General features: G+C 40.6%; 1 protein-coding gene across 1 annotated transcript; it reads right to left on the bottom strand.

Annotated features, from left to right (window-relative positions):
• Positions 1-19,827: 19,827 nt before the first annotated feature.
• RSU1 (Ras suppressor protein 1) lies at positions 19,828-122,876 on the bottom strand. Its single transcript, XM_031052546.2, has 9 exons — positions 122,698-122,876; positions 122,326-122,437; positions 113,538-113,588; positions 99,777-99,897; positions 95,803-95,921; positions 94,236-94,318; positions 93,852-93,966; positions 81,060-81,192; positions 19,828-20,297 (listed from the first exon to the last, which is right to left on the bottom strand). Exons 2-9 carry the CDS (start codon positions 122,432-122,434, stop codon positions 20,195-20,197), a joined length of 834 nt encoding a protein of 277 aa, XP_030908406.1. The 5' UTR covers positions 122,435-122,437; positions 122,698-122,876; the 3' UTR covers positions 19,828-20,194.
• Between the last annotated feature and the right edge of the window lie 922 nt (positions 122,877-123,798).

The following is a 123,798-nucleotide window of genomic DNA, read 5'->3' as shown; positions in this document are numbered from 1 at the left end:
TCATGTACTATGCTCTGGACAGGGACACATCCTGTACCAGTTTGGGTAGAAGCTGGTACAGGCAGTGTTAACTAAGCTCTCCCAGAGACTTGCTTTGGTCAGCACGACTGAAGACCATCTGTGTTTATAGTGGTGCAAGTTGCCCACTGGATTATTTAATAAAATTAAGACTTTTATGCTCATGGAAGGAAAATCAGCTTCAACGTACGAGAGAAAAAAAATTGCTGTGCTGTTTTTTCGAAGCTTTAACCTGTCCTCTGGAATGTTGGAAGCTGTTCCGCAGGGTAGTCTCTGCTATTCAAGGATTTGAGCCATCTTTGTGTTTGTGTGCAACTGGAAATAGTCTGCATTTAGTTTTGTTAATATGCCTCTGAATGTGAAAGCAAACAGGAAAATGAAGCAAACAAAATGTGTCCAGGCTTGAAATGGTTACAACCACTTTTCAAACCTGACTGAGGGGGAATTCAGGGAGGGCTGTCACTAAAGTGACAAGGCTCAACAAGGAGAATTTGCAAATAAATTCCACATAACTCTTCCTTTTTAGTTTTTAATCTGAAAAAGCAGTCAAACATGACTAGTTACTGGGTGGGGTGCTAATTAAAATGAAAAGATCGGTACCCAAGTCATGTATATCATGTTTTGACTGGTGAATTACAGCAGATATAGAGTGTGTAAAAATAAGTCTTAAACACATAGGGAGCTAAAGATTCCACATTCAACTGAGCAAGGTGAAGGACAGGAAATAATCATGCATGCCACTTTATAAATGCCAGCATAAATAGCAGTAATTAATAATAAAAGATACTCATAATTGCAAGTGACCTTGTTTATTCCAAAGTTTAAACCACTAGTTGCAAGCATAAAAGATTGTTCTTGCAGGTTCCTCCTCTCCTTTCTCACATGCCTGCAAACCTCCTTCTCTCTTTGTGTTTTCTTCACAGTGATGCTTGTACTTCGACCCTGGTGGTGCCTGGCCACTTGATTGCTCTTGCACTGGTGATGGTATAGAACTGCAAAGATCTGTACCTAGCATTAGCTTCACAGTCTCCAGGTAAAGCTGCACCCACAGAGGTCTTTTTTGTATCTGTCAACCCTTCCAAGTGGCAGGCCCATGTTTTCCTTTGCAGGTGGAGCTGTGAGCTGGGCAGTTTCTAGTGAGGTTACCAAGAGCCATGGTGCTATGGAGGTGCAATTGAACAATGCTTACACCAACCAGTAAACAACTCCTCCATCAACAGCCTCCATTTGCTAATAAACACACTGCATTTCAGGAACTGTGTTTCAAACAGAGGTTTTTTACACAGCACTTCTGCCAGCTTTCATCACAGGAGCCTGGACACCCTGTGCCTCCAGGCACCAGGATAGTATCTGCTTGCAGTGGGGTCCAGCTCACAGTCTAGGTCAGCAATACTTGCTGAAAACATCCTTTTCCACTACACACCACACCTCCCCCTTTCTGTAGGATGGACACTTTAACTCATCACCGTCTTTTGGTGTAGATATCTTGGCTTCTGCAACTGCCTGTGTAACCACATCAGTGGTTGCGATATTTTTCATGTAGGCTTTTTGCTTGACCCCCCCTTAGTTCCCTCCTGATCAAAATCCATAGCAGGTAACCTGTCATAAACAGGCACACAGAAGAACTCACAATGTTCATTAATAACCCTCAAAATACAGAGATACTCTCCTAAGTGCTATTAAATCAAGGAGTATTGCTAATAGTGAAGGCTACAGTGTCTGCATGCTTATGAAGATGTAAACAGTAAATACAAAGGGGTGGAAGATAAATGCCTCTAACATGGGAGTAAGATTAAACAACCACTTTGTCCCTGCCTAAAACTATACCACTAAGCAAAGGCATAAATCATGTTGCACTTCTATTAAAAATTATGTCAGTTGTTAGAGTCAATCAGGAGGAGATTTCCAGGTGATTTGCCCATGAGTATGGTTTTGGTTACCTTTGAAATGGTTATTAGACTGCCAATGATATTAAAAAGAGATGTTAGGGGGAAAAATGCAAGAGCAGAGACAAGCTTTTCTAAACTGTCATCTGCGATTTACCCTTCCTCCTCCAAACTTGAAGGACTCCCTTTCCATTGTTCTACCAACCCAGCAATCTTCTGGTGTTTCATACTGGAGTCCTTTATATTCATCAGGAGGTTGATGGATGGGCAATAAGAATGGATGGCTGGGAGTGGAAAACTCAAAATTAAAATCCCCAGAGTGGCAAGATGCCCAAGAGATTTATTTTCTCTTCAGTTACCCCTTCAACTGATTTTCTTTTTGTGCCTGATTATTGATTTCTGGAGTACTTAATGGTGTAAATTACTGTTCAAATTGCAATTATTTCTGATCATTCATTTTTCTTCTTATCTGTTTCATTAGTTAAAGAGGGAGACACTTTGATCCCAAACAATCTTCTTTACAACAAAATGGCATATAGTGGACTTCGGGGTGATCCTGCAAGATCAAAGGCTGAGCCTTTGATTATTATGGAAGGCAACTGTGATCAGAATTCTGTGAAATTTGGCTGTGCATCGTTAAAAAAACCCATGCTGCAATATTGATCTGTAGGCCTGATCCGTCACAAACTCTGAATTGCTCTACTGAGGTTAAGTTGTAAACTGAGTAGTTAACTAATGCAAGTGATTCGGAGCATTGCAAAGCACAGGGAGATACAGGGAGTGCTCTGATCCCCAGAGGGGACCGATTGTGCTGCACAATGAGGAAGGGACTGGGACATTTCCTTGACTAATTGTAGAGATAGGAGCCATGCAGAAGAACCATTGTGTATGTTTCCCAGCATAATGCATTGCCAATGCCATTACTAATAGGCTACCCTGTACTGGATTTAACTTTGGGTTTGGTATTTGTGAATTTAACTTGCATTTGTGCATTTAGCAATACCAACAACAACAAAAAAAGGATGTAGATAGGAGAGAAAAATCAAAGTATTTACCATCTTCTGAGATATGCATGTGCTCCTAAGCAATATATACATTTTCAGCTAGACAGTTGGTATTCTTTCCATACAGCAATAAAACTCTAGTATGCAAAATTGATGCACAAATCCAAAAAGCATCGGAGGAGAAGAGGAATGCGACTGGCTGGGGAGCATGTCTACCATCTGGGGACTGAGATTTTCTACTCTCCAGGAAGAAAAAATCTCAACTGTAATTTTCCTGTCATGTAGTGAGACATTATACATATGTTTATAATATGCAGAGGCACACACATGCACGTATATGCACACAAATGTAAAATAGAAATGTGGATGGTTTTGTGGAAGCAGAACAAAACACTAAAATCTGTGTTTGTTGCAATTCAGTAACCTGCTATTTTATCACAGAATCATAGAAAAATTTGAGTTGGAAGGAACCCACAACGATCATCGAGTCCTGCTCCCTGCTCCTCACAGGACTACCTAGAACTAATTTTGCGCATAATACCTATACATACATGAATATATATATATATATAAACACATTTAGTATTTTATTGTTTAAATGTAATCCAGAAGGGCAGGATAATTTACACAATATTGCATGAAGATATTCTCAATCACTGGCTCACACATGGAGTTACTCTACTGAGTTAATTGATAGAGTGCCAAATGCTGTTTGCACTTTACACATCAGTGACTCCATTGGCCTGGAAGGAGCCCTCACTCTTGTGTTACTATGCAGTGAAGCACACTGTACTTATACTAGAGTTTCACTGCTATTTGTGAGAATAGATTTTAGCCTGGAATCTTCTGTTTAATTAACTTTAAATTGCTAATGTCAGTCTTTAAATATCTAAAAGAGGCAAGAATCTTTTATTGAATTTAATGCCTGTGAGAGAGAATGAAATGGGAAGAATTCGCACTGAGTATCCTAATAAATGCCACTTCTCCCTGCAGAGCTTGGAGGAATAAGAAGAAAATACCCAAGGAGAGGGCAGTGCCTCTGAGCAGATTAAGACAATGTGACTGGGAGACTGCTGTGGACCTAGGTTAGACAGGGAACATTATTTCTGGAGAGCAGTGTTTGTAGCCATAATGTTGTAGTGACACTGTGTTGAAATAAACATATTCAGGAGTTTCATTTTGAGTCGGGCACAACACAGCACAGAGAGTGTGTCTGCAGGAGGAATCTTTGTACTTCGATGCACAGAGCAGTGCTGCAGTGAAGGTGAACAGTGGAAACTTCAAGGCAGCTTTGATCAAATTCTTCCTCCAGACAACTTGTCTGGTAACTATGCCTCCAACATTTGTCTCCCACCAGGTAGAGATATTAGTGACTTTAAGCACAAACTAATTTGCTGCCAGATTTGTCAGTCAGGTTCCTTTATTCAGGAAGTATGGCAAGTGGAAAGCATTAGGGTTATGCTGTTGTGCTGCCAAGCATGGATGTCATGGGATCCAGCCATCAGACAGGCTGAGTCTAAAGAGTCAGAGTTCCCTCTTTATGTATTAATAATCTCCTTAGGGATTATATCCCAGATTTATTTATTTATTTACACTGGACAAGTATCAATTTGCCATTTAACATACATATTTTAACAGGTTTCCATTCTCAATTGTGTCATTATCACATCTCCTCACACCATCTATTACACCTTTTTTTTCATTTTAAAGTGCTAATAAGTAGCTAGTCTAGTATACATAGCCCTACATATAGGGCTACAGCTTAACATAGTCTCCCCAGGTAAAGAGGAAGGAGGTAAAGGGTCTATCTCACTGACAGCATCACATCTGGGCTTCCCTCCCTCTTACTATCCTCAGTGGACAGGTAAAAATACAGTTGTTTTATTCTATTTTCCAATGAAAATAAGCTGGCTCACCGCTGTGGTTCAGTGTGTCACGTTAGAATAGCCTCCTTCATCTGCCCAACTTCCTCCATCTGCGCAAGTTCAGACGAGTGGCACAAAGGATAGACTGAGCTGCCTGTGCTATTTCCTTTGCAGGGCTCTCTTTCATTTGTACAGAGAAGAGGTCTCAGTGCAGAGGATGCTGCTGCCAGAGGACTGTGAGGGGATGGCAAATGCAAAACCATCCCCAGAACTCCAGTCATTCAGAGAATTCACTTGCTTCCACTCTGGACAATCAGTCCTGCTGGGTTCCTGTTTATACAGGTGTTACTGCCAGTTTTCCAGAGTCTCTTAGTGGGAACACTTTGAATGCTGTGGGCCCACAGACGCCATCCTGGAGTCATTCTTTATTCTTTACACATTTATTCTCCTTGCACTGATTTATCTTCAGCCATATAAAACCATAAACGAACTAATCTCCACTTGCTTCAGGTAGAGTGAAAATACAGACAGAAGCTGATTTTTGTCACCCTGCAGACAGAGCAATAGGGAGAGAAGAAAAAGCATTCATCATGCAGAGGCCACTCACCACAAGGTAGGTGATGGCTATTTTCAGGTAAGCTAGATGCTGCAGTTGAGGTTCTTGATTCTGCAAAAAGGCATGTGTTTGCCTAGCTCCACAAGAGAACTGTGGGAAGTGGAACAGCAAAAGTCTGTGGTTGATCTTGCTGAATGGGACAGATGGAAACCCTTGCCAAAAATAGCTTTGCTAGAAGTAGAACACATGGTAAATTGCATTAATTTTAATAATTGCTTTTTATGCTTTGATAAAAACTGGCAAAGACCTAAAGGATCCTCTACCCGAGATAATTAGCATAGCTCTCCTTGACTGCTCCCCTTTACAGAGAATGCTGCTTTGAGGCTCATACAGCTCACAGAATTGAGAAGGATGAGGCTGCCCACTTGTGCCGGGAAAGCAGAGTGCTTGCTTGTGTGCGACACCCACAGAGAAAACACCTTTGCTGCTGCTGGTAACCTCAAGCAGCTTGAGGCCAGTAAAGCAGCGCTGCTGTTGGTCTACAAGGGGCATGCTCATCTGCAGCCAGGCAACATCCAGTGTGTGTCTGACCAAAGGATCTCGCACAGGCACACTGTGAAGGGGAGCAAATCCCACATCTTTAGAAAAAAAAAAAGCCCTTTTTCCAAAAGGAAAGGCATATTTTTAAGTTGTTTTGTTTTGTTTGGTTTTGTTGTTGTTTTGTTTGGTTTTGTTTCCAGCAGCAGATACACACTTTCCTGGCTGCTGTAGGAGAAGGAAAAAGGCAGCTCCTTGGCCCACTGCAAAGGGGGTTTCTGCCTACCACAGTGCCAAGTACCACTGCTACTTTGCCATGTGCAAAGGGGTAATGGGAAGGACATGCCTGAGCTGGGCTAAAGAGCACTGTAGCTGGTAAAACACGCTGTGTGTTCGCTACTGCTTCTTCCAACTACCTCTGGTCAAGAATTAGGGATTCTTGACTTAGGAAGGAATCCTCATATTAAAGCAATCTCCCCCTGGCAATGGTGCTGGGTGCAGCAGCAGACAGCACCAGCACTTTGTTTATTCCAGCCATCTCCCTGCATAAGTAAATTGGTTTAGTCTTGTGCCCAACTATAAACCAGAACATAGCACTGCAGCTGCTGGCAGTGCCCAGGCAAGGGGGCTGTGCCAGTGACATGAAATTGGTTCTAACTGATGCAGTTAATTCAGGGCATCTGTTGTTCAATAGGGTCTAAAATGATGTTTAATTACCTGGGGGATATGGGGGAGCCAGCAATGCCTGCATTTCTTTCCTGTTCTTGGGAATACACAATATGTTTCCTGCTCATGGTGCTACACATTTATTATATTCTCTTTTACAGTTAAAAAGTGTGCCTGTCAGTCCACATCAGAGTCAGTCTGGGATACAGTCACAAACCAGTCAGACTCAGGTAGGCAAGAGGGCATTGTTCGGGAGTCGTATTTGTCCCTGTTAGACCAAGGAAACTCACTGGAACTGCAGTCTTGGAAGAGCACTGTGTGACTGCAGCTGAATGGGGTTGATTTTCTTCTTCCTGCCAGGGCCAACCTTGGGTAAATAGGATTTGTGCCACATAGGAGCAGCCTGGGAAGCTCAGAGTGTTTGACAGAAACGTTTAAATATAGAAATACAAATGTGTCTGCACGCAACTAATGCCCCTAAAGGACACCTGAGCTAAACACTGTTGATTTGTGAGCGTGATTTGAATGTGCTCAATACTGATTGTTCTAAGTGCCTGGGCAGACAGACTGAAAAAATCCTGCTAATTGAGGTCTTCTCCAGCCACAGGGATCACAGAAGTGAGGAAACCCTTCCCTGAACGAGGCCTGCTCCCTCAAGTGTGCCACGGTTTGTTTTTTTCCTTCCCAAGCCAGAACTGAAGCACACAGGCAGGAGGTGGGCAGGGCTGGGGGGGATGCTCTCACCCAGGGAGGAGGCAGCTGCCAGCCGCAGGTCCATGCAGCACCCCAAGGATCTGGTCCTCCAGCATACCTCTGTGGGTGTGGGTTGTGCTCCTGGTGCCATTTGTATTGGGTAAGTTTTTAAAGCTCAGTGATTTAGATTGACAAATGTATTCTGGTTTCCTAATATGTTTTCTTCACATCTTTGCTATATTTTTCTGTAAGAATTATTCTGTTCAGCAGCTCAGGAAAAACCAATCAACAGCTAGAAGGTACAGTCTACTTCACATTTTCACACAGAATTACAATGCCTTTTTTCTTGTCTTAGTTTTTTCCCCCTCTGAAGAATGTATTTGTCTCTGTTTTTCCCACTGGCACTATCCTGTGTCTCTGTGTTTAACTTGATATTCCTGTACCCCTCGTGTTTTTGTTGATGTGTGTCTGTGAGGTGTACCTGGTCCATCTACCCTACTGGTGTTGCTTCTGCTCCCACTTTTTTTCCTACAGCTGCACTGCTGCTTAACAGCCTCTTGACAGAGCACCTCAAATTCTCATGATGTTTGTATTGCTGCAAGTGCATAGTGAAGCCCTCTTCAAACACAGCCATTAGCTGAGAAACACCCCAAGAGGAGCAAAGAACTAGGGAGAAGTGGACTTACTTGAACAAGCACTGCCAAAGGGATGAGATATTCTGGAGCTGCCAGCTTGAAACATTTGACTGCATCACAGGCAGCAGATGAGGACAAATTTCTGACTTTTCTGCAAACCTGTGGGTTTTCACTGTAGCTGAAGATGAATGTTTCAGTGTGTCAGGAGATGAGAAATCTTAGAAACACCAACAGAATACCAAAAACACTGCGAGGAAATGGAGCTGATTCAGTTTCTTGCTTTACTTAGTAATCAAAGAAGTTGCTTTTGATAGCTTGGTAGTGAAACAGGCTTTGTAATTTTCCTCCCAGAAATTAGCAGCTTTATTTGCATTACTGTCAACATGCCAAAAACCATGCAGGCAGTGGGATGACTATAGAAACTGCATCTTAGGACTGATGGGGGTGCCCAAGCCCCCAGCTTTGGCACCTATTGAACAGAGCCACCAGCTTGTGCTGATAGGCCCCATAAATGCTGAAACCCAGCTTGGCTCTGGTGGGATTTCTGAGAAGTGCCCATGAGGATGCTATTCAATCTGTACTGATGGAGTTGAGGAGGTTTGTGTAGTGGCAGACAAGCCATTCTGCAGTGGTAATTAAAAGGATTAGATACTGCTATAGAAGAGTCTGTATGATGAGTGAGCTTTGCTATCTGGGAGCTATTTCCAGCATGACAGATACAAAGTTATCTGAGCATGCTAGGCAGAAACTTCCTTTCTTTAATCCATCATTGAGAAGCTTTTTGTCTTGATACTAGTAGCAGATTAGATTATTTCTAGAGATAGTGCCTGAATTTCCCTTTAGAGTCAAGTTTCTGGACTCTAGAGAGGGGCAAATTTGCCCTGAAAGCTCAGGGTGGATCTTTTGGAGGGAAGATGCTGAAACAGAGCACTGCTCCACTTTGGACCCTGTTCACAGTCACCCAAGTTTGTGGTCAGCTCTAAAGGGGAGGAGGGAGAAAAAGAGCCACTACAACCTGCCACACAGAAGGGTCTCTGCTCTCTGCTAGAGAATGGCTACAGAAGGAAGGAAAGCCTGCTTCTTACTGATATTAAAAAGTTATTAGGAATTTCTTCTGGACCTGAATGCTGACATTTCACTGCTCAACAGCCATGAGAGCACAAAGATTCCCCTATGTGATACATCATAATGCATTCACAGGCTAAGAAAATTGGGGCTGCAGGCTGAGAAAGTTGGGGCTGTTCAACCTGGAGAACAGAAGCTGCTTGGAGACCTCATAGAAGCCTTACAGTATCTGAAGGGGGCCTACAAGAGAGGGATTCTTCATCAGGGACTGTGGTGATAGGACAAGGGGAAATAGGTTCAAACTTCAACAGAGAAGTTCACGTTCCATATAAAGAAGTTCTTTTCTGTGAGGATGGTGAGGCACTGGAACAGGTTGTCCAAAGAGGTGGTAAATGCTCCATCCCTGGCAATGTTCAAGGCCAGGCTGGATGGGACTTTGAGCAACTTGGTTTAGTGTGAGGTGTCCCTTCCCATGGCAGGGGGGTTGGAACTAGAAGATCTTAAGGTCCTTTCCAACTCAGACCATTCTGTGATCCTATAATGTGTTTGCCCAAATTTTTCAAACTTCTACAGAATGATCAAGCTGCAGAAAATTAAATAAATCCAGATCCAAACCTTCTTTGCTCGAATACTCTGACTGTGCTGCTCTGACCTCTGTTCCTTGGTTTGTGTGCTAATCTCTGTGCCAGATCTGCTCTGCAGAACTGCTCATATTCTTTCTGAACTGCACCTGGCCACCACAGCCCACCTCATCCACTGTGTGCACCTGAATGGTAACCCTAAAAGGTAATGGTGGGTCAAATTCGAGTTCGCTTACAGCATGTTTGCATTTTCAATAGCCCACTGTACATGCAGAAGGGGAAGCCACTTCACAGACTGCCTGAAAGGGGAATTGTGATCGATGGAAACAAGCATACAAGACGCGTACCAGCATACCAAATGTCAGATTAAAGCATTTCACGCCACTCAGAAGCAGTTTAGCATACTTTGTTCAGAAGGAAAGTTCACAAGAACCCCACCAGCTTTCCAGCAAACCTGCCTTATTTGAAATGGCAAGGGACACGCTCTGTGAAATAGCAGCAGAGGATTCCCATTGTGGTGCCATCAGCCCTGTTCACACAGCCATGCAAGAGGCCTGGCTTTCAGTAATGTGGAAGTGCTCCCTTTTGCTACAGACCCTGGGTACTGAGGAGATTTATCTCAAGAAGCCCTCAGCCCCCAGGCACTGCAGCAGGGTGAGTGATGAGAGCAGGCAGGGCACAGCTGTCCCTGCACCTGGCACCAGGCTCCGTGTCCTGGTCTGAAGGTTCATCCTCTTCAGAATATCTTGTAACTCCCACCCGGGGTGTTTGCCTTCATCCACCCCCTTGCTCTCCATTTCCTACACCTTTTCCTTTAGGAGTGCTACCACTTGACTCCCAGAAGCCAGGCTGAAACCAGCCATTGCTCCAGAGCTCTGAGCAATGTGGAGAGTACAGCCTGGAAGGCAGCTGAGCCCCCTCTGCTGAAACAGAGAACATTGACTGAACAAGGGTTATTCCAAACGCAAGTTTTATCTGCCTTCCTGGTAGGAAATGCCTGCCATGGTATCCACAAGCAGGAGAGCAGGCCCAAGTGACAAAGGACATCCATCTTCTCCCTTTAAAGGGTGAATAAAAGGAAAAAGATATTAAATAAAGACAATGTGGAAAAGTGGCTGATTTGAGAAGCGTAATAGATGTGCGATCTTCTTAATAATCCCATGGAAACTGATCATCTCAGTTTACAACCAGTTTAAGGTGAAACTCAAATAAATGACAAGGCTGAGTGGTCATAACCATCACTTTCAAGGGGGATTATTCATATTATATTATAGGGAGCAGTGAATTACTAAAAAGCCTTCTTCATGTCTGCATTGCTTCAATTACTCCCAATTACTGTCACTCACTTCTGTAAGGGATTTCTTGCTGCTGTGTTTGCATGGGCAGCCTCCCTCTGCGGGGACAGCACCACAGCCCTGGGCAGTGCTTCCTATGTACCACCAGTCCCACAGCTCACTTCTGCTGCCCTGGGTTTCCTGCATTTTGGAGCAGGGCTTATCTGGGCCCCAGGGCAGGCTTTGCCTAGGTTGGATGCACAAAGGGGTCGCTCCCATCTCCTCTCACCACCACCACCAGCTGCATCCAGCCTCTCCTTCATGTGCCCTCAGACTAATTACAGCTGTGTCCTTCTGCAGGGTTGACCCGTGCAGGTCAATCAGTCAAGTGCAGGGACACTGAAGCCTGTTTTATGTGTGTTCGTGTTTAATCCTGGCCAGAAATGAACTGACTGCCCCAGGCAAGCTTCTGTGTTTGTGATAAGGTGCAAGCTCTGTAGCAGCTCCCCTGGCTCAGGCTGGGTCCCCCTGGTGCAGACAGGTAATTGTCCCCTCTTGTCACAGCTTTTTCCTCCCCTCTCCCTATTGCTGGTTTGAGGAATTTCCATTAACCTGGTTGATTTCAAGACCTTCAAAAAACTGTCTTGAGACTCACCCAATTATTCACTCTATTATACTGTGTCCAGAGTCCAAAAGCCGTGGCAAAGGGGGAACAAGCAGTTGGAGGACTGGGCCCAGCTTTCCTCAGTGATTGTTACAACTTGCCTCCCCAAAGACTGGAGCTCACAGGGCTGAGCCACAGATGGCTCCTGCCACCGAGTGCTCTGCTCTGAGCCAAGCCTGGGTACCTGTGCCCAGTGGTGGTGCTGCCTCTGGCTGCTCACTGGCCTTTGCAGCCCTCCTGCTGTGGCAAAAGGCTCACCCACTTGCAGATGTGGCCCCATGCCCAGTGCTGGGTGTCTGTATCCCCTCCCCATCAGCTTGTGGATGAGTGATAACCTCCAGCCGTGCCAGTGACACCCTGGTGCTTGGCTGTGCAAGGTGTCTCTGAGACTGGAGTAATGCAACATGTAGCTGCAAATAGCTGCTGTGGAAATCATAGAATCATAGAGTGGTCTGAGTTGGAAAGGACCTTAAGATCATAAAGTTCCCACCCCCCTGCTGTGGGCCAGGACACCTCACATCAAACCATATCACCTAAGGCTCTGTCCAACCTGGCCTTGGACACTGCCAGGGAGGGGCCAGTCAGTGGCACCTTCCTGCTGGTTAAATTGGTTTCTCCTATGCATTTATTCAAGACAGGAGATAGTGTCCCCTGTCAGTGAAACCATGGCATAAACTGGGTGGTCTTGTTTAACCTTGTGAACACCAGCTCATAAAGGATAAAATCCCATTGGATCCAGGCATTGTCTGCCTCTCAGTGCCTGGTTGCTCCCGGGGATTGAAATCAAACCCTGCAAACCCAGGCAGGGAGCTGAGCCCAACCAGTTCCCAGGCCTGGGGGACAATCCTCCTGCCTTGGGACTGAGCACCAGCTCTCACCAGTGCCATTTATTGGAGCACATTACCTGTGGCTTGCAGTTTTCAGCTCTGGTCTGCACTGTTGAAGTCCTGCAGGGAGCACCAAGGCTCTCCTCTGGCTTTGGCTCAATGCAGGGGGTGGCTGAGGGTCAACAGGTCATAGAGACACCCCTCCAAACCCAATGTGTATGCAGCATTGACCATCACCACGCAGCACAGAAATGCTCTTGCCCCACCTGTGCTGTTTGGAGAAGTGCTGGGTTCAGTGATGCTCAGCTCCTGATGGAGGTTTTTGCAGGATTTGTCTTTTAGCTTCATTTCCGAAGGGGGTTTGTGAGCTTCCTGAGCACCTGGTGGGTCTCCTGCCTCCAATACCTATGCCAAACCAAACCTTTCTCTCTCTGCCTCTCACCCCAGAAAGTCCTTACCACCCAATAAGCGTTTCCCTACCTCTAACCCCCTACACCTGCCATGCTATCCCACTCTTGCTTTCCTCAGGGTTCTTAGGGTCACCCTTTTGCCTTGCTAGATCCCAGGCTGCTGCATGAAAAGCTGTGAGAGCCAGGCTGGGGTTTTGGGAAGCCCTTGGTTTCCAGTGACACCTCATAGGTATTCAGGCTGCCCTCCTCCTTGCTGATGGGCCTTGTCTACAGTTTTCCTGCATAAAAAACTGCACATGTCAGAGAGGAAAGACAAATGACGACAGCAATACTGTGGAAGAACACCCTCTGAACATCTGAGAGGGCTGAATTCATGAACCACTTCTATCAAGGCGTACAAGGGGCACTTAAATATTAGCTGCTGCTTATAAATAACATTGGCTATGTTAAATACATATATTTTCACTATTTTATAAAGCAAGTGTTCTGTTTGCTTTCAACTGGAAATCATAAAGTAAAAAAATCAATGAGCTTGTATCAAGCTTTATTATGGTCCTTGAAGAGTCAACTGACTCTATAAAAATGATTATTTTCTAACAAAGATATCATTAATGGGATTGAGTTGGCAAAGTTTAAGTGCCTTGTCGTATTTTGATTGCTAGGCAGTGTTGGAGCTGATTGATTTTATAGAACAGCCTGTAGATAAATGTAATGATTAATTTCATTTGGTTTACAAGAACAGAAAGCTTCTGTGCAGAACGGGATGCACTATTTCAGTTCTCATAACTGCCCGTACCTCTCAGGAGTGTGAATCTCACTGTGAAGCTCTGCCAGTGGCCCGGCCTTCCCTGCTTTCTTATTTACTCAAAAGAAATTCCATTTTTCTCCCAAACCTGTAGGGTTTTTTCTCCCCTCTTTCATTTCAAGGGCTTTGGAGAGATTATTTTTCAATTGTTATTTCTTGGGCAGGGAGGAGTGTCCGTTTGTGTTTTCTTGCTGGAGAAAAGGAACGGTTGTTCAGCTTTATTCCATGTTTCTGTGACTGTTAAGCTGCCAGACACAGGTCTGCCATGGGCCTGGCTGCCCCCAGATGAGGCAAACCGTGGCCGTGATGCTCTCCCCCACACCACATCAAGCTCTGCTCGGTGCAGACCCGGCTCCCCAGGCTCTGGGGCTATGTTCAGCCCTTGCCAGGGCACTCGGTGCCGCTTGGCTGCCTCTGAATTATCTGGGTCCTTAACTGGAGGAGTTGATGTAAAGCAAAGTGAGGGGAAAGGAAACACCAGCAGCCCTCCAGGGGACACTCTGCCAAGCCCGAGGGTGACAGTGGCTGTGAACTGTCTCAGAAACGCGAGGGATTAGAAGGATCTCAGGTCTTAGGTTTTGCTCAGGTCCGGTGTTTTCCTTCCTCGCCGCTCTAACTGCATTCTTGCACCCACTGCTGGCAAAGGCGGAAAACTGCATCTCTGGATGCCGCTGGTCATCCTTCCCCATCGGCTCAAGCAGCCGAGAGCTCCTGACAATTAAGCCCCAAGCCTAGAGGCTATCTGCAAGGTCCCTGAACTTAAATCAAAGCTCAGATTTTTATGTCTGCCCGCAGAATGGATTAGTATTGAATTCCTGATCTACAAGGTGTTTGATGTGTCTCTGGATATCACTGGTGAAGCAGAAATGTTTGAGTAGTTTAAATTGACCAGAAATTAAGACAGGGAAGTTGCTTTGTACAGTCTGGATGGTAACTGCTAGAATCACATCACAGTAAGTGCCTGTGCACCTCATTCCTCTGAATCAGCGCTCTCTGCTACTGCAAACACAGATGCTCATTTCTATGTGAGCTTGGGAAATCACATATGCCAGGCATGGTTGAGTAGCTACCTAAAGTATAGCTGGATTCGTATCAGAACAAAGAAGGGGTAGCTTAAAGGGTGCTCAAACCATCAACAACATGAAAATACACAGGGGTTTCTAAAACTAACCCCTCTGAGGGGGCACTTGACAAGATCACCAGTTCTTCATGTCAGTGCTGTGATGTACAACCAAAACCACACAGCTGGAGGGAAACCACCACCCAGTATTAAGCTAAAATCCATTCTCTCACTGAAAGCCTGGGCCACCTATGTTCCTGCACACATCACAGCCTTCATACATTGCCCTGAAGGCCTGTGAGATGCCAGCCCTTGCAGAGGGCAGCACATTTAAATGACTGTTGAAACCACGGGGGCATATTTGTCCAGTGCTTGCATATTGCCATCCAGAGGAAAGAATCACTCCAGGCTGGAGGGTGCAGCTCAGTGCCAGACTCATCCCCCTGCAAGCACACATCAGGCCAGGGTTATGCTCCCAGCAACTTGTGCTTGCAGCTGCCCCAGCACCAGGCCATCTGAAACATTATCCCGAGTAACTGGGATGTCAGGAAAAGCTATGCTTGCCCTAGGGCTCACCACTGCTCAGCTGCACACCAGCTGTGCACTCAAGGGTGCTGGCAGCACAGGAGTGGAGCAGAGTGGGCAGAGGGGCTCTCACCAACTGCAAGGGAGCCAAGATGCCCTGGCAAGGCTGCCTTCCTTGGTGCTTTGTCCCCAGTCACAACTCGTTGCTAAAGCTGCTTTCAAACACGTCTGTCAAGCTGCAGGGGTGACTACTGCGGCTGGCGCTCACACGTTACCATGTGCCTGGGTCTAAAAATACAGTTAAAATTTTGTTCTTGAGGTGTATTGTAAAAATGTCAATTACAAGGGCTTTTGCACAACAGGGAAGCAGGTCCTGCTGGGCTGTAACTCAGTCCCTGCTCTGAGGGAGACCGGGAATGGCGGTGCCTGTGTGCGGCACTCACAGGTGAGCTGGAAGGGGGAGGCGGGATGGAAACCAACCACAGGCATTACAAATCACTGTGCTTTACAGGCAGATTACTTCTCCTTAGATCAGAGGAAACAAAGTACCCAGGAGAGGATGAAAATCTAGCTTTTGGGAGGTTATTATGGCTTTATCCCAGAACATCTGCCAACGCCGGTGTCAGCACGAGGCAACGAACACATGGCACGAATCCGGGAGTATGAAAGATGTGTCACTGCAAGAGGTAGGAGAGAAACAAAGCAAGCTGACAGCTGACATCCTGTGCCATAACCCCAGAAATTGTTAATATTTACTAAATTAACAACTAATATAACCGATGACAATCTCACTCCTCCTGGTTGTCATGAGGATATTAACAGTTCCCACCCTCTCCAAACTGGAAATATTACCCATCTCCGGAGCTCCCGCTGCTCAGCACGCGTGGGGACGGCACAGACTCACCCTCCCGACTTCATATCAGCACTGAGCCATGCACCAGCATTGCCGGGGCTGGAAATGCCTCCTGACCTTGCTCTGCTTCTCTGGCAGAGCAGGAGTGTTTCTACATCTTCCCAGTTCCTCTGGGAGCCCAGCACCCAGCCCTGTGTGTGGTGGGGAGAGCCTGGAGGAGGAGGATGGAGAGGATGGATATGAGGTGCTGGAGGAAGGAGAGGCGAGGGGCACACTGGCTCCGATTGCACCTCCAAACAAGCTGGCATCTCAGGAGAAGTGCCCATGCTGCTGGTGTGATTTGCAGCTCTAAGGCTGGCAGCTAATTGATGAACAGATGCTACAGTGTCATTTCCTTAATAGGAAAGACCTGTTTAAATCCAAACTAAAGATGCTTGAATACCAGTGACTCCATGGGAAACATATTTCCAGACTAACAATCATAAAAAAGGCAAAACTTTAGAATCTGCATTGTTGCCCACATTTTTTTTTCAGGTAAGAAGGAAAACAACAACAGTGCCCAAGTTCTCAGAGCTGAGATTGGTTTTGGTTGTGGAGTGTTTGGTTTTTTACTGTTACCTGTCTATCAGGAGGACTGCAGGACTCAATACAGGGTTAACAGGCACTGTAAGTACAAGTAAACAGTGGATAGTGCCTGCACATGTGGGATTTCTGGCTTCATTTTGCCCTATCCCCAGCAAGGTGCATTAATTCCCCAGATCACTCTTTGCAATAGCACAGCATATTGGTAATTTCAAAAAGTTTTCTTTGCCAGGGTGCACTGTATGCAAAAACATTGCCAAACTCTTTCCAGCTCACTGTATGCAAAATTAAACTAGAGAATTACTTGCATTGTTGTTTTCAAAGAGCTCCCAGGTGCTGGAAAGCTGTAAAAAGCAACTTTCCTTCTCACAGGAATAATTTCTTCCCCTTGAAGTGGCATAGTGTTGGCTGTGTAAGAGGTTGGCCCAAAGAAGCAACCTGAAACAGTGACAGTGAATGATGGCAAAATAGTCCTCTCAAGGCATCCTGCGATCAGGGAATCTCAGTGTCAGCCAGGGCAGTGACATGGCACTGACCAGAGGAGCAAAGAGCTGTCTTTACAGAGCTCTGTGCTCCAGTAAGCACAACACAATGGCTTGCCCTGGGGCAGCACCCATGGGCTCACTGGAAGGAGCCCCAGTTTGATGGATCCACTGGAGAAATGACCATTGGGACTATCAGAGGGTCCATCACGAGCTGCGATGCTCATTAACTGGTTCACCGCAGTAGGACACAGCAGCCCCTTTCCTTCAAGTACGTGGGAAATCAGTGTGACCCAGTAACATGAAACATGTCATTTTTAAATACTAAAAGAGCAACAGCTCTAGAGAACAGACACCTAAAAATCATCAGACTCACATAGTTTGCTCTAGGAAGCTGGTGCCTTTTTAAAAACACTAAAACATTAGCATGTTACATCCCAGCTGGTTTGCTTTTCTTCCCCATGTCTTTTACCCTGCCCTGAGCTTCTGAAGAGCACCCCTTTCCCCTGTTTTGTTTCTGTTTGTAAAGCTTGATACATTTCATTTTTTTCCATCATCTTCTCAGATCATTATCTTTTTATTTTTCATCATTTTTTTCAAGACAGTTCTTTTCTCCCCATCTGCCACTATCTCTGGTACAATACTTCTCCCGTTAGGATTTCTTTTATCCTTATTATCTTATGCCTTTCACTTATTCTTCCCCAGACCCTTTATTCCTGCTTTTGCTTGTCAAAACTGTGTTTATTCCTCCTTCAGGGGGGAAGAAGTGGGAAGGTTGGGTGGGTTTTTTTGCTATGAACGAACACCCAGGAATGCTCCTCTCAGTACTTGGAAACCCTGCAGGGGAGAGCTTGCACGAGTGCTTCAACACTTTCAGTTAATGGCAGTCTGACTAATGCCTGAAAATCAGCAGCTTATTTTAACGTGGTGCTGTAGCTTCCCACCATCACCATCACCAGGCCTTGCCCAACAAGCTTTTATTTTTACATTAGAGACTTTACTCCATGCTTTGAAATCCCTGTAGCCCCACGGCGACTCCTCTCTTTATAAACACCAGACACAGAGCAGGTGACAGACAGAGTCTCGGACACCACCAGATGCTTTTATCTCTGGCTGGATTTGTGTTTATATCAAAGGAGAGCCATACTGCTCACAGAAAACCATGTTCAAGGGTACCCAGGGAGATTTCAGATGAGTGGTGAATCCAGTTTAGCTGGAAGCCAGCATATGTAAAACATCTTCAAGCCTGAAATTAGGGGTCTATCCACAGCTGCCAGCATCTGTCAGGAGAGCAGCAGGTCAGCCCTGTGGGCATTGCCACCCCATAGCATTCAGTGCCAGCAGAGGATACTGGGGGAACAACCTAGAGCCTCTTCCTGATAGATGTGCCCTTGCTATTTATTTTGTTCCAAAAGGAATCCGCAATGGTAGTTTGGGGATCCTCTGACATTTCCCTGACATTTCTTCAGGGCTTTTTGAAGCACGATTATTACTGTCATTAGGTACCCTCACATGTTAATGCCGGCACTAGATTTAATTGTGTGCATTCCAGCCAGGGGCCAGTTTTTGTTGGGAATTCTTAACAAGTACCCAACCTAGTGCCTCCAAGGGCCTGTTTCAGTTGGACCTGTTTCCCTAGACAGATAATTTAGGAGGTCTGGAAAATCCTCTGCAGAGTTTGTGACAGATAGAACTGACTGTTTCTGACAAGTCTACCATTTTTACTTATTTCCATCTGCCTATCAAGACTGCCTCATTCTTCTCAAGTACCAAAGACCACTTAAAATGTGTCTAAAGCTTGTTGCCAACTTCCTGCTTGCCAATTTAAAAAATCTGTTGCAAAATATATGTCAATACATTTATTCCCAGACTAAGGCTGTCATGTATTACTTAAATGCTGGGGTAATCTTAAATGCGATCGAGAGGCTGGTGCTGATAACAGAGACTTGAGATACAAAACAGCTTTTTTAGAAAATATAATTTCTAGCCTGAGATATTTTAAACCTTTTCTTCTCTCACTGAACACCACAGGCCTGTTTTGGCAGTCTGGGTGTATTTCCTGGCTTGCTGTCCGGATGGCAGCCGAAACTCGGTGATGGGTTGCTCAGGCATGAAATTCATGAAACTGGAAATCAAGAGCAGGAAGGTCCTGCCACGAGCAATCTATGTATCAGTAACTGTTCTTGTTCCGTGAGTTTCCTGGTTAGCTTTTCCTCTGCTACAACTAAAACTGTTTGGAAATCACTGTCTGTAGATTTTAGGTTTTTCTTCCCCATTGGTTGAGACCTGAAGCTATTTGAGAAGTTAAACAATTTGTGGCTTCTGAGCTTAGTTATGGTGCTGGCTTTGTACAGATAAATATAGAACCTGTGGCATTTTCAAAAGCCATTTGGAACAGCTCTTCAATACAGGCGCTCTCAGCACAGATTAAATACATTATTTGGGTTTTCTGCCTAACAAAAAAATCCCAACCCTTAAAAAACTGGCAGAAATAACATTTTCTTCAAACGACAAAGTTCTCTTTCCCCAAATTGTGGCTGGCAATTGACAGCTCTTTACAAAGACAATTTTTTCCCTTTCCTCTCTACCTTCCCCTGCTCCTTGATTTCAAAATAACCTTCAAGACAAAAAAGCAGGACATAGCAATGCAAAAAAGAAACAGAAACCTCTTGAATTTTTTTGCTCCTGGAACAGAATGCTTTACATTTTGACTAATTTGTATCTGATAAAATGCTATCATATTCCTCCACAAGAAATCAACACATTGCAGGAAACTGGACAGACCCGTTCCTCAAGAAATTCACTATTCAGAAGTCCTACTGAAGAAATCAAAACACAATACAAAGAAAGACCTTTATTAAAATCACTTGGAATATTATATGAAATTCAATATTGTATAATATAGGTGCAAACCCCCTGATATTAACAGGACGTGATACATGTGAAGAGAGGACATTAATATACATATAAATAGAAAAGCTAAAATGTGTTTGACAGTGATATATTAAATAGCTACATAAATGTGACCATAATTAGAGGAATATTTAATTTTGTGTTCAGCAGTATCTCCTAAAGCAGTATACATAGTAAATTGCTTTTACTGCTCCTGTCTGCTTTCTTATGAGTAACAGGAGATGCATAGGAATATTATAGGCACATGCAAAAGCAATGTAAAAGACATAAAAACAGAGGCAGAAGTCAGAGACTTATTTGTTCTTGGCTGCCAGAGGCTTACGGCTGATCTTCTTTGACTTGTCATTGTTCTTCTTTGGAGGTTCAGGATTCGCCTGCATGTGTCTACCATAAAGACTGTAAGGAAATGAGACAAAGAATATTTGTGATACAACCATTAAACACAGGTTTTTGCTCTACAGCATGTTAAACAATGCACCTAGTAACTAGAAATAAAAAAAAAGGAAAGTAAATATATTTATTTTGTCTCAACACACTGAATTTTCTGTTACATCTCCTGCTGCAATCAGTAATATTAGGGTTTTTGTGACTTATCAGGAGGGCAACTTCGGTAAGAGCAGACCTTTGGAGCAGTGAAGGAGCAATCAGTTTTGCCTTCAGAAACTAGCAGCCTTTATTCTGCAGTTATGGGATTAAGGCTCAGAAGGCTGAAAGGATGTGTATTCAAGCCGACAATGACAAAAATTGGGTTGAACTGGAGAGATAGAGTGCCTGCTTAGAGCAAAGTGAGCATCATCCCTAACCAGAAAACCCAAGGGCTTCATAATGTGACAGAGAGCAATGGTGTCACAGCTGCCTTTGCTGCTCGCACATGATTGATAGTACTGGGACAGTTACCAACACATCAGTGCCACATTAGTAAGTACCACTGATTAAATGTTGACAAAGTATCCTACAATTAAGATGGCTAGCATTCACAGAGAAGCTAAACAGACTACATGGCTGAAAGGATCTTGCTAAATACCACATAGTAATTAATAGACAATTTATGAGTAATCCTGATTAAACTAAATTAAAAACCTACCCAAAATAAACACAGCTCAAACTTAACTTCCCTTATTGACATAAAGTGTTTTTTGAAGACATACTTCATGGAAGTGTCAGTGTATCTAAAAGGGAACAGAGAAAAGCTTTGTTTCTACTCATTCAGCAGTATAAACACTGTCAATGTTGACACTGATACTCAAATCCCTCTGAAAGGTGTCCCCCTCTAATGCTTTAGCCCGAAGCTGGTGAATGTCTACCCCAATCTAGGGGCGAACATTGAGCAGCGGTGTACTGGGCTGTTGCCAGCAGAGTTGGACATAACTTCTAATATTTGATCAGAATTCTGCTGCCGAAGATGATAATGGCACCAGTTCCCACAACAGGCTTCCTTGTGTCACTGCACCTCTACCTTTTGGGTGACTTTGTCAAGGATCAGGACAGATCAGGGGCTTGCGGTTGAGAAACTCAGACTCTTCCTAGAGCTGCATTTTGATGTGCCAAAATCTGGATGGGCAACTGTCAGCACTGTTGCCACAGAACCTGGGACCCACATTTTCATGTCTGGGGCATGTGGAAGGTCCCAGCTGTTACAGGCAAGCTGCCCTGGTCCATCACACACCTTCAAATGCGCTGTCGCCCACGAGAGTCCATGTGTGTAGCTTGCATGTTTGTCCAGCCCCTTACTGCAAACTAGGACCAGGTACAGATTCTTTTGTTACTTTTGCTCAGTCGTGTTGGGACAGATGTTAGTTACTCATGATACACTGTTGCTCATCCAGAAAGCATGACCTGACATACATTTCTACAGTGGGTATCACCCTTGCCAGGTATCTTGGAGATAAAGTGACTCTTTTACAGTGACTTCTTGTGCTTTGCAGGCTGAAACTAATTTCAGGAGGGGATGTGCCCTCCCTCTTCTACAAGGCCTGGAGGACTATGCAGTCAGCTGTATGCAAGAGACACTGAACAAGGTTCCAAACAGATAGAAATACTCTTGAATTACTGTGCTATAAGGCATGGCCATACAGGGGCTATTTTTGCCAGATACAGAGAGATTTTAGTTAAGACATACATTGCTTTCTACAGCTTCCTGAGGAAGGGATGAGGAGAGGGAGGGGATGAGCTCTTCTCAGTGGCATCCAGTGACAGGACACATGGGAATGGTTCAAAACTACACCAGGGAGGTTTAGACTGGGCATTAGGAAGCATTTCTTTGCTGAGAAGGTGGTCAAACACTGAACAGGCTCCCTAGAGAGATGGTCAGTGCCCCATACCTGTCAGTGTTTGAGAGCCATTTGTACAATCCCTTAACAACATGCTTTAACTTGGTCAGCCCTGAATTGGGCAAGTGGTTGGAATAAATGATCATTGTAAATCCCGTCCAACTGAAACATTCAATTCATATTTATATTATATTCATTATATATTATATTCTCATTTTATTCTATTTTATTGTTATTCTCATTTTATTCTATGTGAGGAGGTTAAAATGCTACCAATGGCTCTGAGATTTATTTTTCTGTATCTGGAAGATACCTCAACCCTGGAGTTCCTGGACTGCAGAATGGGATTAAAGCTTCTTGCAGGATGGGTGGAAAGGCATCCAGTGCTTTCACCTCCTGAAGCAGCTGCATTTTTACATCCTGCTGCTAAGCAGGCTGCTGTCAATGTACACTGTATCCAAAACAGCCTTCCTCAAGAAAAACACAACTGTAAACTGTGACATTACTTCACCTTACTATAAATTTATGTGTGCCATCACCTACTGTCAGCAAGGTATCAGATACCGTTTTCTGATGAATGCAGATATCCCTGACTCTCTGCAATAACTGCATGCTTACTGTTAGCTACAGTACACATATTTTTCTATCCATAAGAGATACAGCCCCAACAGCACAAGGCTATATATTATCCAAGTGCACAGTATGCATACTAATCAAATATCCATCCTAAATAACTGCCCTGCTTTCTATGGCATTAAGCAAGTTGAAGAAAGGAAGATACGGAAGGAGATGTTTTAATATCAGGAAATACCATCACTGTGTGTTGTGGTTCAAGTTCAGTCATTAACTCAGAACCATGCAGCTGTTTGCTCACCCCCTTGCCATTTTCCCCCCTTCAGGCTGGATGGGTAGGAGAATCAAAAGAATGTAAACCCCACAGGTTGAGATAAGCACAGTCCAATAACTGAAGTATAATATAAAACTACTACTGCTACTACTAATAATAATGACAAGGGAAATAACAAGGGGAAATAATACAACATTAAAAAAGGAAAGGAAAAAGGAAACAATAAAAAACAGTGATGCACAATACAATTGCTCACCACTGTGACCGGTGCCCAGCCCAACCCGAGCAGCGATCTGGGCCTTCCAGGTAACTCCCCCCCCATTTATATACTGGGCATGACGTGCTGTGGTATGGAAATACCCCTTTGGCTAGTTTGGGTCAGGTGTCCTGTCTCTGCTTCCTCTCGGTTTCTTGTGCCCCTCCTCACTGGCAGAGCATGAGACTGAAGAGTCCTTGGTCAGAGTAAGCATTACTTAGCAACAACTAAAACACTGGTGTGTTATCAGCGTTGTTTGCAGATGAAAGCCAAAACACAGCACTGCACCAGCTACTAGAGAGAAAAATAACTGTTACAGCTGAACCCAGGACACTGTGGAAGAGTGCAGAAATGTCATTCAAGCTGGTTGTCCCATCAGAAACTTATCCAAGGTAGAAAAAGTCAGTAAACAAGCAGCATCTTGTTCTCAATGATATGCAGTGCAGCATTTCAACCACTGTCAGCAATAATTTTCTAACTCTGGGAATTCAGTAACAGAGAAGTGGAAATGCATCCTCAAATCTGTGAGCACCAACAGTTAAATACTAAATTAACATTCAAGTTGGTTTTTGGCTCTAGAGAAATAATGCTATGTTGGAATAGAACATGAGGGGTTTTTTCATGTAATAAGAAAGATCTCATTTGGGACTTAAGCACTGAATTAACAGAGAATCTACTGATCCACTGTATCTGAGCACAAGAAGTCTTCACAGATGGGAAAGGAAGGCCCCTGTCACTGTCCTGTCTTCCACCTCCTGCTGCCCCACAGCTCCTTTGCCCTGTTAGTGCCAATACAGAGGACTGCAAGAGCTCTAGTGGCTTTCAGGTGTTACATACCTTTTTTTGCTCATATTGGCTTAGGCTCCACTTTTTTGCTTTGGAAATTGCATCTGACCTTCCCCCTCAGATGACACTTCTGGCATTCATTCTGCGCTCAGATTAGTGAACTCCTCCTGAAGTAAAAAGGTGTGGTGGGAAATCTCCTGACCACACGGGTGCTTTTGAAGTGCAGAAACTGAATATTGACAATTTTCAATGAACTTTAGCGAGTTCTGAGAAAGTCTCCTTGGGCAACACCTTTTGACTGCAAAATGAGGACCAGTGGCCACTGCATGCATTAAGCAGTAAAAATCCCAACTGACCTGTACATGTTTTTGATAGCAGTTTTCCCTTGATATGTGCTCCTTATGGTACCCAGTGCTATTGGTACTCCAGGAATCACCTCCACCCCATGAAACTACTATGTTAGTAGTAGATGTGCATGAGTTGCAGACATCTGCAGCACTTTTACATTGTTTTTAGTTATTCTCATGTCCAACCACTTCTATCAGCATGTGTGCTTAAGTTTCCTCCAGAAAAATAATTATTTGGTTTGAAACAAGCAAATCAAATATCCCTACTTAGGTTTCTCTGGCAAAATTTCAAGGAAGTTTCAGCTCCACATTGCTATCTCCACTGAAGAGAAGTGCTTTACAATCTATCACAGTAGTCTGCTACGCGAAGAGCAAGGATCAGACGTATTTAGACTATACAAGCCTTCACAGACAGGAACTCTCTCTTGTGTTTGCACACATCAAATATGAGGAGACATATGGTGTCACAACAACATTTAAATACAATAATGACTGTGATAATGCCACTGGGACAGAATTTGCCTTCTGTTACTCTAGGGAAAACTGAATTCACAATTTTCAATGAACTTCTGGTACAACAACAGGCACCACTTTTATAGCTCCCAAGGGTAAAAAAACCCTGGGAAAAAAAAACCATGAAGAAAAAAACTAATGGAGCTGGTCCACATGGAGAAGCAACTACCTGAATTACATGAGAACCTACAACCCTTTGGCTGTAATAGATGTGGAATTTACATATACAGTCCTTAATGATTTTGATACTGACTGGAAGGACACAGACACCATAGCTTGCATGTCACCGTCTGTCAGCCAAGCTGTACTAACTGTGTACATGTTCTTGCTCTGGCATCACTGCGAAGTCACCCATGTAAGGCAGAGACACTTGCACACTGTCTTCAGCAGCGGAGGTCAGGTTTAGACCTGCAAGCAGACAGTTACACAGCTCAGCTGATGGACGTTACCGAGGATATGTATGAGGAGATGGTACTTTGACATACCTATTTGTTTGAGTAGACCCTTAGCAAAGGCAGATGGTCTCCATAAACAGACAAAGGAATATTGAGGTAGATTTTGGCTTCTGTTTCACGGCAGATTTAGAGATAAAAGTGCTGATAATACATTCATGGGAGCACCTTCACATTTGATATTTTGGAACATAATCTCTTCATGGGGCTGGTCACCACAAATAGCTTGCGGACCAACACGTCAGCTGAAGAATAAAAATCTTCAGTGCAAATAAATATTTGAGATGTTTGCATTTTGCAGCAACACTCAGAAGCTAGTTATTATAGCCACAGCTCATAAACTGCTGAACCTCTGTAGGCTTAACAGCTACAGTATTGCATGCAGCCTTCTCATCATGTTAAAGTGAAAGTGGTGATTAAATGCAAGACTGAAAATGCAGAAAGCCCTCTCATAAAGATTACCAGCTGCCTTCTTTCCTTGTATGTATTTTTCAAAGCAAGTATCTCTCATGAACATAAATGTTTCTTTGTATGTAAATATAAATGCAAACAAAGTCTCCCTGTATTCGCTATCTGCCCCACTGGAAGTAACAAATGAGAGCACTATGGCTGCTGCAGCAAAACTAACAACATCAAGTGAGAAAGATGCTCATTAAACTTCATCATTCTGTCTACTTTAATGATGCTTTTACTTAATAAAAATTCCCCGAGCAGTTGCAACGATATTAGGCAAGGTCTTTGGTTATGTATCAGGGGTCTAAGCTGTCACTTGCAAGCATGCAGTTCAGAAGGGGCATTCCCAAGAGGAAAGAGTGAATATAGCTTTCTTGTAATAAATTCAGAGAGAATCAATAACCACAGCCTGCCACATTAGTTAAGCATTTAGGAAAGTAGGTGATCCTTCTAAATTAAACTACAAATTGCTAAATGTTGCAATTTACAGCATAAGATCAGACGTGGAACCTTGTAACTTGAAAGCATACAGTCTTCCTACCAGAATCTTGAGTTCAAAAAGAGAGCTGCAGTTAGAATTAATGAAGTTCAAAAGCGCCACTTTCAAAAACCACCCTCAGCACAATTGCCTCCAATTTTTCTCTCTTGTACAACAGAACGCTTGCTAGCTGAAGGCTACATGTCCCAAAGATGAAAAGAGCGAGCTTGTGTAAGCTAGTGAACTGAAGCATTTGATGAACACATTGATTTTCTTGAGATTAAGCATTGTGAAAGAGGATTTCAAGAATGAGCCACAAAAAAGACACAGTTCTCACTTTACATCTGTAATAGCCCTACAGGGTGTGTATGCAGCATGAAAAAGGACACACAGTTAAATATGATCCTGGAGAGACACTAACTCCAAGTAGGTACTGTAATCCAATAAACATTCCAGTGCTGCTGCTTTTCCAAAAGCTTGAGCTCAGGTCCAGGTGGGTATTTAATGCTCAGACACAGGCTTCAGATGTGGGCATTTGCAGTGACCTCAACAGGACTGGCTCCCAGTACCAGCTGCTGAAGCAGGAGAGGAGAAAGGCTGAATCTGTGGTGGTTATTACTACAGAGGCAAAACTGAAAGAAGTGCCTGTAAGACTGACATGTGCTGGCTAGCCTGGACCAGTCTCACAATTCTCAAGCACTTACTGCAAGATGCTTTTGCCCTGGCAGTTTTTGCATAGCTTATTGCAGCTCCGATATCCCCTCTGAGAGACTGAGACTGGTCTTTTTTCCCAAGGGAGCTCTAAAATGTCACCTCTTCAAACCACATCATGTCCCAGGAAGGGGACAGAGAGTAGGATTGAATTTATCAGTAATATACCAGTGAAAGAAAATAGTGGTGATTCAAATTACTTTGCAAGTATCATATTATCTTGGTATTTACCAATATTTTATTTTTTTTAATCTCTGTGGCATAAGTAAGATGATTTAAATTAAGTGAGACGAGTATGTGATTTCTTTGCACACTTGGATGGCAAGCGGCAGTTTTAGGACTCTTAATAAAGAAGAACAGACATGAGTGACTCATTCCATTCAGCTAATTTTTTGCCCCTTGTTTGTGAGTGCGCTGAGAGCAGATGGCAGCAGTGTCAGAGACGTTTATCATCTGAAGCTCTCTGCAAGTTTCTTCAAGAAACTCAGCTTTGACCTGTTCATGCAGCAGCTCACCCCTCATGCTCTGAACTGGAGGCAATGCTGGCTGGTTGAAGGGGGCAGGTGCTGGTGGTGCTGTGTGCCTGCCTCGCTGCAAGAGCTTCTGGGCTACTAAACCCGCAGCTCTTCATGCGTTGTGAAACAGCTCCAGTATTTTTAGGTCTGCAACAGTTTGTCTTCCTCTATTGCCCACTCACACTCTGGTATGCCTAATACTTCAGACTGCCCCAGATCTCCACATCCCAGAGCCCACCCCCAAGACAATTCAAAGTGTAACAACCCGTGATGTTTCTCTGTTCCCTCCACCTGCCCCGATAATCTTCATAACCCAAAGTTCCTGAAGTGTTTGCCCTGCCATCACCCTCCCTAAACCCCAAGTCCTGCCTGTCACCTTTCAAAGAGACTTTCTGCATTACCAGAAATCCGTAATCTGCCTCATGTGCTTTTACCTCCAGAGGCAGACCACAGGAGAACTGATCACCTCTTCCCATCTTGGCTTAACTCTTTTTTCTGTAGCTAGTTTCATTTTTTTGGAGCTCGAATTAGATGAGGAGAGGATTCACTAGAGACGGAGAGCTGGGTATCGAAGCCCATGTTGCAGTCAGTGGAGACTGGCTTAAAAGTTTCTTAAAAGTCAAATACTATGGTGTTATAGAATATACTGTAGTGGGAAACAGTGACCAGATAATGAACTAATAGGTTTGCCAGACTCTAAAGGATTATACAGAATAAAGCAAAACTAATATTTAAAGAGGCCATTCCCTAAAACTGGCTCAGAAACCGTTACCTCCCTTTGTCAGCAGTTATTAAAACTGAGGAAATCCTTCCTGATAATGAAGTGTTTAACAGGATTTTGTGGGAGAGACAAGTCCACCAGAAGGCATTCAGTTAAAATTCAGAATGCTCACTGATTTACTCTACCCAAACCACCAGGGGTTGCTTTGAAATACTTCATCAGTTCACAGAAATTTCCTAAGTAGGTAGTTTCCCACAACATTTTTCTGTTGGGAGAACAGGATCTGAGTTGGACACAATCATCCTTGTAAAGAAGCCACCTTTCTGTATTACTACTACTAGTGTCGAGAGGCAAAGAGATAGCAAAGAAGACAGCAGTGTAGACAGCTTTTTGAGTGACCCAGTACAGGTAATATAATCTGCTGTGAGATGGTTAATGGCTATACTGTTACAAATTTCTACCAACTACAGTAGACAGTGGGCAGCTGTCTGACATGCAGACACTCATGTTTAGATGTTTAAAATGCTAGATGAAGCCCACCCAAAGCAACCACTCCCTGCCTGTTCCCACTTTGAACAAGCTGTTAGCTATCTTACGTAATAGACTGCTGAGTCATACAGTCCAATGCTGACTTACTGCAAATTCCTGCCTAAAAACACTTCAAATGCCAGTAAGCAAAAGAAAGTTTTCTGCCAAAACTGTCCTAGAGCTCACTGTCTCAGCGACTGTAGAACACGCATCCTCCAAAATAAGCCCACTCAGCCTGTATGCTTCCCAATGGCCACTTCACCATTCAGTTCCCCACAGGGCTCCCTTCCACCAGATCTCTCCCTTTACATTTGCTGTGACACCTGAAGAAGAGAAAGATTCAACCTCTATGGGCCATTTTTCCCACCTTCTTTACCTACAGGTAACTGTCAGCAATGGATCCTGACCAGATGGACCTCTGGCCTAAGCTCAGGAGCTCCTTGTGATGCTCCTCACAATAGCATCATCAGTCCTGCCATCACGACTCAACCGCCCAAACACAGCAGTTGTAAAAGAAATACCATGCAATAGGATGTATAAGGAGACACCCTGGGGGAGACATGTCTGTGTGGGTAGATCTGAACTGAGGTAACTGATTTACAAACACCAGCTCTCCTATAGGACTGGCAATTGCTGGATAATTTTAATCCTGCCAGACACATCCACTCTTAAAAGTGGTTAATTTAATCCCTGCTTCTTGGAACTCACCGTCTTACATGTTAAGGAGAACACATTTATTTCATTTTTTTTTTTCCAGACAGGAATTCAAGTAGGTGTTAGGCATTCCTTTAATTAATATACAGTAATAAAAAAAAGCCTTCTCCTCATATTCTCTGAGGCTAGCAACCTTTTGAAGAAAGCACTTTAAATGTGAAGCTTGCTAGGGCAGCACAGCTGGAAGCTCATAGAAACCTAGCAAAAAAGAAAGTCTTTTTTAAAGGAAAATGTATAGGCCAAGGTCTGCAAAACTGGCTAATGACTTTGCACACCCCACTTGAAAGACCTTACAAGAAATGTGGCTTTTGACAGAGAGGGTTTTGAAAGTGCATGGAATACCAACATCTGCTTTCTGAAAGTCAGACCCAGGGAGCCCAGCACTGAAAATCTCAGCTGTGCTGCAAAGCCAGAGAAACACAAAAGGGGGACCCCCATGGAACTGTCATAAAGGCTTCTTTAAAAACAGAGACAAGCACAAATCAAGATTTCATCAAGAGAGTCTATTACACTGACAAGAACTCTCAGCTAGCCCAGTATAACAAGAATGCAGCCTGAGAGGACCAGGGAGGGAAAGAATTGTTCCTGCACCTGGATAGCCCTATCAGACTATCTCAGTAATGAAGAATTTCTCACATTGGATTTGCATCTTCAAGCGCATCAAGGAGGGCTGATCTCCCTTCTCATGCTCCATTTAAAATGGACTGGTGAGTGGTTCAGCCTACACATTGCAGACCAGTCTGTGCATCCACCCCAGGCATGGAGAAACTCCACAGGTCAGAACCTGAAGCCCTCATAACTAATTCCCACAGACTGAAGTGGGATATTTTTCCCCTCATTTTCTTTTCACAGACCAAATGGTGCTTTCCCACTTACATATGACCAGAAAAAAAACATTTTAGTCCAGATACAGGCACCAGCTGTAACCCCAAGGGCTCAGGTATTCACTCAAAGACATTACATCCTCCACCTAATCAATCAGAAGTAATTAAGAGCCACAGGACCTGTATGAGCAGACTCAGCTTCTTTGGCAGAAGCCAGCACAGGTGGCTGCAAAGAAAAATGCACCAGCAAGAAGGAGAAGGAATATTTAAGTGAGAAAGAAGCATGTTCTGTTTACTGAAGTCATCTGTATCATCACAAACTTCACCTTTATGTATTCATAATTCTGTGAGCATGCAGTAGGTAAATCAACAGTTCGCTCCATTTCACCAAGCCATGTTGCTGGGACCATATTCAGGGCCTCTTGCTAGCTCTCAAACTAACCCTGGACAGGCAGGAACATGGTGCAGAAAACATAACTGGCAATGCAGCACACACACCTCCCTGGCACCAGCCAAACACAGTCCCCTTCATTCTTATGTTACTTTAATGTTGCTGTCTACATGGAGTCCCTTGGGATTAAGTAAAACAGTGCTCGTTTTCCCTTTTGAATAATATACTAAGGGGCTTGCTGCTCAGATAAATCCCCTTAAATAATCTTTGTTACTGATTTACTACATGCATTTTGCTGTGCACCTAATTATCACTAAAAACCTGAAAACACAGGGTAAAAATAGCAAAGTGCAAGCCAAGGAACTTTAAGTTATTCTGTGCCTGGCAGGTATGTATTTCTTTTCCAGGAACTAGACAAAGTGTACCAGTAAAATGTACAGGAGGGGCTCTGGGGAAACACTGATACACAGAGCATCTTTTCTTTTTTTTTCCTTCTTTTTTTTCTCTTTTTCTGTTTAAGCAAAACTGAAATGTCTGAGTTAATCTGAGCCTGCTGTGCTGCACACTGAGGTGACCGATTTCACTGGCAGTAGGAGGAAGAACATTCAGGGGACCACAGCTCCCCAGGCACAGGGTTTATACAGCTGCCCTGCTCTGCTGGGCTGGCTCACATGCCTCTCTCAGGGTGTCTCTACCTTTGTCATCCTGCTGGCTGCAAGGCCAGCTGCCTAAGAGCTCCTCTAAATAGACACAAAGACCCAACAGTGACAAGGGATACAGTGACACAGTGAGGAACTCAAACTAGTCCTCCTGAATCCTCAGCTCCTGAGACCCTCAAAGCAGAAGGACTAAAGCCCTGGTCTCACTGAAGCACTCACTTGCATTAACCAACACAAGAAAATTTCTGGAAGGCAGTGCAAGATCTGGGAATCACTGTGTAAAGGAGGCACAGGACTTACTGAAAGAGGGGAGATTTAGATTAGATATTAGAAAAAAGATTCCTTAGTGTGAGGTTGGTGAGGCACTGGCACAGGTTGCCCAGAGCAGTTGTGTCTGCCCCATCCCTATAAAAAGTCTCTCTCCAGATTTTTCTGTAGCCCCTTTAGGCACTGGGAGCTGCTCTAAGGTTTCCCTTGAGCCTTTTCTTCTCCAGGCTGAACAAGCCCAACTGTCTTCACAGGAGAGGTGCTCCAGCCCTCAGATCATCTTTGTGGCCTTTCTATGGACTCACTCCAACAAGTCTACATCCCTCTTGTGTTGGGGGTGCCAGAGCTGAATGTAGTACTGCAGGGGGGCTCTCGTGAGAACAGAGTAGAGGCAAAAAATCACCTCCCTCAACCTGCTGGACACACTCCTTCTGATGCAGCCCAGAACATGGTTGGCTTTCTGGGCTGTAAACTCACATTATCTGGCCATGTCAAGCTTCTCATCAAACAGCACTCCCAAGTTCTTCTCCTGCTTCTTCTCTGCTGTTAGTCCATTCTCTGTGCAGCCTGTGTTTGTGCCTGGGACTGCCCCGACTGGGTGAAGGACCTGGCACTTGGTATTACTGAACTTCATGAGGTTTGCACAGACACACCTCTCGACCTGCCAAGGTCTCTCTGAATGACATTAACTGTGGAAGACCAAAGATGGTCACAGAGATACCATGTAATAAAATGATATGGACTATTCACCCCATTTTCCAGCCAGTTTTGAACAAAGCATTGCACTATTAATATTTGGCAAACAATTACTGAGTTTTAAGCAAATCTGTGGTGGTTTTCCATGGCCTTTACTGTGCCAGCAAAGCTGTTCCAGAATCTTTTCAGGAGGGACCCATGTTGTATGGCAGCCAATAATCTTTATGGTAACACTGCAATGAAAATGTCGCTTACTGTAATGAGCAGAGATCATAAGTTAAGCCCCTAGCTACCTTTCTATTATTTTTCATTACAGTCGTTCTGGGTTTGTTATGCTTCAAGAGTACTAAGGGAATTACACCAAATTAGGCTCACTAGTCAGCTCTTCATTACTCACACCATGCTGAAACTGAGCCATCAGCAAACTGAACCAGCTCCTAAGGTAACACAAGGCACTAACATTTGTCTGAATATTTACCACTTATTTTCTAGCTTGTCCTCTTCTTTGTTCTGAAAAACAAACTTGCCTAAAGTTGGAGGCGGTTCTGAGACAACAGGAAAATCACATAGTATCTTTCCATTTTTGAGAGAATGGTTGGACTTCCTTTTGTCTACTAGAAACAAACTGATACATATATACACACTCATGCTTTCCTGACAGCAGTGCTTTTCCTAGATTTGTATTCCAGAGTGCTGGATGAGCTGGGTGAGACAAGAAGTCTCACTTGCTATGTGAATCCTTGTCCCTCCTCCATTGCAGAGTCTTACACTGGCTTCCTTCCCTCTTGCAAGGAAAGAAGCTGACCACCCTGTGGAAAACAGCAGTTATGCTGACATCAGTAAGTTTTGGTGTCATCCAATTCACATGACTTCCCAAGTTGCTTTCAGTGTCTTTCAAGGCCCACAGTGTGAAGAACATAAAGCCTTTTGAAAGGCTTTTTTCTCCCCCACGTCTATCAAGATGAAATGGAAACATAGGGTCACAGCCTGATTTTGATTTCAACAAAATCAGTAAAAGCTTTTCTTCCAATTTCAGTGGGTGCAAGGTTTGGCCTTTAATGCCATACATAATGTTCCTGACAACTGAAAATCCAGTAGTGCACACCAGCCAGCATGGGCTACCCTGTGAGATAGATCTCATCATGGTCTTCTTAGAAATCATCTAGAATTCTTACTTTAGCTCTCTCCTGAACAGAGTGACCTGAGAAGTGCAAAGATCTCTACTTAAGACAACAGAAGCTCCATAATAATTTGTGTTGTAGTTAGTGTTAACAACCGAGGCATATCTTGGAAACTGCCAAAATAAACACAGCTTTATGATGTCAATCAAGCAGTATGTTCTTTGTTATTTAAATCATCTACACATGGCCCTTGTTATCTATGCAAGCAAAGATGCAAACTGCACTTACAGTACAGCTCACAAGCCACAAACTATACAACAACATATGAAGAACATCTAGGCTGGTTATGAACACTGGAGTGAAAATTATGTCTTCTAATCAAGTGCTAGTAATAGCTAGGGCCAGTGAGTCACTCCGTAATCTTCTTAATGCACGCACTAACCAAAATAGTTTCTCTTACAAGGAAGGTGGGATTATGCATACTGATATGATCTGGTTTTGCTGAACATCTTTTTGCCGTAGGTAGGCAGCACTCATCCTAAATAATTCTAAATCACTGGTGCTTACGTATGCTTATGAGTTAAAGGAAGAAGTACCAAACTTAAAAGGACAAGAACTAGTTTACTCCATCATTAGACATTTGCAAAAGAGGGATGCAAAATAAAACAGTGGTTCCACCTGCTTCTTCGCAAGAGGAAAAGTGAGTTGAAACCACATGCACTGAATCAGTCTTCATGCAGTGAAGGCAGAACCAGTGCAACAGTGAAGAGACAAACCCTAAGTTGCAGTGTTGGACAAAAAACTGCAGGATGTCTACTTTGAATCTTCCTAGAAATATGAGGGAAAACACTGCAGGGAGGTAAAACATGGTCCTTTGACTACCCTCCTTACTTTGTGGTTCAACACACAGGCTACTAATGTGTTTGCCAAATCCTAGCCTATGCGTACAAGGTAGCAAACAGGCAGCCCCCCTACTTATAAAACTGCCCTAGTATTCCCCAAGTTTGTGGCATGGAACACATCTATCAGAAATGCAGTAGTGGGGAAAGCAAAGTAGCAAAAGATGTCAACAGCTCTCTGTCACTCAGAAAGCACTTCATTAGCCTGTCAATTGCACAGTGTCTAGGAGTTACATTTATTGACAACTCACTGTCAATTGATCCAACATCTAAATAAAGCTTTTCTTGTGCAATGAACTTGCTGACTCACACAATCATGAGATCTATAAAGCACCAATAGCTGTACTAGGCTCAAATTGCTCTGATTTCTAAACAAAATGAAACCAGAAATGGTAAAATCCCACCAGCAGCTGGACCATATTCACTGCTTACAGCACAAACTTTTAAAATGACACCCATTTTTTATACACTTCATAGGTGGCGTATGCACTCATGGGGAATAAAAGTCCTTATACAAAGCACTGTTTTTCACTTCTATGGCCATTTGTGCTTACAAGATTATTTCTGAAATCCAGGGAGTCTGAATTTTCTACTCTCTCAATTTAGCATGGAAGTACCCAGCAATGTTCAATTCTGTACACCAACGAACTGCTCTGTGCGGCTGGTCCCTCAGCTTCTTATTGGGTTAGGATGCTGTTGCGAATGGCTAATTGATCCTGCAGTGGCTTTAACAACTGACAGTCACTTCACACAGCCAGCAGCACTCCTGCGGTGCACAGGCTCCTAACCCTTGCTTGCTTTGCTTTGTACTACCTATTTTATCACTTCATGATAAGGCAGCATCAAAGACAGCAGGAGTAACCTATTCTGGCATCTCCATCTGGCACTATATATCAGACTTGTGTTGCTCTGGTGGATTAGTTTCAGATCCCTGTTGGCAGATCAAAGGCAGCAATAATAACCACAAATCAATCCCTCTTTAAGGTCTAAACCATCTTCTCTCTCACATGGGATGCCTCATTTCTTTACCACCCCAGAGCCCTTATAAATACCAACTTTGCCTAGACACAACAGTTGTATGCAGATACTCAGGCCCTGGAGAATGTGATGTGCTTTTGGTTGTTTTATCCCATTAACTGACAAACAAAATAAGCAGAATCAGTAGAGTGGGGCTTACACAGATTAAACACTTGAGTCCCCAGAGTCAGAAAGCTGCTTGATGCCCAAGTGAGGGCCTACAGAGAAGACGGCTTGCTTCCTTGAGTCTCAGGTAACATATTTTCTGGCACCCACTAGTGAGGTGGTGCTGTATTTTCACTGAAGTACTCAAGTACCATCAGCTCACTGATCAGTGCTCTAAGCCGGCCAACGGGTATTTTCAGAGCATGTGTTCAGATACAGAATAGATGCATCCCCAGGTGAACAACTGCACTGTGGACAAGTTGCTTTCTAATGGTGTTTCCAGAGAGCTTACCCACTTGATTTGATTAGCACACGCTCTAGAAAACAGGGCTTAGAATGGGAATTCAAGAGGTTTGTGATCCACATGGCTTCTTCAGTACATGGGAAACATCTGGTCCCACTGGGAAAAACTGTGCTTGCATTCTTGAGATCATGCTTGAATTCTTGATACTCACCTGTTATGTCCTGGCTAAAGACAGCGGGAGCTAAAATATGGCTCAAAGGCTAGGTATCAGCTCTCTGCCTGACTTATGCTTTACTGTCAAGATGAAAATTTTATTGCAAGAGAAGTAGCTTTTGTTTGCTCTCTCTCTGTAACACCTTCACAGTGACAAAGCTGTATTTACCATGATGTAGCTATGCAGTTTCCTAGGACTCAACTCACCAAGAGATATCATGGCAAAAAAAATATCAGTGCCTTGGATTTTACAAGTGAATATCAATTATGCAGTAAAAAATAAACCTTCATGGGTAGCGAAGACATAAACTCTGCCTCTTATCTTTAAGCCTTTCAGTCTTGTAAGTTGCAGTTTGAATCAAATCTCTGAAGAGACTGAAACATTGGCTAGAATAGCAACAGATCAACATTCCTACATTCTTTCTAAAATAAAACACAGAGATAAATAATGAAAGTGATAGCTGCTTAAAGATCTTCTGAAATTCGTAAGAAAAAATGAATCAATTAAAGGCGAACAGCCATAAATCCTCTGATGCCAATATTGCATCACAGCGGTTTGCAAAAACCACAAAGACCTAATATTTCAGGGTTACCACATAACATAAGAAGAACGTTTTGTACTAAAATTCTGTTGAAAGCAAATGTAAATACTTTAATCCTGATTTTTTAAGTATTCAATTAAGATACAGTTCCACCCAACTGACTATTTATCACTGATATCATTTTTACTATACACATAAAACTAGAACATTGTCTCAACATATGGAAAATGTGGATAGTACATATTGCTCATAGCTGCACGTAAGTTTAAGAACTGTAACTGTACTATTTCTAGATAGTTTTTAAACTATGACAAAGATGCATGCTATTGAAGAAAAATGGCAAGCCTATAAAAAGCTACATGTGTTTGAGTCAATCAAGTATAAAAAAAGTATAATTTTTTTCTTATAGTATGATTCTTTTACATGTTAGTGTAAGTAGGAAGCTGGAAAGATTAACCAAAGATAAAAAGGCCAGCCTTTTCTTCCCCCCTCCCACTACTGGGTTTAGAAAAATATCCTAGAAAGGGAAAAAAAAAAAATTACACTGGCAACTTCTAAGACAGTTTAATAAACCTTGGGGAAGGCCTTAGTGTTAAATTTGCCTTCCCGGTAGTACCTAAAGCACTGCTACTAAAGCAATACAATAAAGTTTATGAACTTGTCTTTACTGCTGCATAATTTATCTTTGAGAAATGACACTATGGTGAACAACTGCTCTCTATGAATCTCTCTGGGGCTTCAGCGGACTGCAGTTTTTATCACAGCCAAGTAAACTGGATCAAGATTGAACTTCAAACCAAACTATATATAACGCATTTTCGCATTAATGAAAAATGTCCAGTTCAAAAGTTGAATAGTACTACATTCAACTAACTGCTTTTCTAATGCTTTACATCTATTTCCCAACTAAGTCTTTTTGATATACTTCACACTGAAAACTAAAAGAAACAAATTCCAGAACCACTCATATTTCTGTTTGTTCTATTTTTTCTATTTCTAAAACTCTCCCTTTCCTATTCTATTAGTTTCCTGCCTAAGAAAAAACAAACATACCCTTCATAAAAAACCCCAACCCAACAACCCAAAACCAAATCCCACAAATCCAAAACCACACTACCAATTAAAAATAAACATAACTAAGCCCCAACAACCAAAGCCGAAGTACACTAACTTCACTTCTCCTAGTGCTCATGGTATGGTTTGCTCAGACCACTTTCTAGCACTGTAGTTAGAAAATGGTTATTTTCGGGGTGCATGCTTTCCCTCATGTCAGCAAGTTAACATGGCTAAACAGCTTTCTGGTTACCAGATTTAATGTGATGAAGGCATGAGAAACCCTAGCCAGAGGAAAAAGGTAAAGAAAAGACATTACATCAATCCATTTTTGTAACTAAAAACTCCACACAAATCAGACTGTATGAATCAGAAGGTGTAACTACACAGAGGTACATGCATACGTGCTGTGAAGAAAACTTCACTGTCACCCAAAGTCCCCAGGCCCATGTAAAGCTGATGTAAAGAGCAGCGAGGAACAAGCACAATGGAAGGGAGAATAATGGCCATCAGCCCCAGTTTCTTGCCAAGGATGTATTAGATTTTGGTGAGAACAAGAAAATGCAAGGGGAAAGGTACACATATGCACAGGGTTTGTGACCTCTTGCAGTTAGCTAGCAGATGCAGCTGTTTTAGCCATCTACATCTGTGACCTGGAGATCAAAGAGCCAGTGTGAATGATGCCCCCTTTCCTCCATATCCTTGCAGAACTTGATCCCAATACAGTTTAGAAATGCTGACACCCAGAACAAATTGCCTCAGGGAGAGGTAGGAAGACCAAGCTAGGGAAAGGATGGAAGAGAGGAAGGAAGAGCTATGAGGACCAAAGAGGGATGAAGAAACACACAAAGCTTCAGGTATGAAAAACCACTGGCCTCGGCATGGGAAAAAAGAGTACAACACTGGTATATTGCAAGAAATGCACAGGCAACTTTCACTTTAGTAAAGAAAGGGAACATGGAGGGAATGAAGGAATTAATGAGCATGCAGACCATGTGTAATCAGGAAGTCCTTATGGTATAGAACAGAAGAAAACGGGGGACTCTTGAATGATGCAAAAGTCTATCCCCCAAATGATGTGTAAGAAGTTCTTAGTCTATGTTTTTCAGTACCATTAATTCAAGACCAAGCACGCTCACCATGAGCAGAGACTGCAGCAGACCTGCCCTGTTTAAACATACATGGTGCTTGTCACTCCTTCACATCCATCTTTCAGTCACATTACATCTGTTAATGAAAATATAAATGTTAAAAAAGGGAAAAGGGAAGTATTAACATAGCCAATGCCAAGGACATTAATTTTAAAAATGCTATTTACTTTGTATCAGAGCAGTCATATATCTTGATCTTGAGCAGTTCTTAGCCTTGTCTAGATCCTGATTCCATGCTGTAGAGACAAACTCTGTCCTCACTCCTTCCTGCATGATTCATTCACTCGACATCTTTAGTACTGTACCCACTTGATGGGCTTAACGTATTTAGTAAAAGTCAGTAATTCTTAAGCAAAACCAAGTTTTTTAGTGCAAATCCTGGACAGGAAATTACTGTCAAGTATGGGCACAACACAGCTCAAGCTATCTGCCTGAAGAGAGAAGTCACCTGGCTCCAAAAGCTGGTCTCATGCTTTTGTGAGAAAATCTGCAGCTCCATGAAAAGAGCAGGTTGATCCCCAGTCTCAAGGGACAAGCACTAGGTCCAGTGAGCTGCCTGCAAGTATTGCTCAGCATCTGGCTTGGAAGATGCATGTTACGTCCTGACAGTGCAGATGCAGTACCCTAGTGACGAGATTCATGCAGGTAACCCACCTTCCAAATCTATTCCCCTAACACACACCAACCACAGCTGTCTCTCCAAATCAAGAAAGAAACCTACAGAGAGCACAAACCTACTGCTGAAGCACAAGGAAAAGGTCAGCCCATGGTTACTCTTCATAGCTTTTTGATTTGCAAGAGAAATAGGCAGCCTGGGTGGGAGAGCCCAAGTAGCCTCTGGGATGTAAGGGTGGTACTCTCAAGACAACTGGGACCTGGGAATTATCCCCGTAGCAGCCACTGTTAGAATTAAACCCACTATTTGCAGAAACAGAAGATGAAGAAGAAGCAATTACCCTGTTAGGAAGTGTGCCAACAGATAACCTCCATATGTGAACACACAATGAGTTTATTTCTACCACACCTCCCTATACATCTGAGCTGTGACTTGATGAGGTGACCTGGGTGTTCTGATGCACTCATACTACATAACTGCCCATCTCCCTGGTGGGTCTTTGGCAGACGTCACATGCTAAGCTAGCATTACTGAAGCCCCAGCTCATATTCTCTTCAAACTCCTCTGTTCCCCTTTTCTCAGTCACTATGGCAACGCCCATCATCCTGCAAACAGCACCAGCCGACTCGGGGCTCACTCTGCGCTCATTCATCTGAGCTGTTTTAAGAATCGCCTCTTCTGCCTGTGAAATGTTTCTAAAACCCAGGTTTTACTCCTTGCTAATGTCCCCCCCATCTCTGGCACAGTTCCACTGCCCCGTGGCCTGAACCCATGGCTGCCCCAAACATGGTCCCACTCAGGATTAGGTAAAAGAGCCAAAATCAAAGCCAAAACTGGAGCACACTGTGTGGGTATCTCTAAGTGGACTGGAGGCAGACTGAGGACCTTCTCATGAAAATCCTGGTTCTTGTGAGCAGCTTTTCCCTGCTAAGCGGTCTAAGAGGCACTGAAGATCAGCTGTAGATAGCCCAAATAGAAACAGTGAGGCAAGGACAAATTAGCAAGGCTCTCCTTTGATTCAGATTTTTTCAGGACACATCTTCCTTACTTGTTTTTTTTTTTTTTTTTAATTGTGCTGTGACTATGTTATTATTCCTCACATTACACCCGTTCTGTATTGATGTTAAACCTGGCCTGGGAGAAACAAGAAGATTCAATTCAAGTTGATTCTGTTCTTACTGATTTTGTCCTATACTTTGGAAATACTATTTCAGTATGGCAACTTTAGACCCGATATTTTCACAGCCTTCCTGAAGATTTGTTATTTTATTTGGAAATTATCAGAAGGGAATACACTTGGGGTGTGCTTTTTAATTCTGCCAGAACAATGAAGAACAGGCCAGGCATTCACAGCTTCAGGATAAATAATCAGCACACAGAATAAAAACAGTTTGAAGGGAGAAAGACATAATTTTGGAGGAGTCTTCTAGCATTTTTGCAAAAATTAGTTTAATGCTGTTTACGTGCATGGGGATAAAGACTACATATGCTACAATGGGAGATCTGTACCTCTGCTCAATACATGGAAGAAAACAGCATTTTCTTTCAGAAAGAAAAAGTCATTTTCGTTGAGGCAATATATAATTTTCCACACACAAATGTGTTCATCCAAACCCAACCTACATGTCTCTGTACCGTATGCTCAAATTTTCTCTCACTGCATTCAATACATTAAGTGCTGCCTAACTCCCACCTCCTGAATTCAGAAAAAATACTTTTTACCTTTAAAAAAAATCACCCTTTGAAATAGAATGTATTCTTATTGTTATACCCTGCAAGTTAGAGGCTGAAAACAGCCATTAGTTAACGACCTACCCATTAGCCCATAAAGTGTTAATGCATGAACCAAGCTGTAAGGAAATTGCTGAAAGAAAAGGGCAGGGCATGCTCCTTGAGTTACTCTCTACTTCAACAAAAATATACCAGGGACTTTACCACTCAAAAAGCCTTGCTCTTTTCTCCTCCCATGTTGGCTAACCTTTGTTAGCTGTCAAATAAAAGGGTGGGCCACAGCACAGCCAAGGGTGCAGCATCCCTGCACACTCTCATGCACCTAGGTCACTGTCTACATCCTCTGTACCTCTTCTGAAGCCACTCCACCACCCTATGGACAGGGGTATGCTTGAGATAACACACTTCCATCCTTAGCATACTGAAGGCTGCAGATTCCTTATATGTTTGAGCTATCAAGTCAAAGTGTTTGCTAGTTACTGGATTAAAAGAGGGGAGGTGATATACTGAGACTTGCACTCTCCTAGAAGCACAAGACGAGATGATCCAAAATTGCTCAGAGTAATTTTAAAGCTTGTTAGTTTCAGCTATGATTCCCAAATAGTACCATTTAAATAATTCAAAGTAGTCACAGAGTTTAGTGATACAGTGGTATCATAGGAAGTACGGTCTACCGAAATCAAACATGGTGGACCACAATCACACAAAGGAAATCCAAGTCCTCAGAAGAGGACAAGCAAGAAAATACAAGTTGGTTGTGCCTTTGACATTTTTCCATCATCTCTCTTTCATCTACTGACTGGTACTGGGAAGAAAAGACAGCAAATATCCTTTTACATCCTATCCTTTATTCGGTGTCCTTGATTTTTGCTTTTACTAAATTCTCCATTGTTTTGCTATTGCTCCACTTCCTCCTATTGCTTCCCTTTGCCTAATCAGCCACATCTCCTCATTTATTTCCCTGGTTGAGAAACTCAGCTTTTCCCATTTCTCTTCCCTTCCTAGCTCATCAGCTTTTGCCTTCTTCTTGGTTTTCCTCCTGTACCACCTTAATGGTTTCTTGCTTCCTTTCCTAATTTCTTATCATTTTATCACTTTTTTTTTATTATATAGGATACTTATCTTTCCATCTGTGTTCCCTTCTTGCTTCTCAGGTGGTTGGATGTGAACAGGAGTGGCTGTTTTGAGACACTTAAGTAGGAAAACAAATGGCTGTTAGGATTTTCCTCAGCTGATGGACATGCACTACAAAGAGGGGATTTGCTATGGTCTGTTTTAAGATATTTCACTGGCTCCAATATCACCATACAAAAAATACTTTAAAAGTATTTAAAAAGAATTTAATGAAACATTTCATAAAAATTTTTATGGGAATTGCAGTAAGTTCAATTTTCCCCTTATATAGTAGGCATGAAAAAAAATTATTACTGACATCTGTCATATTTTAAATTAGTTTATAAAATTTAGTAGTGGCAACAACAGATGTAGCATAAACCACTGTGAAATGATTTTCTTAATAGAGTATCCTTTAAAGAAAGAAGCTTCATCATTGGCAGTCATTTAGTAACACAGAAGGCAGCGTCCCAGAAGATATTTGTTGCTGTTATATTAGAGGTAATTAAATCATAAGGTGATTTATTCCTTTGCAGCCATGTAACTGAACTTTCTAAAGCCATTAACGATACCTTATGAAAGGAACAGAAGATACGGAACATGATTATCCCCAGCAAAACTGCATTTATGACACAAAAAGCCAGAAAAATCCACAAAATGCCATTTGTTGGCAAAACATTAATATATTAAGCCACAAAGGCCAGCCACTGAGGGTAGAAATGCTGTCACCAAAAGTACATCTCTCCTTCCCCCAGCTCTCCCTTTCATATGATTGACAGTGATTTTCTGAGGAGGCATTCTCTCCAGGCAAGAAAATTTGTGTACATAAAAACCAGTTTTACATTAGCCCTACTGCAGCTCTATTGATTACTGACAGAAGCTGTAGGCAACAATATATATATATATATTTAAAAAAATAACATGTATTTAAGAGTGGAAAATACCTGCTATGTATAGAAACTCAAAGGAGTATCAATATCTTGCATATCTTCCCCACCATATTAACTAATCCAGCAAAAAAGATCCTTGATATGTCATTTGCTGATTGATGAGCACAGAGAGCTGGGACCCGAGCACGGAATTTTATTGCTGAAGACATTTTCATCTGCAGCCAAATCACCAGGGAAACACTTTGTCAAACAACTTCATTCTGCAGGGAGACTTTGTGACAATATTGGCAACTTAAGAATTTGTTCTGGTTTTTCCAGTAGCATCTACCTGTCCGTGTTGAGAAATATTTACAGGAGCTCTGCAATTCATGCAGATGTCCTGTTTATGATCTGGGAACAAGTGGTCCACATTTCATTGCAACAGTATGTAAAAAACAGATTCTCACAAGCTCTATTTTTTCACTATTTATTTATCTGTATATAAACAATCCGATATATTTTTGGCAGAGTTTAATACCAACCCCCTGTACTCTCACATTAACACCTGATCTTACATCGCCCAGGGCTACAAACTGTTATTTTTAAGAGTTCAAGCACATTTTCTACCTTTTTTTTTTTTTTTGCAGCTGAGATGCTGGATCTAACAAAATGCTGTTAACTTTTATCCCATCAGGTTAGGTAAGAAAGGCTTCCAGTAGGACACCATCAGTTGATACATCCACACTCTTATCCTCTTGCTGGTCCCAAAATTGCTAAGGAATCTGAGACCTGCTGATTGTCTTGAAGCTTCTAATTATTTCCTGTGTTGAACAAAATCCCCAGGTTTCACAGTTTTTTACTGTGGTGGCAGCAAAAGTGACCGACTATAAAATTTTCTCTCCTGAGTAATAGTCATTTGGTGTTATCAATGGCTCAGCTGTGCTATCCATGATGGGCTAAACCTAATAAATCCTGAAACATGTAGCCCCTATCAGGATTTATGTATAACATTGTACATACAATTCCTTTGTCCATAGATGAGTATAGGAAAACACATAAATGGCCAAACACGACGGTCAAGACTACCTGGCATGTGATGGAGTGGGGGAAGCAAAGAGTGTTACTATTTCAACTCAATTGAAGCTAATGGTAAAACTGCAGTCCCTTGCATTCAACAGGGTTACAGTTTCTTCTTGGGATGTTAGGGTTAAATCCTCTAAGCCTCATTGATAATTCTGCATCTGAAAATGGGGGGGGGGGGGGGGGGGAGGGAGGGGAGGAGGATTAAGCTGAATGATACTTTTCCTGGATAAGTGTCCCCAGGTACTGAGATGCCATTTTTCCTAAGCAATCTGCCAATGGCATTGTTCTACCAACTAATAGAAGGACAAGGGATCAAGTGTTTGATACTAGCTGAAGTCAACTAGCAAATAAAAAGGCTTTCAGCCATCACTGTGCATCCATTTTCACCATTCCTATTGCCACAGGATCCACTCACCCCCCTACTGCTTCCCATCTTCCTGATATTGGCTTTCAGAAACACACACAGATTTATAGTTTAAAAAAAATCTACATCATGCCACACGTATATTAGCGAAAATAACATGTCAAAATATGCTCTGAGCAGGTTACCACTAATTTCATTACCTTTTTTTAAGCTACAAACACATTTTAATAGTTAGCTGTTATGAAGCGTATTTCTGTTTATCACCTGCTCTCATCTGAAACCCTCAGATCAAGTCTCACCTCAGACAAATCACCCCCCCTTTGTTTTTACAGAAATTCTGGCAGGAATGAAGGCTGAATGACTTGGCATGAGACTTTAATTGCAGTTCTTCATACCTGCTGTTTCATTTGTTCTGGTTTTCATAAGAAATGAATTAAAAAAACCCATCATGTTCTTTCCTACACCGTGAACAGCTTAGTAAACAAGTGGGTGGGTCTTTTACTGGCTAAATTACTCTGTGAGTAGAGCCACGTGTCTAACACTCTCATCTGAGACCATCTACACAACTTTCTAAATGACAGCTGTGCTTCTCTCACAAGGGACAAGTCCCCAGCACTAAGCTGCTTTTGTAGCGACTGGTGAGGGGAGCAGCCAGAGCCCTGTTCACTTGTCCTCGGTGTGAAAGGCAGAAATGGCTCCTGTGGGCCAGGTATCCTCAGCCTGATGCTGTTGACCTTTTCCAAGCAGATCACTGTTAAACCTTCACATCTCCCCCCTCCAAACCCCCGGTCTCTGCTTTATGATATTTGGCTTGTTGATCTCTTCCTGGTTACTGCAGCTTGAAAGTTAAAATGGCACTCAAATAAACATAATCCAGACAGCAGTGTAGCAGTTCTTCCACTGCAGAAAAAGGAGAACATCAGGACAGGCTGACTGGACCCCTTGCCTCACAGCTGAAAGAGGAAGCCTTTTCCCTTTCTACTAGAGCATATGAATACAGCTTGTTCCAGACACTGCTGCATTAACGTGACAGGTTTACAACACCTTGGCTTGCTCAGCAGTAATGATCTTTCAACGTCCCTGTCAGATCAATGCACAACTTTCCTTAGGGCCCGCTTACTAGAACACTGGTCAGGAGGGAACGTTAACTTTGCAAAATGGCATCCAAACCAGACAGCTTTACCAGGAACTACTGGAATGAGAGACAAGGAGTTGTTTGCAAAGTTTCTTGATTCAGTGAGGTGGAAGGATCCATCCCTGACCCTTCACAGACCACACTGCAGCACAGCTTTTCCTTGTGTTGCCTACAGTTATTGAGGATTCTGACTGAATGATCTAGTTTTCCTGCAAGTCCTTTCCTCAACTGGGCTGTAATTGTTGGCAAGAGTCTCAACCCATCTGGTCTTTGCCCCTAGCAAACAGGAGACAGTGGGAGGCAGTTAAGGTATCATCCTGAACACCCTTTGACAAACTGCAAATGTAAAGGAATCACATGACATCTCATTACCATAAAAACATGCTGTTTTTTACTCTCTCCTAAGCATAACAGCAGCTACATGAAGCTTGATGAAGAAGACCTGTTAACAAACAGAAACTAACAAAACACCTAAGAAATGACAGCTCAGCTATTACTGTTGGTTACTCAGCCATTTCTTACAGACCCCATACAGCAACTGCCTCATTTGAGACAAGAAGGTGTTTGAGTGTGGGGGCCAGAAGAGAAGGGGTTTGATCTTTCTTTTTCTTTTTTTTAACACTTCACTGTTACAATCTAACCTTGTGAAACTAAACGCCAATAACAATATATATGGTCTTTTTCTTTCCTATTTTAAGCCATTAAGTTTAATCCTCCTGCTATACTCAAGAGTAACAGCTGCAAATAGCATTGCTATTAGTCTAAAGGGAGTTCATAAGGTAAATATTCATAGCTACCTTAACCACAGATGTAGGCCACAGAAATAAGGAATTATTTCTTATTTTGAAAGTATTATTTTTTGGACAGTGGAAAGTCTATCCTACTTTGGAAATTGTTTCTCTATGATCTTCATTTTAGCAGCTCAGAATTACGAAGGTGAAAACTCCTTTACAAATGCCAGCCACCAGGCACTAACACTGCATGCACCTGAGTCCCAAACATGGCTTCACCAAAATGACAGGGCCTCTTTCAAAGTCTTCTCTAAAAGGAAAGACATTAATACCTGACCAATCCATGCTAACATTGCTCCAGCTCATGGAGCTGAACCCCAGAATCTTGAAGAGATGGCTGCTTAATATACTTACTGCCTAACACAAGCTTTAGGGCACAAATGCTAGTTTCACCTAAAATGAATCAATTTAGTTGTAAACCAAGGCAGCTTTACAGTAACTGAACAGGAACATATGTTGCTATTCAGTGCACCTAATCCCTTAATAATAATTTACCTTGCTGATCTGTTTTAAAAGAAAGCAAAAACCAAAGTGCTGGATGGCAAGAGCAGTCAGCATCAAGAGGAAACGAACAAAGTCAGTTTGCTCTCCTCACCAGGGTCACTTACATAGTTTAGGTCATAACGAAGCAACTGCAAACACTGCATTTTCAATCCTGCTTCAAAACTATTATTTAATCCCTAATATATTTCTGTCTCCATTTGAACACCAGAAATAGCATGAAATTAGGACTCAGTACGTATTCATGAGATCAAATTTAAGCAATCCTTCTTCTCAGGATTACAGGCTCAATTCTCCTCTCATTTGCTCACACACAGAAAAGGAGTAATTTTGCTGAGGTCAATGTCAGAGCAAGAGAGGGATGAGTCCTTCCTTAGCTGCATGTCTGTACTGAAAGGGAGTAAGCGATTCCCAGCCAAGATAGCACAGACAACAGCAAGCAGTGAAGAAGCAAAGCTACGTGTTTCAGCTGCACAAGACTGCTGAACCTTATGTTGTTGTATCTCTGCTGTTTTTCTTACTTGTTAAAGCCAGCTCATACGTTCTGGCACACTGAGGATCAGACTTTCCTCTGAAAAACAGACAAAAACAATGTTTGAAGTGTGCTCTGTTTACATGTCATGGGGCTCAGCATGGCTGGGTGTAAGCTGGAACAGCATGATGGAGCTTTGACATCTTAACATCAGTGGACAATATCTCTATATAACATATTATATATTAATGTGTATATATTAAAAAGTTATATGTAACATTTATATATTAAGAAGACACAACCTTTTTCTTACATTCCAGGATAAAAGATCTAGCCTTTGACGTCAACAGCCAAGACAATACTCAAGAATTTGATGGGTGGACTGGCCAAATAAATAAGTAAACAGTTATAAACAAATGAGTCCACAGATGATTCAGAAATGTTACACACAGAATCACTGAAACACATTGGAAACACATATAGTGTGCAAAGACACCAGCAGGTGCAACTGCAAGGAGGTTTAAATTTAACAGGATACAAGACTCAGATGGACAGACATGAACAAAAATTGACAAAATTAGAAGAAACCCCCAAGGTCCCTCCTTTCCACTGCAGAAAAGTACTGAGGAAAGAAGAAAAAAAAAACCATGGATAGTTTACAGGTACGAATATTAATAATAATCTCTATATTCTTTTTACTTCCCTGTGAGGGAACACTTTCTGTTCTGACAGTGACAACTTCTTTGACAGATAAGAATACTCTTAAACTCCGTACGGTACCAACATACACTGCCTCTTAGGAAGGCTGAAACACTGATGAGTACTGCATAGTTTGGGGAGTGCCAAACCTGAGAAAACCTATCGAAATCTTGACAACGAACACCACAGCCTCACGCCTATTGGAAAACAGCCAGATGAAGGAACCACTATGTCTGCAAGAAATTTTATCCCGAAGTATGAAGCCAGGATGGTAATACAAGGAAACCTGACAAGCTGGACAGACAATACATGTCAGAATCAGAAGAGTGACACAGCAGACAAGTCATGCCAAGCAGCACAGCAAAAGCAACTGCTGAATGGCCAGGACCACCACTGGGGATCTGCAAGGGAAATAACATGGAGGTAACAACTCTTCCTCGTTGCTCTCACTCTTCTCTGGGAACTACTGATTTTTAACTTGATGGAAGCTAAAGAAATCCCACCAGAACAGAAGAAACCTGTTTTGCAAAGTTTAAAAGACATTCCAGCTTTAAGGAAAGGAAAGCATGAGGAGGCCTGGATAATAAAATAAAATGAACAGAGAACTCGGTTTTACCAAGTCTCTATTAAAAAAAAATTAGTAAAATGTCTTGTAAGACACTGTGATTGAATGAGCTGACCTCAGAGGACACAGCTGACCTTGAGTATTAAATGTCTCACTAATGTACAGTGATGCAGCCAGGCAGCTTTTTTAATTAGCCATGCATTCCCAGAATACAAGAATACACCAATAGTAAGCTGGAAAAAAGTGTGATACAGAAAGCCACACTGGGCCAAAGGATTTGCCACTGAAAGGGTCCCTTTGAGACCTTATCTAATATGAAATACTATGCTGGAGTGCCAAAACATCTATTAAAGTGTCCTGTGAGTGCTGGAGAATGTGAAGAGACGTTCTCCTCTGCATTGCATCTGCTTACTGAATTGTGGGGGCTTTTAAACACCATATCTCCACTGCCTGCTGGGCCAGCCCACTCCTGAGAACACACTAGGAACTCCAAAGAAGCATGTTTCCCCTCCTCTGGCTGCCTGTATGTTCTCTTGGAATTGACCTGGGACATTTGGCTGATGCTTTTCATAATTTTTTGAGTTCTCACCTCCTCGAATTTGGCAAGTCTATAACATTATGTGAAGGAACTCCAGAGGTTAAAACACAGCTTCTAAATTATCTGGATCATGACTTTGCTGCTTGAAAACAAGGATCTTCCTTGTTAATTACTTTTCTCCTTTGCTTGGCTGCTACCAGCATGTAATGAACAACAGGAACACCTGTTGAAGAAACTAGCAATTGCCCCTCAAAACTACAGTGAAATTACCACTCTTCTGCAAAGGCGATTTTCTAAAAGCTGGTTATTTAGGCCACTTCCAGCCTGCACAATCACTTTTCCAGCAGGAAACGCAAGAATTTTTATATATCAGGATCTCTCTCATCTGTTTCTCTGAAATTCCCCAATCAGTACTTAAGAACGAGGTAATTTTTTAATCAAAAGCCTATTCTGTGAGCTGTCTGCCCTCAGGTTCATCTCATTCATCTCCCTGGACATGGGCTTCAGTTTTCTCCTCCAAAGAGGTTAACAGACTGCTGTAATTGGATGGCCCCAAGAAAAGTGCTTCGAGCACCAGAGCAGCTTAGAAACAGAACCCAGCCCATGCTCTGAGCAATGAGATTTCCCCCTTATTAAATATTGCTACAATGTGTTTTAAGTACTTCAGGGGAAAGTGTGATCTAAAGAGTTAAAATTCACTTGTATCTTGCCATAAGGAAGTCTTCTGTAGCACTCAGGCTCAAATTCTCTTCATATCCCACCTATAATACAAGCTAAAAAAAAATTAAAAATAATGAAAATTACTCTGCCTAGTGTATTCATCTTTTAAGCATCTGTAGACTGTTATGATCCTATAATTAACTTCTTCCCCTTCCTGCATTACCAGCAACTACTACTGCCACAGAAGCACAGATCTGCATGGGTCTCCTGCTTTATTTGCAAGCCCATCTCCTCAATTCTTTTCTATAATTGTTTATGAAAATGCATGAATAAGAAAAGATGCCTTTACTGACCTCTAATCCCGTGAAATCTTTACTGTATTTCTCATCATTAAAAAAGTACACATGATTCTTTGTGTTTTGATTTCTTTTTTTAGGAAGATTGTAATGAGGTCACAGGGTATCTTACTGTAATTACAAGCAGGAAAGAAAACAACTTTCAACTAATCATTCATAGTCAGTTAAAATGGACATACCTGAAGGCCACGCCAAGCTATGTGAAGCATCATCTTTTAAAAAGTGTATTTCTGAAAGTAAAAACCTCATCAAATGTCATATACTCCACCACAATTAAGATTTCTTGAAGTTTGAATTTGAACATACCTTATGCTTTTTAATTCTTAAAAGAACTGAAATATCTATGTAGAATTGGTAAATATTTATTCAGAGTTCACATAACACTCAATAACCAAACAAGGACAAATATATACATGCAGTCCTCTGTGATGGCTGTGAAAAAGACACTACGTGAAAACCCAACTATCATATCAGATTAGACTCCTTGGTATTATAAGCTGAACCAAAGCCTCCCGTTTTGACAAAACTGAATATATAAACTCTGCACTGACAGAACTCAAATGCTATCTGTTGATACCACTCACGGATAAAACCAGGCCTTGGGAAGGCCCAGCACCACGCAACAGCAACCTATGGTCTGCAGAGTACAGGGAGTAAGTCCCACAGTACCCAACACACTGAACTGAAGATGATACATATGGACAATAACAGTTAAATCCATAAACACAGTGACTCACTGGAAGGATAATGAGATATCATCTCTTATTGAATTTGGATGCACAATGATGGATTCCCTAAAGAATGATGGATATGCTTCAGTTAGAGGGAGAATTTCTGCTAGACACAGGGATATCAGAGGCAGATCTGAAAAAATATTTACAGCCTTCAGATGAAACACAAATATTATATCAAAAGTATTTGCTATATCACTTAACCCAGGCAAAGATATAAAGCCACTTTTAACGTGTCATCTTTTAAAAGCAGGTCTTCCAGAAAAATCCAGTTACTCAAAATACGTTTCTCGTATTTCTTGATGCTGGAATTCTGAAGCAATGCATTGATCAAAATTTTTCTAAGAAGTGGGTTTTTTCTTTTTCCTTTTTGTTTTTATGATTGGGATAGCGTAGTGAGGTGAAAAGGACAAAAGACCCATTCATTAAATTACACACATATACACATTCTTTTACACACAAATGCACACACACATATTCTTTTACATGCAGACTGTCAAGAAAGTTAAAAATGACCACCGTCACCTGTCTGTGAATAAAAAAATATAACTCATTTTATTGAGAGTTCCTGGTTTTAAGGCACCAAAATTATCTGTCACACTAGAGCACTATTCTGATGGTCTGAGAGACAACTTTGAAAGGCATTTGTCACCGAACAGATCCACCAGAGCTACTGAACCAATTCACACAGGAAAGCCATTTAAACCAGCAGCATCCCACAGTACAGCTGGACTGAAAGGAAGAAATATGCACTCAAAGTTTGAAGTGTGCAAGGTACAGGGACAGAAAATGGCAAAAAAGCTTTCTTAAGAACATCAGAGCAATCAGCTAGACTATTTATTCCAAGCACAGAGGAGAGCTCTCTGGAAGGAGAAGCACCAGTGAAGCATGTTTCACATCAAGCCCTGCTTGCAGTGTGCTGAACTAAGAGTGCTTACCTGGGAGGAAAGACTTAATGACAAATGTTATTTCTGTAAGAACACGCCCTCCTTAGAAGTGCTGTCTTAAGCTATCTATAGACCTAATGAATTTACTAGACACTTTGCTTGAAAACCTGTGATTTCCCAAAGCCTTGCTATATGATTACTCTCCTTCTCAGACAATGTTTTTCAGTGGGTTCTAAAATAGCCTGGCAGTTTTCAACATAAAAACTAAACATGTCTCCCAAAGCATCAAAAAATATAACCAATAGATAAAAACATTTTATCTGACTTTTAAAAATACTGCTGTTGGAGTTACAAATCCAAGAAACATAAATGAGAACTGGGGCCACTAGGTGTTGTTAAAACTATTTCATACTGTTATATGGTTGTTTTGAAGCTTCTGTAACTCTGTCAAAATGGAGATGAGAGATTTTATGGATACAAGAAAAACATTTAAGTTCTAGGTGTTTCAAAACTTGCCTAAAAACATCTGCATGCCGAACATACGTAAAAGCAAGATGGACAAAGACTCCCTAAGGTGCAGACTGCAGTTCCACCAACTGCACGATTTGATGGACAAGTCACCACCAGTATGCCAGGCCATGAATTTACAGCTCATGAGCTGCTCCTGCAGGAGCTGCCCACATTGTCCTCCAGCCACAAAGTAATTGGCAGATAACTTCCACTGTAGGGGAAAAGCACCTTTGTCTCAGGACACGAGGGTGCATTTTGGCAGGTCTCAGGCAGCAGCTGGTATGCTGGAAGGTGGTGTGACCCTTGATCTGAAGCCTCAGCACTGAAGAAAGGGCAGGGAAGAAGACTTGTAGCAGCTGAGATCTTAAAAATAGCTTCCAGCCTTGAAAGCTGAACTGGCCCTGAATTAATCATAGCCTTGTAGGCAATGCAGCAGTTAGAGAGACTCTCTCTCTGGAGACCACGGGTCAGCAGCCTTGCACAAGTGGCACGTCAGACTGCGTATATCCATTCCAAACCAGTAAAACCCAACAGGTAACAGAAGACACTGCACCTCAGAGGAAATCAAGTCTCTCCTTTTACCAGCAGTATCTATGCTCTGCAGAGGAAACAGCTAGTGCTGGAGAAGTTCCTTCTCTGGGACCTCTCAGCACAACTGCTAGCTCCTCTTCAGCTAAATGCCACTTGAAGTATGTGGCCCTCTGCAATATACTCTTCAGCAGAGTGTGTCAAACAGATGGCTGACATAACATGTAGGTGCATGAGTGAGAGGGAAAAAAAATCCATACAAAGGGGTGTTCTCAACCCAAAGTCTTGGTACATCTCCCCTTTAGTATGTATCACCCTCCTTCTGTCACCCACAAGTGACTTCTACACAATCTCCTTCTAACTCACATAATCTCTATACCACCAAATAAAAGTTTTTCTGCCCACATAGCTTTAGGTGGATCTATCTCCAATAATGTGAATATTATGCATTTACCCAGAACATGAATAATTTGGCTACATGCAAGGAATGACCAAGAGACTGAAACGCAGCTCCTTCCCAAAGACAAAAATTGTACTGTGGGGGTAATAGTGTAGCCAGATGCAGTACCTGGATCAGGGGGTGTTACAGACAAATGTTCCTACACACGCAGCAGATTTCTGTGTCAGTACAGAGGCTGTCTATTAACTGCTCTGCAGATACATATGTGACATCCCAGCATTATCCAAATCAATGCGCCTGTTCTGTCTGGTCTGTGCACCACAGTTTCTTTTCTGTGGGGATAACAGTGAAGGGGATAGCAAGGGAAGTGTTCTTGCCTTAATTTAAGCAGCAAAGGAGATTCTTCACAAGCGAAGTGTTTGACTAGCTGCACACTAAGAGTTCACCCTTAATATATGTATTTCTTAATGACCCTTGAAGCAAGAGAACATGATGTCACATAAAAAATTTCTTTGTACATGTACCTTTTTCCCTGCATTGTGTTACCAACTACAGGACTGGATGTGTCTTTTTTGACCCAGCACAACCATTCATGCCAGTGGCAGATGCTCTTCCAGCAGTTTTTGAAAATTCCTGAACTGGGGTCACACCTCGTGTATCTTGTTTGTCAGGACTTTCTTCCATAAGTCTGTCTAACTGCTTCTGGAACAAGTTTATACTATCTGTGCCTACTACTGGATGACGTGACAAAAACCAAACCACCCCACTCCTTCCTTCTGTTTGCTCTACATGTGTCCCAGATTATTTCTCATAATTGCTAAATTATGGGAAATACTGAGTAAAGTTCCTTATTCATCTGGATCATTCCACTTACTATTTTGCAGCTCTAACACATTGTGGTTGATAATTTCCTTTCCAAGGCAGAGAGTTGAAATCTATTTCTGCACTTTTGTATTTCTTATAATTCTCTGCTGAATACACAGTTTTCCAATATTAATTATCTATTAATTTAATTAATTTAAATGTCCTCCCTTCCTAACTAGGTAAAGCCTATAATCTCTCAGTATGCAACCCTCCAACTATTTCTGCTATAAAACTGCAGATATGCTAAATTTTGTTTCATTACACAATGGACTCATTTTTCCACTATTTTCTTTATGTTACTCCAGGCTGAAGAGATTTTGTTCTAGTTTTACAGATGTGTACCATATGAATCACTTTTAGATACAGGTATGCATAATATTAACATAATAAATATTTTGAAAGTTACAAATAAGAGAAATTGGGTTACAGGCTTCAAATGACCCAATGACTTCTAAGACAAAAGCATTTTTATCATGATCCCTAGCTAGAATACAATTTCCGCCCAACAAAATCCAACAGAAAAATGAGAGAGAATTAAGGTTTTTTTTTTTTTTTTTTTTCCTAAATTAAACAAATCCTTTTGTGTCACAATCTCCCTGCTAGGCCCTTCTAGGTTGTGCTGACCTTTACTTCAAGAACAGACTCAAGCCTTTGCTGTGAAATAAACACAAAAAGTATTTACCTGAAGAGTAATTTTATCCTTTCCTAGGTAAGTTTCCCCCCCTTCTTTACGTTCCCATATGATTCTTGAAAGACACTGACGGCAGACTGAAGGCTCTGTCACACAAAAATTACATCTACAGAGGACAGGAATTCAATCTTGTAACACTTCTTTCTGACCAGATACAATTTTTGTAGACCCTCTCCTAAAATAGAAAGTGTTTTTCTCTTTCTAATCAGTTTCATCTTTTGGCAAAATGAGCCTCACAATTCCAAAGGAGGACTGTGAATGAGATGGCTTATTGGAAGGGAAAATAGCTTTCTGAATGCCAGGAAAAAGGAATGCAATTAAAAATTAGCCATCCCCTACTGAACAGAAGGAGACATGGGTAATTGCCAAGATATTTGCTAAGACTAAAACCATAACACTACCTTGTTAGAAGTTTTACAAATGAAATGAGAGAAAAGTGAATCTGAAAGAGAAATGGCATTAGGTGCAAAACTGTTTTAGGCTGGAGATAACACACTTCTGACTGTTGAACCAAACTAGTCCCATTGCAAGTGAAACACTTCAGCTACGAAGAAGCAGAAATCCTGCCAGGGTTGTCCCAAAATATTCCTGTTCTGTAACAAAAGATCTACCACAATTTAAACCAGTTGTACTTCAGTTTGTATCGTTACTCTGCTCATGCTTCACTAGCAAATAAAAACATAAGAAAAGTTCATAAAGCCCTCCCCCCCCCTTTTTTTTTTACTTCAGGAGAAATACTACAGAGCAATAAAGAAAACCTGAAATTAAAACCCAGTGACAAGATAATTACCAAAAGAGTACCTCCCTCAGCAATACTGAAAAATAAGAGCAACAAAATTGCACAGTTTGCCTACAGACATAAACTCTGAATTTATTTTTTTATATATCCTCATTTTACCAAGCACTTTTCAGGTTAAATAAAATAATGATATTTGAATGGTTTACATCTGAAATGTCTTTTCAGTTTTTCTTGAAAACACCCTGACAAGACAGTCGAGTTTTACAAGATGGTAAAACATGCCTGTTATTGAGCAGAACTCTTCAGAGCATTTCTGCAACTGCATCTATGTGTCCAACAATGCACCTAATGCTGAAGTCTGACAAACAATACATATTTGGCCATCTCTTACTGCTTAAGGGGTTTAATAGTATTTTGTGTAGATTACTCCATTATATGTCATTTATTTTGGCAGTGATCTATACAGAGTTTACTGTTAGCCACAGCAAATGCAAATTTTTTTTTGAAAGAAAAACTACAATTGCTTATTCTTGAAGCCTGTATTTTACACCTTTTTGAGCATAAGCAGATAAATTCTCAGTGTCACTGTTGCTGAGATTTCCTGCTATTTTTATTTTCTACTGACAGAATATTCAAAGCTGACAAATGCTGTAGAACAGACATAGTTATTAAAAGCTTCAATTTACAGCAAAATAGTGACAGTTTGCTTTTTCTGCTCATAAACCAAAAAAACTAAGAGGTGTAAACAGAGGAAAGGTGGCAACAAAACACTTAGTTCTTTAAATAATTCTACAAGTAACAGTGATGCACAGTAAACATTTGCTTACATTGTGTGCATCCAACATCATCGTTCACAGATTTTGAAACAGCCATTTTAAATTTGGCTTATGCACAAACACCCAGGTAATGAACACCCAGGTAACATATGTCTAAGTAAGCAAAAAGACCAAAAAAATAAAGAATAAAGTACATGGCATATTTCAGCACACCTCTTAGAACTGCTGGGCTTTGCTGTGAAATACCACTGCTCATCTTTACTGAGGTGGTGCTTAGGTCTGAGGACATGGTGTCTCTCACTTAACTTCAGTCCCTAAGTCAGTTATTTCTCCTTCCATACTCCCCTCTCCCTCCCCATCAGAAATGTTGGGTAGCAATTTCTACTAATGTTTTTCAACATTCAAAAAGTTTATATTTATCTCTCAATAACCATATCAAATACCATTTCAGCACACAGGTCTCTGAATCAGATTAATTTTAAGCTCTTTTGTGCAACAGCGACATGGTTATCTGAGATGATAAGGATCCCTGGGACCATGGTACTCTCTCTGCTTAGAGATAGATAGACAGATACATAAAACATTCCTGGTATTAAATACTGAATGGCTGGCTGTATATTCTGTAAATTAGTAATATTATAAGGCAGAGCATGAAGGATAAGGAAACAAAGCATACATGCCACTTCATGGCAGAGACTAGCTGAACTCAACTATGTTGAGAAGACCTGTAACACTTTGTATTTGGGATGTTCTGGCATTACTGTACTTCCCAGTGCACATGATCTGCCTGACCTCCACACCTGCACAAAGGCTGAAGCAGCCAGAATGTGTTGGACCTCATCTCACAAAAGACCTACAGCAGCTCTGTGGATGGGCTGCATCCCCTGTGTGATGGAGCTGAGGGATTTTGCCCTCCCCTAGCAGAGAGTATAGGCACAAGAAAGGGTGATTTACTGAGTGGCAGAAGTGAACTATGGAAGACTAAATCATTTTACCCAAGTTGAGATCATAAATGAACAAGCTGAGCAACTATTCTATGACTGCAGTGTTCTATGACCCTAACCTGGCTTCTGTGCGCAGTCCAACAAGTCTGATACTACACTTATCTTTTTAAGAGATGTTTCCTTGTTTCCTCTCCCTAAAACCTTCATCAAGCATTTTTTTCCACCACATATTCAATTCTAACTAAAAAAAAGGCCTCTCTGTGCTTGCAGACCAGTGTTTTGCATAATTTCTTCTTTCACTGTAATGTGAAAACTCAAGTACATCAAGCTTGCAGGAATAAATTTTTACTTTAGTTATAATATGCACAGTAATTGCTCTGAAGACTGAAACAATAGGTGTTTCAGACAAAACACCAAATCAGTTGTTGATTTCTCTGGAGAAGCCGATTCAGACACACACAGGGTATGAGTTCTGACCAAGGTGAGTTGCAGCGTGTTTCAATAATTGGCCATACACCACCTGTATACCATAGGATGAATAAAAGTGAATACTTAATAAAGAACAGCAAACTTAGACTTGTATCTTTGATGCATCAATTTTATTTCTTGCTTTCTCCTAAATATCTTCTCAGCTGAAAAAAGAAGAAAAAAATTTGCCTGATGAAACAGTTAAATTCTATTTATTTCATCTTTTTACGCGGAAATTTTAAAATCTGACCTACAGAGGGCAATTTTTCAGCCTTTGTTGCTGTTTCCAAAAATCCCCAAAGGAAAAATCTTTTGAAAGCCACACTTGAACAGAAAACAACCTCATAAGATAGCAAGCATGCTGTGGCACACTTCTCTATTTTAAATACTTATTTTTGTTTATTAATAAGCTTGACAGTTTTCTGTTCACATTCTTCCATGACAAAGGCTGAAGACTCAAAAAAATCTTTTCAAGCATTCATGTTCATTCTATTCTGTTGCAAAGCCTTGAAAATTATTCCATTAGAAATCAAATAAATTTTGGAGCAACTGAGATGTGAATCCTGATGTAGTTTCCTTCACAACACTGAAAACGTGGCTATTCCCCACTGCCTAAACAGTTAAAAAATAATTTCCCTCTGCATATATCACTCCTTTCCAGTCCATAGCAGAAGTTACCAAAAGTTTATCCTTCTTCAGTGCATTGTGCTCAATTTCCTGTTTCTCATTACTTGGTTCTGGTTTAGTTGTTTCAACTGATACAAAAGGACCATATTTTTTCCCCCTATCAATCATATTTCCTCTGCTCTACCAATGATGCCCATTTACCCATTTCCCACATAGCAAACTCCCAACGTTCTGGCGCCAACCCATATATGGACAAATCTCCCCTGCTATGCCATGGCAAGGAATTACCCCCTCATAACTCAATATTTTCAGTGAGGTCTAATTTATATTGCAAATCATCTAAACAGTTATCAAAAATAACCATTAAATTATAAGGCACTTGGGAAATGTTTATTCCCTTTGACGTTGTTCTGTCATTCTGACTCCTTAGTTCTCAAGATCAGGAGATCACGTGTTGCATTTGAGTATCACCCAGGACATTTTGGTAGCGTCCAAAATTTAATAATCATAACAGCAACAAAAGCAGTAACACATTTAAGATGCTGTCCTTAGAGATTTCAAGTTCCAAAGGGTTCAGCCAACTAATGGAAAAATCAGTGTTGCCAGTAATTGCATTCAGAGTTAGTTGGTTCAACCCCTCTGAATACAACAGTTATATTTCCAATCACTGGAAAACAATTATATTGGAAAGCTCATTTGCATGATTTTTAGAACACACTAGCACCAATTGAAATGATCTGCATGATTTGCAAGGCCTACAACATGATTTTTTTTTTTCAGCATATGTGCTAATATCAGAAAACCCTCTTGTGCAACTCAGTATGGGAGCATGGTATTAGGAAAAAAAACCTAATAGAACCCTGTTCTTTTACAGATAACACATTTTAAACTTCATCCGCCACTTAGTCAACAAAATCAGCAATCAGTAGAAATCCTAAAGCAAGACGGATGGTTTAGTTACTGTCAGTAACATATTGCAGAGGTCTGTAACAAATAGCAGCATCAAATGAATAAATAATATTCAAAGTCTAACAGCCGGCTTCCCTACCAGTGAGAAAATATGTAAATGTTACATCACTTTAGTCTTCAAACTGGCTCTCTCTTCATTCCTCAGAGACTCTTCTGTCAGAATAACAAGCTAAAAACAAAATATGAATGACAAGTGCACATACTTAACTGATTGAGAACATAGAGTCGAACAGTAACCATATTAATCTCGTCTCTCGAAGAGGCTGTGTGAATTCCAGGCAGAAATATTGATTTTGATCTAGTCCACTGCAGCATAGATTGATAATTGGTGTCCAAAGTCTATGCAGGAGTGCTTTCCTCCAAAATGGCAACCTTCAGCTTTTATCGCAATTAGAACACCTAGAATTTTATACTTAAAACCCATTAAAACTGTCAAAATCCTCTGCTATTTCTATATACCCTTGACAAACATCTGGCTTGTGAAATTCCAGAATATAATCATAGCCTAAAGGCATAAGAAACTGTAAACATTATCAGTGACCTTACTCTGGATATTTTCAGTGAAGCAAGTATCTATCTTCTTGAAGTAAATTCTTTCTTTAGTGCACTACTGTCATCCCGACTTGCCTGACTGTAGTACTGCAGTGACATTATTACCCTTCTTATGTTCCCAACACAGCTCCATAGTGCCGCACCACCCTTGCAGTCCTGTATACTGTGCACCTGCCTTCATGCTACAAGATCCTAAACTCACTCCCAGTAATTCATCATTCTTTTTCCTGCAGACTCTCCTGCCAACTCACAAACCACCTCACCAGACCAATGCTCTCGAAACTGCTGTGTAGCACCTATAGGAATTAGGTGCAGTGTATTACTTGGTACACAGTGGCTTATATCAAACAGTGGCACTCAGTTCGTTTCTGCATGACAATATCTCACTAGAAAAGTTATGGCTGGTCCAGCCACAGTGATGGTTCTTTGGCACTATCCTTATCTATGTATTGGCAGAAAAAATGGATTCTAAGTAAAATAAGTCCCATTTCTACATCTGGCCCTCGATCAAGCAAGGTCAGTTCAAACAGAAAAAACGACCTAGCAGTTAGTGACCTTCCAGAACTTGTTGGTGCAGCAGGTGCTGGCATACTGTCCCAGGAGCTTAAGAAAAAAATAGGTAAATCTGCTGACAACAGGCCCAAAACTAGTGATAAAAGGAAGAGTCAGGGGTGTACTCTCCATCACTCCCAATACCACAGCTCTGGATGCTGGGAGAGAACAAAGGGAAGGGACTGCAGGTAGCAGCCAGTCCTGTGTATTCTCCCTGAACAGTATCTCCTGCAGCCTCTTGGGGTAAGGCTGCTGCACTCACTGGGTCATGGGTCTGGCACAGAAAATCTTTCTTTATATCCTTAAGATGCCCATTGTAGAACATTATAGAACCAGGAGCTCAAGCAGTCAAACCACAGGTAAGACTAGCCACAAATGAATGATGCGGTAAAAAGGTTTTATTCAGAAAAAAAAAGCCAAGATATTTGTCCGGAAAGGTCAAGAAGCGTCATTCTGTATCTAGCTATGAAAAACTCTCAAGCTACTAAATGAAAACTAAAGCATTTCATTTAGAAGTTTCACTGTGAAAGGTTAGGGAAGCAGTTGCCTAAACTCCAATTAGTGCTGTATCCCGTGATTTTCACACACTAATTCACAAAGGCCCATTTTAATTAAGGGAAAAACACCAGGTCACTTTTGTTGGCATCATTAGGTGGAAAAAAATCCACAACACCCAACAAACCAAAAGCAAAAAACCCCAGCAGGCATGAGCAGCTGTTTACCGCTCTGTAATGCCATAAATAACAATTACATTAAAGCAGACTTCAGGAACAAGGCCCAAAGTTTGAGCTAGCATTTTTTTACTGACTTGAAAACTTTCTGAAATTCTAACAGCAATAGCATTAAATATCTTCCTTCAATGGAGCAGGTTCACAGGAAAGCAAAGGGTAGAATAAAACTGATGACAGTATCTCATTGGCTGCTGCTACAGAAGGGCTGACCAAGGGTAGTTTTTGGCTCAAATTGGCTATTATGTTGGTTAGAAAAAAGTCTGAAAAACTTTCAGCCTCCCCTGGTAGAATTGATGTGTTGGTCTGAGAGGGAAAAGGTTTGTCTGCTCTCTGAAGGAGAAAAGAAAGGTTAAGCTTTCCAAGTGGCCCATCTTTCAACCCCAAAACAATTGTGCTGACAGTAAACCTGGAGTCTGAAACCCACAGGTAGTAGGAAGTGTCACTGCTTTCCGAGACTTAGCAAGGAAATTAATACCACTGGCTCACTTTTAGCCTGTAAGCACAAGCCTGTCCTGGTCTCTCTCTCTAGCTGTCCAGCTAGTCTGCCTCTTTTTTCCGCTGGATATCCAGAGAAAAACTACTCCCAATAACAAAACTCCCCAAAAGCCCATCAAGCATCTTTTATCTACATGGCTTGTGCTGGTAGAACACACAGGCGAGGCTGTTCAGACAACCGTGTGCTTCACTTAAACTGCTGCCCAGCTAGAGGTGTAAAACCTACACCACGTACAGGGAAAAACCTTTCTCTAACTGTAGTGCAAAATACAGTGTCACAGAGGGTTTGAGGCACTTCATGCACTGCTCTGTTGCCTATCTGGGTGACCCCTCTCAAACCAGTACATAGTCTGACACTGGCAGCTATCTGGCTGTAAAAGGTTTTGGAATCCAGTCACTTCAGGTATTTGACTTGTACACTTGCTATAGCAAAAATTATGAGCAGCCACCATCTGGGAACTGACTTCTCTTATCACATTGCTTCAGAGAAGCACACCCACATGTACAGACCACTGCAACACAACACCCTTAGGTTGGGAAGACGTACAGTGGTCATCTGTGAGAGGAGTTTTTGTTCTGCCCAAGACATAATGAAGTTGAATAACATGCTTCCACTGTAAGCCTACTGGCTTGAACCACAGTGTCCCACTTTCTGCAGAGAAAGAAGACTTCTCACATGCTGTTCTGCTGAAAAGTTAAACTAGAAAGCAGCCCCCAAAACCCCAGTACAACAGTTCCAAACATTTGAGCACAGGAATTAAGTCAACAAATATCACAACGGAAAGGTATTGTATTTAGCTTCTGTAAGGGTGAGCTCAGACAGAAAGTGGATTAATAGGCTGGTTAAAAAAAAAATACCTCTGATTTCTCCTTACGGATACTTCCACTTGGCCAGCAAATCCAGACAGAAACCTCCCCAGAGACATATGGTAAACATACATAGTTTTTTTTTTTTTTTTTTATTCTAGCTTTCCTTATTTCTCATTTTCCCCCCATTTTATTTGCAGCACTATGCCTATGTGGAAGACCTTCATCTTGCAAGAGGATTTCCTGCACCCCTTGGAGTACAAACAATTTCAATGCTTTGCAAAATCCTTTGATAAACAGATTCATACTGCCCTTCTCTGGGAGCAGGGAGCACACAGCTGAGACTGTCTTTTCTCTGAATGTAAAGCAACTGCTGTACCTCAGGCATTCTGTGGACAAAGCATGGTCATGGCAGTGGTGGTCACAAAGCAATTTGTCATGGTTAGCTTTTGAGCTAACAATTTTTTCTTTAACTGCTTTCTGTTTAATTATAAATGGGAATCTGGGTATATTCCAGCTAGACATGAAATAACAATGCATAAAAAAAGAACTGTTCCTTTATTCTCCAAGACATATTTAATCAAATGGAAAGTGTCCATCTGACAGTTTGCGCAGAATTTCACTCCAGGCGCTGCACTACTATGCAAATGGCAGTCCCTTTCCAGGCGACCCACCATAAAGCAAAACACTCCAGCTACAGTCCCACGCTACTTCCTTCAGCTTTACACTTTTTTTACATTTCTTTTTATGTATCATCCTGGCAATGTTCAAGGCCAGGTTGGACAGGGCTTTGAGCAAGCTGGTCTAGTGGGAAGGGCCCCTGCCTATAGCAGGGGGGTTGGAACCAGATGATCTTTAAGGTCCCTTCTGACACAAATCATTCTATGATTCTACACAACAAGCTCCAAACAACTTATAACTGTTCTACACTCCCAATGTGGAAATGTTTTTTCTTTCTGAAAACTAAACTTTTTCTTCTCATGCTGTTCCTAACTACTTAATAAAACCCCCAAATATAGTTGACAAAATAAGATACACAAGATGTACAATCTCAGCTTATTTCTGGATATTGGTACAGGCAGACTTCTGTTTGAATTCTATTGGAAATAATGATGCCGTACCTGTATACACAAATTAGCCAATCATTTGTACAACTGCCACCAGATAAGTCAACTGTGTCTATTTTATAGTCACTCTAACTGCATACCAGATAGGCAGAAAGCCTGAAAACCTTCCCATCCTGCTTCCCCCCCATCACACATGCACCCTTGGAAAGAGTCTTGTTGCCATGACCAACCCAGGGGAACAAAAGTGAGACACCACATACTCAGTAGGTATATAATGGAGTTTTATAACCTTGATAGGATATCTGTGGGAAAGGTTGTAAAACCACATTGTGAACATGTTTCACCATTCTATGGTATCTGTAAAAGAAGCTGGAGAATGGATAAGCACAGAAAATGTAATTAAATGCCTATTCTAACTTTTTTCAATGTATATCCCTTTTTCCCCTAAATATAACCTTTTTTTTTAACAAAAGCAGCAAACAATTATATGTAGAAAATATTTATTGCTACTAAACCCTTTGAAAGCATTGTTAAATGTAAACTGCAAATACATGTTTTTAAGAGACGCTGATGGGAGTTTTGGAAAATGCCCCATAGATCACTCTAAAATTTAGACAAATTTCCATTATGGTGTCATGAGAAAATGGTTCAGATAATGTACTGAAACAAAACATAAGAATAGAGCAGTTCATGTAGGCAGCATGAGTTATGAATAATTTTAATAAATATGCAAAGACTACATTCTGCCACATAAAATGGCTAGTGAGTTGTAAACCTGCAATACATTTTAGGCTATATACACTATAGCGCGTATGTATCTAGAGTTAAATAAATATGAACCCCATGAATATAATAATTTGGATTCTGCAATACCTGCATTTTGCATCAGTTCCTCTTATGATTCATTTTGATCATTTCAGTATTCTGAATATTATTTTTACAAATTTATTTTTAACACCATTTGTATTTTTATTTCATGCTAACAGAATTCTACACTGCAATGCCCATTGTTTTCCAAATCCATCATTCTTCCCGGACAAGAATAAAATGGAACTGAATTAACGGTTGCATCTACTGAACAATACATAATTTCAGCAGTAAACTAAATACATACAGGAATGTGAGAGAATATTTATGGATAGATGTGTGTGCAGAGACATATACGCCACAAACACATAAACTCACAACTTGTTAGAAATTCACCTCTCTCCCAGCAGTAACACAGGAGGTGTTTTAGCTTATCTTAATCCAGGTACTTGTTAGTGCTCACGCATATATTCCCCTGCCAATGTAAGAATATTGTAGTGAAAGTGGCCTTTCCAATTCCCAACTTCACTGCCTGTGAAATTTTTTTGTGGAAAGGAAGATCTTGTGTGAAGCATGTCCTTGTATTATCTAATAGCAGAAATCAATCCTTTACGGGGGAAGAGAATCACTAACCTTCACCGTTGTTACAAGGGCCTCATTTTCTTACACATAAATGTTAATACTTTTTTCAGTGAGGAAGTAATGAAAGCAACTCACAGTACTTACTTTGTGAATGTAGGCAAATGTGGCTCTAGTAAACCCAGTTTCAGATGATTAAAATTAAACATTAAGCATCATAAAGCATGAAACTAAGTTTATGAATAATTATCTAGATTAGTGGACACACAAGTTGCCAAGCAGATGGAATATTAAGTTTTAACTACCATTCACAACACCACAGAATACCAGGCATTTGTATGTCCGTAGGTAAATATTAGTGAAAACAATAATAATCAAGCAATTCAATACTTACAAAAGTAAATCTTCAGAAAATGAAACAAGCCTCAGCACTGCTATAATCCAATGGGAACACAAACACCACCAGCATATGAAAGGAAGATGTTTACCTTTGCAAACTGAACTGTCAAATATTTGTGACTGTTCAGGTTACTGTCACTAGTCTAATACGATGCATCTGTGGATTTCAAGTTGGTCCATAAGAACCTTTACCTTCAAAGTCTCCTCCATAAAACAACATGGGATGTGCAGATTATTGCAACTCTCAGACATGTACTTGCCACCTCCAAAGCTATGAAGCTATGCAGTGAATCACTTGGAACTGATACACAGCTATCAGCCAGCTTTTCATCATAAGCGCTGCTGAATCTCTGGGGCTATCTAGTTGGTAGTACTTCATCATATAAATAGGACCGTACTTTAGAGGAAAGCAGGACAAACCAACTTTTCCAGAGATATTCAAATCTTTTTTTTTGGCATGTATCTACAGAATACTCTCAAAACTGAAGCAAAGAGTAAACAAATTAATCAAAATCTAAATTGTGAAATGCCAGACTGAATTTCACAAAATTTCACCCAACTTCAGAAAGTATTTTGTTTCAATTCCCAGAGTAAAACTGCAAATTAAAGTCAATCAACAAGCAAAGAAAAAGGAGTCAATATTACTAATTAAAGGGAAAAAAAAGGATAAAGGGAAGAAAAAGAAAAATGGCTTGATGGAGAAATCTGTAGACAATATAGCATGATCTGATGTACCCATGTAAAACTGGTTTTTGAATCATCTCTTTCAGTGATATTGTGTCACACCAGAGATCACTTCAGATGCATGAGGCCAGGTACAGTAAGCACCCAAATACACTGAACAGAATTCATCCTTTCCAGCTTCTAATAGAAATGCAGGGCACCTCATAAAAAAGAAAGTCACCTGTCCCTCACATTCTCTGTACTACTGATTAGAGCAGATCTCGACCCTTTTCATCAGTGGCAGGTCCTATAGAAGGAGCTGTGGGATCTTGGACCTCAAGAGCAGGAACCAGCCCCACCTGAACTCTGTGTTAATGAAAGGGTAATTGTTATGCTTTTATCTATGGCACTTGAGAACCTTTGTCAAGTTATGGAAAATGAAGGTCTGTCCATGCAGATTTTACAATGGGAATGAAGTGAATGGAGTTCCCAGTGAATGGAGCAAACAGTGGGCTCTAATGCCAGCTTGCTGTTGACTGGTTGATTTTTTTCCAGCCACCTGAACTGCAGATTCCCCATGGTAAAATGGAGATACATTCTTCTTTACTGTATATGAATTCAGCAGCCTGGTATGACCTTTAAAATCTTATGGCCTTAAACTAAAAGTTAGGTTGTGTTGAGATCCTTGAGAAGTCACTAAAGTATACATGGAACCCATGACTCGAATTCTAACTTATGCCTTGTCAGTTTCCTGATACCTCTCCAATTTATAGAAAGACTTGGATCTCAAATTCCCACTTTGCTATCACCCAATGGATGCTTTCAAACTTGCCCTGGGAGTACTCTGAAATACATACATATTTCAAGCAAGCCTTCTGAGCCATTGTCCAAATCACAGCCTTTAATCCACAGTCTATGTAGCCCACCAGAAAGCTTTCCTAAACCCAGAGCAGTCCAAACTCCAATCTGCCTTAAAATAAAGACCAGAGAATATTAGTCCTTTCTATTCTGAATGCAAATGCTGCTGAGCAACAGCCATACAAAAGGTACAGACAGATGGTTATTTTGACAGGTTAATGACAAATACACCAACTTTGTCTCATCATAGATTTGTCTCAAAACTAAAAAGATTAAAATCTACTCCTGAAGTAAGATTCACACAGACGAAACTGCAGATAGGCTGGTAAAGAGAGCTAAAGGAAGTGCACAGCTGTAGACAAATGTTAGCATAGTAACTAATAACAACATCCAGAAACTGGATGTTATAATAAGTTTTGAAACCACCACACCTTTATAGTATGATCTGTGAGAGCTATATCTATGTATTGATAAGATCTATATCTCATTCCCTTACACCTTACATACACTGCTAAGTGAGCAACCCACAGCAACCACATTCAGTCATAACTCACTTGAGCTGGAATCAGACCAGGGAGATAAACTTTAAGAGCTACAAGACAACAGTGTTTCTGTAAGCCACTCATCCCACAGACAGCTGTATTTTCAGTCATACTTAGGTCTACAAACACAGACACCCCCCCCCCCCCATGATTAAGTTAAATAAGTTTCTTCTGTAAAAGCATGCATTGGGTAGAAGAGGGAACAGTAGGGTTTCTTTTGTTCACAGTTCGGCATTGCTTGGTAGCCATCCAGAAACATCCTTTCTGGTTATTAACATAGAATAAATTCAATCTCCCTTCAGTTATTTTTTTTTTACTAGGCAAAACATAAGAAACCTAGCTATAAGAACTCCATAACTGAGACTTGCAGATTTTCAGCATCACCAGATTCATGTGAAATACACAGGCTGTCAGGAGTTTTTCCCTCCCTCTATGTTCTGCACACAGACAAATCCAAGCTTCCCATTAGTTCACCGATGTTGGGGAGGTTTTATTTTCAAGTTCTTAAAGTACTCATGTTCTCCGCACAGGAGGTTTGCTTAATTTGGTGCATGAAGTGAAAAATGCATGTAAGGACGCAGGGTGTCCCTGTCATGCCTCTGGGTGCACAGCTGACGGGTTCATGTAACCATCCCTCCCAATTTGAGCTTACACCAATGGGCTACCTCTCCTATGGCTGCACACTGCTGCCTTCTGGATTAGTGTTGGCTGATAGGCATTGACTTCAAGAAGGCAATTCAGACTAAAAAAGCCAAACCAAACAATTGGATTCCAGCTGTAGCAGCTCCCCAACCTCCATTGGTACATGGCAGATGTAACTGCAAATAGCTAGATTGGGAAGTATTTCAGCTTCCCATTACTTGTTATAACAGCCCCAAGAAGTGTGACCAGATAATTCTTCTTAAAATACCAAACTAGAAACATGTATCTTTTCAGAAAGGAGAAAGACTACTGTATCAAATAAGACACTAGAGGTTTAACTAGGAGTATCAGAGTTCCTTATGCAATGGGATTAGAGACTGAAGCATATTTGGGGCATGCCAGTGCTACTTCCGTCCCACCTTGCTCCTGAAGTGCCCATGATCTACTGCCACTCACTATAAAAGTTTCATATTTTAATTTAAGCTCTATACCGCATTTTACATATAAGTTTCATGCTTTACCAGAATAGTTCTAACATGAAATATACATACACATAAAAAATTGGAAGGAAGAAAAGTCTAGCACAAAAGGAAGCAATTGTGTCACAGTGATGAGTATGTTAATGAAAGTACAAACAAAACCTCTGACCCTAGCAGTAAACGCAATGCACAAGTGTCAAAAACATGTAGTCTTGAATGATCTCTTACATGTCACTTTGTTCACCCTATTAAGATGCTAGTTGTTTCTTTGATTTATTTGATAATAAATTTTTGATGACTAGTGAGTCTCATAAAAATTGCTCTGGTGCTGACTACATTGATTAATAAGCCCAAAGAATCGAAACTGTCAGAAATTCATGTGCAAGAGTAAATTACTGCCAAACATACATTAGATATTCCATAAAATATAGAATAAAAAAGGTTGATTTGGTAATTTTATCTTGCATCAATTTGCTTGATATAATTTATATTCAGGATCATCACTGTCAGTCCTTGCATACCTTTCCTTTTTTAAAAGTCAGCATTAGAGTATATCTAAATTTGGGACAGCCAAGAAATGAAAAGGAGGCAGAATATCAAACAATAATCAAAACTAACATGCAAAGTTTAGCTTGGAAATTACATCCAGTCGAAAGGTGACTAAACCCCATCTTCTCAGAGTTGCAGCTTTTATAAGTAAAACCCGCTTGCATTTTAGGAGTCAAAACCACCAAATATATATCCGTGCCTAAATCCCATTCTTTCAAAAAGGTGCCTAAAGCCCATTCTTTTTTTCTGGGGCCTTTGCATGTATCAGGTTCTTGCAATACGTCTTTAAAGAGTCCTGGAGTCTGTGGTCCCACTTTCATCCCTTGGGTAACTCCCAAAAACATTTAACATGCAGGAAGTCCTACAAAACTAGACACTGGAACAGAAGAATAGAGTGGTAGGGATCTGGGTATATATGAATAGGGATCAAATTTATCCTTTTCCTGTCAAGAGGAACAATACTTACAGCACTGTGCTTAGGATTTGCTCCATTTACTTCTGCATGTATTTACCATAATGTGACAGCATTTTGTTGCAAGATATATGATTGCAGGATTGAAAACCTATCTGATTATAAATTTATAAGTGGGCTTTACAGACAACAGAAAGGATTCAGGGAACCACTGTTCCCCATTCAGTGAAATAAATGCTTCTGTTTGTATCTAGCACTGGAGCCAGCTTCTTAAAACATCTGGCAAAATTATGAAAATGGCTAATATTCTTCCATTTATTATTACTGATTTGCTGAAGCTGGAACAACTGAAATGATCAGTACCCCAAGTCATTCTGCTTACTGAATACTTCACTTTAGACTGTAATTTCTTTCCCCGGTTTCCCAGTCAAGTGCAATAAAGAAGAAACACTGCAGGATATTTTTTCCTGGTTTATGTGATACTAATTTTCAGTATATCAGATTTTTAAATTGTTAATGTAGTTGTGCACAGAACTGAAAAAAGCCACTGCAAAGCTGCAGTCAAAAGGTCTTGGCCTAAACAGGACCTAAATCTGACTGTCCCCAGATTCAACAGAAAGACAATTCTTGCTTGGGTAAAATGTTGAAATGCAAGCCTGAGAGTTCGGATGGAGGAAAGAGTTGAAATGCATGACTGAGAAATCCTGTTTCACGTACAGTAGCGGCTCCTGATTTACAGGTTATACTTTTCAAGAAAAAGTTAATTTTAATAGCAAGGACTTAAAATGAAATCTGATCATAACAATTTTCAAAACTGTCTTAGGTATAAGGGGCTGTAAAAATCCATATAAACCAGATGGCAGTAATACCTCCTGAAACAAAATCATGACTGTTAAAAAGTTTATCAGAGCTTGCAATACAAGGGGCTCCAGCAAATTATACCAGAATCAGTCTCACCTCAGCCTTCCACTGGATGAACAGTTTATAAAGACAATCATAAAATTAGGGACACTTCTCTGACAGCCTTCACAAGGAGAGTAAAGAAATTGTAACAATCACACAAACCCCTCAAATAATGCAAGACTGAAATAAGAAACTGGAGTTCAATAAAAGCCTGTATGTAATAAAACAGATATGACTGCATAGTTTGAAATTGCACACAACTCTGCTTGATTATAAAAGTGCCACTTTTTAATTTATCCCCAAAATAAACCCAGCAAATGTGTGCAGTAACTCTTGTTGTTTTGTTGTAAAGAATCAAACTGAAGAAAACAAGAAAGCAAATCAACTGAATTTTGAAGAACACAAAGGGTTAACAGGCTTACTGCTACTTACTGTGAGCTACACAAGTTTACCAGAAACCCCATATTGGTACATGTTTTCCACATTAGCTTTCAATTAGTATTGTTGCCTGCTCTGTTTATTCCTCTTCCTGCTGCAGTCTTGAGGAGTTTCTTTAAAATGTTCTATCCTTTTTGCTACCTACTATAAAGTACAAATTCTGTTCCCTGCTATATCCTTGCCAAAAAAAAACAGAAAAAAGAAATTAGGTAAAGCAACCTCAGAGAACACCAGTCAAGTTTCTTATTGGACACACTGTCTCTGGTTAGTAACGCTACTCAGAAATGTTGAGTAAACCCTTTGAATCTATTGGAGATGAGGAGACAGATGCAACCTGTTCACAGTAGCTACAGAAGAGAAGCACATTATTGGATAGGAAGCCTTAAAACAGTGGCAGTTCTGGTAGAGTCTAAAAATCAGGTAACAGTTCATCATCCTTGTACACTATGCATAACACATTAAAAGGCATCATGGTTCATACAGTAGCTTTCATACCAAGATGTTTCTCTAAAACACATTTTCCCACGAAGCATCCTGAAGCAATCAGAGGGCAATAAGAGAAAAATGAATCTGCTGCTTTCCCTGGCAGCTCACCTTAATAAGCATCCTTTCACAAGGCTGTACCTTGCTTTCTTTTTCTTAACCTGCTTGACTTATGCTCTTAAATAATTTTGAGGTGTCTGTATCTAAACACATTTTTAAGATCCCATTAAAACTACTAATAAGAGAACTGATTTCAGTATCAGCTTCAGCTAATGCTGAAAGTAGTAGGATACTATTCCTGCACTCATTGACACAAGGCTTATTTTAGGCCTTTCAGATATAGCATTGAACTGTGAACTGACAGTGCACTTCAATTATATTACATCTCTTAAAACATTTTTCAGAGCCAATTGCTTTCTGGAAAGCAGTATTCACTCCTTTTTATTTCCTCCTGTAGTCATAACCACAATGTGTGGTATAACCTGAACACTTTATTCACAGATACTTAACTCTTCTTTGAGCTGTTTTAAAATACAACAAGCAGGCTCAGTTCATTAAGTGATCTAGGACAGTCCCTATTTTTACTGTGGTCTTTCACCAGCTTCCAGGTCCAATATAATTTTTAATCAGGAATAACTGCATATTTGTTTCCAAATACTTGAGAACATTGAACAGTGCCAGGTCAGATCTCTGTGGGCCTCACCAGAAATGTCCTTGTTAGCAATTACCTCCCCAAGACCTATGAGACAGTTATTAATTCTTGAGTGTTTTATGGCAATTATACAGCGCTAATTTTCCAATGAGAACATTGTGCAGCCATACAAGCTGAATGGTTCACAAAATTCTACATAGTCAAAAAGTTGCTTTGAGCAAACAAGTTTATAATGGTTCTTCAGGAAACAGTTCCCAAAATCATATCAATGTCTTAATTGTATGAATTATGTCCATACTACAGTCACATTCTTTAAATCTTCACTAGTAGAATCCCATGACTTCCCTTCACTATTTAACCCAAAATTGACGTCAGAGTAAATTAGGTCATAATCACCCAGTTTGCTCTATTTGCCGTCATTGATGTGGGAAGGATAATAACCCTCTGTCACTTCCTGGCATTTCCCAACACCACAACTTAAAGACTGAACTATGGTGAGTCCAGACTCTGTAAGTCAAGTCTCCTAAACCTTCTGAGTGCACATTCACAAGCCTGGAGGTTTAAAACCATTTCTGACAACAAAATGTTGGTCAGGCTCCTACTCAGTGAACTGAGAAATCTTGCCTAAAAGATCATCCTGCCTGTGCTGAACACAGAACTTGACTTTCCTCACTTCATCATTATTAATAATCTGACCATCATAGTTCAGAAAAGGGCTCACAGATAGCCTAAAAAGCTAGACTCCACATTGCATCAGCCCTCTTTCCCACTGCATATACTTTATTCAATCTCACCTACCATTTTCCTGCTCAGGGTGACACTTGCCCACAGCTGTACATCTCACACGTTGCTTGCCTGGACCCAAAACTGTCCTTGATTCTCTTTCTTATTGTTTTCTTTGACACATCCCTATATTTTCTCATCTGGGATTTTACCATAATTACCGCAGATTTTTAACTCAACTACTGGTCTTCCCTTGCCCTACAGTTAGATGCAAGTTTGCCTTGTTTCCCTACTCAAATCCTGTATCCTACTGTTACTGTTTTCCTGCCTTGGTTTCATCAAATCCTCAGCTTCTGCACTTTGTTCACTTCATTCAAATTCCACTTCTAACATAGCCCTAGACATCTGCCCCAGTGACTTAAGCCCTGGGTTATCATCCTTGACATGGTAAATTGATTACTGCATAATATTGTAAACTTTATACAAAAGTTCACATCAGAGGGAAAAGTAATATCAGTAGTTGGACCAGTATTTTTATGTGCAGTATCTATATCTGTCAGATACATCAGTGATAGCTTTGTTTTTATTACATATCCATCTTAGTAATATATAAACACAAATATACAGAGATACTGTTTTTCTTGTTTATCTTTCAACATGGGTTCCAGTTTGCTCTTTTTTAAGGAAGAGTTACAGATTTGCATGTAAATGTTGTCTAAAGATGTCAGGACTCTGAGTCATCTATTTTCTCTGTTGGAAATAATGTACTAATATATTTATCAATTTTTAAAATACAGCCAATAAATACAACATTTGGTTGGAATACAAATCGGTATTTTCATATAAAACACACAGTACTATACCTTTGATAAAACAGAACCAAACATAAATGACATTTTTATATTTCCACACATCAGGTTGGCAAAAAATTTTTATTGGTCAATTAAAATTTTTTACTGGTACGTGACCAAAATGTGTGAACCAGGATTCTTAAAACTTATTTATTTCTTAGCTATGATGGATCTTGCTTCCTGCTGTCCTTTGAGAGAAGGTTAATTTGTTGTGAGTTCATTTTCACAGGAGACGCAACACCTCGGAGAATCTCACCTAAGGCAGATCACTGAGGTCATCTCTTTTTCACTGTCTTTACACAGTCTTTGGAAGCAAGCTAAAGTACATGAGGTCACAGCTGGCACAGACAGTGCCTCCACATCAGGGGCCAAATGGTAGACGCCAGGCTAAAATGTCACTGAAATACAGACGTGAGTGCCAGCAATAGGCTGTTGGACACAACACCTTATGTCTTGTAGAGGGCCCAGGACAAGCACACTGTGCAAATGAGAAGGTAAAAGTACTACCTACTACATGCTCTGTGGAGACAGTGTTCTCACAGGAGAATGGATATTTGGTATATGAGCTCTGAACAACTCTGAAAGATACAGCAAGGCCATGAGAGGCCCAAGGAAGCTTAAGCAAGCAAGATAAGAAGAAGCTGGAATTCATTGAGTGATGAGAACTGTGGACTGTTGGCAAGCTTTTGAGGTCAAGTTCTCACACCTGTGCTTAACCAATTATATGTTAGTCACTAAGGGTCTTCAGGACAAGTGTCCAATCATGATATGCCAAATTGCTGTAGGTGTGTGTAAGCAGTAGTATATAAGGAGTTAATGCTTTGCAATAAATGGCTTTTTGTCTGATCATATTGATCTCTGACTGAGTCCATTCTGTGGCAAGGTTCATCCTATGTGCACATGTACAAGAGCAGTCTCTAGGAACAATGATAATACCTATTCTAGAAGTGTAGGTATTTGCAAAGCTGAGCCCAAGAGAAAATTAGTGTATGAAACCTTCTATTCCATGAACTATCAAATAATACTAGTGACAAAAGAAAAGAAAAATTAGAAAGGAAAATAGCATTTATTATGACCTGTTTTTCTAGCGAGGCAGGGCAGAGTGACACTATCCAAGTCTTTTAAACTGTCACTGACCTCTGTGCATCATACAAACAGCTGAGGCCTCCAACCACACACCTTTGAATCAGATCTACGTTAGACATTTAAACCAATTTGTATGTGTTCCTCTCTATGATCTTTATTTTCCCCCAAGATCCAGAATACTCACCATCAGAAATTACTTCTGAGATCATACCATACTCAATTCTGTTCTTTCTGGTATTGTTACAAGATGAGATAATTACTGGATAATACAAGGAGTTATTTAATTTTACTAAGAAACAGCCAAAAAGAAGCATTTTCTCTATGTATCTAAGTGGAGAAAGGAAAATTTTTATGACCCTGAATGATTTTTTCCTAATGAATATATAATGACAAGTAACTATTGGGTTATTAAAAAATATTAGTCATTTTCAACTACGCACAGAACTGCCATACATATTTATTTGAACAAGTTAACAAATGCAGGAATAGTCAAAATGATATTTTGCCTTATTTATATTAACCAACAACAGAGCTTTGCCTCTCTTAGCTTAATGTCAATTGCACTGCGCAGTTACCTTAATATATATAGGCACTGTCATCTGAATTTTTCACTCAAAAAATCATGAGAGACAAATACAAAGATGAATACAAAGATGAGTACAAAGGTCTGCCTGCATCACAGACATGCCGTCCTCTGCCACAAGCAGTCACATCATATCTTCCTGCTCAAATTGATCAGCACTCCGAAACAAGTTCTTGGCCTTCGTGTCTTCTGTCAGAAGGCTGTAACTTTGCTCCCTTAATAATTAGAGAACTTCCTTCAAATATACACCTGACCAATTTACTTATATTTGTTCTTATGTCCTTCTGTTTTTAATGCCTTAAATGAAATCTCCCCATTTCCCTTGCAATGACAAGTGATCTCTGTTGTCAGTCTTTGCTTTGAACAAACCATTTTAAATTTCCTCTTTGCTCTTCATTCCTTTTATCATCCTATTATCCTACCTCACTTCAACTTTTCCTGCCTGAATTCATCTTTCATGAACATCACGACCAGAACTGTGTAATATTTCCTTTTCTGGACTGGAAAATTTCCATTCTCTTAACCCAGCTCTGGAGACTGTGCTTCTCTTTCTCTTCCCCTCACTCCAGCATATCCCACTGGGGGCTCACAGAGTACCCCTAACTAATACACCCAAGGCTTCCTCTTCACTTGCTAATTCTTCCTGTGGGGCATGCTGATTCTCCTCTGTGCTGCCAGCTTTGTGTCATCACACCAAATGTCACCCAAGTATTCCTGCTCTTTGTGCTAACATAAAAAAGTTCTTGCAGGTCCAAGACAGTGCTGCACAAGTAACACCATTCCAGGACAATCTTTTCTCCTATTGGTTCACACAGCTGATGCCTCCATCTCAGCTGCTGGTAATTCCCACTTCCCCAGTATGCTTCCCAACCACCAACACATGGATTTTTTTTTTCCCTCTTCGATCTCTTTTTCCACTCTGGGATAGGTGGTTTTACTGATCATCATCTTCACAACCTGGACAGCACCACTCATGCAGCTGAAATTAAATAGGTTTAACAACTGTAGTATAAGAACAGGAGTTATTTAAGGATACTGTTTGTACTCTAGTGCATTACACCATATATCTTGCCAGTCTCCTCTAGCTGTTAAAAATAAATGCTGAAATACACTTTTTTAATGAACCCAGAAGAATCTCTTACTTCATGACCTGCATCTGCTGCCCTGGAAACAGCTGCTACGTAATCTTGGGGGTCCAGTAAAACAATCCATTTTCAAGAAGAAAGGTGGGAAGATTGTCTTTAAATAGAGGACTGAATCAAGAGTGAATTTTTCTAGACTGCCATTGCTGATAAAATGAGGTTTTCAATTACAATGCTTAGCGCAGAACAGCCTGCCCAGGGAAACCTATGTTCCAGTGCTGTCAAGTGATACATGCTCAGCACAGCATTTGTCAAACCATTTCCTCTGCTAAGAGTTAATGTGTCAGTCTGTAAAATGGCTTGCTCTTCTACCACCTTTCCTGATGGAAACATGAAAAGTGCAACTTACTTCCTTTCACAAAATACCTTGTTGAGACTCTTGACTCCAAATTGACTGTTTCATTGGGAAAAACTGCTTTCTAGAAACCTAAAAAACAGTGACTGTTCTATCATAATTCTGCCTCACTGGAATAAGGAGGTCAAACAGGGAAACAACAATCATTAAATGAAGTGTTAAAAGGTGATTGCAGGGTTAATGGCAGCTTAAACAGGCTAGAAATCTGGATGCTATTCTAAAGAGTCAGGACCCAGCAAATTATTTGAGATTACACTATCAGTTGATGATGCCTGCAAGACTCTGCTGTGATAAAAGCAAAATCACTACACTTTTTGTTACAAGAACCACCAGGCAAAGGGCAAGTTTTACATGCAGATGGATCACGAACATGTGATTGATGCCAGAAATGTACCCAAAGAGCAGCTTTCTGGATTACCTCTACTGTAAATGCCAGTAACCAAGCTCACTTGGTGGTACCAACTGCACCTCTCCGCTTTACCTCATCTTAATAAAATTTCTAATTACCTTACACTGATCCTGAGGAGCATCACAGAATTTCCTTTCTTCAGAGGAGCTTATTTACTATTTTCTTTCAAACATACATGTCTGTTTGCACTTGTCTAAGTACACTGTAAGCACTGAAACATACACTACATAATCTCTTCATCAGTACCTTAGAAGAGATCTTTTGAGAATATGTTTACAACATAAAGGTCACTTGAAAGTTGACTAAAAGCATGAATAAAAAATAAAACATTTAGTCAAGCCCTTTGAGAAGATGATGTTGTCATTACCCTTTACTGTTTGAGTAAGTTCTTCAACAGCTTTTCAACACCATCATGACACCACATGGGGAGTTTAATGGCAGCTCCTGAGTATATATAGAATCAAAGCCAATACTCAGCTTACTAACTTAACTTTCAGAAAGTTAGCACAGCAGTCAGGGATTAAGAATCATTATATGCTTGGCAAACTGACCTATTTCCAAATGATGCAGTCACAGGATGATATGTGCAGTGGGCGTATTTTAGCCAACAAAAACTAGCAAAGTGCCAAGAGCTGCTGAATTTCCTGCTAAAAATTAAGAGCCCCTCCACACACATTTTCTGCCACAATACATGGCCCATCTTTTTGTCATTTTGAAAAATGAGGGTTGAAAAAAAATCACCTGGCATAATTTCTCATGAAAGGTAAGGAAATCAAAGGAAATGAAAGAAGCTACAAAGTAAGAAGAGCTGATCTGAGGGTCCTATTGGCTAGCATGCTTCTAAGTAAAGCACAATTCCAGTTTTATTCTTGGTGCATGAGTAAAAGAGGAGTGTAAAAATGTAGAAGTATGTGAGACAAATGACATTTTATCTTTAGATATAATCATCCCTCATGGGTGTCATCCCTACTTGTCAATTAATCACCAGAGCATGAATATCTGAAGACAAAGCTAAAAATGAGGTCTAATTTTTCACTATATATGACTGAAACAGCCAGTACATTTCACAGAGGAAAGAAGAGGTTTGTGACCTATTTGGTAGATGCTTCACAAGGGCAACCTCACAGAATTGAAATGGAAATTTTTGACGCTGAATGCTGCATACAGTTACAGCTTGTGCCAGCCATCAGTAGATATCTGAAGGTTTAGTAATATGACTGCAAGTGAGCACACTGCCAAGACTTACTGAGTTACCACTTTCTGGCTAAGATAACAGCAACTGAGTAAATATGATGTTCAAGTCATTGCAAACACAAACTAAAATGTATTAGCATAAACCACTTTGTGAAATGTAACTTGCTAAGCCCCTGAAACTTGGCATGTGTGATTGGATGAACATACCCTCTCTCTTAGCTAGTATAGACAATGCTAGACATGCAAACAAAGTAAAATCAGTAATTCCAGCAAACGCAATGGCCACAAGGAAACAATTACTATCTTTGGAGCTCAAAATGAATCTACTATATAGATGCACAGCTCCTGGTTTATGAAAGTCCGTATCTTCCAGTACCTAAAAGTAAGCTTACTGATCTGATTGTCAGCTGCTACCGTATGCAAGCTGTTCTCCCAGTGTTGCAAATGAAGTTACCTAAACAGCATTCTATCCAATCATCTATTTAACTGTACTACTTTGTTTCAGAGTAGAAGATAAGCTCTGTGGGTCTATCAAATGTTGCAAATTAATTTTTAATTTTTTCTTTAATGTGAATGGATCCAAAAAACTCTCAAGAGATCAATTTTACTTAGGTATTTACAGATGAAATTATTACATTAACATCTCAACCTTGTCATTTGCTCAATGAGAAAAAAAGACGCTAGCTGGATGTAGGCTCTGAAAGCAAAAGGAAGTTGAAGAAGGTCTATAGCTGTTAGCAGGGAAATGAAAAAAAAAAAAAAGATTTCATCACAAAAAGGAATTTTCATTTCTTCTGTATTCACAGCTTTTGTGCACAATAATGCTACTAGACCTGTTACTTAGATTATGCCATTGCTTATGAGTTTTAACATCTAAAATCAAATGCATGCAGGTGGCATCCAAGTAATTCTCAGATCGTATATTTAAAGAAAACTGGAAATAAAAAGGGCAATATTTTTTTTCAGCAGGAAATCTACACTCTCTTTATAGCATGTGAAACAAGTACAGTCAAGAATCAAAAAAGTTGCTACTGGGATCCTAACAAAATTATACAAATATTTTAAATTTATTGTTTAAATATAAAGTATTTATATCCTGAAAGTTAGAAAAATAACCCAAAACCTCTATGCAAAAATAACCCCAAACATCTAATTATTAACATCTGCATACATTTGGTTTTCATCACTGATCTTTGAAAATAATGTCGTTTTAACTGAATGAGCTTGTAGAACTAAGGTAGAGGCCATGAATGAGCCACAGAAAGATTCTTTGATTTTGTTTTTTTCCCCTATTAATGTCTACAGTCTGATTTTGCTTACACTGCTAACTACAAAGGCTTCAAATATTTACTGTGGACAAAATGAAAATCAGCCCATTAGCCAACAAAACACTGTTACACCTCAGCAAAGAACAAGACAGCAAACATAATATGGATAATTTAAACCAAAGAACAACAGTGGAGCAAGTGATGAATTACAGAATCTTTTATGTCAATTTTGATTGCACAAGGAAAGTTGCTAGAGTAGTTTAATATATTCATAGTTATAAAATCTTCCCCCCCCCCCATTATAGATACATAACAACAGCCCCTACCCAACCAAGCTGAATATGGTCAAATTCACAAAACTGTACTTCAATCCTTGAAACTTGGCTGCCCTCATGGTAGCTGTCCGGAGTGATGAGAAGTGCATGAAGGCTCCTAAACTACACTGCTCAGCAAACAAACTGATGACAAAAAAAATATTACAAACCATCAACAGACCTAGACACAGCTACAGAATGAACTGTGGAGAAGGGATGGTCTAAGGAGATAGCTGGTTTCCTACATCATGTCTGTAGTACAGAGTACTACTGGAAGAAGGGTGTTGCAACCTACTTAAATCTATGAATAAATCTATCTTGAGAACACATATTACAGCATAAATATCAGGACAGTTCTGAGACACAATTTTTGTAACCACTCTCCCATCTGTGATCCTTTTCACTCAAATTCTGTAAATGAAGAACAGTCTACAAAAGCCGTTGCTGGATCATTTAATTTCATGCACTGCTTCTAGGAAGACAGCATCAAGGTTGTTGCCAGATATATAAAAGCAACTCCCCATCTGAAGTTTTACTGTGGACTGGTAACATGGAAATCTTTACTAAAAAGAAATATTTCAGTTCAGTGAATGATAAAAGACATAATTTCCTAAATAAATGCTTAGTACTTGTACACAGAATTTTGAATTAAATAAAGAAGTCCCAGAGTGAGAGGTATTTTTTTTTCCAGTAATTGTTGAAGAAAACACTAGTACCTGTTTTGAATTACTGGGGTTGTAGACTTCTGTAAACCCACCCACATTAAACTAGGTTTGAATTCTGGACATATCCTTCAAATCGTAACAACCTGCATCCAGAAACATTTACAAATATCTATTTCAAATTAAAATTAGTACTTGTCAAAGGCTTGTCATGACTGATCTTTTACATCTCTTATGTTGCTTAACAGCTCTTGGAAATGAACAACAAATGCAGGACAATATCAAATAGCCTTTGTGCTTTCCAAACATGTCTAAATCATATTTACCTTCTTGTCAGCAAAATTCCTTAATATAAATGTACAGGTTTGCATATTTACACTGAATACCAAGCTACTGCATGAATTATGAAAGAAGGGTATAGCTGGTTACACTTGGTTAAGCACGCTACAGGAAAAAACCCAACGACATGACCACAGTATATAAGTAACAGGTAATACTTACTATTTATATGTTTCTGAACGTATGTATTCAAAAACATGAGATACGCCCAACTGGAACTGGTCAGCAATAGGGGTAACCCAAGGATTGTTCTCTGCTTTGAAGACTTGCTTTTGACCAGTCAAATCCAAATTACCTGAAAGGGATTAAACAAAACAGCATACAAAGAAAGTGTGAAATATGGAAAATTTAAAAGAAATATCCTACTGTGAATAGAAAACTTTTCATTTGTTTCAGAGAGTACAACCATAATAAAAGTAAGTATTTAATAAAAGCGAATATTTCAGTCTTAGTGGAGAGGAAGAAGACAACATAATAGTTCCCACCATGACAGATGCACTTCTGTCTTAATAATTACAGTGCTGCTTATTAATTAAGTTCTGCTTATTAATTACACGTATTGCTTGACCAGATAGAACTCAGCCCACTACATAGAGTATTTATCCATCAAATCAGTTTTAAGCAGGACTTAACAGGGCACAGGTGCTGGGCCCTCTCCACCACTTGCAAGAGTGAAAGGAGAATGACAATGATATAGAAGTTTACTCTGCTGAAGCTTAGCATTCAAAGCATTTGTCAATCACTGTTCCAAGCATCATGTCAACAAGTGACACCCAATACACTTTCTGCCTTCCCAGTAGCCGGAATGTTTGCACTGAGATCCCATCACTGATCTATGGTTATAGTTCTCTATATTGTGAAAAACAATAAGTGTCATTCTTGCAACATGCCGGTTTTAAGTCCTCCTGTCAGCTGAATAGGTAAGAGACCTATCAGGGGTTTTCTTGGGGATATTTTTTTTGTTCTTTTTGTAAATGTTTACCACCCATAAACGATACTCTACATGCTCTGCTGAAACTCCTCATGACTATGGATACGATATGCTGAATTGCAGGACCATCTAGCCACTGACTTATTTTCTTGTGCTCTTTAAATCCAAATAAGAAATCTGTGCTACATTTTACATTTATTTTTGTAAATTTTATGATGAAGAGAGGCCTACCCTCCCCCCAGCATTCTAAAGAAACAACAAGAAAAAGAAATCTTTAGCTATGAGAAACAAAAGACAAAATTGCAAGGTTGCGAAGACTGACTGAGTCAAGCTGTCAGAGGAATCTGAAATCAACCTGCTGTTCTAGTTTTTCAAAAGTAAAGGCACTTGTATAAGCTGCATGAACACGCATACTACAGGAGCTACTGCAAGCCGTGTGCTTGCTGGCCATTTCAGTTGCATGTTCCACATTACAGCTAATTCTTGACGTGTTGCTCTCTATAAGAAGGGTTAACGCAATTAGTGTACAGACAGACCATTATACCGTGTGAGAAGATGTCATGCATCTCATATCAGCCTATCAACAAGTTACCATTACCTCAGCACGCTCGTTTGTCAGCTGTCTGGGGCCTGTTCTTTTGAAATAACAACAGGCAGGGAGCACTTCACCCCTCTGTCAGTCAGACAGCAATTGCCCTCGCTGCCTCACGCTTCAGTGCACCTCGTTAGGAGCCTTGCACCCATCTCCTTTATTAAGGGACTTGGCAGCCCTGTTCTAACAAGGATCAGGAAGGAGGATTAAGTACTGTGACAAAGAGGACCTAATAAGCTAGAAACTGGTGTGTCTAAATCTATGCTGGCTCAAGGCATAGGCTCACACTGTTAGCTATTCAGTTTCCAAGCACAGGCCACCAGGGAAGCAAGCCAGCACTGTGATTAGCCATAACCCCCTGACCAGTGCTGCTATGAAGACCATGTATCACTCAGGGGCTTGCTTTGCAATTGCAAATTGGCTTTTTCATTTTATTACCTGCAAAAACCCCACATACATTGCTTTCCACAACTACTGATGCTGTAAGCATTCACTTGTAATTACCTTGACACAGTACTTGCAGAGCTGTAAACTGATCAATCTGTGTACAACTAACAACAACAGTTAAATTTCTGGAGGCAAATGTGGCCACATCATGGGTCAAATTTAATGTCATTTACAGGAATAAGTCACAATTCCCAAAATCTCAATAGTCAGGGTCTCAGATGAATCCTCTCATCCTGAGCTGTGTCTGAAATGTACCACCAAGGGAACACTGCTGTGTTTCCATCCCCACAGCATGGTGTACCCACTTCCATTCCACATACCACATGGCCCATTAAAACATCATTAATTGTAATAAATATTATTCTATTACAGCCAAAGAAATCTTACAGCAAAAAGAGAACTGCTCAAGCAAAATGAACTGTAGGTGCCTATGCTAAAGTAATCACTTAATTTCCCTCCATCTTCTGGTTTTCCCCAAAGCACACTGCAGGCAGGTACAGATATTACTTTTTACCTTCAGAGAGAAGAGGCAGGCAGAGGCCCTTAGAGTAAAATTAACCTAATTACAGAGGGAATTTGGGCTGGCTGTAGGGCATTCAGAAGTCCCAGCAACATCTCAGAAACAGTATGTGCTAGGGTAACCAAACACATGAGAGCCCTGCATGAGTGCTTCTATCCCAGTGCACCAAGACAAACCCAGCAGCATGGAAGAGATATTCAAACACGCCTGAAGTAATGGCTGGTACTAGGCTCACCGCAGCAGTGTTATACATCTGGACACCTTACAGATGTGTCCCTCCCCAACTCCAACTGCCTCCTGGCCTAAGGTGTTTTTTTATGGCAGCACTGCGCTAAGACATGCCGTTATTCCATCCCTGCAGCACTGGAGCCATGGGCCAGGGAAAAACCCATGGCAGATGCGCCTTCATGCATATTGTCTAACAGCAACATCAGCAGAACACTATCCTCAGGGCTTTAGGAAATTTATATACTGTTCTGCTACACAGATCACATCAAATCCCTTGGATATTTTTAGTAAGCAAAATATAAAATTGCCTCTAGCAAAAATCCAGTACTGAAGATTCAATCAAAAACTATATTAGGGTTGGAGATTACATTGGTCATTGCTGGTTTATTCTTTCCATACACATCAGCCTATTAAAAAAGCGTTTATAATCTCTAAAATTTGGCATAACTACTGGACTAAAATTGTATTTCTTCATAACAGACGTAAGGATCCTGCTATTTTGCCAAACTGAAAGATTATCTCTTACGCATTAACAATCAGAAGCCTTTGGTAAGAGGGGAGGAGAAGGCTATATTTAAGACTAATTAGCACAGCCCCTTTCCTAGATCACAGAAATGTTTTTCAAATTATTTTTGGGTGCTTCTAAAATCATTCTAATAAATAAACAAATAAATAATAAGAACTACACATCCCAGAACCCAGGTGTAACATGCCTAAATAACCTTCTAATTTCTAAGCTTGAAGAGTATGGTTTTTAAGCTTTCTATCTTTAACAGATTTTCACAGAGGAAGAACGCAAAATGGACATATGCTGCACCCAGTGAGCAGACACGGAAAAGAGAACAGAGCCTGGAAAAGAGCAGAGATAAAGGTGAAACAGCTGATTGCTGGGGACAACCTGCATAGAATGACCAAAAGCCTAAAAGAAGCCAGCTGTGTGGTCCTAGAAATACCTGATCTTGGCATTTTTGTTCCTGTCTCAGCAGTCATTGCCTTTAAAGATGATCCTGTACCATTAAGTTTGACAGATCAGTGTACCTGACCTTCTGTGTTTAACCCATCTTAAAAACAAATTGTTCCAGCTTATATTCAGAGTTTCAACAGCCATGGGTGGACAGAAGGGATACCTGGTGTGACAGTGCACACATCCTGCATGATGTTAAAGGGAAAAGGCAGCTAGAGATTCCCTGCACCTCTGTCAGTAAATCTTCCCTGCATTTGGTAGTTTATGTTTCTTGTTATTTTCTTTCAGTGCTGTTGAAATAAAAAGTGCTTTGTGTGAACATTCATATTTTGCTCAACTGCCTGTAAAGGTCAAAAAGGAGCTCATAAAAAAGTGAGTAAAATGCTGCCTCCCAGTCGTGCTTGCACAAAGCGTCAGAGTCAGTGATAATGCTACCTATCACTTTGACCATGGGTGTCTCTCCAGACTTCCCAGGCTCCTGTCCATCTGATACTCACCTCTCACCAGAGGTAAGTACCTCTTACAAGCAGCTAGCTATAAGCCCTTCATCCTCTTGTGATGCATGATATATGGAGCATGTAATATTTACCCAATGTAAGTATACTTAAGGTATAGTAAGGTATGAAAAGTGTACATAAGCATTACTTCAATACAAACAAAAGAAACCAGAACAAACAAACCTGACTTGCCCTTTCCACTTGAATGCCCTTTGGCAACACTTTAAATACTTTCAAAAATTAGAAGGTGAAATAAAGTAATTAAACAACTGTGACATTTGAGAACTGAACGTTGGCATTCAGCATAAGAAACATGATCCTAGCAGTAAAATGCCAGATCAACGATTCTTTGTAATGGTTTAAATTCATCCCTAGTGCAGCTTCATTAAAATCAATGGAAATAATTTTTAGCCTGTATATTGTTGAGTTTCACATCTGTGTCTCACTGGTAGTCTGACTTCCAGCCTATACTACACTGCACTGACCTGAAGGAGAGTCCTCCAGCTGTTAACACATCCCTTTTAGCAATTCTTAAGATTGCAATTGAAATGTTCATTCCCTTTACAACACAAAGTTCTTACTCTGTCATACATAAGGACAGGAGGAATGAAATTTGTTCTATTTCTTTATTTAGATATAAATACCTATGAATCCTGTTTTATTAAATGCTAAGTAAGGGACCAATCCACTACACTAAATTTAAACTTAGGTTATATGTAAAAATATGTCTGTCCTGGCTTGTTTTAGATTTGCTTTACACTACAGGGCTTATAATTTTTATTACTTCTGTGGCATGTGCTTTGTCTCAATAGAGAGACTGGTTTAAGCATGGGGGGTAGAAGAAATATCATGACGATTATGTCATAAAAATTATGCTGAAGCAAGTAATTTTGAATGATGTCTTAAAATTAATGATAAAAATGAAAATATATACTGATTTCAAAGTGTAAAATAAAATTATTTTTACACCAATCTTAAGCACCTGTAAGCTGTGTATTAGTAAATTGTATCACTCCTGTAAACAAGATCATCTTGCTTTGAAGATCTCTATTACTTTTGAAGTATTAGTAGCAGAAGAGTAGATTTAAACAGTAATTATAAAGGAGCAGTAAGACAACAGAGTGCAAAGACTGCTTGTACATAAGCGAAGTGTGACTCAATCTTTTTGGAACCAACAGAAATATTCACAAAAATATTCAGTATGATAAACAAATCTACCGCTCCATTGCATATTGCAAAAATATACATTTGCTTATTGATGAGTTTCTGTGCACTAAAAGAAAATAACTAGTAAATCTAAACCTAGACAGAAGCATCACTAAAAGATTGATCCCAGCAACACTTTTGCTCTCTCACCTCTGTATTCTTGTACTAGAGGTCATGTGGAGTCACCAGCACTTCAGGGAACACCAAAAGACCTTTTGTGGTAATTCTATGAAACAGGAAAAGGTTCAAGTCTCAGATAACAAGAAGTCAGTTTCAGTTCATGCAAACAAACCAAACAGATACTCCAGAGCATCCATCAGACAAGAAGCAGGTTGCAAGTCTTCCCCTGACTGCTTTCCTGACCATGCAGACAGGAACGTCTGCAGACTCACCTGAACGGTTAGACAGGAATCCCCAGAGTAAGGGGAAAGCTGAACAAGCAATCTGAAAGCCAAACACTAACACCTAGGCTCACTATCAGTTTTACCCTCATTTTCAGGGACAGGAGTGCAGATACTGTAATATCACACATTATTCTAACAACTTCTTAGATGTAAATGAGAATTTCCACTAACAAAGTCAGAGATTAGACCCCAGATTGAATGTTCACTTGAATACATCTAATAGTAAATCTCTTGTCAGTTCAGTAACTGAAGAGTTTCACAAAGGTATTTCAAGTGAAAAAAGTCTGAAAAGTATCAGGAGATAGGGGCTCTGCCAGTGGTGTGTTGTTCAAATGGTCCAGCGATGTTAAAATGCATTCTTTATTTCTGTGCTGAACTGAGCTGTCTTAGTTCTCAAGCATTGCTGCTTCTTCTGCCCATCAATAAGAGAGAAAGGATGACCTGTGCTTTCTTCTCATGGAGTTAGTGAGGTTCAGCAGCTAAGTCCTCTCTCATTTCCCTTCCACTAGTTAATTAAAGACTGTGGTGCAATCCCAGAATAGCTACTCTATTTGCTTTAACTCTTAGCAAAAGGACCACAGCTCCTGAAAATAAAGAAAATAAAAGCAGACCAACTAAACCTGGAATTCTTTACCCTTAACATAAAGGTGAAGTGAGACAGAGGGAACTGTTATTACCTCAGCTACCACTACTACAATTCTATGGGAAGAGGATTTTACTTTCCAGCACTGTTCCACCTCAGCCTTTCATAGAAGAGAGTTTAAATCAAAGTGAACTTAGTCCTGGGATATTTATATGGAATTCCAGCAACATAGCAAAGGTCAGCCAGAATCATTATACCAATGTGCAATGGGGAGTCTGGCACGACGAGACTTCCACTCGGGAGCATGTCAAGACAAAAGATGAATCCTGGGAAAGACAACAGAATGGATGAAATGCTGAACAACTACCTTAAACCACATTTCAGATTTTAAGTATAGGCAGAATATAGACCTAACCTGGCTGGGCAAGCCCACATTTCCATATTCAGGTGACACCCTGGAAACAAGGGGAGAGCCCCAGCAATTTCTATCACTCCACACAACAAACCTGATCTTAGCAGGACAACTAGCAGAAAGAGTAAATAATACTAACATTCACAAATGAAAGCCTCAAAAGAGGAACTTATATTTAGTGCAGCACATAAGGCAAACAACATTCTGCGAATGGCCAGTACTTCCACATGACAAATCACACCATTTCAACAGCCAAACTCCACCACACAGCCTTCAGGTACCAAGGCAACCAGCCCGGCTGATGCTGTCATGTGGGTAGCTAACAGGAATGGCAGAAGAAACAGCATTTCGACAAAAATCCAATAAATTACTTCAAATTTTTTCTAAAAATATTTCAAATTAAAACTCATATTCCTAATGTAAGAGAGAGACCATTTACTAGAAGACCTACAAGTACTGGTAAGTTTCGCTGATTTCATTCTCTGAAAGGTGACACGTTGTGCTGGAAATACCATTTCCCTCACTGCTTTGTGTAACAAATGTCTGTTGCTGACAGGGAACATGAGGGGCAAAACCGACAGTCACTGCTAAGTACACCCAGTGAAGAAACCAAAGAAACACACCATGCAGCAGACAGGTTTTAGAATAAAGGGAATTAACGTGATGTCAAGATAGTTTAACATTAAAGACATTTTAAAGGCACAGGAAATATTACAGGCTTAGAAGACTGGCATCCCAATTTATTTTGAAATATATAGCACATTTTTTCCAACCTCAGAAACTCCCCTGGGATTCTCAATTACATGGGAATTCAACAGAGCATTATGTCTTTGAAGGATCCAAAACCTAGTTAATTTAAGAATAAGAGTTAAAAAAGGATGCACTGTACTGCTTTTGCCCCACACCTTTGAAGCTTCCATTCAAACACAGGTTGCCAAGTACTCAGAAAACCAAAACCACTTTTGAGTCCTATGAAACATATAAAATGAACCAAATTTAACAACAAATGTAACATTTGCTCAGATTGGCTCCAATTATGGTTCTCTTACCTACCACAGCTCCAACAGAACAGATGAAATATTTGATGACAGAGACATCATTATTATGCTGATGGTACTTATAATCAGGGTAAGTACAGTCAACATTAGGAAAGCCTACACACACAGAGCAGTCATCTGAAAAGCAACAGTAGGACTTGCATATTTTAAAAAGTAATGTAAGATCAAATCTGAATCTTGGAAAGAATCTTTGGCAAGAAAGGCAGCAGTGTAAGGAAATGAATTCCTGTGGTGTATATCTAAATGATGGGCTACAGAAAACATCCTTCTGTGTATAATGAAACTGCAGAGCTGTCATCTCTTCCCATACCACCTTAACCCCCATCAAGTACTTGGGTATCAGCCTGGTCTCCAACTACATAAAAAGTGTTGGGTTTTGGTTGTGGTATTTTTGTGTTTGTTTTTTTAACTGTGAATAAGCCTGAAATGAAAACCACAGTTAGAATACTCACAAATGTTCAGAGACACTTTTCTTCTATAAATAATCTGCTTGTGACCTACCTTGTTACACAGATTTTTCTACTATTCCTTAAGTAATAACTGCTACGTCAGTAGTCCTAGAAAACAAGTTACTTCGTTTACCCACTGGGAAGTTTTACATAGCTCTTTACTTTCTTACACCACCTTTGCCTTAGTTTCAAACGTAGAAACAGGCATTTTTTTTTTCTTTTAAATTGCAAGGTATCAATTAGTTGTTCCAGTTCAGAATTGGTGTCTAAAGAGCCCCAGGATGCTCAGGCTCCCAACAAGCACAGCAGACCTGTATTTATAGGTGAGCAGCATGGTGGTGTGACACAGGTAGAGTGCAGTGAAAGTTTACTGAAATAAGAGAAGTTTGGCGCTTATGTCAAGTATATTTAGAAAAGAAATATCTTTTGTGAAATAAGTGATCCTGATGTTTGCTCATGCCTGTTATAATTACCTAAGTAAACCCTGATTTCGATTAATATTAATTTGAACAAACAACTGCAGCAACTACTTTGAGTAATATAATATTCCTTCACAAATTCTAGAGTAATTTCAAAAGCCTAAACTTTAAAATGTCTTCTTGTGAATGAAATAAGGAGAACTTGGCATGACTTCTTGAACCTCACATTTAAAGCTAGTCTTTTGTCCGCAGAGGTTAATTTAGCTGTTCAAAACTATAAAAAAAACAAACAAAAAAACCCAAACCAAACAAACAACCAAAACCAACCAAACAAACCAAAAACCCCACAAACCTGAAAGAATTACTTAGCCATTCTGCCATATAGATTTAATTTATGAAATGTTTCACCTTCCTTGAGGAGGAACATGACTACTTACACCATCAAGGCTTTTTTTCCCTTCTTTAAAAAGCTTGGATTTTCCACTTTTCAAGTAAGTACCTAACTTCACAGTTTTGACAGTTTCTCCCTTTACCTGAGAATATCATTTGATAAACTAGAACAGGATTGAACAGTAAGCTTAAAAGCTACTGATGCCAACATTCAGTTTTGGAAAAAGAGGATGGTAAGTAAAAATGCATCCTTAGAAATTACTGTTCTTCCCATAAGCATAAATATGAGTGAACTCCCTGTATGTATGCACACACATGTGTTGGCAGCAGGATAAAGAACACAGTCAACATTAGAATCTAGGTTTTTAAAATCATTCCATTTGTTTTCACAGCAAACCCGTTACTTAGATTTTCTGGGTGGCTATTTACATTTAGCTACAACTTTGTGAACATTCTGATCATTCCAGACTGTGATAAGAAAAACTTTTACATGGCACATATGGGTACATCCAGATGACCATACAATGAACTTAAAATACTACAACTGATCTTACTAATTGCATCTGCCACTTTATGTGGTTCATGTTTCTACTCAGCTTTCTTTCCAAGCACTGTTCCAATTGTTAAATGGTCAGAATACACAAAGTGACAGATTTAGTGCTTCCCTGGCAATTTATATAACTCATTGTAACTCTGTTGTTGCAGTGAATCATGATTTATTTGTCTCGCAATGCAGCACATAACCTTTTAAATGCTAGGAAAAAAAATGCCAGCGCCTCTTTAAAGTTTATATATGACTGCCCACCACCATTCCTCATGAACGGGGTTTTGAGAGACAAATGATAAAAACAAGCTGCAAATTCCACCCACCTACTCCTGGTCATTTCCTGTGTTCATCACTCACACGTACTGTATTTACAGACAAGCACCCTCACCCAGAACACCAGTGTACTCCTAGTCCCTGCATTTCCTTCTAAGCAGTATTTCTCCTAAATTAGCAACAGGTATTCTCTGATAAACACAGAGGAGGAGAATACTTGTTTCCCCCAGCCCTCTTACTGGTATTTGCCACAAAAAAAAAATCTCATTGGTTGAACTTAAGAGCTGACTTAGTGTTTTATTTATTGGCATCTCTCTCCACCCCAAAACTAGGATCCCAGTGCCTGTCTGTGGCCTCTTCTCACACCTGACACTCCATATATTCTTCTGCACTTATTTCCATTACCTTTAAAAACCAGCTTCATGTACTCCCCCCACTGCCTTCCCTTCATTCAAATACATCGTTTTATTCTGGTGTTTTATATTGTGCCCATGTCCATGGTAAATGAACATCTAATGACTCATTGTTATCCACCAGTGCCAATCAAAAGCCTTCAGTGCCTTTAATTATGAAAGTGATAATGAGAGAGGGAAGATTGTTTACTTTAACTGGAACTGCAGTATCTCCAATTAACGCAAATAAGACCTGCTCATTGAAAAGCTATTTATCCAGCATGCATAGCACAAAGTATTTGGATAGCTCTTCTTACATTATAAATCAATTTTAAAAATTTAGGAGGAAGAACTCAGGCAACAGATAAAATTGGTTTTCCCTCAGATGGCAACTATTAGCAGTCCACGTATTAGGGTACAACATTCACGTACAGCCTTTACACTGACAGACTTACAACTGTCTGCAAAGGCATGCTTCTCTAAATCGCCTTAGTTTGCAGAAGGGAAAACAAGACTGCAGAGATGAAGTAATTTTTTCTAATCATTCAGGAGCTTCATGCTTGCCTGTGGCCTGCTCCTACCTGATCTCAAACAAGCCCTCCAAAGCCCAGCCTTGTGCTCTGTTCACTAAAATCCATTCCCTAAGTGTCTGCCTAGATGTTTAATAAACAAGCAAGAGCATTGCTTTGCACAGTAAATATACTTGCAAATTGCGTAAGTTAGAAATCTAGACTTCAATGCAATGCTTTCTGGTAATACACCACCAAATCTAGGTTTTTAAGTGTCTGAGATAGTTCTAGCACTATCTATACAACAGAAATAACACCAACTGATCATGAATGAAAGAGTAAGACCATAAAATAAAAAAATTGGTAAATTAATGCATTAAGGTATCATTTATAGAATAGCATTTCAGTCATAAAAAACAAAGCTGACAAGTATTTAAGCTGTGCCAATACGGCTCACCCTCATCAGGTGAGGAAAAATTACAAGCCCTTTTTCTATAAGATTCTTATATTCTATAATGCAAACAAATGTTAACTAAAAGAAGAAATGCTTCCCTTGGCCATTCCAAGTTTTGAAAGTCACTGCAAAATAAACATCATGAATTTTGTTTAAAACATTTATATTTGTTTTGGACAATGATGGTAAAACCATTTAAAGTGAACTTGCTGTTATGCTTCTAAGGCAGCAGCATGTTTAGAACATTTAATTAGCCACAGAGAGTGGTTAGACTCAGTACAGCACTGAAATTCCACTATCCAGAAAAAGACAAAGCCATAACTTAGGAAGGTATAAAATAGCAAATTTACCTATACTACATGCTTCTGAATACTACTGCTGTTGAAAGAGACTTTACAAATAAATAAAACTTTTACAAGAAGCTAAAGAAAGTATACTTGTGTCAAGGAATAAACATCTATATTAAGAAAACGAGAGCAACTTTCATCTACTGGGGGTGAGGCAGAATATTCAGTATCATATAGTCCAGTAGACTATATGACAAAGACAAAAAAAACCCATGTTGGGCAAACAAAAAAGACTCAAAACAAACATCTTCCCCCACCTCACAGGAAAAGCACTTTCCCTTGTACACAAACAAAAGAACACACACTGCAGACTCTCACATTAATGCACACTGCTGACACAGCCTCTAATGGGTTGAAGCAAGTTCTTATGACAATAAATCATTTTGCTTTATGATGCTAACTTCAGTCATTATCTTTCTGAGTTTTGGGGAACTATTACTTGGAAGGCAATAGTAGAAACAAAGAAGCTTCCCTATGTAAGAGTCCACAATAACATGAAATAAGGAATCAACCCTGTGTAACAGGGGTTTCAGCAACAAGTAACTGATGCAACTACAGTATTCTGAATAAAAACATTTTTTTAAAGATTGTCATAAGATATTAAAGACCAAATTCTGGCTTGGCACAAACAGGGAAAACTACTATTGAAATTAACACCCCTCACATAAAATGGTGCAATGTAAATTCAGCATATTGATATGTTTCAAAGAAAAAGTCCATAGATTGGAAAGAAGCCATTTGTAATCATATTTAAATGGCCAGTGTCACAAAATATATCAACTAGCTCCACTGCTTTAAGTGAAAGAGCTGTCACCTCACTAAGAAAGGCAGGCTACTGAAACAGAAAAAACAAAAATTCCTCTCATTTAGCTGTATTTTACTCTTATTGATCAAACTTCCGCTTTTACAGGATCAGTCACAAAAAAGCCACTTATGCTGCTGTCATTTTTGCTTAATCTAGTTTTGACTAATCCAAAAAGTGTTCTCAAAACCCAGCCAGAGACAAGAATAGCTTTGCAGACCCAGTATTTATTATATGTTATATAAAGCAAGATGCCATGTACAAATTGGCAGTGAGGTGTACTAATAGACAAGGAAAATGTATGCTTGGTTTTAAAGTTTTTTACATGTTACATCATCTGGATCTTTCTGTGTATCCAGTAGCAGCAAAAAAAGTGAGTGTTTCTCAGGAGAAAACCCATATTAGCAGCAAAGACAACTCAAGTATAATCATTTCCTGGAGTTTAACAACTGTTTTCATTTCAGAGGAAACACACTGCATCATTATCATTATTATTATTCAAATAAATAAATGATCATCCATAATCTTACCTAGTTCTGGGGGCAGCACAGTAAGACGATTTCCCTGGATATGAAGTTCCTTAAGCTGAGTGAGCTCACCAATTTCTTTGGGCAGTGATATCAGGTCATTGTCTCTAAGACTCAGCTAAGAGTGAATATAAAATAGTCAGAACAATTATTAGTTACCATAAAGAAGTCTAAACCAGAACTGTACTCCCTCTGCCTCTTCCTTTCTCCTAGACACTCAATTCTTCCAACTTTTTACAAGCGTCTACTGATAAACAAGAAACAGTTCCAGGTGTAATGGTCTATTCCTGCAAACGTACCCTACTACTCCTTAAACTGACTGGATTCTATTCCCACATGTGTTGCAAAAGTGCATCGATTTTCCAAGAATTTAGATAAATTACTTACTATCTGCAACTTTGTGAGCTTCCCAATATCTGGCGGCAGGATTTCAAAATCGTTGTCACTTAGATAGAGTGCACGCAGGGTGGCTGCAAATTAAATAGCAATATATAAACAGGGTGGCATATAACCCAACCATTTGAGGTCTAATCAATAAAAAAGAGTCAGGTTTGATTAATAACCCTGACTTGGTGAAAAGCCTTTAACATACTCAGGGCTCACAATAATAACAACCAGGTCAAACTCAGATTTACTGGCTTATTGTATTGTTGGTGAGTTCAGGAAAACATCTATATTTGAAAGGAATGGCACAATTAACAATTTCTACAATAGTAGACTCTGGCAGATTCTGGCATATAGTCTTGATGCCCAGCTGCCAGAATATGGTCATTACTCTATTGCCTCTGATTCTTATTTATTAAATAAATTTGCATCATAAACAAACATTTTAAAACAATAATCTGAGGTTTTTTGACAAACATCTATGCCAATCTCTATAGAAAGCACAGCCTAATGCTAGGTAAGAGCTTAAACAAGAGCAACACAGAAGATTAAAGCTGTAGAATTTGTAATCTCCATGCTCAGTCTCTACGAAATTCAGAGAAAAAGAGATGACCCAGCACAACCATGTAGCTTGCTATTACAGAATGAGCATACATGACAGTTTGGAAAACAAAAATTAAAATGAAGACTCACAAAGAACTGTTGGGCACAGCAGGAAGGAAGGTGCTCAGGTCAGCAAAACCTCTCCTCCCCACCAGAGATCCCACTTGCCTTATGTAGTTTACTCCTCCCTCCTCCTCCTCTTTTCACTTCATTAAATGTGACCATTTTTAATAACACTGACTAAAAATTTCCCTCTGACAGGTTACAATCGAAAAATTACTCAGGCAGCAGCAATCCTTACTCTTCCCTTCGCCTGTCACTTTTGCTGCTAAATGCACTGATCCTCAAGCAGCTTCATCAGAGCACCAGGAAGGTAGCAGAATCACTGAAATCCAGAGTGCCAGAATTCAAGTTGCTTAGGCAACCACAATGCAGCCCTTTTGCACATATGTATTGCAATACCTTTATTTTAACTCTGAGTATTTTTAACACGTGCAAAGGTCAGCTTAGCTCTACCATTCCTGTGACAAGCTTTGCAACCTTAGCATATTTTTTTAACATACTGGATACTTCAACTTCCACAAACTATTTCAGTAATGAACCATCAGGAACACTGTTGTTTCCAGAATCAACACATAACAGTTGCCTTGCAAAACAGTTTACTTTGCCCTGAGGCATGCAAGCTTCCATGAAGTTTTAACTGAGTTCTCGACTCAAGGAAATATTACTCAGAAGAAAACTAATATACCATTACTAACCAAGTCTTCTCATGTCCAATAGCGTCAGGTAACTGTATATCAGCGATAAATATTGCTGAGCCATGTAGAAATATTCAAGAGATACTCAAAGAAAAACATAAATATCACAATAATTCTGTTGCAAGTTTGGTCTCCATCAAATAAATTTCAGCTGCAGAAAGCAAAGCATCATATCACGAAGATTTGTAGAGTTTTTAGAAGTTTCTTACTCAGATAGAAGAAGTTTCCTGGTAGAGAGTTTTCATTTAAATTGTTGTAAGTCAAATCAAGAACCTCTAGAGCTGGTAAAGAGCCAAATCCCCTGGGCAAGGTGTTTAACCTGTTCATGCTGTAGGTAAAGAGGGAAAGAAAACAGAACATGACATCACTATTAACTTTACCTAGCAGAAATAGTACAAGCAACAAGAGCTTATTTTCTAAAAAATATAATCTACACCAAGCTTCAGTTATTTTGAAAAGGGCTTGATGCTACAGGATACTAAGCAAACTTTCGCAATGCAGATTATTTTTTAATCTCCTTTTCCCATAAATATGCCCAAAACTGAACCACTCACAAGGGATCCTGTCTGTTAGGGCAGTTAACAGCCACACCTCAAACACGAAGCACAAAGGAGAGAGGTGTCACAACACTATGCTCAGCTTAAACAGTTTGCCACAGAGAAAGTTGGTCCTTGGTAGATGACCTATCTTCTGGCTGAACTACAAACAAACTTTTTGTACATTGTCTTGACCATCTGCCATTCCACCATATCACACAGTTCTTCACCACAGTACCAAATACAAAGAGGAACAGCACACTATTCACGTTCACTACTAATTGCTGCTCAAATCCCTTCCTAAGAATGGCAAATTTGTATCACTAGATAATTACTGATGCACATGGAGCATGAAATAAATGTCAGCCCTCTGACTGATGAGGCTTAGTCTAAACAGAGCTCTTTCAGACAGTCTTAGAGGGTTTACAATAGCAGCAGGAAGAACACAGGGAAAGCTAGCAGAAGGAAAAGGTTTCTCTGATAACCTGAAGCAGACAAGCTACAGAAAACAGTAACTTCCCTCTGATTTCAAAGGACTTGAACAAGGTGATTCAGATAATCACTGGAGTTGCTGCCATGACAAAAAAAGGCAAGGAGCTGGAGACTAAATTCATAGAACAGAGTCTCTTTAGTGTTTGTGTATGAGCTAGAGCTCTGGCAGCTTACACACACAGAAAAGAACTAGGAGCTTATTATTCATACCATCCCTGTTGCATGTACACCAAACATATAGCTTTTATGTATGGACCTTGCTTCAGTTGTCACCTGGGTTTGAAAGTGGAACAGAGAAGACTGGCATCTTCAGGAAGAGCATGTACTGGGAGCTATTTTGAAGAACTGGATTTTATTCTTATGTGATGATTGGAAACAGTCATGGCCTTTAATCTCTATCTCTAAACATATTCTAAACTTGACTCTCCTTCTGATGCAGAACTGATAAGCTGCAATAGCCAAAACTGGAGTTAAGATGTAATGTGAACACATGGAGCGTGATGCAACACTAAACATTGAAAACATAAAGTACTGACAAAGTTAGGTACCCAAAAATAATAAAGAACTCTGATTTCTAAGGCCTTCCATCCCCTGTGTAATATTTGTCAAACACTGCACAGAACAGAATTATAGAACAGTTAGGGTTAGAAAGGACCTTAAGATCATCCATTTCCAACACCCCTGCCATGGACAGGGACACTTCACACTAAACCATGTAACCCAAGCCTCTGTCCAACCTCGCCTTGAACACCACCAGGGATGGAGCATTTGCAACCAATTTGCTTCTACCAAAGCAGCTCTCCTCCTTGTCAGAACAGCTCCACCAGCCTTGAGTAGACCTAGCCAACACTTGCTACACTATGTGACAGACAGTATGAAATACACCTGTAGGACAGAGAATAAGCCCATCTTTTATAAAAGTTTTTCAGACACTGAATTAAACACGGGAGCAGCTGCACCTCCAGACTAAGCGTGACAACCGCATGTGAGTGGAGAAGTAGCATATAACATTCATTTTACAGCTCTTACATACTAACCACACCTTTCCTCTCCCGCTTTTGCATAAGCCAGCCCTACTAGAACAAGATCCTGTAGAGATCAGCCCTCTGTAGCTAAACTCTAGATGAAAACTTCTTCCTCCTTATTCTCTATAAGAAGTCCCACCAGGGATATTCACCTAGTATTACTGTCGTAGTAGTAGCTATAAAAATACAGAAAGGCATTCTCCATTACTACTACTGCAGACTTGTCACTGTTTATAGAACAATTTTTATATCAAACAGGACTAAAGAAAGCAGCTCCTCTTTCACCAGCAAGAATAAGTGGTCCTGACAGCCTTCAATTCTGTAAGCAAGAAAGAGGGAGAGAAAGAGTATTCTCTCTGTTGACAACAGGTGACATAGAATCATAGGATAGTTAGGGTTGGAAAGGACCTTAACATCATCTAGTTCCAACCCCCCTGCCATGGGCAGGGACACCTCACACTAAACCATGTCACCCAAGGCTTCATCCAACCTGGCCTTGAACACTGCCAGGGATGAAGCATTCACAACTTCCCTGGGCAGCCCATTCCAGTACCTCACCACCCTAACAGTAAAGAATTTCTTCCTTATATCCAATCTAAACTTACCCTGTTTAAGTTTTAATCTGTTACCCCTTGTCCTGTCACTACAGTCCCTAATGAAGAGTCCCTCACCAGCATATTCTTTAGCATGGAAAAAGAAACAGCTGAAAGGCCTTGCCTAATGCTATGTAGTCCTGCAGAAGTTCAAACACTGAGCTTGTACCACAGCAACATGCCTCATCTGCCTTCCAAATTTTTAATTTTTCTTCTAATCTTTCAGTGCAGCAGTACACCTTTCTACTTTGCACCCCATCATTTGACCCTTCTGCACCAAACTCCTCCCCAGAATAACCCAAGCACTTACTCAAGCTTTTCCTCTGCCCCAGAGGGCTGTTTTGATGCCCTGTGTTTCCAACGCACTGCAGATAACAAGAGGGTTTCTAGGCTGCCCCTGGCAAACTACTGGGGCAGAAACAGTTTCTTCTTCACTGACTTCACTGACCTCTGAAGCAGAACCTATTTTGCAGGGCTAACACTGGGCTGTTAATTCTGTACCTTGAAGGTTATGGGTAAGGAGAGTATTAGAAAAGAAGAGCATTTGCACTACAAGATCCTGGGCCACACGAAGGTGGCAGCTGTGGTTCCAGACCTACGTGTCTGCTGATCTTAACCAAGTGGACTTTTACACTGTATTTTTTCCATTAATGAAGACCAGTATTTGAACTACGCTAATGCTTGTCACTGCTTTAATCCAGGGAAAGAGCATTTCCTCCATATACTGCAACACACCTATATGCAACTCCAAAAAAGTAGATTCAACCCCTAAGATACATAGTATCCCTATCATGAAACAGTATTTGCTCTGAAAAGCAATTCCAGGTTCAAGCAGATACTAAGACATGCTAGAGATCTGAAGTGATCAAATAAAGACCAAAGACAACAGATCATCATAAAAATTTACTGGCATTCAACAGTTCAAGATGCAATTCAATTTTCAGCACCTTACAAAAGTATCTAAAGCAGGATAGAGAGAGCTTAGCCAAAATCCTTTGATATTTAAAATAGTAAAAAATCCTCAGTTTAAGGTGTTCAGAAGTTTGGATTTATAAAATACAAACATTTTTCTATGATAAGGCTGTACAGCTAGAGCTTACTCCTACCAGTGCTTTCTCAAGTAGTTGCACTATAATATGTCCAGTTAAAAAGGTTCTGTGCTTCACATTTATTTTCTTAATTCAAGAAAACCTTCTGCAATTATAAAGTATCACCAGCTCCACTGAAGCAGCAACAACAGAATTAAAAGAAAGTTGCTAGTGAAGTAAAATTCAATAATTGTTAAGTTTTACTTCAGTAGTAGATGAATGTGAGTTGCTGTAGACTTTGGTACACTAGTAACCATTTCAGTGCTTGAGCACTTAAGCATCCAGTTATCCAGGACACTAGATAAACACTCTGAAGCCATAATTGCCAAGTTATCCTCACAAACACTTCCAACAAGAACTTTCAACAGCAAAAAGTAACAAGTTCCAGGTTCAGTGGTGACATTTGACAATACCTCTATCGCAGCAAATTTTTGCATTACGATACGCACCCAAGATTAAGGTGTTTAAGCTTCTGAAGGCTGCTAATCTGTGTAGGCAGCTCCTCAATCTGGTTGTTGAAAAAGTTGAGCACTTCTATGTTCCTCAGGTCTGCAATGTTTGCTGGCACAGCTGTGGGAAAAAATTCACAGTGAGACACTGCAATTAGAGCAAGCTACCTAGACAGACTTTAGACACTACTAGCGCCTATCCTTTTCTCTGTATGTACAGTGGCTGACAGGAGAAACAGCATCTAACAGCTACTGCAATAAAAGCAAAGTTTGTATCAAAAAAGCCTCCTATCTGGAAACCATTCTCATTGCTGAGAGCAGTCACTTCGTGCTCTTCAGAAAATTACTGCCAATATTGTAAGATATTTTGACCAACACAGACCATTGCAGTGAGAGGCAAGGACAACTCATAAATGCTCTCATAGATGAATAAAGAGAAGTAGCACATCCTCCAAGTTCATGCAGTACACACAAGTCTCAAAAGAGCAGAGCCTACAAGTTTTGTATCATTTCATTAAGCTGAATAAAACCCCAAATTATGTAATTATACCAAGACAACAGTTTTAGTAAAGGTCTTTAACAGCAAACATGAAATAAGTTTTGAGCAATGACCCATTCTACTTACTGCTTAACTCATCCAGTATCTGAGTTCTTGTCTATTTAAGATACAGCAAAATAAGTTGAGCCCTAAAAGATGAATTATTTAGCCAAGCCCATATTCAGTTATCTCCCATGAGTGAACAGTACACATACATGGCTACATTTGATTTCCAACAAATCAATTATCTGGTTATTATTTAGAAACATGAAAAATAAAGCAGAAGACTATATGAATATGCCTGTGAAAATAAGGTTAAAAAACTATGCAGATCTGTATCTTCTCCCCCTTAAAACTAGTGAGATTTAAGCAGACAGATGAGGTTTACATAAAAGGAGACTGGCAAATCACTTGCACTGAAGTTTGCACCTGTGTTCAATATTCACCTTGGCTCAATCTCAAATTTGACTGCACTGGGAACCCATAGAGTGCACATCTAAATGATTAGGAGATTTTATGAGGCCATGATTTTCTTTTATTTGTTGGCATGAGGCAATCTCAGTCTTAAAATGGAGTCAATGTTTATAAAGCAGGACATTATAGTATGTCACATTTACTAGATTATAAGTCTAATTACACTGTGAACAGTAATGGAATCCCTAACAAACACTCTAATTACACTACATAAATATTACTGTTAAGGGTCATATTCATTGCAAGAGATTTTTAGCAGATTTTTTTTATAAAGTCATTAAGGCAAATCTGAACATTTAAAAGCGCTCCCTTTGTGGCATTTTCCAACTGGTTCATGTGTATCCGTCATTCAATGATAGCAAGAATTATGTGCCTTCAGAAAGTAACAGGTAATGTACTACTATTGTTGTTTTAAATGATTCCCTAACAGAAGTTAACTGAGGATTTTAATTGACATAATTCATGTTTCCAGCCTCAATATTTCCCTAGAACAGTAATTGCCCTATTAAAATATTTTCTTTTCAGAAATCAGACTTTATAATCTGACTTTGATGAGATGCAATGGACTGGCAAACCACGTCTCCGCTCTTCTCAGACACATACTATGTTTATGTAAGACTAGGAATCAGAAGTACTAACAAACAGAGGGTTTAGTTTAGTCAAAGCCTAAACAATACAGATGGACACCAAACACAATTCTCCTGAAGTTACACTGTTGATACAACTAATAAAAATCTGGTATGAAGGTTTTGGCCTTTTTGACAGTGTAAAAGATTAAACGCTCCTAGAAAAAAAAAAAACAACCAAACAATGTAACTTAACAGCACAAGTTATGCTAAACGTAATGCAGAGCTCTGTTGTGGGAACTCTGAACAAGAGCCTGAAATTCCAGGAGGCCAGACTTACCAAACCTACAGTCAGTTTGTCTATCTGTGCGTCAATTCTGTATTTCCAATTGAGCACCACTGGGAGATGTTAATTTAAGAAGCTGTTATCCAAGGTGCTGAACTTACTCAAAGCCAACTAAAAGAAGTACACCTTCCATCAAGAACAACACTATCACTATAAAGACAACAAGCCTCTGAAGTTTCTTCATCTTGCTGTGAGGCTGGACTACAGAAACTGCCAGACCACAGAGATAGTTTGTTAGTGCTACCCTCATGCGAGGAAAGCCAACAATACCTTATGTGCATTTTGGCTGAATCAGAGTTAGTTAATGGGCACCTTAAATTTAGTCAGTCCTATTCACAGTGAATTTAGTTACCTAACAAACTCTTGTATCACAGAGTAACAGCAGAGCTGTTTTGCATCTGTGAACAGAAGTCCCCTGCAAGCAGCCTGACAGAGACATCAAAGCAAATAACTGGATCCAGTTACTGAGCTACCTTGAATTAATGACACTGGTTTGGCAGATGTGTCCTTTCAAATACCTGTCCTACAAGCTTGTTTCCTCCTTTAAGAATAAATGAATTCTTAACCTCTTATCTCACTTTGACTTAAGCTAGGAGGCTGTGGAGAGAAGAATAATTTCAAGGAAGAAGATGAACACTCAAGAAGATTACACTTGCACTGAAGATCACAGCATCAAAGAGAATCCTGGTTTCAGTGGGTTACTACACAGTTGAAAAATCTGAAGTTCTACCTGTTCATCCCACTTGCAGACACAGGCAAAATCTAAACTTCCACTGGCTAATTCAGCAGAGGTTTTTAATTTTTCTTTTGTCAGGGCAGTTGTAAGTATCCTTAGTGAACAACAAGAGCTGTGTCCTTGTACACTGTCCACTAAGTTTCTGACATAGCTGTATAATTCTCGTAAAAGGTATTTCATGTGAATGACACTTACGATTCTTAATTCACACATAGGATAACAATTATTATTATGTTCTTCAAGCCATACTAAAAGCTGCACAGGTTTTAGATGAAATGAGAAAAAAAAAGCTAATAAATTTAGCAAAGAATTTGGATTAAATACTTTGTGTCTCACCCTGCTAAATCAAAATAAAAAGCCCCAATCCATAATTGTGGGTTTTGGTTCAGATGGAGGGGCTGGAGATACTTTGTGAAAAGGAAAAAAACAGAAGAGCAGGTTGCAAGGTGTGGACAGGGAGAGGACTTTTTCCTGTAATAGCTTATCTTCTGGTTCAACAATTCAGATTCATCTGTAACACGAAGAATTCCCTTTTGGATTCAAAAGAAAAACAGAAGACTGAAATTAACTTCTGTACTGGTCTTGTAGCTGAACTGCACAGGCTCAGTACCTTCAGGTCTAAAGATGGGCAGTGGTCAAACAATATTAACCAGGCATATAATGTTCTCTGTTCTGAACTTTACCCAGCTAAGTGCATCCTGACTACCATTCCACTGCTATGTTGCAAAATTCTTTCCAGCTATACAGCAGACTGCCAAATACCAAGAAATTCATGTTCTGGCAATACCGAATTCCACTCAAGTCACCTTCTCATGATGAGCTGAGAGAGTGAACTGTCAGCATCCCAGTTCCATTCACCCACATATTTACAGTACGATCCACAGTGTCTTAACAACTCTTCTAAGACCATCTGCTGCCCAGTGTCATTAACAACGAAACTCCCCCTCAGCAAATGCTAGTAAAATTTGGCAGCCCAATGGCTTTGCATTCTCCTGTGAAGCTCCAGTCACATCATGAAGCCCCATTCATGTTCAGCCTCACTTCACAAGACCAGGAACAGCTTCCTTCCCTTGTTTAATACTAGAAATTGCATACAGTGATTCACTATGAAATCAAGGTGAAGTCTATAGCTGTCAAGAGCTTGGTTGAGAAGGAAAGAGAGGATCTACAGGCTGCACATCAAGGAATAAGAGGACTTTGTTCAAGCTGCTGAAAATAAGTATTGGCAACTTGTTATACTTCAAAGCATTTAAAAAAAAAAAGAAAAGCCATGAAGTTAGTGGCAATTCTTTAGGCACTAAAACATATTCTTATCAGAGCAGCCTTTCACTCAAGGTACATTTTATTCCTACATAAGCAACAGCTGTTCGAAAGTTCTGATATGATTTCCAAAACATACAGAAGAAGGATTAAATGCTACTATTAAGTGCCTATATAACACCAGTATCCTGGACTGGACCTTAGCCTGGACCTTCAAGAACCAGAAGCCATAACTAGATCAGAGGTCTTTACTAGAGGTCTGATGTTGCCCTCTGTTGGAGAACAGATACTAGGTTAGACTGACCTTAAGGCAGCTATCATGCAAAGCAACATGCTAAGAACATTTAAATCAGTTAAAGCAGCTTTGAGTTAAGTGTCCCAGATGTAACCCTTTCTCGTAAAGCAGGAAGTCAAATGGTTCTCATTCCACTGACATCTAGATCCAGCTTCTTTCGTACATTCAACCTCTGACAAAGGAAAAAGAACACAGAAAAGCGAAAAGAAAAAGAAGTGCTGGTTCCACTCTGACACTCTTTAGTCATTTGGCTAGGTTTCAAAACAATTCCTCTTGTAGTGGCAGGGTCCTTCATACAGCTAAAAATGCACAGGCTTCAGAAAGTCTCTATTTCTGCAAACGATCTTCAGGATTTCTTCTAAAGCTCATGTGAAGCACTAGAAAAACAACAGAAATTCTTACAATTTTAAAAGTAAACGCACTTGGGTGTTTGCAAGATTAAGTCTCCATTTGCTTTTCAGCTAAAAGATAAAAACTAGTCTGTGTTGTTGTATTTAGTAGGGACGAATATCAAATCAAACATTTCTGAAGACACTTAAGAGAACCATACCAAAATTTCCTTTACAATTTAAAACTAAAATATATAGAACATTTCAGACAAGAAAGTGCAGATGAAAAATCTGACAAGAGTCAATAAACTTGGACAAGTGAAATGATCCACTAAAAATGTCTCCATGAAAGGAACACCTGCTATGTAAACAGTGTTAAACTTTTCAGTTCATTTATACCTTAACATTGAATGTTAAAAATAAACATTGTCTCACTGCTGTTTCAAAATGCTGTCTGTAATACCTGCCTATTCATAAAACTGTGCATGAGTAAGCTTACAGTCTCCTCAGTAAGTATGATTCAAAGACTACAGAAAATCTCACATTGAATTCAACGGTTCTGAATCAAGACAACTAGTGAAATAAGAATTTTAATTATCTAAAATATGATTCATTTCTTCGGCATTCACATCTTTAGAAATTTTAAGCTGTAGAATCTTTGTTTTTTCATGCTTCTTCAGTTAGCGAAGTTATTTTGCGGTACCAATAACATGATATTCAATAGTACTCCAAACCCTTAACAGATTCTAATAGAATATTTATCCAGAAGAACTATTAAAATAGCACAACTTGTCAGAGAATAGATTTGTAAGATTACAGCAGCTTTTAATTAAACTGCTCCACTTAAAAGCTGGTCAAGAGTCAAACAGAGTAAAAAGGACTCCATGCTGACTTTTGAGAGTGGTATCAGTCCATTGTAGATCCCAGGTACGGTTCTCGCCAAGAGCAAAAACCTACTTCCTAAACCTAAAGTAAAACCTGTGGGCTATATGATATAATAAACCCAGTTTTGCAGACTTGCTTATCCAGTTAGCGTCAACAGGAACTCTTCATGAGTAAGGATCCCTTAGAGTAAAGGTCACAAAGACATGAAATGTTACAGTCCATGGGGGAGGAAGAATTTAGAATACTAAATATATAATGCATTCTGTGCAGCTAATATAACTGTTCTTATTGAGCTGGAGTAATGTGTAGATTAATTTGACAAGGGTTCTGTTATACCGAGAGAGAAGCAATCAGCTTCATCAAAATGAAAGAGGAATTAGCAGAGGGAGAACACAACAGTTTTCATTTTAAATATTTATGGCATGCTGATATCATACTTGGCAGTGAACTGGAGAAAATCCTGGTCCCAACTGAAGCACACAGTACTTAATTTGCACATTATGTAGTTCAAGTTTACCCTTTTGCCCTCCCTTCACCTTCTTCCAAAGATGGAAAACACTCCATCTTCTTCCATCACCCTCCTCATACTGAAAACATTAAAACTAAACTTGCGCCTTAATCTTCAGCTCTTTCCAGAAACCAGCCGAGTTCTTTTTTTTTTGCAATTATCCACAGAAGAACTGTAGTTATGAAAATGTTCTTATGAACATGTTTAAATTATATTATAGCTCACTGATGTGCTACTGTGCTACAAGGCAATTTGTCATCAGTTTTAATTTAGAAGCCACAGTATAAGAAGTGCTAGTGAGCACAAGAAAGGCTAAGAAGAGACTGTGAATCAAGTGACATCTAGTGAAGACAAAGGACAAATCTGTTCTTCTCTGAGAAGAAAGCTTAAGATGCACTTCAGAGTTTGGAAAGAAACAGCAGAAACCAGGGACTGAGGTTAGGATGGGATTACTAAATAGAAAATGAATCACCTAACAGCAAAGAACTGAAACTACACCAAAACAGCTCACAAAAATCTGATGTTTGTTAGCCTTTTTCCAGCAGAAAGCAACCATGCTGTTCAAGTGAAGATGGGTATAACAATGTGGCTATAAATATGCCTCTTCATTTCTACAAATAATTTTGAAGAAAACAGAGTATTAGACAAGATTTTTGAATTAGTCTGACATGTAAGTACCCTAGCAGACCACAGCAGCTTCAGCTTCAATAACTGTTCTCAGGAATGCGCAGTTCAGGCAAAATGTTATGCTATTTTACTTTTACATTAGGAGGAAAAAAAGTCTCATGTGGTATGTTATAGAAAAGGTTGAAGAATACAGGCTATGTTCCCTTGTTACAGGTCAGACCATCTTTATCTGCTGATCTTTCAACAGCAGGGAATGGTTAAGAAAAGTAACTTCTGCAGGACTGAAGAACTTCAGCTGATAGCATTATATTGTGCTTCCACCAACTGCAATTGCAGATGGACTCGCTAAATCTCAGTGACTCTCCTGCAGGTGTTGAAGTTGGTCAAGCAGCTTTTCAGAGTTTCATGCTACTGCAGAGTAATCAGTTTTGGTTAAGTCAAACCAGCTGAAGTTCAGCATGTTCACCTTCCCCTCCCTCAATATTCTCTTTATTTATCATGTTTTCAGCAGTCTACAAGAGGAACTACCAAAGAAAGCCCTGAACACCAGGTCTTGAACAGATACTATAGGTTACCTCTCACAAGTCAAGGTCACTTCAGCCTCTTACTCAAGAATATCAATCTACTCATGCACTTAGCAGTGCCTGTTTACAAAATCCTGCTTTCAGTGTATCTAACATAGTCCATAACTTCACTTCATTTTCTTGGACGGTGTTAGTAGTTTACACTTTTTATACCACTGAAATGCTTTTAAGAACTCCCTCAGGACTGTTTTTTCACTGTGACTTGGATCAACTGACTCTTTCCCCATTCAGAATCACATACTGCCATGCTGACACTGTTTATCACAGACACCAGCCTGTCCTCTAAACACACACACATAGGAAAAGGCTGCAGTAAAAAAAAACTCATTCTCACCCACAAGATTCTTGTTCCAGCCCTCAGAGCTGGGAATGAACTAAACGCACTCCTAGTTTGGGCTTCCTATACCCAGTATGGCACAGTACAAAGTCCTCCCTGTGCTTCTACATTAGCTGATCCCAGGCTTCATTCGTATCATTTCCAGCTACAGCACTATTCCTTCTAGACAAGAGAAACGACATGACCACAAGTTTCCCATGCTTAGATAAAGATAATGAAACTTTTCAGCCTAAGGGTTACTTCACACTACAGTGTTTTTGACAGGGGCACCAATGGAAAGAGTTAAGTGGCCAGATGGTGAATGGCTGGAAGGGAAATGCTGTGTCCTCATCCACTTCAAACTAACACACCTGATGACTAGAAGAAGAAAAGAAAGCATAGAAAATACATTTCCAACAATTTTACATTACAACCTATACATATAGAAGGGGAAATACCATTTGTATCAGTCTTCCACAAAAATATTACAGCTATTTTAAGTCACTGGGAGATAAGTGAAGACACAAGAAATCTGCACTAAAACGTGAGAAAACACTAACAAAAAAGATTTAATAAGATCTTAAGGTCTTTTCAAACCCCAACTATTCTACGATCCTATGATTCTAAAACAGCTTCTGAAGAACTGTATTAAAGTGACTTGTGCCTAGTGCTACATTTAGTACATATGCTTACAGATGATACAAAACTGACTTTGCTGCCATACAGCAAATTTTGACAATTTAATTTATGCATAAATTGGGGTAGTTCCAGCATGCACTCCTTATACCACTACAGCACAAACTTCTTAAATTATTCTACTTCATTCTCCTAAAGCTTCTTAAAGCCAAAATTCATATTGTTTGATGTAAAAAATGCTCTACCATCTGTACTTTCTAAGAACTCAAAGGTCTGGGGTTTTTGTTGAGTTTTGTGGTTTTGTTTTTTTTTCCAGGGAGAAAAGAAAAAAGCTAACAAGGTATTTAAATATTTATGCAGAACTTGGATGTCACAGATTTACTAAGGTGTATATATAGGGATCTCTTCCTCCTTCTCATGTTGCCCTGTGTGCTGCATTCATAAGGATATTTCCCTTTAGAGATCCCTGCAGCAGAAATAGGAATTAAAGCCAAATCAGTATATGTAGCAAAATTGAGAGGCTTACAGTCAATGCAAAGCCCCACTCCCAAGGACAGTTGAGAGCCACTGTCAGGCACGACAACCCTAGCCTCACCATGTTGGCGGTTTACTTGCACCATTTTGGGGTCTATCATGTCAGTACAACAGTGTGGAATGACCTACCAGAAGGAAGCAGAGGCAGAAGCAAATGAAAGGAGAATAAAAGAAGCAACAGAAAGTAAAGAGTACACAGGCATCTAGTTCCCTCCAGAAGTCATCAAGTTTGCTATATAAATAACCAGGCAAAATGCAAAGTGTCAGACAATACCAGTGGGAGCTACCATAACACACTTCAGCAGTCTGGAGAAGACAAAGCAGCTAGACTGGGAAGGAATTCAGGACAGACACATGCAGTGTGGCTACCTGTCTTTGGACTACCTCCAACACATCTAGGTACACACTATGCAGACAGAAAGGTGACTTAAAAGGGACATGCCCTCATATAAAAATGACACCAAGGGATTTTAGCAGCATTTACTGTTAAGTAAGATCAAGGACACAATCAGGAGGGTTAACAGCAATGAAGGGATAAGCTTCTGTGCTGGTCACATGGAGAGCAAGACAATTTCGAAGGAAATGGTAGAGCAAAGAAGCAGTAAGCTGTGTGAACAGGAAAAAGGGAGAAAAGTTTTGAACTGCTCTCCTGGAAAAAGGCAAATGCACAAGAATAACAAAAGGTGACCACAAGGCTGTCAAATAACATGATCAATGGGAAACAGCTATTCTGACAGGATAAGAAAGTGAACTCAAACTAAATTAGGCATGGAAATGGGAAGCAGGAGCAAGAAACCTACGGGTTCATCTCACAAAAAGTTAAGGACTAAACAGGTAAAGGCTTACACTTGAGAATTAAGGAAGCAGCCGTGAAGAGAGCAGAGGACAGTATAGGACAGAAGCTCAAAGGAAAGGAAAGGAAAGGAAGACAGCAAACACAAGATCAGGTAATACAGGGAAGGCTTAAGAAAAAAAAAAAAAAAAAGCTGTTCCTGATCTCTCATCATTCAGACATTTAATAATATTGGGCAAAAAATCCAAGCATGAGAGCAGAATGACAGAAAAATCATCAGCACTGAGCTATGAATAGCAGACAACTTTTGAGAACACTTAAAGGCAGGGCAAGAATATTGTGAAGCTGGCAACCACAGGATCACCTGAGGTTAAGGAGACGGAGGAGAACAGCAAAAACGAGGCTGCTGTCCACCACCACCTCCCAGGCAGGCTGAATAGTTTGCTACCAGGAGCATAGGCATCTTCCCCGGAAAGAAACTGCGAAAGATACTTAAACAGTGACCTCTAATGGACAAATCACATAATACCGGTATTTCCACGGCAACAGAAACACTCCAGGTATGGACCACATAATGACACAAAAGCTAGAATCTCCAAATAGATACCCCAGGTCATTACAACGCCAACTAATCATCCAGGCAAGTAAGTCAAATAACTGCTACAGGAGTTACAAGTCATCAAAAACTGACAGCTTATCCCCCAAAATAAGTGAAAATAAAACATCAAGTTGTCTGCATTCTGATGACCAGCACTTGTACCTGCTGCCAATGCTGAAGTAACTTTTGACATCCCAGCCTTCTTTCAAGTCACATCTTCCCTTCTGTGCACTCCCAGGTTGAATTACAGCTAACCTGAGTTTCTGAATGCTCTTCAAGCACACTTCCTATTCATGATTTTAATTATCGAATATGGATTTTAATTATCAAACATCATCAGCATACCCAGTAAGGATATTAGTAAGGACTATACTAGGATGTGAAATTTCCACAAATTTGAGGAATATTTGTCATGACTTCCATTTAATTTGATGTTAGACAATAGGTCCAAAAGACACCTAGATTAGGACCAATCTATGCAGGCCAGTAGCATAAGCATGACTGTCTTATGTTTGCTTCTCACCTGTATACTACATAAAACACTTTAAGACACTAAATGATGGAACAAAAAGCTCCCAGTACAACATATGAGGACAATGGCCCATGTATCAACATTAAGTTAAGAAAAAACCCAAATACACACTTCCTCCCTCTACTTCAACTGGATTGTCACAAGAGACCCCAGCATGGCATCATCTCAGGTTTGTCATTTACACAGCAAGTAGCTCAAAAGACTGCAGGATTACAGCTATTTAGCTTCACCTAGAGTTTAGCTTCTGATTTTACAGCAAAAATTCTCATTGAGCAGCTGAAGACAAACTAAGCTGTTTCAGAAGTTACTTAGAGTAGAAGCAGCCAGTCTAAGACTCCTCCATTATCAGAGCACCAGAGAGCTGAAAAAAATCCAGCCAGTTCTCCAGAAAAATCAATGCAGATTTGAGCATTTCTGACAAGGAATGATTTAAACATGTAAATACACAAGCACCAGCAGTATGAATAGCATACTAAAAATATTAACAAAAGCCATGCCACAAAAATACTTGAAGTATGATGGAGTTAATACTGTGGTCCTCATACTCACTTATATAACTTTACTTACTTTTACTAGAGTTTGCTAGAAAAAAAATGAACTATGGTTACATGAATATGTGCATATCCAGTGTTACATTTATTTATTCCTCCAGACAGACATATTTACTCTAAACAGCAGCGGAAAAAAAGCAAGCAGAACCCTCATTTAAATGGCAGAAAACTAGCAGAAGATGCTAATATGACCTTAGTGTAGCATGTCAAGTGTCACTGTCACCAGCTTCCTAGCCATTTTTAAGAACAATCTGCTAAGACAACTAATTACATAGCTTAAAAGATTAGGTCAACAGTGTCAAATACGAGAACATGAACTTGAAATTTAGCCTTTTAAAAATGTGTGTTGTCTATTGAAATGTCTACATCAATTTGTGAAAGAATAGTAAGATTCAGACTTGATGAATTACTTCTCAGGAGAAGCAGTGGTTTTACCTTCCCATAAAAGAAACCCAAACATAACAATTAGAAGGGCTTGCGGAATCCTGTGGCTAAGAGAACAGATACACTTGCACTCCGCTGATCTAAGGACTACTTTAGAAGAAAGCAGGAATTAAAAGTTAGGATTTAATGTAAACACAACTTTACAGTAATGGCAATCCTTAAACTAGTATTTTGAAAACTAAAACTGCTTTAAACAAATGGTGTACTCTAGATTTTTCCTGAATAAAGACAACCTGAACACATTCTTGTTGGACACTTCTTACAACCATATTTTTATCCCTCCCCAGTCAAGTCTACAGTTAAGACTCATAGCTAGGACACAGGTAAGTTACTTAGCTTTTAATTCTGGTGCTCATGCTGAAGCATGCCAGCCCCCCCCCCCCCCCACTCAGTTCTCAGACAGCTAAATTCACCACAATTCAAGTCTTGCAAGGAGTTTCAGCCTCTCTTCCTCAAAGCAAGGTAGATGCCTGCTATTTGCCCAGCCAGTTGTGTGTTCAGCTGAACTCGCCTTTTAGCTATATATTAGATTTGTAAGTTGTCATGCAAAAGAGATGATTAAGTCCTTATAAGTCTGTTAGTTTTCAAAAGTAGTAGAATTTTTATAAATCCGAGAGAAAAAACAGTCAAGTTTACCAAGAGTATTGCTTATAACCTGTTTCATCCTTGTGCCAACTAAGCAGCCATTCAGACAGAAGGTACCAGTGCAAATGATCAGCACCAAAGAAGTTCTGCCTTGCAGCAGCAGGTACCCATCTGTGGATGAGTTGTCTGATGACAGGCATTAGATGGAGGTGTGCAGAACAAGTTGTTATCTCAAGGTACCTCCAACCCTTCAGAAGCTGCACAGAAAGCTAAAGTGGCTGGACACAACTAACTGCCTAGCTCTGAAGCAGCTCAAGTTCAGAGAAAGGTCCCTCCCTGCAGTGACCTGAGAGAACGCAAAAGCCACCAGCTATGTGGCCCCATAGCCTAACTCCACCAGGGGCTGATAACAGATGTCAGGCAGCAATATGCTCAAAGCAAGTTTGACATAATGCTCTCCCAAAACATTCTCTCAGCTTCAAGCTATTCATAACTTCACTATCTTCTAAACCAGTGGTAGAGTTGTGTGTTTGATAGCAGTGCTTACAGTTCTCCCTGCCTGGATTTGCTCAGTCATCATGTACACATTAGATGCCTGGAAATTGCTGGTCAAATTTATAAATAGATGGAGATTTATTTGAAAATTTCAACAGGGATAAAAACAGAATAGCAAGATGCCAGCCTACAGGACACTATATAATCAGAAGCAGGGCCTAGGATAACTAATTCATACTTCTCACTCACATAACCATATTTTTATTCACTTACTACTGCTACTACAAACCATTTAAGCTACACATTAGTACCCAATAAACTGCATCCAGAGAAGTGTTTATGTGCTAGAATCTAAAAATATTCTTCCCCCCTCCCCCCCATGCTTAATCCTATGGAAAGGCTCAGAACCTTAAGTGAGATTTTCACATTAATACATATGTTTTAAATTACACATACTATTTTTACTGGTTGTGTGGCAAGTAGAGTTCAGTAGGTTAGGTTTTATTGGTTGGTTTGTTTGGGGGTTTGTTGAGTTTACATACATCTCAACTTGTGAAGATTTGTGCTCTCATGACATGTTATTCATCAGCGCCACACTTAAGGGCTTTTTTACTATGAGAAGCAGGATCCAAGGTAATAACTGAAGGTGGTATGTGCAGCACAAGCAAGACAACTTACAGGCAGAAGATTCTGTTCTGACAGAAGTAGACTGCTTGACTTTCACGTCTGAAACTCGCATTCAGTTGGTCTTGCTCACATGCTTGGTTATAGATCTAATGTAGTTGAGTTGTCATTTATTTTCAACTGCTTCAGTCAAATTAACCACTCATCTACTAAAATGCAAACTGCATAATTTCTGATACAGTTAACGATTTTGGGCTGAACTGGCAACAAAACTGAGAATTACAGATCTTCCAGTACGTGGCAGATCTGTACTGAAGCTGGAAAGACATGTTGAACATCGCTGCTAAGTAACATGCTCAAACTCTTCGATTTTAATAAAGTGCTTCATTAAGAAGCACTTTAACAGTGACATTGTGATGTATTAAAATAAATCAAACTAGCAAGATTCCGTTTTCAATGCTGCTCAACTGACTGTAATAAAGTCCAAAACCAGTAGTATACTTACTTGTAAGCTTGTTGTGACTCAGAACCAGCTGTGTGATGTGAGACAATGTAACTGCAAATGAAGAGAGAAAGAAGTTAATGGACAATGCAACAGAAAATTTGTACCTGTTTCAGCTAAAAAAAAAAAAAAAAAAAAGAAAGGGGAAAGTTATCATCTCCACTCCAGATTCATGAGCACTACCAGAATATACAAGACAAGCTCAAGACTTACAGACTTGTCCAGCCACTCCTCTGCCCCTTCACGTTTAGGCCAGGCTGGACAGGACCTTGAACAACCTGGTCTAGTGGAAGGTGTCCCTGCCCGTGGTGAGGGGTTGGAACTTTCTGATCTTTAAGATCCTCAAGGTTCTTTCCAACCCAAAACATTCCGTGATGCTGTGACCTAGCACAACTTGAGTAGTAAGTACTGGTGTCTCCCAGGAGAGGCCTGATTCTGGGCACACAAACACCTTTTTCATTCCCACCCTTTCAACATTTCCCAAGTTAAAACTGATAGGCACTCTTAACATTTATTCCAACAGAACACGACACACTACCAATTACATTTTCACACATTCCAAATTCATTATCAAGTCACTGCCAGATTTAAGTGCTAAGTACCAATAGCTGCATTTACAACCTCACACTTATGACGCATGGTAGCAGACTAGCATTGCTGTTGTGTAGTGAATGATCAAACGACAGCATGCAATACTTACTCAAAATTAATGATCTGATTGATCAAAGCCCCTCAGATTCCCCCTTATTAAACAAGTGTGGGGAGCAAGGCAGCTAGAGACCAGCACTCCTCCTACATTTCTTCATCCTTTACATTTCTTCCTGCCTATTTCTGCCCTTCACACCACCACTGTTTTCCCTAGGAGCTCCATAGTCCACAGCTGACAACAGTATCTGATCAGAAAAACATGCTAAATAGTCAAGGAGAAACTCACACCTTGAAGGAATTCTCAAACATAACCTTGTAAAAAGTTTGCTGTATTTTATTGTAACTAAAAAAATGTAGAGGTTTTCCTCCACCATGCCTTTTCCTTACTTCCAGGGCAGCCTCTCCAAAGCAGCTCCAGAACATACCTTTATGCCCCTCCTAGGCAGCTGGGAACATTTCCTGCCTGAAGGACAGCTGTAGTGCAATGTCTGTCATCCCTCAGAGCTTTCCTCAAGCAGCAGACATCACTAACATTAGCGCAGAGACAGCCCACGCGCATCTCACTACCTTAGGGAATGAAGATATCCTGGTGAGTACGTGTGAAAGCTGGCCATGCCAGCCAATACTCACTAAATTGCAATTTGGAGGAAACAGCTTGAAGAGCTTTTACTTACTGATACAGCATCATGTTTCAGCTAACCTTTGAAAGCTCAGGACTTAAAACAGGCAAATATAACCTGTTGGCAGAATGAAAGCAGTCACCACAGTTCCCTGTGCAATCACAGGCTGTAAAGGAAGGAAAGGGAGGAAGGAGAAAGGAAGAAAAAGTGCACCCACCCTACATTCTCCACAAATATGAGCACTTCAAGTATTGCCTGCACTGCCACCTCTCAAAGCACAACAGAAGGACAGAGAAAGAACACCAAAGAAAGCCTGTAAGAGTACTGTGGAAAAAACAGCATTAAAAGGCAGGCAAGAACAGCATTGCCCTCAAAGAGCTCTAAAAACATAAAGCTCTCTAAAACATAAAAGGCACATCAGCATCTGAACCATAAGCAACCATTTAACGCTATTGATTACTTACACATAGAGCTAAGCACAGGAATGCAATTCCCACAGAAAAAAAAAAATGTAGAAGATGCTGCCTGGCAAGGGTGTGCACCAATCACCCTGCAAGTGCAGGGACTGGAATGTCAAATTGGGCAGCCAGGCACAGAGCCAGTTCTAACAACTTTTGCACTATCTCTTTTTTCCTTTGAAGCTGATGCTTCCTCTGGTTTATTACAGCAGAACAAAGACAAAGGCTGCTACCCCACTTCTGTGGCCTTGATCAGCTTATTCCAGTTTTGCACAGAGCTTTGCCAGCTTCAGCACAGAATCCAAAATTCAGATAATCTTTTCTTTGCTGGAGTTCATAATGTACTTCATTACTTTAAAGCCAGCAATCCCCATTATATGCCTTTTAATAAATCAGCTAGACCAACTTGAGAAACCACATGAGGAAAGGCTCAAATTCAGCTCATACATCCACCAATATGATGGCCATTTCTCAACTCTTTTCTGCCATCTGTTCTATGATCAGGATCTGACTTCTATGAAGGATTACTTGTTAAGACTAAGACTAGACATGTCCAAGGCTACCAAAATAATGCTCTTTAAGACAGCAGTAAAGAGGTAATCCTGATTGTGCCCCATAAGGCAAAACACCCATTTAAAGCACACAAATCAGAATGACAACTCGCACAGAAAATACTAAATGCTGCTTTTAGACTGTTTCTGTGCTCAGGATGTAATCCGGTACTTAAAATTAAAAATATGATAAAACATAACTCCTGCAAGAAGCCAGCTTATCAGGAGACACCACTTGTACGCAACATATTTGCACCACAGAAGTATAGTCTCTGAAATGCACTAAGTGTGAGACAGCAGCACACATGAAAGTACTTGCTCTGGATCACTTACAAACTGAACTAAAAAAAAAAGAGTAACAAATGTTTTTTTTAATAGAGAACTTGAGACAGACCTTGCTCTAATCCATGTGTACACAGATGATGAACCTTTCCTGACATGATTTCAACATTTCTATACACAGGAAGTGAGGATGCTTACTCAAGGGCAATTAAGCTTTGGGATTGCAGACTCAGGTCTTCTGAGCATCAAACTCCTGCTGAATTTGAGTATCATAAAAAGTTCTTTGCGTATTTAAAGGCAAGCCTGCGGACTAAACCATCAAGCCATGTGTACTCCTGGTCTTTAACAACAAAGCTTACAAGCATTATTCTCAATATTCCCTCTCCATATTTGTCACATTGTTGTCTTCTTCAACCAGTCTATTCTTAGTATGGCTTCCTCTCACATATCTATGCAGAATAGAATAAAGTCCCAACATGAAAAATTTCAAGGCCAAGATTCCTAGACCAAAGGCATTGCAATCTGGACTCTACTACCCAAACGCGAGGGAAGCTTAGACACTTTGTCTGAAACTATCTCAGTTAATGTTGATGTGTGACAAAGAGCTCCACTGCACCTTTGGCCTTCAAAGCAATCCAACATCTCCCAAAGGAATAAAAAAGGCAACATTCCACTGTTCGTTCGAAAAGAGCAAAGGTTTAGGCATCTGTGCTCTGGACTACTTCCAGTAGCACTTTAGTCATATATAGATAAAAAGATCTTCAATATTGAAAGGTGCAAAACTACTACCAGTCTGGAGACAGATTTGCAAGCATTTAAGCAAGGGAGCCTGGTTATAAAGCAGCATTTAGTCACTCATACAAAGAGGGGAATTTGCTCACTTACATCAAACTGACCTTGAGTGAAACAAGTCTGGAAATGCCATTTTTTTCAGCACACTGGCACTCATCTAGTCCTGTGAGGAGTACTGCGCAGTGGGAACAGCTGGCTAGGGTTTTCCTTATCCTATAAAGTCAACTTTTCATGACAACTCAACTATCAGCTCTTCTGATAAAGATATTTGTCTTCAGCAACTAATTAACATCCCCAAGTATCATCTAGAAGGCTGAAGTGGTCCTGGTGGAGCCATTTTGCTTGAGACATGTGCAGCTCAGGTAAGCCTAACTGGCAGCACTTGCTGAGCATCACTCCACAGGTGATGGAATGAACTGTAATCCAGTATGCACCCCAAGTGCCAGGCCCTAGGATTCAAAGGGCACCACAGTTCCTATGGGGGAATTACTGTAACCTATGATGACACTGGAGGAGCATCTAGACGCTAAACACCAGCTCCTTCAGGACTGCAGTCCTCAGATGCCTTGTTAACATTACAGTAAAGAGTCCACAGGCAGCGAGTTATTTTGATTTCAAGAACGCACCAGATACCCACATAGAAGTTTGAGGGTCAGGATACTAACATTTGCCAGACCAACTGATTTGCATAGTAACAAGTTCTCATGGTCTCAGTCTCACTACTGCTTCAAAACAGACTGGGTCAAGGGAAGAATATTACAGCTGTTCCCTTTTGGCCTCAGTATCAAGCCTTTTATACACTTATGTAAGTTTCCTTTACATAAAATATTTAGATGACAAAATTTGGGGGGGAAAACCAACCCCAAAACAGGAAGATCTTGTTGAACCAAGATAAGCCATTGTCTGTCCCATTGGAGGAAGTTAACGCAGGATGAGCATTACGGTATTGTACAAAATTACTTACAAGTAGTGTACCCCTCCATCTTCTATGCTTTGGCTATTTTAGGAACAGGCAATTACATCAACACTAACTTTCTGATAAGTAATTCCAGGCATGTTAATTTCTACCACATACCATGTACTTTATGTAAAATATGAATAGCTTACAGATGGAATGATAACAAGAGTAAATTAACACTTAGAGAGTAAACAGCATTTCATCCAATATTCCTTCATTGACAGTAAGACTACAGAGCACCAGATGTCTCAAGTTATCTGGGCAAAATAATTCCTTAACTCATAGCTTTCCTATATCGATCATTTAAAGATACATAAATGAGAGATCAGAGACTGGTCCCTGCTCCAAAAACAATTCCTTCACTGTTGGTGACTGTTTAAAGTCCTACCCATAAATGCTTTAGCCATCAGGGTAAGGGAAAAGACACAACATGCCTTAGTTGCTGAACCCAATTGTTCATCCTACAGGATGTTTGTTAATGCTAACATTACCTGTCTCTATTGGGTTCTTTGTAAACAAATATGATCTATTTATTTCACTATATGGAATTATACTTAAAACAAAAAAAAACCAAACCATTAGAACATTTCCACAGGGCAAAACATTTTTAAAACTCTTCATGTATGGATGCACAGCTACAGTATAGGTGTGCTCATAAATGGTGCATTCGTCTTATTGCATGCCAGAATAAGGAGAAAAGTCTTTAAAGTTTAAAACTGTTTTGCATGGTCTTTACATTAGTATGACGAACTAAAGCATGGAACACTGAGATCAAGGAATATTCAGTCTCAAATTAAATCTTTTCTCTACAGAACATCTTTTAGAAGAGTTTTCTCATATTACATTTATTAAAGCCTCGAAAATTCTGATGCTCTGAAGGCCTGTAGCACAGTTTTAGTTTGTCCTTTGAGACATTAAGAGAAAATGCGGAAGTGCCTGGATTCGAGGAATATTCCAAAAATAGAACTCAACTTCTAATGGCATTAATGAACTCCTGAGCAAGCAGCATTTCAGGGACTAGTGGGCTTTTCTTTGTATCTCTGAGCAACGCATTATAAACAAGCTGACAACTTCACTCTGCCTTTATTAAACACAAAAGTGGGAAGAGATGGAGAGGCTTCCAAGCTTGTAAGTCTAAGTTATCCTAAGACAGTTTCATATACCAAGTGTTCATCTCCACCCATTCCACCTTGATTTGGAAAAAGACATGGGTACTTAACAGAGGCAAGTTTAGGCTGTTTTTTTCACTCCCACACCTGCTACAGAAGGTAAAAGTCAAGGCAAAAGAAAATACGAGTGGCTGCCCTGCATTGTACCAAGTCATTCACTAGACTGGAAAGAAGCCAGAAAAAAAATCCTATCCAAGCCAGGGCATATATTCCCCATTCTCTTTTCTCCTCTCTGCCCCCATGTAACACCAGTTTTCTCTGATCACTTAAGGTTGTTTTTTGAGGTTTTTTTTTTATTTAAACACACATGATAAGAATACGTCTGCGCATAAAAGGATTGGCACACTGAGCAAGATGCTACTCATTGTGCTGCTGCTAAATCCTTGTGTTTACATTAACTTCATGTAAATTAAATAAGAAAGCTTACAATAGAAGTCCACTAGCCAGTCTGCAGCAAGTACTCACATATGAAGTAGAACAAGACTTGGTCCTTTTCTTGAAGGGTAATGAAGACTACAGGGAGCAGTCTACTTTAAAGAGTTACTGACTATTGTGGGAGGGACATTCACAACCATTAAATAATTACATAAGACAAACTCCCTGTTAGGGGCTATTGAACACAGTAACTTAGGAGTATCCTCCAACCTACAAAGTCCTTAAACCTCAAATGGCTAAAACCAGCAAAAATGCCACCAAAATGTTCCCTCCAGCCATAACTTAAACTTATCCTTATCTCCAAAGATCTACTAGTGGCCTTCATTAATAACAAGATGCTGTGAAAGAACAGCCATTGGCTATGAATCATGATGGCTGTTTTTAACAAAGATCTTTATTTCATTGAACAAAAGGCCAAAGTTTCTGAAAAAGCAAGCTTTAACACCACAATGAATTGGAAAGATACCCAACACACCAGCTCACTCATTTAGCTTCCTTGCCAGTTCTGAGAGCCAGAGAAAGCCAAATCACCCCATCTATACTAGAAAAGGTCATCCATTAGGAGCCAGATGACAGGGTTAGAAAGCCAGCAAGTTTAACATCTTCTCAAACTATTCCTTAAAATTCACAGGTAACACCAAGTCATTACTTTTTCTAATGTGTATTTGGAAGAAGCTATTTCTTCTCCAGATGAGAAGTGGCAAATACTTTTGACAATAAAAAAAATATAAACCAACAAAACAAAACCAAATCAAACAACCAAAAAACAAACAAAATCCAAAACCAAACACCAAAACCCCAACTTATAAAGTCTTCTCTGCCACAGCGCAGAATAACCGAAAAAGCAAGATCACAATTGAAGAAAAAGCAGTCATTACTGCCCCCTCCCCTAATTTCCATCTCAAATTGGAGAAGACCACACATCCCCACACTAAATCAAGTCACACAATGTGCACCAAGAGTATCTGCACACAGACTTCTTTGCTGCAGCCTAACTGGGGTATCACAAGTCTACACCTTATGCAGGGAGCTCCCTGCAAAACAAGCTTCAGATGCTTCATTAGTCATTTTGTATCAGGGACAGGGCCTTGAGTGACCTATCTAGTGGAAGGTGTCCCTGCCAGTGGCAGGGGGTTGGAACTGGACAATCTTAAGGTCCTTTCCAACCCAAACTATTCTATGACTGCCTGTGGACCACAGTGTTGCACACTGTGGTGCCTGACCCTATCTGCACAACTCACCCAAAACAGTCTTTGCACAAGAACAGCTTTTATTACTTCAGTGCTACTGGTGTGCTTTACTGCTACCTTTCTTCCCCCAGCTGAAAGATTAAAGCTGGGTAATTAATTACATGCCTTAGTGCTGATAACAGGCACTGAGTCTAGTTAAAAGCAACACTGCTCTGATGCTGCACCGACTGCATTAGTTTATCTGAAAGGGCTACTAAGCATACGTCTGTAAGACTACTCAGGCTAAGACTACTCTGTCCCAAACAACTGTTCATCCAATCAAAATACAGTGAAGCTTTCTGTTTAACATGAGTTATATAGGTATATACAGGCTTTCCAATGTTATCTTCCTGAAAGGCCACATGCAACTTGGAAGCATACAGAACCTAGTTCTGCAAAACTGTACTTAAGTCTTCATCTTTTCCTGATGTGACTGATGCTTCGTAAAGAGCTAAACCAGGATATGGGTACAGTTTCAAGTTCGTTAGTTTGGATTCTGATTTCTTCTCATTGTATCACACACTGAGGAAAATTTCAGCCTGTGGCACACTAGCCAGTCACAACTTCAATTCACTCTGTATCAGCTGTACTGTAACATTATACACACTCCTAACCAAAGCAAAAACAAGAAGTCACCTGCCCTTTACTTCATGTAAGTGTTCTCCAGAACCATGACAGCATGGTGCTACTGGTATGTTGCAGCTACTGTAGCTGATTTATAATAAGTGAAACACACCATGAAACACACTGTCACAATTCTGGAAACACATGCAATCATGTAATATCCAGAGATGCTATTGCTGTCACAACTTTAATTCACTCTGTATCAGCTGTACCGTAACATTATACACACTCCTAACCAAAGCAAAAACAAGAAGTCACCTGCCCTTTACTTCATGTAAGTGTTCTCCAGAACCATGACAGCATGGTGCTACTGGTATGTTGCAGCTACTGTAGTTGATTTATAATAAGTGAAACACACCATGAAACACACTGTCACAATTCTGGAAACACATGCAATCATGTAATACCCAGAGATGCTATTGCTGTATCTGTAGTACATTACTGCCTTACTCTCTCCCATAGACCAGACACGTGTAGCTCCAGGCTGGTATCACGTATTCTTTCCAAAAACCAGTGGAGATGCTCGTTGATAGTTTTTGCTTCAGTAGCAGAGAGGGGCAAGGACGGACAGGAAGCAAAGTCTCCCACCACTCAAGCGCCAGAATGAGAGCACTGAGAAACGGGGCACTCTGAGGGCTGCGGATGGTGCATGAGCAAAGGTGATGGAGAGACTGGTAGGGGTCCCAGCTCCTGACGCTGGTCTCTCCGGTGCAGTGGAGCAGTGTTTTATGGTGACCACACTCACGGCTCGTTACGGTGCTGTGGGGCGCTAGTAGCAGAGCTCTTCCCCCTGCGAAGGAACCCCCTCCCCGAGTCCTCTATGCCCATAGCTCCCATAAACCGCGGAACACCCAGAGGAGGCCCAGGCATCCTCACCGCCGCCGAGGAGACAGGGCAGCCGCCGGCGGCGACGAGGCCCTACCACCACCACCACCACCCCTCCTTAACCCCCCCGCGCCCCGGATCGTCCCGGGACAAATAAGGAAGTTTCCGCGCTCTCCCCGCCCGCCGACTCCGGTACCTACAGAGGCCAGGCACGTCCAGCATGTTGGAGATGCCGCGGTCGCACATGTCCACCTCGGGCTGGTTCTTCTCCCTGCTCTCCTCCACGATCTTCTTCAGCGATTTAGACATGGTCTGGGCAGGGCAGAAGCGGACACCGTGAGGGGGGAGGCGGCCGGAGCTCCTGTCCTAAGGGGGCCCAGAGCATCGAGCCCACCCGCTCGTTCGTTCGTTCGGCCGCCCGGCACCGCCACGGGAATCCCGTCCCGACCCAACCCACCCTGTCCCGTCCCGCCGCGCTCGCCCCAGCCCAGCGGACCCCTGACCGGGATCCCGGCCACACTCCCGGCCCCGGGCGGAAGGACGGGCCCGCCGCTGCCGCCATGGACACTCACCGCGCTGTGCTGCGCCGGTTCTCAGCCGGACGCGGCAGGACGACAGTCAGTGGCCCCGAGGGCGGCTCCCAGCAGCTGCACACACCCGCCCCGCCTCAGCAAGCCTCATCCCACCGCCAGCCCCGCGCAGGCGTGCTGCGACCCTGCCCCGGGAAGCGGAGACGCTCCCCACGGCTCCTCAGGGCAGCCCGCCCAGGAGGCTCCACCCACGGCTGGGAAGACGTCAGACCAATCAGATCGCCTTCCTCGGCTCAGGCTAGGTGACAATTGGCTGGAGGCGCTGGAGGAAGGTTCGCCGGCCAATAAGCTCGTCCCGTAGGTGGGTCGGATCGGGCCAGCTCTGCTCCGTGGATCCTCCCTTCCGTGGCTGTAGTGTTCGGGAGCGCTGTACTAGCTCCTTGCCATTCCCAAGCTGGAGAGGAACATGCCCAGGGGCAGCGCTGCCCTGTGTGAGGAGCTGCTGTGTGATTCCCAGCGCCCTGTCCGGCACCGGGTACGGCACCTTAGGAGAGGGAACTGCGCTCTCTTCATGCTGCCGCTCTGACGGCGGCAGTTCCTCACCATGCTCACTTGGGGCGCATGTGCGTCTGGGGGTTAGGTAGCTTGTGTTAGTGCCATGCCGGGGGGTGATCTGTCGTTTCCCGTTACTCCTGGAATGCTTACACACCTGGCTTTTCAAAATACAGCGTTAACACCCACTTCCATTTCTATAACACTTGAAAAGCGCTGACCAAGTGTTAACCCAAGAAGGTGGGTTGTGGGCACAGCACCATTTTGCACAGGGGAGAAGTGTGCATTCGGGGGGGGCTCCACAAAGCACCTGCAGCAGCAGCGGCTCCCCGTGCCAAGGTCTGGAAACCAGCAGGGCTGTGCATAGGGCGGCTGGGCAGCTCCATGCCCCGGCTAGTCAGCAACAGAAGGGACAAGCTGCCAAGCCATCGAGCTGGAAAGCTCAGACTCCCTAGGAATGTCCAAGTAAGGGTTTGAGGGCACTCTGAAGTTTGACAAAGGCTGCCTAAGGTGAAAGACATTATCCCTCCAAAATTTGGTTTCGTCGAATCAATGTTTTCCATTTCTTCAGGTGTGGATTTTCTAGTCAGC

The sequence above is a fragment of the Melopsittacus undulatus genome, chromosome 1 (genome assembly GCF_012275295.1).
Source record: "Melopsittacus undulatus isolate bMelUnd1 chromosome 1, bMelUnd1.mat.Z, whole genome shotgun sequence".
NCBI classification, from domain to species: domain Eukaryota; kingdom Metazoa; phylum Chordata; class Aves; order Psittaciformes; family Psittaculidae; genus Melopsittacus; species Melopsittacus undulatus.
This window is presented reverse-complemented; position numbering and strand designations above follow the sequence as displayed.

Coding starts and splice junctions, on each gene's coding strand:
- RSU1 (XM_031052546.2), bottom strand. CDS start 122,434: ATGTCTAAATCGCTGAAGAAGATCGTGGAGGAGAGCAGGGAGAAGAAC. Junction 94,319..95,802: donor AGGAAACTTCTTCTATCTGA/GTAAGAAACTTC, acceptor TTTAATTTGCAG/CCACCCTGCGTGCACTCTAT. Junction 20,298..81,059: donor CGTTCAGAAACATATAAATA/GTAAGTATTACC, acceptor ATTTCCTTACAG/TCTTTATGGTAGACACATGC.